Genomic DNA, 144,179 nt, shown 5'->3' on the forward strand with positions numbered 1-144,179 from the left:
ACAATTGTGGCTACAAATATAGCATTTAAGATGATATGCAACATAACAACAAAGATTGCTTTAAGAATCAAATTGGCAGCAATTGAAGCAACCTTGTAAAATCACTTTTAATTTTATTTCTATGGGTCAAAAAACAAGGAAAACAAATTAAGAAAATGAAAATTGATGGTTTATACTTAGTTTCGTTTGCACATTTAAAAAATCTTCTTCAAACAAAATAAATATAATCTCTCTAGTGAAATGCAAAGAGAACAAAAGTGTCCATGACGCACTCTGAATTTTTATTTTTTGTAACAACGAAATTTATTGTAAGCCATCCTATTATATGGAAAAGATGGAGTTTTGATTTCTTGTGCATTTGCATGAATCTGTTGGCCCACCATAAAAATTAATGTTGTGGCCTATGATTGAATCCAGCAAAACAATAAACCAGACAAACATTAATTATGTGGAAGTGATGTATAATTGGGCAATGAAATGCATAGAGCAGTTTGTTCATGAACTTTAAGGCATGTTTGATCACAAAACTTTGTTGTACTAAAAACATGGTGTGCACATTCGGATACATAAAAGTGTTAGCATCTAACGATAAGGAAAAAGGTGTAAAAGTCTCACCTGTTTATCGACAAACACACAATCAAGACTTGTAGGCTGAGGACCATCTTCGATGCTTTTTGTGATCCACATCCTACAAACCCTGATTTGGAGCTTGTTTCCTGGCTGGTATGGCTTCATAAATTGAATTGGCATCACCTCCATCAATCTAGATAGATAAAAAATTCAGAAGCTAATTAAATTGAAAACTGAATAAAGTGATTTATCAAAGTAATGGTGGAGTCATGTGTACAAAAATAAACAAAAGGAAAAAAAAAATAATGCAAACTTATAACTTCATGTAAATGTTTTAAAACATCTTTATAAACTATTTTTTTGTATGATTAGGGCATGTCGCTATCGTAAGCAATAACAATTTTGAGACCCTTTTTTTAGGTGACTTTGGACAACGCAACATATAGTTGTCCATGAGAAAAAACAATCTGCGACAGATACAGCCTGTCAATTTTCAATGATTGTCCTTAGCTTTTGTTGATTGTCATTGCATAACAAATTTTTTAGAGGGAATTGTTGCCTTCTCAGAGTAAATGGATATTTATGCTGAGATGATTAAGTAATTATCCTAAGGACATAAACTCTTTCATCGATGATGTTTCCCGTTATGATTTTTGCTTGTATAATTCTGTCGTTTAATTGCATGATAACCAATCATGTTATTACACAACCCACCACTTTGGTTTAAATTTCTGATCAACATCACTGGGGCGCTAACTTTCAAAACCAACATGTGGTGCAGTAAACCAGATAAATCAAGTTGTTCAAAAATTCTTTGAGATAAAGCACATCTAAATTTTCCGTTGAAGAAAACATCGAATAAAAACTAAGATAGGCACGACTTTCGCTGGGCACCATACCTAACATAAGATTGTTTATGTCAATCGCTGTATCATTTCGTAGTGTCACAACAACTATTTCTTTCAAAAATGGCACATATTGGAAATTCTTTTTAAAATTCGCATACACAGCTGAAATCATGGCTTTGATGGGATCTTCATCAAAATGGATAAGGAATTGTTCTGAAATTTGAACCCAAGAACTTTCTTTATCAGTTGAAGACAAAGACCTGGCAACAGTATTGTTTCCAATGTCTAATATCCACTTTGTAAAATTAACGAGTTCTTGTTTTTCCCTTTCGTCCAAACTTGTTTTTCGAAAGCCTTATGTTTTGCTTCAAAAAGAATATAGTTAAATAGGGCCAAAGGTATGAGCTCGTCAATGAAGCTTCAACAACGTCAGTGACACTTCTGTTTGGAACAACATAAAGAATTTGCCTGAAATCACATCCGAAAATAATCGACTTACCCCCAAACGGCAAATGGTCAAAACTTGGTTTTGACCCTTTAAGAGCATCACAAAGGGATCTATCTAGAGTTTCAATGCATCGTTTATGATTCATGGGAGCTTCATCCCAAAGAATGAGAGCAGCTTCAGTGATTAGTTTTGCAAGATGAGTCCCATTTTTAATTTCACAAACCGAACAATCTTTGACGTCGATAGGAATTTTAAATCTAGAGTGAGCCGTTCTTCCACCAGGAAGCAAAAGGGGGGCAATTCTAGCTATGATGGTGGTCCACAAAAAAGTTTTGCATGTCCCACCATGACCATCCACAAAAAACAGGCTAGATATGTTGTTGTCAATTGTTTCTATGACACTGTCATATACATATTTTTGCTCTCTATTTAATTGGTTGATCAAGAGCGAGTGCTCATGTTTTAGTGAGTCAGCATCATAATCCAACTCTTCCTTCAAACTCCTATTCGTAAGTCTATCCATCATCAAATTGTTTGGATGTGGTAGGTGATGCTTCGACAAAGAACTATTCGAAGCAGCAAACAATTTTTCTAACTCATACAAAAGTGAATTGCTATGTTCATCTTGGTATTTAGAGACATCTTGCAGGCCAAAGGCATTGATCATGTTTTTCAAAATGTCATTACACATCGTCTTCCAATGCGTTTCAAACAAAGCTAATAGATCAGCAACAGGATAAAAGAGAACCAATGTGACAAACAATTGCCTCAATTGAAAGGATGATGTAGTGACAACCGCTTCTAGCATAACACTATTCCATTCCCTATCATCCTCCAATAAACCAAGCGAGGTGCATGCAGCTCAAAATGTGGGTTCAAAAACGCCTTTAACAGTCCTCAAATAGTCAAAACTAAAGTTGCCTTTTTGGTAGTTCAGTAACAACCTCAAATAATATAATTCATCGGTAGTAGGGTGAATATACGTAACCTTACCAAGATATCTACGTCTTTTTCTACGGGTCAATTGTTTCTCATCATTTTTCAAAACATCCTTGGTAGGAAATTCAACATAAGATAACATACGTGCATCAGGGTCTTGGACATTGGTTTGAAACCATTTTGTTAACATTGTGCTTTCAAGATTAGGCGGGTTAACAACATAGTTTAGATCATCGGTCTTTCTAAAAACAACATTTTGGTCAAATGGAATGTGCACAGACAACCTCTCAACTGATGGTTCTCTAAAATGAATGTGAAACTGTAACAATCTCTAGATTGCTTCATAAGGGCATAAGTATCTACAGTTTAGATAAGCCATAACCTCATCAAACTCCTCATTCTTTGGTTCCCCCCCCCCCCTTAAAATTTGGATTTCAAGGAAGAATTTTCCTATACCTATATTCACCGTATGGGAAAAGAAGAGGTTATTGGAAAGCCATGTACTTAGGGTGTAACTTTGTGATTCTCTGTAGGCCATGTGTCCTATGCTCTGCAACAATATCTTTTTCGATGTGAAATTGGCCGATGTCCCCAATTATCAAGCCACCTATCTTGTCACATGTTGGTAGATTATGCTGCACATCACGGTTGCCTTGTGCACTGTACAAACACAGACGTAAATGACTTGTGGACCCTTCATCAATCTTATCCCTAGCGAGCCTAAAAAGCTGAACGGCCTCATTACACATGTCCAACATGTTGATGAGGCCACCGATAACCTGTTGATTAAGTTTTTCAGATGCTTCTGATATGTTGAAACAACTTATACGATTACTGACTTCATTTTGAGTGACATAAATGTATAGATGTGCAAATTTAGGATTGTCGCCTTCTAGAGGCAACAAAAAACATATCAAATGATGCACTTGACCATTAATCTTAAAAACATATAGACCGCAACCCTTGTTGATCGACGGAACAAATTTGGCCCCCATTGAAGTTAACACCATCATTGAATTATACAATCTAATATTTTTTTTAAACTAAGCCTCGAAAATTTGTGGGGTTTAACAAATGATCAAAATAAGCGAGGGTGGGTTTAGCACGTGAGAATTGAACTTTTTGACTCATGTAACATGCAATAAACTGCGGGGCAGAAACAGAAGAAGCATGCTTAGTATGCTTCTTTGTCTGCTATGCAGACCAAAATAGAGCACTACAGTTCTCACATTGGCAGTTTCTTAATCCAAAATCAACATATTCTGGATCAATCTCTATAAAAACAAAGATTAATAGAAGCATACATCAAACCAATTGATATAAGTTAATTAACAGAGAAAACTCAAATTTTGAAATCAGCAAGAAAATGCAAAGAAAGTTATGTCGAAAGATTGCATACTCTTTTGTTTTTTTTTCTGATAGGTGGCCTACCCAGTAATGAGTGAGTTCGCAACATAATCAATGATGTAAGCATCTTTGGCCAACAGACAATGCATAGTGGCACGGTTAGCAAGGAAAACGGGCATAGAAATTTGATGAGAACTCGTCCCAGCTACCAAATGTGAGGTAAAAACACCACCAACGGGAATGTTTTGTTCAAAAATTGATGCAAATGTTTGGGGATGGTTTTTTCCATTGTTTAAAAATAGTAAAGAGCTTGAAGTATTGTTGTATTCATCATCATAAGTGGTGGGAACATCTTGCAACACCAAATCACTAAGATTAATAACAGCAACAGAAGCAGGCAAATCGGCATGCTGAGTTCCAGTGGCCTTCCTAGCTACCTATATTCTTCAAGACATAAATCTACATAAATGGGAAATGCCACATGGCAGCTGTTTACTCTCTAATAAAAGCAATATGACGGTAAAACAATTATGTTAACCATATGAATTGAGTAGTGTACCCCACAACCCATTAAAGCAAGAGGTCTTAAAAACCACAAATACATTGTAAATATAACAGTAAAAACATAATCCTAATATGTTTAGATTATAATGAAGAATATAGATAGTTGATTTGTAGTTGTTTCCTTAGACAACGTCGTTTCTTAGTGCAGAGTGGAAAATGAATGAATAAAGTGAATGATGACTGCTAAAACATTGCGATAAAGGAAACCATCATAAAGATCGAATAACGACGTTACCATGATCCAAAAAAGCATGCATCGATGATCGAACGTGTAAACAGAGAAAAGAGTAAACAAAAAAAAAAGGTGATGGTTCTTTAAAGGAACATAAATCTAACCGTTGTAAAGACGGAAGCGCATGCGCGTGCGAATGCCACTGAAGAACAATGCAGGACCCCAATGATCAAAATAGAAACTAGAGAAAGAGGAAGACAAAATATAAACACATATATAATTGGAGAGAAGCCAAAAATAGAACAAACATCAAACAATAAAAATTAATGCACGCCTCTACCCCATTAATATTGCAAGACATGCATGCATAAAATTGATAGAAAGAAACAAATCATTTAGGTTTGATTCACTTTAGACCAGCAGACTGTGCAAGATGAAAAGCGTACAGTTAAGAGTCTAACTCCTTAATTTCAAACAATAAATACTTTTGAACAATCCAAGACTGAGTTGTACTTCATGTACTTAGTCAACAACAAACATAGAAAATAGTTGTCATGCATCATAAAGGACATGCATCAAACACTTTTAGGCTAGAAAAAAAAGATGCATTGCCTGAAATAGAGATGATCAGGATTTAAAACGTTCAAATTCTCCTTGGTTGACTAATAAGATGCAAAAGCGAGACTGCATGAACAATTTTACACCGAGAAACATGAATCATATAGAATCACAACCGATCTAACAATAAGAAAGCATATAACACAAAATAATAACAGCAGGCCAAGACACTTTTGGTTGATCTAACAATAGGGTAACATGATTAAATAAATCATTAGAGACTGCAATAATGAGAAAGTCCGAAGATTAAAGTTTTCATTCACTATGTCTGATCCTGTAGATGCTGGAAAACATTTTCATTAAATCTATTTAGGGAAACATAGAAACCCATGATGCGATTCCATCGCCTGGGATAACATATATTAACCTGAAATCCAACCTAAAACTAATATTTGTCCGTCGTACAATATCCATCAGATTGGAGACACTTCTCAACAGGGCCACATGAAGAATCATAATTTAGATTTCATGAGTTAATTTTTTGTGTTTGTTAACTACATCTCACTCGATAAAACAATTTGAGCAACACTTAAGGCAAGATAATGGACTTTTGCTCTCGTTTAAAAAATATTGACTTGTGTTATAAGCAATGTAATAAAACATACATAAAATGGTGTGATCTAGTTTCATTCCTTTCCACAAAGCTCTCAGGTTGGACTTTAATGAAACGTTGAGTTTGATACTAATTATTAATGATAGATATACTCTAGCATGTTTTGAGTTTAAGCACCACCACTTAAACATGTCAACACATCCATAAGTTGACTAATTCTAATTAGTTTCACGATGTAATTTCTATATACTTACATGAAGAAAAACGAACAGAGCAAGTAAAAACAAATTCTCAGTAAAAGAATTAGGTAATTCTAATCAACAACTACTAATCAAATTGTAAAAGCAACATAAGAGTGTTTCTCGCTTCAAACATAGAAGCACCAAAGTTAAAGGTTTTCATATGCATTATGAGAAAAAAATCATTACGGCACCAAAAGGCCCAGCCTAAAGGTAAACCAAAAAAACTAAGGCACACAATTGATGCTCTTCATGTCCATCAAAGAGATGGCCATGTAATTTTTGCTAAGAAGCACCTGCTACTTTGTCCAACCTAAAAAGATAGTTAGCTCTCATTGAAGATTCAACACTTGAGTGGTTTATTTATTTACGAGATTTCTATTTTGTCGAGAAAATGAAAACACCATAAAAATAAAAAAAATAAAGACGTGTTGTAAAATCGACGGTGGGTGCAGTGGAATAAATTAAACAAGACACAAAATTTACGAGGTTCCTCTACAGTTAGTGTGACTGGAGTACGTCCTCGGGGCAGCAGTGGTGTTTTATTTATAATCTGGAATAATAATAGTCCAAAGATAACTCTCTGTATTATCTCCTCTCATTTTCTTCTATTTTCTCTCTTCCTCTTCCTTCCTCTATTTTCTTTCTTTCTTTTCCTTCCTTTCTCTCCCGTGAGTCTCTCAATTTCATCTTCTCCTTTTTTTTTTTTTTGTTCCATAAGACTTGCTTTTATAGAAGCAAATCACAAGCAACATAGTGAAAGGCTTACTATATGCATATGAGTATTTACTATACACATGTGGTACATTACTATACACATGTGGGCAAACATACCCACTATTTACAACACTCCCCCTTGGATGCCCACATAAGTCTTCAATTGACTCGTTAAGATCTTGATCTGTTTTGGATGCTCCCTCTGATGAGTATCTCCCCCTGATTTCAAATCATTTAGGCCGATCGTTGATCATTCTGCTTCAGTCTCTTAGTAAGAAGAGTTGCCGAAAGAGGTGTTTTACTTGTTGTTAACTTTCCACAGGCTTGTTCTTGAACTAGGTTGTAAGGTCTTCTGCTAGACCTGCTTTAAAGGTCTGAATTTACTTCTTTTATCTAGAGCTAAATTTAATTCAAGGGTAGTGGACACTTGATCTTGAATCAAACTTGTGATTTCTTCAAGGACCTTCGGGGCTTGATCTTGAATGAAGTTGTACCGTGAGGAGCTTCACGTGGCAAGTGATCTTCGGCTTTGTCGGGGATGAATCATCACGTGTTTGTTACGCTTGTCTCCACATGTTTCAATATATCATTTTCACTTGCCTTACTTGTTCCCCTTGCATAAATGGTATTTTCCCTGGTTTCCCCTACATGTGTGGCATCTTCTCTTGTAGGATTTGTCCCCTGATGCAGGAGTGGAATGCAAACCCTTGTATTTGAATGGTTCATCACTTCTTGGTGACTGGAGACCCAGTTCCAACAACAGTTGAAGATGACTACTCTTGCCTTCGTCCCTGAAGATATGAGATAATTTTGCTCTGGTATGACTTGTTTGAAGAGGTATTCTTGGAGAGGAAGAAAACTGAGTATTTCGAGATGCTTTGTTGACGATGCATTCTCGGAGATGAGGAAGAGTTGGACATTCTTGCAGGTTTACCTTGTTATGGAGAACAGAGGTCGACATATATAGAGATTTCCCAATAGAAGGTAGTGGTGTTGTGCCTTTACTCTTGTCAGCAACTGTGGTGTAATTAGAACAGTAAGATTTACGCGTTTTCAACTTTGTCAGAGATCTTTGACAAAGTTGCACGCGATATCCAAAAAAGCTGAGATTGCGTCTGAAAAATGCCAACGAACTTTATTCAGGAAAACCTGGCTTTTGAAATTCGGAGAGCGGTGCCTCTTCAATCTCTGAACAAGTGGCTATGGTGCCTCTTCTTTTATAAAGTGCACATTAAAGAGCACCAAAAAGGCAAACACTTTCAAGGCTGTCAAACGAACTTCAGTTCAAGGGTTTGAACCCATTGATTTAACTGCAAACATACAAAGGACAGAAGAAAAAATGCAGATGAGAAAATCCAAAAATAAGAATACCCCAATGATTATTTTTTTCATTTATTTCTCACAAACCAATCACATGTTTAAAATCCAGGCACGAAAGCTTTAGAAAGATAAATAAAAAATCCATATAACTAAATAGGCTTTGAATATGCAATCAGGGCACATAATTATATACCTCAAAATGGCAAGGAACTAGCTTCTTCCTCCCACGACCTGAGTTTATGAAATTTCCAAAGAAAATAGATCCATTAGCAATTCAGAGAAATTCGAGGACCAAATCTAATTAAATTCTTGTTAAATGAGCAAAGCTACACCGATTAAATGAGAAATAAAAAACATTTTAAATCTAAGAAATAGAAGAATGATCACACTAAGAATCGCAAGACGACTATATTCAAGCATTTTAGAGACGAAAGGAGCTCAAAAGTTTAGAATGACCAAGTTTAGGCCTCTCCAATAATATATAATATTTAAAAAATCATACGCGTGAGTTCCAATAGCCAAGTAGTTCAGAGTTAAATAGGTCTTCTGTTTAAATGACGTTGCCACTTTTTTTCTTATTACATGGCATGGTGGTTCATATGAAACCTTATTTTAGTTTCTTGTGGAAATTCCAGTCTATTACATGCAAGTTTAAAATGTTGGATAAATCCATGTTTAATAAGAACGGCTGAACCAATTAAGGCATGGATTTCGCATTGGATAATACTTGCATCACTCTGTGGGGGATGCACGTATCCCCTTATATGCGAATATCACATCTTGATAGAATAAAATGATTTATCGAAATCGTTCTATTTATCAATGCTTGTTCAAAGATATAATCATACCAAACAGAAAGACTCAATCCTTTGCTAACATCTACAACCCTAATTTCCTACCAAAAAGAACTTGGCTCAATAGATTTCTTAGGAAACGATTGATAGTCGCTGCGAACTACGGACTATGCAACCAAAACAGAACCATATCAAATAAGAGCACTCTGAGTAAAGAAAACAAAGTGAAATCTATTTTTCATGCAAAGAATTTGTTCGCTCTCCGCTCAACACTTTTGATACGTTTGATTTAAAATGGGTTTTGGAGTCGATCATCTCACAGGGTATTCTAACTCTCTTTTTCATTCATTTCACATAAACCAATCATACATTTAAAATAGGGCTTGAATAAAAACAGGGTACAACTTCAATCACAATTGCTTGAATACATTTGGATACAAAGGAAAATTGAATTTATTCAATTTTGATATAAAGAAAATTAACTAATGCAGGAAGAACATTTGTGCCTCAATGGCGTGAGAAGTACTCAAAACAAACATTGTGATGTGCAAACAGAAAATGATCATGCTCTCTAACCTAATGCAGGAAGAACATTTGAATTCTTGTATGATATCCATGTTTTGCACATTTAAATATTTATATACCAACTGAGAATAACAATTTAAAGCCCCCACCCACCCCCGTCTCCCCAACTTGAAAAATTAACCTAAAAACCACATTAACCACTAAAGTTTAAAAATCCAGATATGGATGCAAATTTCCGCCATCTTCTCCTTTGACAAAAATGCACCTACAAAATAATAACACCTAAGATTAAGGCCAAAAGTTTCACGCACCCACGACCAATGGGGAGGGCTGTGGCCGAAGAATCTTCGATGCCAAAGTTAGAATTTGAGAGGGAATGTGTTTGGGAATTTTTGGGGAGAGAATGACTTAGCATTTTAGTGGGGAAACATGGCTATTTATAGGGAGTGACCGGCCCTATTTGGAGAATAGGGGCTGGCTACATATAGTCAAATTGTGAGTGTAACAGCAAGATATTATGTGAAATAATATCTTCCAATTAACTTGGTAATTAATCCCAAATTGAATAGGAAAAGTGGGAGTTACCTTTTGAGTGAGAATTTGATGAGGAGTGATGAGAGAATTTTGAATAAATATCATTTTGATCACCTTTGACTCTTCCTTGATTGAACCATTATTATCTATTGCATTCGCGTGGGAATCCCAGTGTGCCTTGAGGGTAATTTTGTCATTTTTACCCAAAAGTACATGTGTCGCCTCCATAATTTTCATGACTATTTTTGTCTCTACAAATGCCCCCACACCTGCTGGGCTACTCGCAAGAAAGGGCAACAGGTTTATAGATCTCTAACTTTGATGCAGATTCCAGCTTGGACTTGGAATTAGATTATTCTAGGAAAGGGAAATGAATCGCCTCCAAAGCCTATTTAAGCCTACCTTAATTAGGGGATTAAATCAACTTCGGATGGCAATTATTTATCCCTACAAGAAAGAGAGAAAGCTAGAGGATATTTATTCCCCTTCCCCTAGCACTTTTATTTGCTTGCCCATGCAAAGAACCATCTTCCGTTGATTTATTTGTCTTCTCCATGCCGCACCAATGTAAGAAAAACTGAATTTTCTTTGTCTTCTTCTTGGGTGGGGCTGCCACAGGGTAGCCGTTGGGGTGGTGCGGTATGTCAGTTGGTAAGGGTCAGGAGTCGGCTTGGCATGGGCCGAGGAGGTGGTGTGGCAGAGACCACATCTTGTGCTGCTTGGCTTGACTGAAGCCAATGGCTGGCTTGGCATGGGCCAAGGAAGTGGCGTGGGATAGGCCACGATTTGGGCTGCTTGCCAATAATAAGGAAACTGCTTAAGTTTGATTTCTTAGTTGTCATAGATGGAGCAATCAAGGACGGAGCTGCTGAAGATGAAGTGTCGTATAAGCAAATTGTTAAGTGTGAAGTGGTTGTTGCCCCCTAACTATTTGATGCTCAGTTGGTCTTCGAGTGTTCAATCTTTTGAGTTGTGTGGCTTTCTCACACTGAAGAGCAATTAGTTTATCATCTCGCACTAGAGAACAGACCCAGATGGGTGTCGAAGAATTAGTTTACCCACTCATACTAGAGAGCAATTAGTTTATCCTCTCGCACTGGAGAGCAATTAGTTTTTCCTTTCACATTGGAGAGTAAAACCAGATGGAAAGGAATTAGTTTATTCTCTCGCACTAGAGAGCAGACCCATATAGGTATCGGGGAATTAGTTTACCCTCTCGCACTAGAGAGCATGAAAGTCGTTGTTGTGAGCCCAGTTGAGGAAACCTGGACTGCTAAACAACTGAAATAATCCTCAGCCTGTGAGGTCTTGTTCTGCAATCTTCTTGAGACTGCAAACTGCTTGTGGAACTCGCGTAAAGGTGTACGTGGGAAGCGCGGTGAACTGCTCCCATAATTTCTTCAAGTATTACGCCATCGTTAGATGTTTCATCGTGTGCCCTTTTGAGGCATGGTTGGTGATCAACTGAGAATCTCAATGGATTGCAAGCTTATTCACCGCTAAGTCTTTTGCTAGCAGAGGCTGCTAATAAAGCCTTGTCTTTTACTCCATCATTGGATGCTTTAAAGTTTGGAGTGCCATGGGCTTGGTCGGTGTGAGCCATAAGGCAAGATCAGCACAGCTGGGAGTTGTGGTGCAAGATCAGCATAGTTAGGAGCCATGGTGATATATCAAGGGTTGTCGAGAGCCATGAATTAGGTAAGCACGGTTATAACCGCAAAGCTGGGGCTGGCTTAGGCTAGGTTGTACGCAGTAGGATGATTTGGACCACTAGGTATGTGAAGCTCAGCTACTGGTGACGTGCTGCTTCAGTATTAAATAGTCTAGAATGTGTGCCTCGAGGGTAGTTTTGTCCTTTTCACCCAAAAGTACACGTGTTGCCTCAATAATTTTCTTGTTATTTTTTGCTCCACACCAGACATAGCCCAAACTAACAACACTCACAGCACATTCATTGAAAGACATTTTTGAGAGAAACTAACTTAAAATTTCAACGAAACCAAGTAAAATTTTCAAAGTTTAAAAACAAAAAACCATTAGAATCTTCAAAAACCAACTAAAATTGCAATTTGAAAACAAATCCGCTGAATTTTAGTAGCCCTGCTGCATATATTGGCTTTTTTAGCCATAAAACTACATAATTGAAGAAAATATAATATAGTTGTAAATCTTAGACTCCAATCAGGTCAAGTGTGAGCTGCAATTAGATCTCAATCACAAAATACAGAAAAAAAAATCCTAATCTAACCGTCCCTCTACTAACAGTTTAAAGAAGGATAAGAACTTCTCCTCCAAGTTTTTGTTCATTTTATTTCAATTGTCCATCGGAATTTCATTCAAAGAATGATTAAATAAAGACAATGGCATGCCAAAGATTAAATACCCTAATTTCAAACTTCGGTAATGCATAGCTCTGTTTTGTTTTTCGTTTTTCCAAAGACCAAACTAAGAGAAAAGTCAACGCCAACATCCTATTTAAGCAGCTACTAGCACCTGATCTGCTACTTTGGCGAGCCACCAACCTACCACACCATCATGTCCCATCCCCTCTCTACCATTCACTATTTCGCTTACCTTTCTCTCTTGACACTGCGCTCGGTGCACAGAAACGCCAAGGCAACTATTGCAGGCCTTTTTCACGGTGACCCATGCGACAACAAAACGACAACAGTTAATCTCGGCACCTATGCGAAATTCACCATCCCTGAACCCACCTCTTGCAAATTGCCTTCAATCATCCTAATTTCAATTCTTGTATTTCTTGTATGATATCCATGTTCTGCACATATAAATATTTATATACCAATTGAGAATAACAATTTAAAGCCCTAAACCACCCCTCCCCGACTTGAAAAATAATCACATTAACCACCAAAGTTTAAGAATCCAGACATAACACTAAACCATTCATAATCATTCACTGTTGTATTAACAAAAAAATTCTCATGATTGAAAGAGATGATAGTGAAAGGATTAGGATGAACCTACTGCTATCAATTACACATTCCAGTGGATAAAGCTCTGTTTCTCAAAAAGGTGCATATGGTTGAGCCGCAAGGATACATCACATAGCAAAAAATTAGAGAGAATAAGAGTTTGTATTCAAACACAGTAAAGAGATTTGTATTAGAAATTACTTTCTGGAACCTAACAAAATTAAGAATGGATAGACAAATACCTCAGTAATGATCTCTTTGGTGCCTACTTTGTGAATCCATGTTTTGATTTGTATGCTTGTGTTTGACCTACATGCATGTTAAGAATCAAATAAAAAGTGTATCACAGAAATACAGAAGCAACCAAGAAATGGAAAAACAATCTAGCAACAGAGGGATATTCAAATGATGTGAAGTGGAAAAGGAACCTTAATTTGATTTGTTGAGAAGCAAACAACAGGAAAATACGAAGAAACTCATAAATGAGCACAGTGCAACCCCCTAATTTATAAAGAAAGAAACCTCACCATAACAGTGAACTAAACAACCTAAACTCCCTAATTTAAAAACAATAAACTTAAAAAGGAGTCTAAATTAGGTTCTCATAAGCAAAGGACAAAAAAAACCAAAAAACATAAATATCAACACAGTGCAGCCCCCTAATTTACAAAGACTAAGAGCAAACCCTAATAGTTAATTAAACAATATAAAAATATATATATGACAACTTTAATGAAGGTAAAAATATCTATGACAGTTTTAATAAATGGAATGGCAAATCAAACAGTGAACAAGAAATTAAAAACAATAAACTGGAAAAGAAGATTGAATTTAGTTTTCTTAGGAGCAAAGGACAGAAAACAACCAAGAAACAAAGCAATTAACATAGCACAACCCCCTAATTTACAAAAACATACAGCTAATCCTAGAGGTGAACTAAACAACCTACAATTTTAATGAAGGAACAAAATATCTATAACAACTTTAAAAAAGTAAATGATCTATAAAACAGTTAAGAATGAACCAAAAACAATAAATTGAAAAATAAAGCTGAATTTGGCTTTCTTATAAGCAAAGGACAAAAACTAATCAAGAAACAAAGAAATTAAATAAGGGCAACCCCCTAATTTAAAAAACAGAGACATAATCCTAACACCCAACTAAACAATCTATAAACATCCATTACAATTTTAATGAAAGAACAAAATATTAATGACAATTTTAACAAAGAAAATGGCAAATCAAACACTAAACAATGAATTAAAAATAGTGCATTACATTTTGAATCAGGGGAGGAAACTGAAAACCCACATTCTACCATACCTCCCTCAGCCATCATCTCCTCACCGACTTTGTGTGGTAACCCATTAACCCCAAAAAATGCACACAGCCATGCTTTCCCCTCTCTCTCTCCCTGTCCATCTCTCTCTCTAAAATTGTAGAAAATCCCATAGGTCTTGTCAGAAGACCTAGCTAAATCTCTCTCTCTCTCTCTCTCACTTAGTCGAAACTCCTAGCTCTCATCTCTCTCCAATCTGTTAGTCCATCTATCCCCCTCCTCTCCTCCCCCCCCCCAACGACCCTCCAATCGATGCAACAACCAAAGCCATACCCACCTGTCTTCGAGTCAAAAATTGTAGCTACCCTCTCTCTCCAATTTGTCAGCCCTTTTGTCCTCCTTCCCTCTTTCTCCCTAAGTCAAAGCTCATATGCAGCCCAAAGACTAAAAACCAGTTCTTAAGCCCAATGGCAATTTTGTAAAATAAGCTAAATTTGGCTAAAGTCACCCTTGTGGCAATCTTGTAAATAAATTGAAATTCATCCCAAATCATTATTCATTTGTACAGTGCAATTTCTCCCCATTCTTTAGACTAAAGTAATTAGAGAAGGAAGAAGATGGTTTTGGGGCTCAATCGTATGTGGGCCTTGGAAATTAAAGCGGATCATACTTCTTAAATAATGGATAGTAAATGGATTGGGCCTTGTTTCTTGGACCTATAGACTTTGATAGTTGGGCCTATATAAATTTGGTGAATGTGTTGTATTTGATTTTAGCAACTTTCTTTTTTGCGTAATGCTAGAGAGACTAAATATGTAGATTAAATTTTGCAAACAAAATGAATGGAAGTTAATGATTGGATTATTACTTAAGTTTTGATTAACGTGCTTAGTTCTAATTGGTGACACGTCATTTAGTTTGCAAATTTAGTCTCCTTAGCATTACCCTTCTTTTTATTGCTATAGATTGTTATTTTAAAAAGTTTCTCAGTTACTTGCTTTGATTCTTTTAGTATTGCATAATGATAGGAGCATATTTATACGCCTTAGTTAGCTAGTTTTTATGCATTTATGTTATGTTTTCTTAGTTAAGTTAGTCTTTTAAGCTATTTTCATGTGTTTTCAGGTTTTAGAGACAAAGTGAGCAAAATGATGCAATTTGGAGCATTTTGGAGCAAAATTGGGCTAAAATGGAGTTCATGCACATGAAGCACAAGGGATGGACGAATTTGAGGGATTGATGAAGCTAGAAAGGCGTTTCAAAGTTGAAGAATTGAAGATACAAAGTTTCCTAGTTGAAGAAGGAAATGGCTTGAATGAAGGATTCCTAAATGAATTGGGATTCCTAATCACTGAAGGAGTCCTAATTGAAGATGGATTCCTAGATGTATGAAGTTTCCTACTCAAGCAAGGTTTCCTATGTGAAGAAGAAGAGTAAAGTCAAAGAATCAGCTCAAGAGAAGGATCTTATCCAAAACCTCATCCATAATCTTATCTTATCTTATCTTATCCAATCAAACCTTATCCTATCCTATCTTATCCTTATCCTAAATTATCCACATTTCAGCCACTTAGGAGGGTTTCTAATTAGATTAGGATGCTTAAAATGGGAGTTCTAGAAGCCTTATCCCTTCCTAGATAAGTGCCGCACCCTATACCTTATTTCCCTTGGAATTTCAGATTTCTAGAAGCCTTATCTTTTCACACTCTTTGTGCCGCACCTCATCTCCCAATTCCTTTGGGGTTTTGACTTGTTTTCCTTATAGGATTGTATGTTATTATCCTATGCAACTTAGGCTTTTAAAACCTTGTCCTTGGCTACCTAGGAGATGGGATTTTCAGCCTATAAATACAAGGCCTTGCCGCACCCTTTCATTCACCATCCTCTACCATATTTTCACTACACCATTCACCCAAACATCCCTCATTGTGCCGTGAGTTTGCAAGGAAAAGAAGGAAGAACTCTTGGAGCCGTGCATGCCATTCAAGGAGCTTGGATTGTGGAGCGATTCTAGGTGTTTTCTATCTTTGTTTTAATGTTTAAATCTATTTATCTTTGTTTATTTGCGAACATGAGGAACTAATTTCTTTATAGTTAGAGGGGAATTCAAAGCCATGATCATATGTTTTATATAACTTGATTTCTTCCAATTTTCATGAATCGTGAATGTGGTTTACTTATCTATTTGATTGATAACATGTTTATGTATGTTGATTGAGGGTCGACACTTAGTTTGCATGCATGAATTTGATGCTAGAGTATAAGGCAATTTCACCTAATCGTTATTAACTTATATTCATAAGTAGTAAAAGTCGCTAGTCACGATTGTGTTAAGTAAATCCTAGGCAAGAGTAACATGCGTATCCCATAGTTATGAATGCCTCGTCAATGCTTATGATTTCCATTGAACTTAATGATCTTTGATATGTGTCTCTATCATGCGTATTCCATAGTTAGGGTCCTTGATAAGAATAATTTGGTTGTAATGCGTATCCCATTCAATTCAATGAATCTAGGGAAATCTGAGAATTAATTGGTCAATCTAGTTAATTTGGGGCATTGTCATTCATGGTTTATTGAAAGAGTAATTGGAAATCGAGTCGTATGCATATGTTTCATGTGTGGAGAAGGAACCTTCTAACTAGCCTTTCACCATCTTAATTTTCATCAAAACGTTTTTGTCAAAGTTTGTTTTCAAAGTTAAATTCGTCCAAAATCAATCCCCCTTTACTTAGTTGAGTCATAGTAGTTAGAAATCACTTTAGTTTGTGTTTTTAAGTGTCTTAGGTCAAGTTAAAACCAATTTTCGTCCAAGTTTGTGTCTAGTGTTCAAAACTGCCCAGATTGTGGTTTTAAGGCAGTTTTAAGTGTTTTTGGGCTGTTTTGAGTCTTTTGGTTTGTTTTGGTGTTTTAAAGTTTAGTTTTGCATTCTTTGAGTCTAGTTTAGTGTTTTAAACTTGTTTTTACGTATTTGAGTCAGTTTTCAAGTGATTTTGCAATCCCTCCTAATCCCCGGTTTAGAACGATCCCTACTTACATACTTTGCTACAATTGATAAAAAGAGGGTTAATTTGTGTGTCAACATAATATTCACATCACGTAAATCAATTAGTGTGTTGTTATGGGCAAGAAACCATTTAAGTTGAGATGTTGAGATTTAAAAGCATGAAATCATCTTTCTAGTGCGTCTTTTTTGGGTTCTTCAAGTTGTTTATGATATTTGGGTTCCAGATTCTTCATTGCTTCAAGATCAGTGTTTGTCATGGACTTCATTTGGTTTGCTGGATTTTCAAACCATGAACTGTGCAATTTTTATGGTGTCCAATTCTGTCTCTCTGCCTCACTGAAATTTTACTGTCTCTTTATTGGGTTTGAATTGTTCAGAAGCTTATAACAGCCTATAATGTTGAGTCTAACCAGCTCAGTTGTTAGCATGTATCTACTATAAGTCCAGTTATACGTGTTTTGGAAAAAGATGAAGTTTGAAGAAGTTGTTGACGGTAAATCCCACAAAGAGTAATCTCGTGTTAAGAGTAGGTAAATCCCACGAAGGGTAATCCTACATAGATATTAATTTTCTGTTGTTGAAATTGTGAAGGCCGATGTCATTGTTAAAATGAGTTGTTTATGGTAAAATCCACAAAGGGCGATCCCGTGGTACTATAGTTAAGGCCGATGCCATACTATAGTTTGTTAATTTTCTGTTTGTAAATATTAAAGGCCGAAGCCCATGTTGAATGAGATGTTGACGATAAATCCCACGAAGGGTAATCTCGTAAGAATTTGTATACCGGCATGAGGGTGTGCTACGACTCCTTTATAGAAGGATGTTCTTTGTGAAGCTCTTATTAAAGGCAAAGGAATAGTGTCATGGTTTCAATCCATTGGTTCGCTTGCTAAAGTTTTCAGTTTGTATAATGACAAGTGTTCGCAGAATAGTCTGTCCACAAAGAGGAAACTATTTGATTTGTGGTTGGTGATATAGAAGATGATATGGTTAATGATGCAGAAATGAGTCTAATGACATTGATAGCATGTTTAGCTCTGTCTGTGCCTTCTGTTTCAGATAGTGGTGCATTGTTTAACAACTTGGAGTATTCACAAGTGATGGAGGTTTTGGGTTTTTTGCTTTCTGGAAATTCTCATTTCTATTGCTGCTACCCCACTGTGGTTGTCTGCTTAGAAGAAAAGGATAATGCGTATCAACATTAGTGCCAAAACTTTGATACATGATTGGCATGTATAGCCGAAGAGTCATATACTGAAGTCTGGACCGGGTGCAGGGTAGACCACTTTGGAGATTGCAAAGATCAATAAGAAACAGATGTCTCAAATTGCAGTATTCAACAGTTTATCTCATACTCACTTTGTTGCAATCTCAAACTAGGATACCCCAGTTGAGATTGAGGGGGAGTATTAAGAGAATGTATGGTGAAGATTGGTTTAGTAAGAGTTTGTTGGAAGGTTAGTTACTTTGTAGGCTAGTATAAATTGTAAATTCTCTCTCAGTTTCTATAATATGTTCAACTATCAAATACAAGCTTTGATTTCCTTCTAAACCTTCATCTTCTTTTTGTCTGTAATTTCGATAGTTTCATGCCTCTTCCAATGTAGTTAACATCAGAAAGGAGTTTTTTTTGGTCAAAGGCCCGATGAGTAACAATATTTTCAAATAGCTGCTTACTGTTAGAATCTAAACTATTTAATGGTGTATTTGCAACAATTTAGCACAGAGAGAAAGAAAATTTAGAGAGAGAGAGTGCTCAGATTTTCAAAGAGAGCTATAATGCTCTTCTGCGTGTGCTCATTTCATCACATCAGCATTTACATAATCGTTAGAGAGTGAGAGAATCTAGGAGAGCCTATGAGCTCATCCAACCATTCATTACAAGACCCTATGAGATCTTGACACTTGCTCACATTTGAGCCTACTACAAATTGATCTAATCTCAACCCTTGATCACTAAGAACTCTAATTACCCAAACGAACAGCTTGCTACAAATAATGAAATGACAGTTCAGACCTTAATCAATCAACACTTAATTGCCATCCTCTTGTTTATGGAAACCCCATTAACATCTGTAGAAAACTCATCGTAGTCTGTCAATGAAACACCAAATGCGACCATATTAACATCTTCAAACATCTCGACCAACTTGCAGTTTCCTCCAAGGCTGCTCTGATGCACTCTAATTAGTTGGTATCTGCGAAGAAACCGATGCCAACGCATTTTAAAACACTGAATTATCACACTGCCCCTTATCATACTTTGATACCCTGTTTCCCAAAACATGAAATAAAATTGCTCAAGTTTTCCATTTTAATATAGACATAATACTAGTCAACGTTTCAGCAATTAAGAAACTGAAACAAAAAAGGACCGGCTTACAACTTCGAATTCAAGATCATATCTTGGAAATGAAATTAATTTTCAAGTAACTTATCGCTCGTTTAGCCTCAAACAGTTATATTCCTTACCTGTGTTTCCCTTCAATGGCAAAGCATACTCTCAAAATTCCACTGATTATGGTGTATGTATTATAAAAGCTTCATCTTAACCATGTGTTACGTAGCGTAGACGACTTTTCCTATTTATAACTAATCTAAAACTGCATACCAATTTCTATCCATTGGGCAAACCATGTCGACACTAAATTTAATCAGCAATATTAAGCAAGAGATTGGCCAACTCAATGAAGAAAGATTAATGCATTTGTTGCTCAAGCATTATATTCTTGATGCATGAATCACGAAACCTAACCTTAACGAAGGGTCATGCTGGTAAGGAGGGTCCAGATTGCTATTTCCTGCTGATTGGGGAATGGAAAATTCCATGCTCGTAAGGCTATTGGATGAGGTGATTCCCTCAGCATACAAGATGTCCATGTCTGAGGGTTCATAATCTGTCCTTGAAATCTCAACAGCCTGCTCAGAAGAATAAGCATCTGAATCGAGTAACAAGCATAAAATTTAGAGATAGCGTATTATCCACGTTCCATGTTAATATCTAAATTTATCCACAAGATCTAAAGAAACATTCTGAGCATCTGGCCCATCAAATAATTGAAAACTCAAAAACCAAAAGAGCAGAAGCACTTTGAGAGTGTGAATTGGCTAAAAACTAAAGGGCAAGGAACACAGAGCGTGATCTCACCCGATAAAGAAAATATGCAGCTGGTCTGGGCAGCGTTTGTATTTCATTCCTCCGGTCGTATGTGGCTTGAATAGCAGGATCCTTCCACAAATCCTCAACAAATGGTGCATATTCACGAGTAGGTGCTGGAAATATGGCTTCCAGATTACCAGATACCATAGATTTGAGGAGCCAATCAGAAAAAGCTTTCAGTCTTGGACCAATGAAATGTTTCGTTTTATCGTCAAGCTGGCTTGTATTTCCTGTGTAAACTGAATAACGTCAGGCACGACTCCATCATGACAATACTGATAGCAACAAATTCATACAAAAGGCAAGCATCTAACTTGATGTTTAATATGTTACTTATAACCCAACCAATAATGTAATACAATCAAATAATAGAAAGATACATCAACTTGACAGGAAATTAAGAGATAGTAATCCACGAGAAAAGCACAAAATGTATCTAAAAGGAACGATCAGTTATTCCAATAAAAAATATTGAGGTATAAATACCAAGCAAATGTTTCAGTTTGTAAAACCAACATCTAGAAAGCACTACCTCCAATAATAAGGTCGTCACCAATGGAGAGGGCTAAACGTCCAAAAGCAAAAAAATGGCTTGATTTGTCAAAAAATTCATCTTCTATTATGGAGCCCACCTGACCATTATTTGGCTAAAGAGGCATTAGGTTGACCAAATGTAGCCCCTCACTGAACCCCCTTTTTGGTACCCAGCTTCTTAGTTGCAATCATTGCTTCAAACTCAATGGCTAGATTTGAAAACATCTTACGGTAATTTTAACTAAATTAACCAATAAATTTAAAGTATAAACTTATAACCAATAAACAATTGAGATAGCTATGTTTAGCCCATTCGGTTAGAGATGATATATGAGTATGACCTGACACTGGTCATTTAAAAATAATTTTTTATAAGGCTATAATTCTGTGAAGACTGAAAAATTGATGTTAGCCTTTTTCCACATGCTGGGCAACCATCTTCCTCTTTATGTAATACAAATTGTGTTTCTTATCCAAACCAAAAAATAGCTGAAGATCTCATCTATATTTCTTCAAGTAACTAATTTATCTTACAGTTGGAAAGGAACATGACAGCTGACTTTATTGAATGAAATGCCATCCAACTAAATAATTACAAATTGATTTTATAAGGCCAGATCATAAGCATATGGAGTGGAGAAAACAAGGAATCAATATATTTGTACCTGAAGTGTTAGGTGGTTCATATGAAACGTTATTTTATTTTCTTGTGGAAATTCCAGTCTAATACATGCAAGTTTAAAATGTTGGATTAATCCATGTTTAATAAGAACGGCTGAACCAATTAAGGCATGGATTTCGCATTGGACAATACTAGCATCACTCTGTGGGGGATGCACGTATCCCCCTATATGCGAATATAGCATCTTGACCGAATAAAATGATTTATCGAAATCGTTCTATTTATTAATGCTTGTTCAGAGATATAATCATGCCAAACAGAAAGACTCAATCCATTGCTAACATCAGCAACCCTAATTTCCTACCAAAAAGAACTTAGCTCAATAGATTTCTTAGGAAACGATTGATAGTCGCAGCAAACTACGGACTATGCAACCAAAACAGAACCAGATCAAATAAGAGCACTCTGAGAAAAGAAAACAAAGTGAAATCTATTTTTCATGCAAAGAATTTGTTCGCTCTCCGCTCAACACTTTTGATACGTTTGATTTAAAATGGGTTTTGGAGTCGATCATCTCACAGGGTATTCTAACTCTCTTTTTCATTCATTTCACATAAACCAATCATACATTTAAAATAGGGCTTGAATAAAAACAGGGTACAACTTCAATCACAATTGCTTGAATACATTTGGATACAAAGGAAAATTGAATTTATTCAATTTTGATATAAAGAAAATTAACTAATGCAGGAAGAACATTTGTGCCTCAATGGCGTGAGAAGTACTCAAAACAAACATTGTGATGTGCAAACAGAAAATGATCATGCTCTCTAACCTAATGCAGGAAGAACATTTGAATTCTTGTATGATATCCATGTTTTGCACATTTAAATATTTATATACCAACTGAGAATAACAATTTAAAGCCCCCACCCACCCCGTCTCCCCAACTTGAAAAATTAACCTAAAAACCACATTAACCACTAGAGTTTAAAAATCCAGATATGGATGCAAATTTTCGTCATCTTCTCCTTTGACGAAAATGCACCTGCAAAATAATAACATTTAAAATTAAGGTCAAAAGTCTCAAGCACCCATGAAAAATGGGGAGGGCTTTGGCCGAAGAATCTCTGATGCCAAAGTTAGAATTTGAGAGGGAATGTGTTTGGGAATTTTTGGTGAGAGAATGACTTAGCATTTTAGTGGGAAAACATGGCTATTTATAGGGGAGTGACCGGCCTTATTTGGAGAATAGGGGCTGGCCACATATGGTCAAATTGTGAGTGTAATTGCAAGATATTATGTGAAATAATATCTTCCAATTAACTTGGTAATTAATCTCAAATTGAATAGGAAAATTGGGAGTTACCTTTGGAGTGAGAATTTGATGAGGAGTGATGAGAGGGTTTTGAATAAATGTCATTTTGATCACCTTTGACTCTTCCTTGATTGAGCCATTATTGTCCTTTGCATATGCGTAGGAATCCCAGTGTGCCTTGAGGGTAATTTTGTCCTTTTTACCCAAAAGTACATGTGTCACCTCCATAATTTTCATGATTATTTTTGGCTCCACAAATGCCCCCACACCTACTACGCTGCTCACAGGAAAGGGCAACAGGTGTGTAGATCTCCAACTTTGATGCAGATTCCCGCTTGGACTTGGAATTAGATTATTTAAGCCTACCTTAAATAGGGGATTAAATCAACTTCGGAGGGCAATTATTTATCCCTACAAGAAAGAGAGAAAGCTAAAGGATATTTGTTCCCCCTTCCCTAGCACTTTTATTTGCTTGCCCATGCAAAGAACCATCTTCTGTTGATTTCTTTGTCTTCTCTGCGTACACCAATGAAGAAAAACTTAATTTTCTTTGTCTTTTCTCGAGTGGTGCTATCACGGGGCAGCCGTTGGGGTGGTGCAGTACGTCGGCTAGTAAGGGTCAAGAGTCGGCTTGGCATGGGCCGAGGAGGTGGTGTGGCAGAGACCACAACTTGTGTTGCTTGGCTTTACTGAAGCCAAGGGCTGGCTTTGCATAGGCCGAGGCATGGCATGGGCCACGGTTTGGTCTACAATGTCTAGGTTGCTTGCCAAGAATAAGGAAATTGCTTAAGTTTGATTTCTCAGTTGTCGTAGATTAAGCAATCAAAGAAGGAGATGTTGACGATAAAGTGGCGGATAAACAAATTTTTGAGTGTTCAGTGGTTGTTGCCCCCTAACTATTTGCTGCTCAGCTGGTCTTTGAGTATTCAATCTTTTGAGTTGTGCCTTCTCACACTGGAGAGCAATTAGTTTATCATCTTGCACTAGAGAGCAAATCCATATAGGTGTCGAGGAATTAGTTTATCCTCTCACACTAGAGAGCAATTAGTTTATCATCTCACACTGGACAGCAGTTCGAAATGGTTATAGGGGAATTAGTTTACCATCTCGCACTGGAGAGCAATTAGTTTATCATCTCGCATTAGAGAGCAGACCCAGATGGAGAGCAATTAGTATATTCTCTCACACTGGAGAGTAGACCCAGACGGGTGTCGGGGAATTAGTTTACCTTCTCGCTCTGGAAAGCATAGAAGTCGTTGTAGTGAGCCTAGTTGAGGAAAACTGGACTGCTAGACAACTGAAATAATCCTCAGCCCGTGAGGTCTTGTTCGGCAATCTTTTTGAGACATCAAACTGCTTGTGGAACTAGCATAAAGGTGTACGTGGGAAACGCGATGAGCTGCTCCCATAATTTCTTCAAGTATTGCATCATCGTTAGATGTTTGATCGTGTACTCTTTTGAGGCATGGTTGGTAATCAACTGAGAATCTCAATGAATTGCAAGCTTCTTCACTGCTAAGTCTTTTGCTAGTTGGGGCTGCTAATAAAGCCTTGTCTTCTGCTCCGTCATTAGATGCTTTGAAGTTTAAAGTGCCATGGGCTTGGTCGGTGCGAGCCGCAGGGCAAGATCAGCACGACTATGAGCTGTGGTGCAAGATCAGCATAGTTAGGAGCCATGGTGATAGATCAAGGGTTGTCGGGAGCCGTGAAGCAGGTAAGCATGGCTATAAGCGCAGAGTTGGGGCTGGCTTGGGCCAGGTTGTGCGCAATAGAATGACTTGGACCACTAGGTATGTGATGCTCAGCTACTAGTGATGTGCTGCTTCAGTATTAAATCGTCTAGAATGTTGAGAACAAGGCATGCCCCCGGTTCTTGGTAGTTAGGTTGATGTGTCATTCTGGTACTCGTCTGCCTTTGTCGCATCATTAGGCTGAGCTGCTGCATTTGTTGGAATAAAAGTAATCTTTGTATCCAACAATCTATGTAGGATAGTCCCGTTTGCTCGATCTTGTCAATGAAAGGTGACCCACTTATGTTGGTCATGTCTCGTTGGAGCGCCTCATCAATAGCTTTGTTGAGCTAGAAATCGCGTAATCGTTCGGTCAGGAGCCTATCAACTTCTTCCTGAATTTTCCTCTAGTAGGGCAGCAGAGCTTTCGACTGCTTCTGGTCGTGACCTGTTGGTCTATGCTTCTCTTCCATGTGCTCGGCTTGTCTATGTCATGGTTGCGGTGCATGTGGTACGTTCCTACTAGGCGAGCGAATTACTCGCAGGCTACCGATTGAACTTGAGCCTGATTGTGTGACTGTTTCTCTACGTCCGCCCTGTTTCATATTCTGATGTGAAGTGAAGGATGCTTCTTGCAGGCCTAGCTATAAATAAACACTTCGCCTGAAAGGTTGCTCATGTTGATTATCGAAGTGTGGCCCTAATTGTGAATTTATGTTCGTCTGTTGGCCTAGTCAGGTGTGTACACTGCCAAAATGCCCAAATTGTGACTGGTGAATAGGCTGCTTACCGGGACACTGCTGAAGAGGCTCATCGTCTTCCTTTGTCTTGCTTCGGGACACCTTATCTGGGGTACGTTGCATCTTGGTATGCTACAAAAGCTGATTCACCAAGGTCGTCAGCTACGCGAGGGCACTTGTCAACTCTAAGACTTGTCGAGACAAGTGTTGTTCGCCATTTGGGGTGGAAGGGCTTGGACGGTATACGTCTCCTTGAGTAGTGGAAGTGTAATGGACTTCGAGTGCAAGATTTAAGTTAGGATATGTCAAATCTGCAGAGAAATGAGATATGTCAAATCCGCAGAAGTGTGCATACGCTAGGCCTTCTCTCTTCTCGGTGCTGCTTAAGCTAGCTGCTGTGTGGCTCAGGCTCAGGCTTGGCGCTACTATGTGGAGTGGGCCTGGCCGTGCCAGGCTACTGCTGGCGTCTGGACTAGGCTTGCTCTTGGGCCTAGGTTACTAAAGTGGCTGCAAGCTAGGTTGCCTCCAGGGATTACGTACCTTGGGTCGTGGCCTAATGGTCCCGCTGCTATGGAGCTGGCCCACTCCTTACTACCACAGTGTTCCTCGTGGCTGCCATAGTGGTGGTGCTCGGTGGTGACAAAGTCGATCCTCCTGCCATCGCGTTGAGCCTCGTGGACCATCGTGGTGGGGCTACGTCTCGTCCTCCATCATTTGATCCAGATCTTTAAACGTAGGAAGTTCCGTTCGTCATGGTTTTTGAATTTCCTGTCATTGTATTTTTCCATTACCTCTATTCAAAGAATAAAAAAATTCTAGGAATTAGAAAGTACGAAAAAATTACGAATGAATGAGAAATGAGAAACTTTGAATGCGAGAGTCTTCTTCGAGCGTGTGAATCAGACTCTCAATGAATGCACCTATTTGTGGATGCAAATTTCCGCCGTCTTCTCTTTTAACGAAAATGCACCTGCAAAATAATAACACCTAAAATTAAGGCCAAAAGCCTCATGCACCCATGATGAATTTGAGGGGGGCTTTGGCCGAAGAATCTCTGATGCCAAAGTTAGAATTTGAAAGGGAATGTGTTTGGGAATGTTTGGGAAGAGAATGACTTAGCATTTTAGTGGGAAAACATGGCTATTTACGAGAGTGACCGGCCCTATTTGGAGAATAGGGACTAGCGACATATGGTCAAATTGTGAGTGTAATTGGAAGATATTATGTGAAATAATATCTTGCAATTAACTTGTCAATTAATCCCAAATTGAATACAAAAATTGGGACTACCTTTTGAGTGAGGATTTGATGAGGAATAATGAGAGGGTTTTGAATAAATACCATTTTGATCACCTTTGACTCTTCCTTGATTGAGCTGTTATTGTCCGTTGCATGCACGTGGGAATCCCGATGTGCCTCGAGGGTAGTTTTGTCCTTTTCACCCAAAAGTACACATGTCGCCTCCATAATTTTCTTGATTATTTTTTGCTCCACACTAGAGATAGCCCAAACTAACAACACTCACAACACACACATTGAGAGACATTTTTGAGAGAAACTAACTAAAAATATCAAAGAAACCAAGTAAAATTTTTAGAGTTTAAAAACAGAAAACCATTAGAATCTTCAGAAACCAACTAAAATTGCAATTTGAAAACAAATCCACTGAATTTTAGTAGCCCTGTTGCATATATTGGCTTTTTTAGCCATGAAACTACATAAATGAAGAAAATATAATATAGTTGTAAACCTTAGAGTCCAATCAGGTTAAGTGTGAGCTGCAATTAGATCCCAATCACAAAATGCAGAAAATAAATCCTAATCTAACTGTCCTTATACTAACAATTTAGAGAATGATCAGAACTTCTCCTCCAAGTTTTTGTTCATTTTATTTCAATTGTCCATCGGAATTTCATTCAAAGAATGATTAAATAAAGACAATGGCATGCCAAAGATTAAATACCCTAATTTCAAACTTCGGTAATGCATAGCTTTGTTTTGTTTTGTTTTGTTTTTATTTTTCCAAAGACCAGACTAAGAGAACGGTCAACACCAACATCCTAATCGAGCAGCTACTAGCACCTTACCCGCTACTTTGGTGAGCCACCAACCCGCCATACCATCATGTCCTATCCCCTCTCTACCACTCACAATTTCGCTAACCTTTCTCTCTTGACGCTACGCTCGGTGCACAGAAACGCCAAGGCAACTATTGCCGGCCTTTTTCACAGTGACCCATGCAACAACGAAACGGCATCAGTTAATCTCGGCACCTAGGCGAAATTCACCATCCCTGAACCCATGTTCTGCACATATACATATTTATATACTAGTTGAGAATAACAATTTAAAGCCCCAACCCAACCCTTCTACCCCACTTGAAAAACAACCACATTAACCACCACAGTTTAAGAATCCAGACATAACCCTAAACCATTCATCAAGATTTACCAAACCATTCATAATCATTCATTGTTGTATCAACAAAAAAAATCTCATGATTGAAAGAGATGATAGTGAAAGGGTTAGGATGAACCTACTGCTATCAATTACATATTCCAGTGGATGAAGCTCTCTATTTCTCAAAAACGTGCATATGGTTGAGCCGCAAGGATACATCACATAGCAAAAAATTAGAGAGAATAAGAGTTTGTATTCTAACACAGTAAAGAGATTTGTATTAGAAATTACTTTTTGGCACTTAACAAAATTAAGAATGGATAGACAAATACCTCAGTAATGGTCTCTTTGGTGCCTACTCTGTGAATCCGTGCTTTGATCTGTATGCTTGTGTTTGATCTACATGCATGTCAAAAATCAAATAAAAAGTGCATCACAGAAATACAGAAGCAACCAAGAAATGGAAAAACAATCTAGCAACAGAGGGATATTCAAATGATGTGAAGTGGAAAAGAAACCTTAATTTTATTTGTTGAGAAGCAAACAGCAGGAAAGTATGAAGAAACACATAAATGAGAACAGTGCAACCCCCTAATATATAAAGATAGAAACCTCACCGTAACAGTGAACTAAACAACCTAAACTCCCTAATTTAAAAACAATAAACTTAAAAAGGAGTCTAAATTAGGTTCTCATAAGCAAAGGACAAAAAAAACCAAAAAACATAAATATCAACACAGTGCAGCCCCCTAATTTACAAAGACAAAGAGCAAACCCTAATAGTTAAACAAACAATATAAAAATATATATGACAACTTTAATGAAGGTAAAAATATCTATGACAGTTTTAATAAATGGAATGGCAAATCAAACAGTGAACAAGAAATTAAAAACAATAAACTAAAAAAGAAGATTGAATTTGGTTTTCTTAGGAGCAAAGGACAAAAACCAACCGAGAAACAAAGCAATTAACATAGCACAATCCCCTAATTTACAAAAGCATACAACTAATCCTAGAGGTGAACTACACAACCTACAAAGATCTATGACAAATTTAATGAAGGAACAAAATATCTATAACAACTTTAAAAAAGCAAATGATCTATAAAACAGTAAAGAATGAACCAAAAACAATAAACTGAAAAACAAAGCTGAATTTGGCTTTCTCATAAGCAAAGATAAAAATTAATCAAGAAACAAAGAAATTAAATAAGGGCAACCCCCTAATTTAAAAAACAGAGACATAATCCTAACACCCAACTAAACAACCTATAAACATCCATTACAATTTTAATGAAATAACAAAATATTAATGACAATTTTAACAAAGCAAATGGCAAATCAAACACTAAACAATGAATTAAAAATTGTGCAATACATTTTAAATTAGGGGAGAAAACTGAAAACCCATACTCTGCCATACCTCCCTTAGCCATCATCTCCTCACAGACTTTGTGCGGTAACCCGTTAACCCCAAAAAATGCACACAGCCATGCTTTCCCCTCTCTCTCTCTCTCCATGTCCATCTCTCTCTCTAAAATTGGAGAAAATCCCAGTGGTCCTGGCAGAGGACCTAGCTAAATCTCTCTCTCTCTCACTCAGTCGAAACTCGTAGCTCTCATCTCTCTCCAATCTGTCAGTCCCTTTATCCCTCTCCTCTTCTCCCCCCAACGACCCTCCGATCGATGCAACAACCAAAGCCATACCCACCTGTCTTCGAGTCAAAAATCACAACGACCCTCTCTTTCCAATCTATCAGCCCTTCTGTCCCCCTTCCCTCTCTGTCCTCGAGTCAAAGATCAGATGCAGCCCAAAGACTGAAAACCGGTTCTTAAGCCCAGTGGCAATTTTGTAAAATAAGTGAAATTTGGCTAAAGTCACCCTAGTGGCAATCTTGTAAATAACCTGAAATAATCATTATTCATTTGTACAGTGCAATGTCTCCCCCTTCTTTAGACTAAAGTAATTAGAAAAGGAAGAAGATGGTTTTGGGGCTCAATCGTATACGGGCCTTGGAAATTAAAGCGGATCATACTTCTTAAATAATGGATAGTAAATGGATTGGCCCTTGTTTCTTGGACCTATAGACTTTGACAGTTTGGCCCATTTAAATTTGGTGAATGTGTTGTATTTGATATTAGCAACTTTCTTTTTTGAGTAATACTAGAGAGACTAAATATGTAAATTAAATTTTGCAAACAAAATGAATGAAAGTTAATGATTAGATTATTACTTAAGTTTTGATTAACGTGCTTAGTTCTAATTGGTGACACGTCATTTAATTTGCAAATTTAGTCTCCCTAGCATTACCCTTCTTTTTATAACTACTGATTGGCATTTTAAAAAGGAGTAATGCTAGGTAGACTAAATGTGGAAATTAAATGATCTGTCACCAATAAGAAATAAGCAAGTTAACCAACAGTTAGATAGTCACTTAGTACTACGGCCTACTAGTATTTATTTTCACTTGTAAGTGAGAGGTCTTAGGTTCGATTCTCGCCAAATGAATTTTAACCACATTATTGCTAGCTTATTGTAAGGCTAAGCTCATCCCCTCCCCTAAGTGTAGATAATATTGTTTGTTCAACCAAAAAAAAAAAACCAATAATTCAATAATAATTCAATCATCAACTTTTATGTCATTTAGTTTACAAATTTAGTGATCTCCCTAACATTACCATTTAAAAAGTTATGTATTTGTCTCTAGGTAGTAGGGTTGTAAGTTTTTTTTTTTTTTTTTTTTTTTTTTTTTACACGGCTCGATTGTAACTCGTGTTTGGCTTGTTTTTCGCTTGTTAAAGAACAACATACTATGCTCGTCAAAAGAATGAGTCAGAGCTTGAACTTTGATATATTCAAATCATTAAGCTCGCGAACAGTTTGTATACTTTTATAATATAGCTCGACTTTGAACCAAACTGGTTCGGTTCATTTGGTAAAACTTGACTTGGAAAGATGAGGATGTGGATTTTATGCACATGAAATGCGCCGCATGAAAACTAAAAACGAAAAACTAAAAACAATTTAAAATAGATATTCTTATTTAGTTTTTTTTTTTTTCATTACGTGTGCACCCAGTGGCGGATGCAGGAAATAATGCTTGTGGGGTCATAGCGCGCGCAGCGCGAAAATTTTTTTTAGCCTCGTTTGGTACTTCGGACTGTACTGACTATTTCAGTCGGATAAGATAAATAGTCGTCGGATAGTACTAACTCCATTAGTCGGGCGTTTGGTGCAGTGTCGAATTAATCTGTGCATGGAACAATAATAAATTTTTTTAATAATTTTTAACAAAATAATTGGTGTTAAAATGAAAAAACTCACAATATAAACAAATCATCAATATAATCAAAATAAATATGAATTGAATTTCAATTAAATTAAATATATTCTACATATACAAAATATTCAAAATAAATACTCACAATATAAACAAACCATCAACATAATCAAAATAATGGATTTCAATTAAATTAAATATATCATACATAGGGTTTAGAACTTACTTGGATTGTGAAATTTCACAATAACAATGAGCAAATACAAAGAGCAAAGCTGGGAGGAGATGGAGTTGAGGGTTTGGAGGGGGGGGATTGAGTTTGGAACTTAGGGTTGGAGGAGGAGAAAACAAAAGAAATTTGGGGGTTTTGGATTCGGGTTAGGCTTTGTCTCTGTGCAAAATAAGGCTGAAAGGACACGCTTGGTATTTATTTTTTTGTTCAAACCTGCCCAGGACACGCTGGGCATTTTTTTTTGTTTAAACCTGGCCCAAAACGACGTCGTTTTGGCCAGGTCATTTAAAAAAATTTCCTGGGCCAAAACGACGTCGTTTTGCCCAGGTTTTTTTTAAAATCAAACTGGCGCCACAGCGCCTTCGTCTTCTTCGTCCTCTTCGTCCAACCTGCCCAGAAAACCAACGGGGTCGCACCAGGGGTCGTCCCACCATCTCCAAGGGGTCTCTAAGGTTGCTTCCATGGCTTCCAAGGGGTCGTGCGACCCCAATGACCCCACTGTGGATCCGCCACTGTGTGCACCCTTCGCATTTTTAATTCCTCTATCGTTTCATCTACTTTCTTTCAAGATATATCTAGCAAAAAAAAAAATAGCTAAAACAAAACAAAAAAAGAAGTAATTATTTAACAGCCCTAAATTGTTCTAGTTTTATTAATTCTGAATTTGTTAGGCGTTGAGGTTTTTGCCACGAAATATCAAATATGTGCAAAGAAACTGCATGCGTTTTGTGCTTTATACGAGTTGTGCAAAGACTCAAAATATCAACTCAAAATGTGTTTTTGTTGGTGGTGATTTAAAGTTGGGAGTTTTTGGATAAGGTCTCTAGCTATCAATGTTTTTTTACTGAAACCTTATTTGTTTTCAATTTTTTATCGAAATTCCTGACATGAATGTGATAATATATTTCTATGTACATTATTATATTTTTTTATATATAAAAAATTGTAATTTGTAGTTGTTTATATTAATAAGATTTAAATAAAACCCATAATTTGTGGGATTAAAAATATTAAAAGATATATTATAATCTCTAATATATTGTCTGTATATATAAACATGGGGATATTCATCAAAATTAACCAAAAAATTATTGTACAAAAGCATGGGTACATTTTTCAAAACCACACAAAAAATACTAATAGATATTATGTAACAACCCGTTCATAAGTTTAGGATTTTAATAATTTTAAAAGACTGAATTGACGAAAATGTCCCTAGTTGTTGACTTTCATTGACCGTCATTTCGTGACATGTACGAGCTATTATTTTACCGTATTTCTGATTACTAAATATGGTAAGTGTTTTCATACTATATGTTGTATGTGTGTGTGTGTGTGTGTGTATGGAAACTATACTTGTTTTATGACGAGGGGTCATACGTTTTTGAAAAGGTTTTTACAAAACTTTATTTTTAGGCCTACTCACCCTTGTTTTTCGCCACTTGAGGTTTTAGTGGCAGAGCTTCTGTGTCAACGAGGATTCTTGGCAACCTTGGTATAGGAGATTACCTTTGATGGTATAATTCTCATTCTACTTTTAATGTACTTTAATTATACTCTGACATCATGTGTGAAATGGGTTCATTCCCGTTCACATGCGCATTCTTGCATTTAAGCATTTTTAGGTTTAAATTTACTCACATTTTCCATATCACTACATTTTATGGCTTCGTCACCCTCCTGGTGTTGGCCAGCATAACTCGATTCGGAGTCCAGGTGGACAATCCGGGTAGGGTATGTCAATTTGGTATCAGAGCATAAGTTTGGACAGTATTGCATTCATCACACGCATGATGTAAGCATTCTCGATTTTTGAACCTAATGTCAAATCTTGCCACCTTGTTGAATACGAAAAAGGTGTTAGCTTTTCCTAAGTTTTGGATAATTTAGACGACTTTTCGACATTCTAGATGATCGTTGTGGTGAACGCCTTTAGACTTTAAGTGAAGAAATCCTCTGCTAAGAAAAGATTTAGATCAGAGACAAGTTGATGGCCCTGAAACAGGGTTATTGTATCAGTAGTTATGTACCACCGGAGATTGACCCATCAATTCCACTATTATCCAGTCATCATTACCAACCCTTATAAGATAGGAAACCGCAAACAGTTTTGATCCTTGGCAGTGTCTGTTTAATGTGTCACTCCCAAGAACTCATTCGAAGTTTTACTTTTAGTCAAAATCTGTGGAAATATCTTGAACGACAATGTGGTGCTAAAGTGGTAGCACTCGGCATAAGAACATCTAAGGGACAGTCACGTTTGGTCCCCGATAGCACTAATCTTTCAAGTGTAGTTATAATTCTATATCTTCAAGAGGAAGATCGAATCTCATTAAACTCTTTCTGAAGTAGGTTATTAGCAAATTCATTTTTCCAACCTTAGAACACTTCAACCAACACTAATTCCCAAAGTTTCTTTCAATGTTGTACTCGTCATGACGATGGGTATAAGTATGAGAGTACGAGTTGTTATACCTACGGTTAGTAGAAAGCACCAAAGTAATAATATTTTCCCTAGAATCAACGAAACTAACTCATAGGACCAATTCCTTACCAATCAATCAAAACTATTCACCAAAGCATGATCTAACCTATAATTAGACTACGGTGGTGCTACTTATTGACGATATTGTCTGATATCCAAGAGTTGTCAACCAGTATTCAGGTGGTATGATTTCTGATATCGGACACATGCTAGTATCTAGGAGTGATACCTTTGTGCCAAAACGCCAATTCACAATTTCAGGGTAATGAACACTACCAAAATATCATGAATGCGTTAATTAGTGGTGCGACTGATAGACTGATTAACAGTGACTACCTGAACCAAAGAAAATAAAAATTGTAGAAACTTAGGAGCAAGCCTTGCAAAAGGACATTAAACTCGTAATTGTTTTAACCTTATCACCCATCTAGGTAACCATAACATTCTCGACAAGTCATCCTTGTAATCACTTCCACAACCAAATATTAGTGAAGCACGAGTTAGTTTCCCTTTGTAAGAGCGAAATGAGCACTAATAAGGTTGTGAAGACCTTATACTACGTGGTGTAGAGAAAGAAAGTAGTGTTGTAAGTTTCGATGATGCCTAACTTTCAAAATTTTATTTAGGATATCACCAAATCGTGAAGTGAAGTACACCATCAATCCACCTTTCTAATACCACACTTATTCTACTTACATCGTTTTGAACAACTCCGACATCCTTGAAAACTTAGTTACAAAAAATTACCAATTAGGAATTTACCTAACCAAACACTCTATCTAAGGAACGTTAAACCTGTCCACGAAGGCAAAAGTCTGAACCTTAGGATCATACCTAGATTTTAGCAACTCAATCGAGTGACAATTAAAACCATTTAACCCATACTTCGAATTGATGGTCTACCCGACCAACTTTTAGAGCCCGAGTTTTCTTCCGTAACCTGACTAATTCGTAGTAGTCTTATCAATGACTTTCTCACCTGCTTCAATAACGAGATCAAATTTTCTAAATACCGAAAGTCAGCTTTATACCAAATTCATCCAATGTTAGCTTTGTTTAGATTGGTACTTTTCTTGGGAAAAGTGATCTCAGCAGGCGATATTCTGTTGATTTCCCCACAAGGTTGTAGCTAAAGAAAGTGTGATATTCCCACGAGTTGTTGCGAAATAGGAGATATCTTTGGCCTTGACGATAACTATCGGCGATTTGTTAGCAATTTTTCAACCATAACGTTTTTCCTCACAAACTGATCGGGGAAAGTTAGTTTAGTTTTAGACGGTGAATATGAATAAAGTTATGACCAATTGAGGTGTTGCCTCTTTCGACCATTGTTTGTACACTTTTTGATAACATTGATAATTTCGATATCCATGATGACTTTTTCTTTGAATGATTTGGTTGTGTACCTCTGCAGCATGACAAAGTATCGTTTATGTTTCCCAATGATCGGAACCTTATGAAATGAACCATCTTACTCATGACTTAAAGTCAACAGTTACCATCTTTACTTAAAAACCGGATGACACTTTTATATGGAGAAACGTGTCCAAAATCTTTACTAACCTTAGACTTCTCAAATGCATCTTCATGTGAAATGAGCTAGATTTCTAACATTGATGGTGGAAAAACCAAATCAACGTCTACAATTACACTACCGTGTATTACCCTGGCTGTGCAAACGTAATTATTGTTTACTGCAACAAAAAAGACATATCTACCCTTGAACACTTTCAACATGTGATACCATTCCAATTGGAATTCATGAGTATTGTTATGACATTATTTACAAATCATCAAGAAATCGTTCGAGTGGTTACAATCACTTCATATATCCAAATGGAGATATCACCGTAAGCTCCCGATATGAGGTATCTTGTACATGTGGAGATTATGAACATGTTTCGGTAATTATCAACCGACTTGACAAGTAAAGCTCACTTTCTGTTCATTTTATACCACTTGATAAAAAATTTCATTCTTAAATTTATTAGATTTTCGATGAGCATATACTCTGACTGTGATTCCATATTCACCTCTTGCACTGAAAGCCATTCTAATCAACTTTAGGCACGTGTCTACCCTACTACGCTTCACATTATTTTGGAGACAAACAAACTGTCTAGGCGAGCCTTTTGGACATTTAAATTTTAGTTATGACCATTAATTCCTTAATCACCCAACAAATACTCTGCTCAACGAATCTTTACCGTTGGTGATTGAATATTCTGAAAGTTACCGTTGTAGCAAATTGTTATGCATTCAATATAGTTATCTTATACCCTAGATTTGATGGACTTGTTTTGACCCTGAAATTCTTGGTGCTCTTTTAGCCTTCTCATCGTAGTTTTTTGCTAAATCCGAGAGATTCATAATGAATCTTCTTGTTGTGGCAGGCGTGAATCATGATATTTAGTTACTGGTTAGCTTATCTAGACCTTAGTGGATATGTTGTGTTTGTTCGTTCTACAGTTTTAGCATGGTTGTAACAGACACCTAACTCTGTTAGAGTTGTGTACAATGACGGTTATTATGTCGGTTTGGCTATGGTACCATTCGAGATCTTGTATAGAGAATTCTATGGACAGAACATGATAGATAGAAGAGTATTGCAAACAAATATTCGAGTAATCGAGATTACAATGTAGGAAATTACGTACTATTGACAATGTTGCCCGAAAGGTAGTACATGAGCGCGATCGAGGCGTTAATTGGATAATTTATGTGTAAATCCCAATGAGGGGCATGATGGTAATTTTACACCATCGGGAATTTATTACTTGTTTATCGGGACAACAGTGAGTTGTCGATATTACGGGCTACAGACCATATTATCGATAACTTATTTCGTTGGATTCGTTAAGCAAGTGGGCAAGTAGGCTCGTCTACGTTAGTATTTTATTTATTGTTTGGGCTTGACCCAAAGATACTACACACTTATCCTTGGAGTACCTAACGCTACAAGTGCGTAGGTGAAAATCGTTTCTATGTTCACTTTTAATTTCAGTGCAATTATTTTAACTTTACATTATTATATATGTATTTTTGACTTGATATTATTATACATATACATATATATATATATATATATATATATATATATATATATTTTACTCTACGTTTTTATAAAAAGTAGTATATTATAGTATTGTACTGATAGATGAGGAAAGTTTAAGTTTAGAGGCATGAAGGAGGAATCATTGCAATCTGATCGCAACGGAATGGCATTCTCTTTTATGCAACCGCTCTAGCTTGATTTCTTCTTTATATATTTTCTTTCTATCTCTGAGTATTTTATGTATAGCAACTTATTTCAAATTTCGGGGATGAAATTTTTGTAAGGTGGGTAGATTGTAACAACCCATCCTTAATTTTACAGTTTTAATAATTTTAAAAGAGTGAATTGACAAAAATGCCTCTAGAGGCGAGATTGTTGACTTTTGTTGACCGTCATTTCATGATGCATACAAGCTATTATTTTACCGTATTTCTGAAATATTACTAATTATGGTAAGTGTTTTCATACTATATGTAGTGTGTGTGTGTGTGTGTAAACTTAAATTGGTATCAGGTGGAATATCCTAGATATAAAAATAACAATCAGCTGGACTGACTAGCTATCCTAGTCAGCAGGCTCTCAGTTTGTTCTAAGTTATTAGCATGTCAGATGAGCATGATTGTGAGCACATTCTTATTAAATATTCAAGTGATACATGTAGCATGTATATGTATGTGAGGTATGTGACACAATATAAGTAACTATGAACACAAAATGTTTTTTGCCGGAAAAAACCCACCTATGGGTTAAAAAAATGGGGACTCTCCACTGAGTCCAATCCACTAGTATAATCAAGGTTCTTACAGGTACTGTTTGGTACGTGGGACGGGACGGAACAGAGTGGGACGAGGCGTTCCGTCCCACGTTTGGTGCGCCTAAAATGGGTGGAACGCGTTGTTTCACGAGACGAGTTTTGGGTAAATTTTTGTTCCGCCTCACCCCTTTGGAATGACTCATTCCACATCCGTGGAACACAAAATTATAACATTTTTTTAAGAACCGAAAGCCCTGCCCCCCATATATCTCTGTGTCTCTTCCCTTTCTCTTCCCCTAGTGAGAAAGCATTTGATTGATCACTACCAGTCTGCCACCACCATTTCCTACACTAGCTACATGGGGAGCTACAGAAACGGCAGCCGTGGCGCGGACCAAAGCGGCACCAGCAATGGTGACGCTGGCGGCACCCTAGTGGACAAAGGCGTCGACTTCACCAACTACTTCTACACCTACGCCTTCCTCTACCACCAGAAGGAGATGTTCTTCAATCGAGGTCGCATGGACACTTACTACAATGTTGTTTTCAATAACAAGCACCACTTCCATGGCAAGGTACAACATCTCATGAGCTCACTACTTAATTACTCATTTGCCCCCTGTTTCATTGCTCTAAGAATTGAAAAGAATGAAACTTTACCTGAAAAAGCTATAAATTTTACCATTTGTTGTTATGCTGTAAAATATTTGGGATTAATTTGGTTTTAAGGTCGAAAAAAATGAAAATTTACTGAAAAAGTTGTATTTTAAACTCGGGGAAGAGAAAGGGAAGAGACGAGATATGGGTGGCGGACTTGATAACCCACTCTCTTTTTAGAACCAAAGCTTGGTCCCTCATCGCCAAATCGCCGATTTGAGAGGTACCCACTTGGTTTTTCCTAACAATTTGTTCGAAATCGGTTTGAAAGATTTCATATTTGTCTGATTTAGGTTGGGTTTTTTCTGTTTTTTGCAGGTGCGGAATAACCGTCTTGTTCCGTCCTGCGCTTACCAAACATAGAACCTCAATTCCATCTCATCCTGTCCCATCACGTCCCATTCCATTCAGTCTTGTCCCATCTGCTTACCAAACAGTACCACAAAGTACCACGTAAAGTTCAATTCGTAGAACCTTATCTATAAAGCAGTTTTACCTTTGTGCAACCTTGCCTCACACAAGATGGATTCTTTCGATCTTCACGAAGTGGCATCTCCTTCTGAGCTCTTCACCTTGTGGTACCGAGACCAGCTCACGAACTATGCATATGATGATACAATGATATGTAGATCTGGATTCAGATGTCTAGTCAGTTTCTCCAGTTAAACAGTTGAAGGAAGAAAATGACGAGAATTCTAAAGTGGGTCAATTTTAAAGATTTGAAACTAGAAACACTTGACCATTAATTTAATGCAAAACCAAAGACAATGCAACCTTATTCTTCAATGATTGGGTGTTTAATGCATGAAAGAAGGCTTTGCAACTAGGATTTCATAACTGAAGAACAAAAGGAAGGTAATGTCTTAATGTCTTTCTCACTCTAACTTATCACTAGAAATATAATATGAAAATCCCCAAAAACAAAGAACCCTGGTTAGGGATCTTAACCCCAAAATCTTTGGTTTGTTTTTCACCTACCAAGGACACATGTCATCCTACAAACTGATAAGAAAAGATTAAGGGCTGAGATTTGATTATCGGCAGAAAGCTATCAGGAAGCTCATGCGGGTAAGTCTTAATTTATGTGCCCAGCTTGCTGAAAATTCGCACACAAGCCTGACTAGACAACTAAGCTAGGCATAATGAAGTAGGAATGCAGACATGAAAGCACATGCATGAACAAACCTTTTGAAGTGAGATGTGTCCCATCCTTGTACATTTTTTCACAACAGACACAATCCATATATAGAGAAAAGCCTAAAGTTAGATTGAGCATGTGGTACACTTACAATATTGACAAGGAAAGCCAAACCTAAAAGTATAGACTTTGCAATCTTCCCCTTTGGCTTTCCTTGACAAAATAGCCCAAGCCCTAAAGCTAATTTCACTCACCCACACTCAAGAAATGAACAAAGGAACGGATCCTGCAAAACAACTAAACTTGACAAGAACAAGTGAAATTTATCATGGGTGAAAGACTTGGAAGGTATTAAAAACAACTAAACTTTTCTTCCCCATTTTGTCATGGTAAGACAAAGACAAGGCAGAATAACACATGAAATATTCAATGTTGGCAGCAAAATACAGTGCAAGGACAACAGAAGCATAGTGGATAAAGAATTAGCAAGATATCATATAAGCATGTCCAAGCAAGGAGAAACTACAAGTAAGCACAGTTAAGTGATCCAACTCCCCCAGAAAGGATGCATGCAATGAAATAGAACTCTCCCATAATTGATGTTCTTCATGTAAACACACTCCCCCATAAACCTAAAACATGACTTCAATTATTTGATGAGAGACACGACTCAACAGAAAGAGAAGATGTTCATTGCCATACAAATTTGAGCATAAGCATAGACCAATGTACCCAAACAACCAAAGGCAACTCATTAAGAGGATAGAGATCAAGATAACATTTTAATCTTTGCACCAATAAACTACAGCTAAAGCACAAGCCATGAAAGGGATAAAAAAAAAATAGTTTGAATATCGATGCTTCCAAGAGACATAGATAAGACAAGTGTTTGACAAAAAATATGCAATGCAATTCTCAAGAGACAGCTCTTCAAGGGCATAAGATTGGTGATAGCCATCTTGAAATCATATAACCAAGCACATAATCTCACAAGCATTTCCAAATTTAACCAAGCTTTTAATTATCCATTGACATTAAGAAACAACACTTCCTACATAATATGGACAATGGACAAGACTCGCAAAAAGCAAGGCCTATGCCTTGAAAGAAAAACCAACTTTGGTGAAGGAACTTTGAGTAAGGCAGTAATTTCAGAAGTGTTAAGGTTATTTGAATGAAGGTGAAATTTTGATGAATCACCATTGATCTTGAAGCACTTCACATGACATTGCATGGAAGACCAGAATGAAGGGATTTTCCCATTTGATCATATATACTTTCTTTTGAAGACACCCCCGTTCATAACAATCTCCCATTTGAACTTTTTGTTTTGATTTTGAGGAGAGGACAAAAAGAAGAGAATTGACACATGGTCCATATTATAGAGTAAGTAAGGTCTCTACCACTCAATTAGGACCAAAGCAACATTAAATTCAAAAACACCACTTGATTTGGATGATTGGAAAAATGATTTTTTTCAGAGGCCATCTAAGAAAATTAGGAGAACCTTTGACATCACAATGAAAAATTATCCAAGGTTAATCCACATATTACTACCAAAATATGACAAATAAGAGATGCATACAAACAGCAAAATAGGATTATTTGATGAGATAACTGTCTACACAAAAACATGCACAAAAGATAAACAAAATATTCAACTCTTGGAAGCAAGGCTATACAACCTATTCAATTCATATCACAAAGACCAATAGACTGTTGAAGATCTTCGTACCTTCGATTATCTAGGGCTTTAATGAAGATGTTAGCTAGCTATTTTTTCAGATGGCACAAAGGTTAAGGTAAGAATTTTACCTTCCACAAGATCTCTAATGAAATGATGCCTTATATCAATATGTTTGGTTCTTGAATGTTGGACAGAGTTCTTGGAAATATCAATAACACTCATATTGTCACAATAAACAAGAAAGGTGGATTGAGAGATACCATAGTCATTGAGCATTTGCTTAATCCACATTAATTGAGTGCAACATCTTCCAGCATCAACATATTCAGCCTCAGCTGTGGACAAGGAAACACAATTTTGCTTCTTGATGTGCCAAGCTACTAGATTGTTCCCGACATAGAAAGCTCCCCCAGAGGTGCTCTTTCGATCATCAATGCATCCAGCCTAATCAGCATCACTGTATCCCACCAAGTTGGTGTTGGTGTCATGCATATATTGTAGCCCAAAATCAATAGTTCCACCCACATATTTGATAATCCTCTTAACTACCAATAGGTGAGACTCCTTAGGACAACTTTGAAACCGAGCACACACCCCAACTGCAAAAGCAATATCCGGCCTACTTGTAGTAAAATAGAGTAGGCTTCCAATCATGCTTCTATACAAAGTTTGGTCAACATCCTTGCCACTTGAGTCCTTGTGAATCTTGGCAGAAGTACTCATTGGTGATCTAGCAGCTTTTGATCCTTTGAGACCAAATTTCTTCACTAAATTCTTGGCATATTTACTTGAGAGATGAAAATGCCATCCTTTCTTGTTTGACTTGAAGTCCAAGAAAGTAATTTAGTTCACCAACAAGGTTCATTTCAAATTCACTAGTCATCATAGCGTCCGTGATGCAAAAATGCCTTTCGCATGCGCATGAGCGCATGCAAAAATGCTAGTTTTAAATAAAGAGAGAAACCTCTAATTTAACCATTTTCAATACAGTCAAACACAAAAGAACTTCTAGCAATAGCGGGTAAGGACCTATCCCAAATATAAATGTCTTGGATCGAATGACCAATACTAGCAATGGCATCGGCAAGAAAATTTGTCTCGTGAAAGGCATGAGACCAAGAAATAAACAAAAAGGAACTGGCCAAAGATTTGATTTTGTCCATGATTGTCCTCAATTGCCAAGATGTATTACACTTGTCCAAAATGGCATCAATGATAAGCTTGGTATTTCCTTCAACACACACCTCCTTAAAAGCCTTGGCATCAACATACTGCGTCTTCTTGTCCATCCACACGTTCAAATTTTTTTTCTTTTTTCGTGGCTTCTCTTCTAATCTCTATTTGTTTTATTTACTTATCATCTTGTCATCAATATTTGAATTTATTTATTTTTTCAATCATGAATGTGAGTCACCCGTATCATGCATCAAATGCATTGAACTTTTTCTCTCGCATATATTGCATGTTTACTACCCGTATTCAAAACTGAATACAAATTTGAATTCCGATTATAAGATACTCATGTTTATTAAGCATTGTAATTCAAAAGGCAAGTGAGGCCCATACGAATACCGCAAACATCTAACTCCTCATTTTAGAGGAATTTGACTTCTATTGGAGAAGAAGACATTCTGAATCCGGAGTGACGTGGGGTAAATTCAAGAGTACACTTTTGTGGCCCGTAATTCTTGTCTGGTGGAACGACTCATCATCTACAATTGTACACCCAAATATATTATTGTACCAAATAATTGTACACCTGACAGTACTGTTTTGGCAGTGACACTTTGGTAGACTTTGGGTGCTGAGCAATTAATTGTCATAAACCTATCCGTTGACATTGATCACTAGGCCCCAATGTCTATTTTCTCCAGATAAACTACCAGATATGAATTTGAATTTTTGCCTCCAGTTTAGACGTTGATGTGAAATGCAAGTTTCCAACATGTCCCTACTTTTGTCTTGCATTTCTAGTTATCAAATAATCGAAAGGCACCAGCCCTATCAAGAATTATTGTAGCTTCTTTCTCACAGGGGGAAAAAGTTGGTGAGAAAAAGAAAAGAGAAGAAAAAGATTGGGGAAGGCAAATAGATTTATCTACCTTTGTTTAAAACAAAAATCAAGGAAAATGAAATTTGGAAACCAATAAGGAGAAGGAAGGAGCTTTTTAAATTTACTTTGTTATTTTGTTTTCCATGGAACCCCAAAGAGTTAGATCAGTGGCATATGTGTCCATCCGGTCGAAGGCAACATGTTTTTTCGATCACTGAATCACACTAGCCTTTTATGTTTAATGTTAATATAATTGGACGTGATTGACTGTTAATTTTTGAGTCGTGAGTTACATGCTTTTATTTATTAAGCGTTAGAGATAGTCTTAGAAATCATTAGACTGCATCATTGTGTTCATTTATCACTTTAGCTTGGCTTAATATAAGTTCAACTAATTATGCGAAGGATCCTACATCAAAAGAGTACAAAATAATTTATAATATATATGATCCACTTCTAATTACATCGAAATTTTTTAAGATAAAAGTTGGACTTAATATAAATCACTCAATCCATTACATCTACAGGTATAAGGCATGCTGAAGGGCTAGTTTTTCTATCACATTTTCTAATATTAACAAAAAGAAAAATACCACAATATTTGTGGACGCTAATTTCCAACAAAAACCTGCAAAAAAGACATCAAGGTCAATGGAGAAGATCATGCGGTGTTAGCAAAGGCCTCATATATCCAAGTCAAAGATATTTTCCGAGAAATATGAGAGAGAACTTTGAGAGTTGTGAATTATCCAATTCTGACTTTGGCTACTTGTTAAGGTCGTGATCTGTATATCTTCCTCCAGTCCTATCTCTCAGGTATCGTTTGGTATACTAATGGAACGGGACGGAAGGGAATGAAACGGGACAAGATAAGACGGCACGGAATGAAGAGGGAGCAAAGATGTCCTCGAATGAAAACAAAGAAGAAGAAGAATGGTACAAAGAGGCTATAATTTTGTGTTCCAAGGATGTGGAACAAGTCGTTCCAGGATGAGGCAGAACAAAAATTCACCGAAAACTCATCCCGTAGAACAGCGCGTTCCACTCGTTTTAAGTGCACCAAATGTGAGACGGAACGCCTCGACCCGCTCTTCCATACCGTCTCATGTACCAAACGGTACCCCAAGCCACCAACCTCGAACCCTTCGCTCTTGCCACGCCACGGCCACAATCCACACGCTCCATGCTATCACGACCCTCACAGCCGCCGAGGAGGTGGAGATGGATCATGGAGGTGAAGTGGATAATGCCGAGTCATAAAAAACAGTTCTATCTAGTCCCGCTGTCGAATTTGTTACACTTGTATTAATTTATAATTAGTTACACTAGTTAGGGCCTCAATTGCAAATTGAAGAATAGCACAAATTTAGCTATATACACCAGATTTGTTGTAGTTATTCATTCATATTCATCATTGAATCAAAGAGGAAATCTTACAGAAAACTTTCTTCAGTTTCTATATTTTTGCAGTGAACCAAGTCTGCTATCTTTTTCGATCTACTAACCCCGTTTTCTACCTGTCCCCAATGGTTCCGACCTCTCTCGATCCTACAATTTCACTGGTCTGCACCTGTTTCTTTCCACCACGTTTCGCGGAAGGTGTGTAGAGCTATTTAGCTCGAGTGTTCACACCACCTCCTTCCAGTTGTGTGCCGATCTGTGGGATGTATTTCCTACCGACTTCCTTTCTCTGATGGCGGTGGAGGGTGGAACTTTCTTCTTTTCCGTTTCGGAGGCTCTGTTTGGTTGAAGTTTTGGTGGCTGCAGGAGATGTTCGTTCAAGGTCGGCGGATCTAACGGCCACAGAGATACTAGGGCTTTTTGTTTTCTTGAGTTTTTGTTTTGTTTGTGCTATAATTGTAATTGGGCCTCTGTTTATGTTGTATGTTGTGTGCTTTGTTGGTAATGAATTACCTTTGTCCAAAAAACAGAGAAAAAAGAAACGACCCATAAACCCACAACAAGCACTAGTTCCGCCACCGGAAGCAGCATAAATATTTGTTAATTTGTTGAGGATTAATGTATTATTATTATTAATTAATGTAACGATCTTCACCATGGTAAGGCTAACGTTTGGGATAAAATTACTTCCAGAGGCATGATTATGTTGCAGCAACGAAAGGCCAAATGATTTCTTTTGTCAATATCTAATCAACGGTTGCATGCTCCCTTTTCTGAATCGAGATCAGATTGGCGTAAGAATTTCGTATCGTGACCTGGGAAGTGCGAACGTGTTTGATGGTTAGCAAACACCACCAAATCTAGCTACTTAATTTAAGAAAACTTTCAGTAATTAAAAAACAAAACTAATTGTTTCTATGACTTTATCAGTGTCGTATAAATATAGAAAGAGTCATCGTCAATTCTTGCATGCCCAGCTGGTTCTGCACTATCAATTTTTAATCCTGTTGCTTATAAAACCTGATGACCTGAAGAATTGAGGCAAAGGACTTTGTTCATCGTTTTGCAAACGTGTTTGATGATTTGGACGCAAAGAGTTGATCAAAGTAAGATTAAGGATTAACTAGTTTACTAATGAACTTCCACTTTCACGACGATTTTTTAAATAACTAGGAAGAGCTGCCTGAGTTCTGCAAACATTTGACTGCCATTGCTAATTAATTAATTTAATCTTCGATGTTGAAGGATTTTTGTTCTTTCTAGTTTTAGTGTCGTGAGATTATCAGACCACATACCCCTAAGTTTAGAAAGTTTAGATGCAAAGAATATCTATATTATAAACAAGTTAATCCAAATTAACTTTAATTTGACTTGTTCTTTCTTTCATTCTTCCTTTGTTTATTCGTACTTTTTTCAAAGTAACATAAAAATCCCCAACGTGGCAATTTAGAAACTCCAAGTTTACACGAAAGAGATCCTCTCCTGATCTCCAGATCTTTACCATCTAGATCATCGGATTAAGTGATTCGGACTTTTCAAATTTCATTCAACGATCCACCTGTTTTGACTCTTTAAAAACTGTGATAATTTTTTGTCATTGGATAAAATTTGAAAGGTTTGGATCACTAGATTCGATAGCTTTGATGGAAGAGATCCGAAAATGATCTCTTTCCAAATTTACACGCACTTTGAGACAAGTGTCGAGGATTGTACGTATGTGAGTGAGAAATAATCTAATCCCCGACATTAGCCATGATATGATTATCATAACCCCTTTGAATAGTCGACACGTTTATTTTTCAGTTGAATTTTTCCAATTGGTTGTGCCCCAACCTCAAAATAAATAAATAATTTACGAATTAATTATGGAAGGAATACATCTTTAATGGAGAAACGTAAATTTGAGATGTAAAAACTATATTTATATCTTACTTTACATTTCCGAGAGTCTAAATGTTAGTTCTACTTTAATGGGAGAGATGTAAATTTGGAACTTGATTTAGTCTTCTCTTTTGATTGGCGCTACCCACTTCCAAAAAATGTAAAAGAACATGCAAATATACATTTTTATTTACATCTTTCAGCAAAAATAAATATTTTGCATCTCGACATTAGAGTGTTTTTCAACCAACTAAATATGTAAAATTTCAATTGAAGACATTTTTGCATCTTTCGTTAGATATGCTCTAAATAAATAATTTATGGAAATGGAAGTTTGGATCATGAATGATCTTTACATGTGAAGGCCATGGGTGGGTATAAACAAAAAGGTAAAGAAAATTTTACAAAGAAAGAGCAAAAATAATATTGAAATTCAGAAGCAAGATTGGCACCAACAGTCCAGGTTCCAACAACACAACCACTTACTATGTTTCTCTTTTTTCTTAGTGATACGATGAAATTTTTGTTTCGGATCGATGTTCACGTTGAATGATATATTTTGAATAAAACATCTATTCCAACAACAAATCACATAACATCATTCTTCTCAATAATACAAGACGAGTAACCAATAATGTACAAAACCTGTCAAATTATATTCACGAATAAACAATATTTACAATTGTAAAATCTAATATAAGGGAGAGTTGCATTTTCGTGGGATCAATTTATCAACCAAACAAGCATACTTTAAATTCACTGTACCCATGCTGAGTGTGCTCTCAAGACGAGTGATAAAGTTTAAAATAGGGCCCTAATCAATTGCTTTTCTCATATAATTGAGATTCATGTTAGAGATAATGTTAGGGAGATTAAATTTGCAAATCAAATTATGTGTCACCAATAGGAAATAAGCACGTTAATCGATATGTTAGTCTTCCCGATGAGGTGCTATCAATTTTTTTTCCACACTAAAAAGTATTGTGCATTTGACATTGTAACGAAAGATTTTTCCATTTAGTCAGAATATAAGTCGATACATATTCACATGTTATAATATAAGTAGAAGAGGGATAGACTTTTCAATATTTTTATTCACTTGTATTATGACACGTGATGTATAATCTCGTTTCACGTAGAAAAATCTCTTCACTGCAACAGGTTGATGAGGTATTCAATAATATTACAATGTATATAATATCTAGAGTCTAAACATTTCACGAAAATTGAATAAGTGAAATATTGCACCGTTTGCTGGGCCTAAAAGAAGTTACGTGTATATATTATTACGTCCATGCAGCCGACCTTAAATGCCGTTTTGGGACTTTTGGATGATTGCCCTAGAAAGTCAGCAGTGAAGTAAAATTATTGCTCAATTATTCAAAAAACGAATTTCTGGTCTATATTTCACACAGCACGTCCTGGATTTGATTCCTAGCGCTGTTGAATCGTACGATGGAGACCAAGGGAAGGTTAAAAATGCCTCTTTGAGTTTTTCCGGCTCCCGAAAAGGTGAACTATCGTAACGAAGCCACTAACTAGTCCCTTTTTTTTTTTTTTTTTAAAAAAACATATATATTCTTAGACCATCTCCAAATGAGATGTCAAATATGCCAAATAGGATTAAAAGACATTTAGGTGTTCTCCAATGATATGTCATATATGATGTGGCATGTGAGTCATTTGACTCCTTACTTTCTAACTGCCTTTTTCCACAGCAAACAAAGAAGGAGTCAAATATATTTAATTGAATTTTTTAATACATGGGTCTCATTAACAACCAATAAAATAAAAACTACAATTAATTTTGATTATTTTTTAATAGTTAATGTAACTCTAGGCCCAATAAAATAATAAAATAAATATTTGGCACATGCATTGAACAAGAAGAGAATTTAGCACTTGTATTCAATTTGCCACATCAGCCATCAAATAAAATTTTAACATATTATATTTGACATCTCCTTTGAAGATGCTCTTACTTGCTATCCATTGTAAAATTCATTGAACAAAGACAAGCAACGAGTCCTCGTTTCTTTTCCCACCAAGCACCAAACTCTATGTGTACATTACTTGAGCAATAAAAGTTAAAACTTAAGATTTTGGTGACGCAGTGAGTATGTTTTGCTTGTATCAGCTCACTCTGGTGACTAAACCTACAACACAAATGAGGAAACTCTAAATTATTAACTAGATATTTTTTCTTCCCAACATTTAATACAATATATAGTTTTGTATGTGGATCGAACTATAATGTCGCTTTTATTGGAAGCAATTATTATGATATTTGTCTTGCAATATCATACAACTTAATTAATTATCTTGGATGTATATGTAAGATATATGCATACATACCATGTCATAGATCATAGAGATGCTATTGAACCACAATCATCAAGAACAGATTGTATATGCAGAGATGAGATAGAACACATACCTGTAGCACCAGATGAAGATGATGAAGCCATTAAAAAATCCTTGAAACAGTTAACCTTCTCCTCTTTAGCAATTTTCTAGTGCTCTCAAAGAATAGGGCTTCTAATCAAATTGAGCCGTACATTGCAAGAGCAATGATTAGCGTTTATATACCGAGCCAATCCTCACTGATCTCCTATTAGAATCAGTGTAGGACTCAACTATCCAATGCATACCAAAACATATGAATAATCACAATCCCAGTACTACTTTAAGTGCTATACCATAACTACCAATCTCATAAGGATTATGGCTACTAAAAGTTTATTAACAAGACTTTTCCATATCCAATTCTCACACTATAACCGGACCTAATGTTATATTCATACTCATATACTAACAGTATAATCTCAATGTTTGAATAAAAAATAACGCATGTTATCACAACATGTATGTAATTAGACTTTATAAAAATTGTGCACCAAAATGAAGTTTTATGTAATTAATTAGTGTAGTTCTTTCAACAATGGATTCTTCGTCTCTTTCAACCCGGTCCTGTGACATTCGTAATTATTATTTTGTAGTTTCAAATCTTTGTTTATTCAACCCGGTCCTGTGACATTCGTAAAATTATTTTGTAGTTTCAAACCTTTGTTTACACCTATCTTCCTCTTGTAATATAATTTATGTTCTTCAAATGTATGAATTTAATTTCCTTTTCGTAAATGAAACATGTTATTCCCTTAAACAAAACAAAAAGAAAATTAAAGTATTATCAATATTGTTTCTGATTGATTGATTGAGTGGCTCGACCTATATATGTAAAGGTAAACGATACAATTGGAATCCCACCTAAATTTTACAAAGTAACTATGATAGTAGAACCTTCTTTCGTGGCAAACTACACCTAGTTGACATTTGGCTTCTACAATCCATCATGCTTATAAACCATGACCTAATACCACGGACTCGTGTCGCCCTAAAAATTAGACCAATTGGCACTTTATCTTTTACTAATTACGTGGAAATACACGACAAATAATTCTAGTTTATTTTAGGTGCAACGTTTTTGGTCTTTGGGTGTGCTGATTAACTGTTACGTGGCCGCTAGCCGATAGCTTTATTGGGGTCCCGTCGCTGTCACCCTTACCTATATTTCGGTTAACAGGTGGCGGCCCATTTTCATGGAGCTGTTGACTAATCGCTGTAAAGGGTAACCATGAGCGGTTTTGGTGCGCTACGGTTCTGTAAATGTAGAGTGAGTGAGGCCAAAACGCAATTAGGGTTTTGAAGCTTTAGAACCAAATATGTAAATTGTTCACCAACCTGTATGACTTCAAACAAAACAAACAAAAATTGTGTATTATTCGTCATGTGCTTTATTAGGTTTCTGTTTTTTTTTTTTTTCTTTATTCGAAGCTTAGAGATATAGAAAGTTTAGAGTGTCAAATGAGAATTTTGAAATATCAATAACAATTTATTTTTAAATTAATAAAAAAATAATATTTATATTCTCTCTCCTACAATACCCAAACAAAGAAGGCTCCCACTCTCTAGAAATATTTTTCAGTATGACCAGTACACAAAGTGGTACATCATATGTCACTATACAAATAGTAAGATATGTGTGTTAAAAAGTTAATAACTTAAAAAATAAAATTTTCCACCACTTATATAAAAACACGTAATGTACCCCATGTTCCGATTACAATGAAAAATTCCTACTCACTCTCCTCGCTGCAAAACCCAAACAAAGGATAAGGCAAAGCTTCCCCTTTTGGTCAGTCTAGAAGAAGCCTTTGGGTTGCCAGAAGAAGAAGAAAAACGCAACAAAAAACACGGAATCGCGACTTCGTCGCCCTTGCGAATTGTCGCCAGAGCTGGAGCCCGATCCCTTCGAAGACTGTGATCGATCGAGGTAGGGAAGCGGTGATTCGTTGGTGACGACAGCGGAGTGGAAAAAGATGCTGGTGCTGACTCCGTTATCGACGTTGAGGGCACGTGCCGGGCAGGGAAAGAACAAAGTGTCGGGTTAGAAATTTTGCCTAAGCTTGCTCGTTCGAGCCAACCCTCCGTCACCCCCTACGTCTCTGGAAGAAAATTGGACAATTGTTGGCTAATGTCAACATGATGTCAGATCGATCTCAGGCACAGGGTCGGGCAACAATTGCCTGATTGGGTAGTTCGGCACAAATGAACACATCGATTGCCTTACTATTAGGGCTGGGCTGGAGCATCTTTTTTCAATTTGTGGGCAATAATTGCCCAATTGCATTGGTAGTTAGGGTTGGGCTGGAGCTGCGCTTAGGAACTCTCTTTTTCTCACATTTTTTATCGTTTTATTGGGAGTGAATTGATAACTATTTTGTTTTACGTTTATACTTTTTGTTCATTTTATTGGAAACTATAATAACTTTTGGTAATTGTTTTCCGTTTTTAGTTTTCAAAAAAGTTAGTTTTGCGGTCTGAGCATGGTTTCTTTTGTATGAGGACGCTCCAAACATTACTTAATTAGGGAACTCTTCTCAATAATTATTTCTTTGTTTTTTATTCAATAACATTATTACATCGCTTTCTCTAAACATAACACAGTGGAAATTGAGTGCCATAAAATTGGAAGCTTCTACTAGCTTTGCTATTGTTGTACTACGAGACAAGTAATTTGAGAACAAAGCATATATATAAGAATTCATACTTTAACACAGAATTTGACCCCAAACTCTAAAAATTAAACGTGAAATATATCGAACCACAATAAAATGTTTGCGTTTACTTAATTTGCACAGTAGACTCAATATATAAAATGAAACGCAGCTAACAGATCTTTATACTTTGGGACACGATCTTTTGAAGTTGTTTTCACTAATTTCTTGTTTGCCACTAAATCGCCTTTGGCCATCCAAGTGAAGGAAGCAATAATTAAGCATCTGATCGCAGTGGAAATTGGCACAAATTGTGAACATATAAAACACTAAACCCTACACTAATTTTAGCGAATATTCAAACTTAATTAACCCCATTTACTGTTAAGAAAATTCAATTCTTTTATTATCCATAATATATGAAAAACAATTTGCATGTGCATGCAGAGAACTTAAAAGCTTCCACTTACGAAACATAAAGGAAACGGTGTCGTGTTAACCCAAGAAACGTAAATCCTTGACCAACTCGAAAGTCAAATTAAACGTTGGATATGTGCAGTAAAACCTCCGAGCATGAAAACGCTTTCACATCGGCATACAAATTGTAATAACAATCCACACGCATGCTAAAAAAACCCGTGTCGTGTTTCCCCCAATAAAAACGTGTGAACATTATTCTCCATTACGAGAAAATCATAGCAATTGCTCCAAAAATTGTAATTCAATTGGAGTAATGGTTTTAGACTAAATTTATGACGATTGGTCTCGTAGCTTATTAAAACATCCAGATATATATAATCTTGTACGTTAACTTCATCAAAATTCTGTCAAAATGAGTCATGTTAGATTGACCATTGCTACATTTGGTTAAGTTGAGAGACTATTACTCCAATTAGATTAAAGTTGATGAATTATATTTCTCATTTGGTTTTTTATATTGGCCCCTTAATCAGCCTCATTTGCTTGACACGTGACTCATTTTGAAGAAAATTATAACATAGTTGACGCAATGAACTATAATTGTACGTTTTGATAAGTTAATGAATCAATGATCATAAATTTTTAGTTAAGAAGACATTGCTTGAACTGTGTTGAACTTGAAGGGATAATTCCTGCAATTTTCCCGTCCATTAATCTCCAATCCATCCAGCGATTCAACCAAATTCAGCTTTTTCGTTTTAAATTACCGGCACACCCGGTTTCCCGGTACAAAACAACCACGTATCATCCCAACACGTGGCACCAACCCTACCCACCAATCTTTCCTTTCCCTTCGTATTTATATATGCTCCCTTACTCCTCTCCCACCTTTCCAAATCACTATTAACAAAAACTTTCCATCATTCTGTTAATTTCATCAAGAATTTTCCGTCAAAATCCTCTCAATTTTCTCGCACTCAATCCATATTCAAATTCCATTTTGTTCTTTTTCTTCACGTTTTCTCATTAGAATTGTAAATGAGAAACGAAAGAGGAGGAGGCACCATGGTAGCAGAACGCAATGTCCCCCACCACCACAGGCCGAAATTCGGAGCCCTTTTGCATTCCTCCGACCCGTCCTTGACGTCTCCGACAAGCACCAACGAGACCAACAATAACTACAACAGCCACCATAATGATTACTCAACACGGCGTAGCAGTGCCTCGGCGACAAGTCCTCGGTACTACGACAATAGTACCCAAGGCGGCAGCAGCACCGAGGGTTCACCCTATGTCATGTCCCCATGGAACCCTGCGACGGCGTCACCCTACAATAAGTCCCCGTGGATAACGCCGTCGTCGTTGAATCCGCTGGACGAGAACTTCCCTTTAAACGGACTCATTGGATCATTAGTCCGGGAAGAAGGCCACATATATTCGCTGGCTGTCAAAGGAGACTTGCTCTATACCGGGTCGGATAGCAGGAACATTCGTGTCTGGAAGAACTTGAAGGATTTTACGGGTTTCAAATCGAAGAGCGGGTTGATCAAAGCCATCGTAACTTCCGGCGAGAGGATATTCACCGGTCATCAGGATGGTAAGATCCGAGTCTGGAAGCTTTCCGAGAAAAATCCAAGCAATTACAGACGGGTTGGGAGCTTGCCAACTATGAAAGATTTTATTCGGAGTTCCATGAAGCCGAAAAACTACGTGGAGGTCCGGAGACACCGCAGCGTTGTTCGAATCAGACACTTCGATGCAGTGTCTTGCATGAGCATGAACGAAGAACAAGGGCTTCTTTATTCAGGGTCGTGGGATAAGTCTTTCAAGGTTTGGAGAATTGCTGATTCCAAATGCTTGGAGTCGGTCGCAGCTCACGAGGACGCAGTAAACAGTGTCGTCGTGGGTTTCGAGTCATTGGTGTTCACCGGCTCGGCGGACGGGACTGTGAAGGTGTGGAGGAGGGAGTTGCAAGGGAAGGGAACTTCGCATGTGTTGGTTCAGACGTTGTTGAAGCAAGAGAACGCGGTGACGGCATTGGCAGTGAACAAGGAGGCCGCGATTGTCTATTGTGGATCATCAAATGGGTTGGTCAATTATTGGGAGCGCGCGAAGCACTTGTCCCATGGCGGAGTTTTGCGCGGCCATAAACTTGCCGTGCTGTGCTTGTCCTCAGCGGGAAACTTGGTTTTCAGCGGATCCGCGGACAAGAACATTTGCATATGGAGGAGGGAAGAAGGTGGGGCGCACACCTGCTTGTCTGTCTTGACAGGCCACACAGGACCCGTCAAATGCTTAACCGTGGTGGAAGATCACGGCTCCGAGAACAAGGCAGGTCAGGGTTGGGTGTTGTACAGTGGCAGCCTTGACCGGTCCGTAAAGGTGTGGCGCGTGTCCGAGGACGCTCCGGACTTGAGGCAAATACGGGCGTCGGTGAAGGACGCTTCGATAAGGCAGGAAGCCGCTCGGCTCCACTATTGACAAATCCGGAGAGTCTTGGGAAGAAAATATCGTAGAGTTTGCTCTAACACGACGGTCCTTGAACGAGCGTGTAGTACACGCGCAGTCTGTTCTGGTGGTAGTCTCGCCGACAAAGCGCCAAAACGTCTAGATGAATTAAGCGGGAGGGGACCGTCCAGACCAGGCGGACCACCAGATTTTGCTTTCAAACGAAGCCTTGGAAAAAAGGGTTTTGCAAGTAAATGCAAGATACTATGAATGTGAGAGTCTGAGATAATATGTAGATATCGTTCATGCCAAAAAAAAAAAAAACCAGCATGTATAAGGTCCCAAAGGCTAAGTATTATTTGCATGGCCTAATGCAGTTTTATGAAAGCACATGCAGATGGACCGACTATAAACTCCTTAACAGATTATTCTGGGAGATTAGTTAGCTAGCTTTGTTGCCACAATTATAGGGCTTTTTCCCTATTATTAATTTGGCCAGATACAACTCTATATATACACGAGTATGACTACAGAGTAAATGTATTTACGTTCTCATGTATTTACGTTTGTAAATTCAATATTTTGACTTGAATTATAAGCTACCAAAAGCTAGCCAGCAATTTGAATTAACAAGTCCTTGATTGGTGCTCATTTCAAAAGTCATAACTACAGTCTACATATCACATTGTCACATAAATCTTATTTCAAAACATAAAAATATATTTGTCTTTCAATTATTACATACCCCAAAATAAGAAGCTAGTGAAAAAAAAAAACATTAGGACTACAAATATCAAATGTTTAAGGATATGCAAAATGAAGGAAGTTTTTTTTTCAAGGTTGTGGAGCCATTGTTTAAGTGACGATGTAGCCAGGAGGGTTCAGAGGATTTTAAAAATCTAAACAACGATGTAAGTATTGTCTAAGTGTAGAGGATGCAATCATGAGCGTTTATATATTCTTTCACCTTTTTCAACTTGTACATTAATCATAATGTACTTTTGTTTATTTTGAAATCCCCTAAAAACACTGTTCATAGGGTTTGTAGGTTTTTAAAATTCAAACTACGATATACTCATTGCCACATCGTAGAGAATGCAATCACAAGCGTTTACATATTTTTTTTTCACATTTTTCATACTTGTAATGAATTATTATGAATTTCTAAATGTGCTTTGGTATTTTTAATGTGATCGGAAATTTTTAATCCCTTATGTGAGATTAAGTACTATGGCTATTGTGGTAACTTGTAAGTTTTTTTCTTGTAAGGTTTTTTTTTAGTAGTTTAAAATTATCAAACATCTGAACGGGTTGAAACGAGTTACCTGCGTGTAAACCCGTTAAGAAACCATTATTAACGATGGGTGACTTGATAATAACCAATCGTGGTAACCCGAAACTCATTATTTTCGTATCATTTTTGTGTCATGTTAACGAGTCGTGTGAGAAATTATCAGGTATAGTACTAAAGAATCAGGTGGTGTTTGGGCTTATTTTAGACCAAGAGGAGCAAGAGATGTTGGGCTATGGGGGCCTGCTTTAAAGATGATGGATTGGACTTTTAGGCTATAATTAGAACATAATCTTGAATGCGCATGATAAAAGCATGCATGCACCCAAATCCAAACCCAATGAAAAAAAAATCTCTTGCACGTACTGATAAAAATAGAAAAGTAATGCTAGGTAAATCAATTTTTAGACTGTATTTGTAAATTATGTGATATATCACAAATAAAAAAATAAGTTCGTTAATTAATGTTTTAATAATAATCCAATCATCGACAGCCACGTCATATGATTTCCAAAATTTATTCTAAATAATTGGTCTCTCTAGCATTACCCAAAACAGAAATGGTTTGCTCATTGTAAGACTTAGCCCATGCCCCTATCCCTTGGTGTAGATACTATCGTTTATTAAAAAAAAAAAATAGAAATGGTCACCTACGCATTTGTGATGTGCGCATGGTTTGCACATGATCCATGTTGACGACATATCTCTATTTTATTGACAATATAATGACGAGACACTATGTATGTGCTATAAAAATGATGAGATATGTTGTCAATACACTATCTACCTGTGTCATATGCAAACTATGCACAACCCATGAGTACGGGTGAGCAAACCTCACGATAAATATATTGAACAAGAAAAAAAACATAAAAGCCCACTAACTGTAGGCAGATTTAGATTTTATAAGTCGAGAGAAATTTAAATGTGCTTATCTACCCGGTTTCCTTCAAAATTTTCTTCTAGGTGCTTGCATGATACAATAATACTCATTAAAAAGGTGAAGAATGTGTAAGAATCATACGATGTAATAATGGTATGACCTCATTAAAACTTTGCATGAACTTTTAACCCCGCAAAAATGTTGTTTCAAGTGTTAAGTGAGTAATCAAAATTTCAGGTGCATTAGAAGCTCTCTATTCAAATTCCCACTAGATAATCTATAGATTTTCTTGACTCTCCACCGACCAATTGAAAACTTTGAGAGTCCAAAGAAAATTTCTGGATGCTCCTCTCCTCCTATGACTGATTATTAGAAGATTAATTCAACAAACAACTTAATTATTAAACCACGTTATTATTTTTGTTGGGAATTTTAGGTATTAAATTTATTGAGTGGTCTCTCACCCATTTTGTCTGTCTCCTTTATTAAGCCACAAATCAAACATTCCTTCCTTGGTGCACTAAGGTTGGTTTGACATTACTGAAATTATTTTAAAAGTAGCTTTTTGAAAAAGCTAGAGTTAAAATTGTGTTTGGTAAATGAAAAAAGAGTTCTTTTTGTCAAAATCAAAGTTCCAAAACAACAAAAAGCAGAAGCAGCTTTACTCATACTTTTGAAAACAACGTTTTTCTTCACTTCACCTCAACCCCAAAATATGCATTTCTTTTTTCCATAAAAAGAATTGTTCTTCCTAATCCTAATGGGGGCATAAAATTATAGAAAAAAATATTAACAACTAGATATTACTTAATGATATTTGTTAAATTTTATAAAGTTAGATTAGTTAGTAAAAGGAAAATTTAGCACATTAAACGGGTACGCGTTTCTAAGTTGACCGACAAAATTGCAGCTCTGCCGGAGCTCACCGCGTCAATAATTATTCCATCATTCCATGCACCAATAAGGGACAGAAAGTGATCGTACGGACATATCAGAGGGACGAAAATACCCCTTCCACAACCAGAAAGATGTCGTTTTCGACGAAAACAAGGGAGGACTAGATTTACTTGTGTATATGTAATTGCAGGGAACCACACCCTCTCAGTTTGAAGACTCGGCCTTCCATTTGTTGTTGTGTAGTGTGGCGATTTGCTTCTCTTGTTGTTTCTGTGAGAAATTCTTAGCAATTTCGTGGCATCCGTGACATCACCGCGTGGAGAAAAATGGCAAGTCAACGATTAAGTCTTCCTCCAAGTCTGCATCTCTATACTTGCGACTTCCATCAGAGAGTTTCTGTGTTTTTTGTTATTTTGCTTCTTTGTTTTGGGCAGCGTGAGGAGGTTGTTGGAGGGTTTTACCTCAAATTTCCAGACCTTTCCTTTGATGGGTTTGTGAAAATTTTGAATTTTGCTTCCTGGGTTTTGTTTATTCCTCGTTTGGCTTCGTGGGTTTTCGAATTAAAGGGTTAAGATGGTGGGTTTTTGATATTTGTTTGTTATGTTGTTGGAATTGCTGGTTTTTTGGTGAATTTTTTTTTACCTCTGGTATGGCGTATGTGATGAGAAAATTGAGTTCTGCTATGGCCGCTTCTGGTGGGGGCGGCGGCGTCGATCCCGTAGATTTTAGCACGGAGTTGGAGTTTTCGTTTGCCGATGAATACAAGGGTCCTCCGGTAGGTTATGTTATCCCAAATGCAGTTCCGGTTGATATTCACCACATCCCAACTGCTGCTCCGGTTTCTTCAGGCTCTCTCTTGAACAATTCGTCCCTCCCTGTTATTCAACCGATTGCGAAATCTAACAAGAAACCGAAAAAAGAGTCGAAACTTGCAATTGAAGCAAAGTTTGGAAAGGAAATTGTTTCTTCCGATTCAGTAACTCCTGCTGAATTGGAAATTAGCAAAGGCGAAAAGGGTGTGTCGACTTTATCAGATAAAGTCGAAAGCTCTGGGGATTTGGCGTTTTCTGGCAGTCTGTCTGGAAGTTCAAAGGGTGTGCTTGAACTACCTGATGATGGTCAAGAAGCTCAAGGTTTTCAGAATGATATGAGCCCCGGTGATTGGGGTTCATCAGAGTCTGGTTCGAGTTCACAGAGTCTTTCCTCTGAGGTTTTTTCTGGTAGAGAGGAAGCTGATGCGGATGAAATTCCTCACCATGTCAAAAGACCATCAGCTGTGACATTCCGTGATCCTGACTCGAATGACATTGTTCAGGAAGAAGAGTATGATCTTTCTGATGCGGAAGAAGATGTGCAAGTGAGGCCTACAGTTGAGAGAAATGGGAAGAAAGGGTCGTGCTATCGATGTGGGAAAGGAAACAGACTCACGGAGAAGGAGGTTTGCATTGTTTGTGGTGCTAAGTATTGCTATAATTGTGTGCTGAGAGCAATGGGGTCAATGCCGGAAGGAAGAAAATGTATTACTTGCATTAGTTTTGAAATTGACGAGTCAAGGCGAAGGAAGCTGGGCAAGTGTTCTAGGATGCTCAAGCGGCTTCTCACTAAATCGGAAGTTGAACTGATAATGAAAGCCGAGATATCTTGCCAAGCAAATCAACTGCCAGGCAATCTTATTTTTGTGAACGACGAACATCTATCGCAGGAAGAGCTGGTTCGATTGCAAAGTTGCCGAAACCCGCCAAAAAAGTTAAAACCAGGGTGCTATTGGTATGATAAAGTATCTGGTTTTTGGGGAAAGGTAAAAATTGAATTCAGCTCAACTTTTCAATCAGCTTGTTAATAATAGAACTCTATATTGTTGTAACTTGCACTACAATGTGATGATGTTTCTGCTTGAAATGAACAGGAAGGGCATAGGCCTTGCCAAATAATTAGCCCTCACTTGAATGTGCGAGGTCACATAAGGCAAAATGCTAGTAACGGGGATACAAATATATTGATAAACGGTCGGGAGATCACTAAGTTAGAGGCCTTCATGCTGAAGGTTTTTATACTGGACTCATTCAAGTTCATTGGTCTATTATAAGCTTTGAAAAAACACATCGTTTGATGTTTTTTGTTGGAATTATGCAGTTGGCTGGAGTGCCATGTGAAGGAAATCTTCACTACTGGGTGAGTGCAGATGGGTCGTATCAGGAAGAAGGAATGAAGCAAGTAAAAGGAAAGATATGGGACAAGGTTTGTACGCATGTGATATGCAATAAGTTGAGTGCCTTTCCTAATCAATCTTATGCGTCAAGCATCCCTTAACTGTGAAGTTACTTCTCTACAGACTACAATAAAGCTGGTTTGTAACATCTTGTCTTTGCCAATTCCTTCTGATTCTGCAAATCTTTCGACAGAAGAAGTGAACACCCAGAATACCTTTGAAGAGAAAATGCTTAACAAAATTGTTCTAGTTGGACATCATAAATCTGGTACAAGCACTATATTTAAACAGGTAAGACATTTTGAGGAGGGAATGACCCAATTACCGATTTCTTAATATCATTAAGCTCATAACCTAATTGGTGCATTTCCTATTTCATAGCTTCAGGGTCAGTAAAAATTATTAATTCTACAAAGCTTTAGATGATAGTAATCATTGGTGAAACTTGACAGATGAACTAGAATTAACAGAACTTGAAGTTTTCAAAAAACATTTCCTGATTTATTTTGTATATTTATACCTGTAAAAAGTTGACTCTGCATGCACATCGGAAATGTGTAACCATATATATATGTTTGTATATTTCTGAATGCACTACCGCGTAATGTGCATCCTCTCAGCAGACTGCATAATGTGCATGTAATTATGTATGGTGCATCCTCTCAGCAGCAGTGTTCTATTGAATAATCAACAAGTGCAAACATGCACACAGATAACTAAACATGACTCGTTCTTCTTTTACCGCAAGTGACTCATTGTTTTCTTTTTCCCATCCATATCAGTAATAGGAACCAATGTTCTATTTCGGTAAAGTTTTCGACTGAGTTCAATAAACTGTTTGAAGGAACTGCGATGTTTATTCCGAATGATGCGTGCATTTCTTCTGACAATAAGTACTTACTTATTTTAGGCCAAGATTTTGTACAATGTTCCTTTCTCTGAAGATGAACGGCAAAGTATTAAGTTGATGATACAGAGCAGATTGTACAGTTATCTCGGTATACTGCTTGAAGGACGTGAGTGGTTTGAAGAAGAAAGTTTGATTGAGAAGAGAAAAGGAAAAGGACACCTTCTGGAGGAACCAGGCCCGTCAGGTACAAATATATTGATTCCTTGTTTTCTCCACTCCATATGCTTATGATCTGGCCTTTTTAAATCAATTTGTAATTATTTTTTGGTTTGGATAAGAAACACAATTTGTATTACATAAAGAGGAAGATGGTTACCCAGCATGTGGAAGAAGGCTAACATCAATTTTTCCGTCTTCACATAATTATAGCCCTATAAAAAATTATTTTTAAATAACTAGTGTTAGGCCATACTCATATACCATCTCTAACAAAGGGGGTTCAACATAGCCCTCTCAATAGTTTATTAGTTTTAAGTTTATAATTTAAATTTATTGGTTAATTTAGTTAAAATTACCGTAAGATGTTTTCAAATCTAGCCATTGAGTTTGAAGCAATGATTGCAACTAAGAAGCTGGGTCCCAAAAAAGGGGCTTAGTGAGGGGCTACATTTAGGCAGCCTGATGCCTCTTTGGCTAAATAATGGCCGGGTGGGCTCTATAGAATTATAGCCTAGACATTGGTTGGAGATGAATTTTTGGACACATCAGGTCATCTTTTTGCTCTTGGACGTTTAGCCCTCTCCATTGGGGACTGCCTTATTATCGGAGGTAGTGCTTTCTAGATGTTGGTTTTACAAACTGAAACATTTGCTTGGTATTTACACCTCAATATTTATTGGAATAACAGATCGTTCCTTTTAGATAACATTTTGTGCTTTTCTCGTGGATTACTCTCTTAATTTCCTGTCAAGTTGATGTATCTTTCTATTATTTGATTGTATTATTGGTTGGGTTATAAGTAACATATTAAACATCAAGTTATATGCTTGCCTTTTGTATGAATTTGTTGCTTTCAGTATTGTCATGATGGAGTCGTGCCTGAAGTTATTCAGTTTACACAGGAAATACAAGCCAGCTTGACGATAAAACGAAATATTCCATTGGTCCAAGACTGAAAGCTTTTTCTGATTGGCTCCTCAAATCTATGGTATCTGGTAATCTGGAAGCCATATTTCCAGCAGCTACTCGTGAATATGCACCATTTGTTGAGGATTTGTGGAAGGATCCTGCTATTCAAGCCACATACGACCGGAGGAATGAAATACAAACGCTGCCCAGACCAGCTGCATATTTTCTTAATCGGGTGAGATCATGCTCTGTGTTCCTTGCCCTTTAGTTTTAGCCAATTCACACTCTCAAAGTGCTTCTGCTCTTTTGGTTTTGAGTTTTCAATTACTTGATGGGCCAGATGCTCAGAATGTTTCTTTAGATCTTGTGGATAAATTTGGATATTAACATGGAACGTGGATAATACGCTATCTCTAAATTTTATGCGTGTTACTCGATTCTAATGCTTATTCTTCTGAGCAGGCCGTTGAGATTTCAAGGACAGATTATGAGCCCTCAGACATGGACATCTTGTATGCTGAGGGAATCACCTCATCCAATAGCCTTACGAGCATGGAATTTTCGATTCCCCCATCAGCAGGAAACAGCAATCTGGACCCTCCTTATCAGCATGACCCTTCGTTAAGGTTAGGTTTCGTGATTCATGCTTGAGCAACAATTGCATTAATCTTTCTTCATTGAGTTAGCCAATATCTTGCTTAATATTGCTGATTAAATTTAGTGTCGACATGCTTTGCCCAATGGATAGAAATTGGTATGCAGTTTTATATTAGTTATAACTAGGAGAAGTCGTTAAGATGAAACTTTTATAATACATACACCATAATCAGTGGAATTTTATGAAGGGAAACAAAGGTAAGGAATATAACTGTTTGAGGCTAAACGAGCGATAAGTTACTTGAAAATTAATTTCATTTCCAAGATATGATCTTGAATTCGAAGTTTTAAGCCGGTCCTTTTTTGTTTCAGTTTCTTAATTGCTGAAACGTTGACTAGTATTATGACTATATTAAAAAGGAAAACTTGAGCAATTTTATTTCATGTTTTGGGAAACAGGGTATCAAAGTATCATAAGGGGCAGTGTGATAATTCAGTGTTTTAAAAAGCATTGGCATCGGTTTCTTCGCAGGTACCAACTAATTAGAGTGCATCAGAGCAGCCTTGGAGGAAACTGCAAGTTGGTCGAGATGTTTGAAGATGTTAATATGGTCGCATTTTGTGTTTCATTGACAGACTACGATGAGTTTTATACAGATGTTAATGGGGTTTCCATAAACAAGATGATGGCAAGTAAGCAGCTATTTGAAAATATTGTTACTCATCGGGCCTTTGACCAAAAAAACTTCCTTCTGATACTCAACAAGTTTGATCTTCTGGAAGAAAAGATTGACGAAGTCCCTCTCACTCGATGCGAATGGTTTAATGATTTCAATCCAGTACCCAGCCAGAATCCCAGCAGTAGCCACAATAACAGCAATAACCCCACGTTGGCTCACCGAGCCTTTCAGTATATTGCAGTGAAGTTCAAAAGGCTCTTTCATTCTCTAACAGATAGGAAGTTGTTTGTTTCACTGGTTACAGCGCTAGAGTCTGATACTGTAGATGAAGCTCTTAGATATGCTAGTGAGATTCTAAAATTGGAAGAAGAGGTACCCAGATTAATTAACGAGTTCTCTTCTGCTAGCATCGAGGCCAGTTCTTCTGCTTAAATGTCTTTTTGTAAATGCAACCATTTCTGTTGTGCAAATTGTTCATATTTTTGCACTCGGGAACACAGATACATAGTGAGAGAATAGAGATCATATTCTTTTCAATTTTTGTATTTTATTACTCCTCGTAACATATGTAGAAGTTGTGGCCATGGAAGATTTAATGAAGCAAAACAAAGTAATTTCTTTCCTATTTGTGTTTTTATGTGTTATATATTGTCTTATTTATTTCGTTTTTTGTTATTTTGCAATACTATCAAGTTGATGTATTTTTTTATTTAGTTTTCGGTTATATTATTGAAGAAAAGTAAGCAGCAAAGTACATAGAAAAAACTGAAAGCAACAAAAATTGAGGGTGACGAAGGATTACGTGAGCTAAACTACACGTAAAGGCTTGGTCATTTGCTTAGCAAAGCAAGTCAAAACTGCGCGCTGCATATCTGCGTGCATGCACCACCCAGAAAAGATGAACCACGAAGACCGATAAGACTGCAATACAAGAAACGCCATACCAAAGCAACGAGCGGAAGCACCAGTAAAGAACCATTCACCAAAACTCAGCAAGAAGCAAAGATAGTGAGAAAAAAAGTCTTGCATCTTCCAAAATCTGAATCTTCACAGCTGATGCCCTTAGTAGTCAGTGCTGATTTGATGGTCTTGATCACTGTTAGAGTAGTGGTAGCAGAAGTAGTCAACTTTCGAGAAGAAACAACACAAACATTGGGAGGGTATTGTTGAATTAACCCCAAAGCAAAAAACCACAGCACGGCGACATTAATCAATAGAGTACTTGTAGTGGGTGCAATGGAAGTGGCAAATTACACACATCTGAACGGATATTATTCTCAGGACTTCCTCATCTTTGTAGCACAAGTAGCCATCTTCTTCAAACACTTCCAATACTGCTTTCTTCATCTTTACCTCCAATGGCGTGATAGCTTCCCCAGACCTTGATGAGCAGCCAGCATCTTCATCAGCCAATACCTCCGTATAGACTTTTGGTATATCTTCACTGCTGCCATCCAGTGGCATTACCAGGTGGACTCCGCAGCTTTTATAGCGGGTAATCATTTACCAAGAAGGTCAAAATTGAAATGCACTCTGCACGTAAGAGGTGGCTGTGTTGGACGCTTCACTTCCTTCAGCTCCGTTAACACTTGACACAACGGAAAATAGTACAACCACACCAGCTGACTCTAACTCAGTTGGACAAGTCCATCCAAATAAACATTTATGCGTCTCCATGTTCCAAAATGTTTGGCAATTTTGAAATTCTTGCCAAGGATACGCAATCACTGACATCTACATGTCCTACCTTCAGTGGAAGTTTTGGAATTTCCTCAAGCCTGTTGCATCCATGCAAGCTTAGAATCCTCAAGCTGACAAATTTGATAATGCATTCGGGAAGACTTAACAAAATTGCTTCCCGATACATCAAGTTTGAATAACGTAGACACACAATCAAGAGTAGCAAGGAAATTCATTTTTGATAAACTGCCTCCCTGGACGTTTAACTGCTCAAGATTGGGAAGCGCTTTATGTAACTGTCATGTGAAATCCTTGTGCTAGTCGGAAGCACCAAAGGAAGTGGTTGTACACTACATGAAACTTCAGACTTCACCTTATTTGGTAATGTAACGAGTTTCGGGCATCCACATAAATGAAGACCTTTTCGATGTTGCAACACATAAATGCTTAATGGCAGATCTGTAAGGTTTTCACACTCACTTAAACACAACTGTTCAAGACTACTGAGATATCCAATTGATGATGGCAACTCTTATGTCAGTGCAGGATAGGTCCAAGCATGTTTAGAGTTCCATCTTTTCCACAATTTCCGGGAAAGTCTCGAGCCTTCCACAATCAGTAGCATCCCTTAAGACTCAAGTGGACAAGCTTTCCGAGGAATCCAACGGAAGAATGAACCTCAACTAACCTTGTATAGAAGAGAAGTCTAGATTCAAGTCCTCTAAGTTTCCAGAGAAATTTGGGATTTTTGTTAGGAATTTGCACCTCTCCAAGTTGATAGATGTCAGATTTTTATAAACCCTATGATACAAACGATAAAAAGAGGATCAAACAAGATAACCATATAAAAAATACTAACCAAGCCTAATTAGTTAAAAAAAAAAAAAAAAAACTCTTGAAAATAAGACGAAAAATAATTTTAAATACCATGAATCCCCCTCCAAGTTCTGACAAGCAACTACGAGGCATAGACATTTGAACAAGTTTCTTGGGGTTAAAATTGGATGGCAAAGCTTGTAACGGACATTCAGGCCACCGTAGGAACCTCAACTCATTGGGGAGAGAATCCAAGTAATCTCCAGAAAGGAACCGAATCCCCTCTGGGCCTAAAGGAATTGAGCCCACTCATCAAATGATCCAAGCCATTGAAATTTGATCCAACAGTTACAAACAAGGGGGGCCTCTAAAAGTTATAATAATTATAGCCGTTTAATCAAATTTCAATGGCCCCGATCATTTGATCTTTGGGCTTAGTTCCTTTGGGTCCAGAGGGGATCCGATTCCCTCCAGAAAATCTTGTATTCGAACTCATGAAAATGTTATGATGCCAGATGGCATCATCCGAATGTGCCAAGTGTATGGCTGAGATGGTTAGTTTCTAAGTTTGTTAGTCAATTGTTATAGGTTTCTTAGTTAGCAAGTTAGACAGTTAGCATAAATAGGAATGAACAGTAAGAGAAAGATTGTTGTGTAATCATAACTTTAACGTTCTTGCGCTAAGGTTGCTGATGGTGATTTTTACCACTTGTAAAACAAGGGTTAAACCACAAAAAATTCTTGCAAGAGAACAAGTGTTTGTAGTATAGAATGGCTCAAGTAAGGTTGATCTCCTCAGGGACTGATATAAACAATTTACGAATTTTTGTGTATTTAACTTATTTAACTCTAAGAACTACACTAATTTGACGAAATTAAATACTACTGGATGTGACTTAAACAAATATCTAAAATGGGAATTGGCTTATAGGAATAGTGATCCAACTAAACAAAACAAGTAAATATATAAACTCAAGATAAGATAAATGATTGAAGAAAAATAGATTGACAATATGCTAGAGTTCAACCTTTTACCAACAACACTCCTACGTAGCTCGTCAAATTGCTTAAGTAATCGAAAACATATATGCTTTGAAGGTTGGGTTTTCCTTGTGTATGTTTTACTTGTGACATTCAAATTAAAACGCATACCACTACATGCAATTTATCCATGACATTTGGATTAAATATAAACATGAATGATTCATTAATCTTGATGAAAATCCTTTTGTTAAACCATGTAATCCCTAAGAGTATGATATTTACCTTAGGAGAAATTACAATCCTCAATCACAAGAAGCATAACCCAATTTTAACGTGACATTCGTTCAAAATTGCATCCAATGACTTTTCTAAGCATCCTAATGGTGATCAATCATCAAGACACATAGATAGTTAAATTTAGAGATTGAAAATATCAAGGCAAGCATGTAACAACACTTAAGCAATTGAAAGAGAAATCTACGTAATCATGTTGCGGCTCATGGCCTCACTCTAGCGAAAAGAAATTAGTTACACATAATTATTTGAATACATAAGAAATTATCCATGAAGAATCAAAGAATGAGACAACCCTTTTTTACAAGGAGGTTATCTCCTGATGCTCTCCGATCCTCCTTCCATGTGGAGATGCAGCTCCCTTATTTTTCTGCTATGTTACTCTCCCTTCTTTTGCTCTCTGCCGTCTACACTTTCCTTTAATCTCTACCGTGCTCTCCCTCTATGGTTCTAATCCTTTGCTCTCTTCCCTTCTCCTTTGTCCTGCCGTGTGTTGCCTTAAACAAAAGGCCATGATTTTTCAAAGCACCAAGGCCACAAGTGGAAGACAAGCCTCATCCCACTTCCTAGTTCTCCACTTTATCCTCACTCCCCCACTTTGCTTTCTGATTTCTTTTTCAAACACCACCCGTGGAGACAAACTCCACTTCCAATTCTTTTGTTTGTTTTTATTATTTCATTTTCTCCTTTTTGCTTGAAATTGATCATAAAGCAAATTTAACTGCACACTAACACAAGGTAAGGTAAAATGCAACCATTTTAACACAAAAACATCACAAAGACTTTAGAAATGGATGGTATAAATGCATGAAATATATGAGTGATCAAATACCCCCAAACTTACATTTTTGCTAGTCCTCTAGCAAAACAAAACACAAAACAAAACCACTCAACTAAGACTAGACTCAACAACTTAGTAGCCAACTTCTCAATTTCGATTTCAGAGATAAGTGCTAACCATGAAACAAACAGCCAAGAACTAAGCAACAAGAGCTCAAAACATCATCCAATAGTTAACCAAATTTCCTTCAAACAAAACGTTGAAATGTCATGTGTGAGCTAGCCATGTCAATGCAATTCCAAGCTCCTTTAAATCATCATATGCAAACATGTGAGCTTCTCACAAGACATACGATCATTCACTCATAAGTTTTGGTTAATGTGTTTCACTCAAGTGATCTCATTGTACATGCCGCCATATGCTTGCTTGTCCACCTAACTCGCTATCAATATTTAAGTAATACCTTAGATCAATAGGACTTTATTACGGTTGTAATGGGGCTAAAGGTGATAGGCTAATGAAAGAAAGGCTATGGAAATCAAAAATTTTGAGAAAGTACACTTTAGTTGTTTTCCAACACCTCAATATCACACCACCTCAAATTGAAAGCAAAATAATAAAACCTCGAGCACCTGTTACTCCCCAAATTCAACTTCAAAAGGAAATTTATACTCTGCAGACACATTTTCAACAAATCAACACTCTCCAATTTTATTTTTTTTTTCTATTTTTTTTGTTTAAAGAAACAAATCTGCAAAGCTATGCATAAATCTGCAAAAGCTACATCACCCATCAAATTAACATTTCATTGTAATACACATGCTCCATCCATCTTTCTACATAAATGAAACCCCCAAGAGCACAACCCATGTAATACTTTCTCAAAACAATAAGGAATCGATTTCTGTGTATGGGCTCAACTCCAATATCGGAGCTTGGTAAAAAGATGTGGCTAACAAAGAAATGGCTTAGTTAAAGGCTCAACGGGCTACTATGGACACACATAGCATATAAGGTAGGCATGAAAGGCTCAAACGATCCAAAGATGGCCTATATCACTTCCAATTTATTACATGAATTGATGAATGAGACGAGAAGTATAAAACAAGTTCTAGAGATACATGTACAGTGAGATCATACGCACAAGAATGAATGAGATTGATGCATAATGGTTCAATCATGTATAGGCTCAAAAACTCACAAGGTTTACATAATCTCACATGATTCACATATGAAACGCTAAATCATGCTCAAGTTTCACATTGACAAGACTAGGCACATTTATTTTTCAAGTTGATTGCTGGAAATCATAGTTAACATAAAGACAACGAAAAGAACTTAGACTTCTTGAAAGTACGAAGGAAATTAAGGTCAAATCTCATCATTGAATTGAGAAGTAGCCACAAACAACAACAAAAATGCAAAATTTTTTTTTTTTAATTTATTAAATAATTTTTTTAAATTTTTTTTTAAATTTTTTTTTTAACAAGAAGTAAACTAACGAAATATATTTCCACCCCCAAACTTAATTATAGCATTGTCCCCAATGATAATGAAAGGAATTTTGAACAATAAGACATAAAAATGGAAGGAAAGAAATACAAAATGAAATAAAGACACATAAAGAAAAGGAAAGAACACACCAATTTGTGTAGGCGAGGAGAGCAGCAGTAAAGATGCATTTTTGTTCCATTGTAGAATTCCAAATGATCCCCAAACTTGTTTCAACACGTCCCATTATGCATAACAAATGTGTGAGTAACCTGTGGGATTAAGAAACTTTGCAAGAAGTTGTGGTAGAGACTGCAAAAGCATTGCCTGCATAAGGGAGCAAAAGTAGGACTTAAACACACAAACCAGAAAACAAGAGAAAAACAGAACAAGAACATTTAAAATTATTCAAACTAAAGATGAAAGATAGAAAACTTGGGTTGCCTCCCAAAAAGCGCTTTAGTTAATGTCTAGAGCTAGACATCCTGTTGGCAATTTGATTCAAATAACAAGTTCCTTCAAAGTGATGGAATCCTTAGCAAGATCATATGGAGACTCCTTGCATAACTTCAAGCGATGTCCATTAACTTTGAAGACAAAACCAGTTTGCATGTTTTGGATATCCACAGCCCCATGAAGATGGACTTGTACAACATGATATGGACCATTCCAACGTGATTTGAGCTTTCCTGGGAATAGTTTCAGCCTCAAATTAAAAAGAAAAACCTTCTGACCCGGATGGAACTCTTTACGAAGGATGTGAGCATCATGAAATTTCTTGGTCTTATCCTTGTAAATCTTTGCATTCTCATAAGCATCGTTCCTTATTTCTTCCAATTCATTCAACTGCAGCTTCCGCTTCTCTCCCGCTGCTTGGTAGTCAAAATTGAGGTGCTTAATAGCCCAATATGCCTTGTGCTCAAGTTCCATAGGTAAATGGCAAGCTTTCCCATACACCAAAAGAAAAGGAGACATCCCAATTGGTGTCTTATAAGCTGTCCTATATGCCCACAAAGCATCAGTAAGCTTTAAACTCCAATCCTTTCGAGATGAACTGACAGTTTTCTCAAGAATCCTTTTGAGCTCATAATTAGATACTTCAACTTGTCCAGATGTCTGTGGATGGTATGGGGTGGCTATGCGATGGTGAATATGATACTTGGCACAAAGGGCAGCCATGGTGCGGTTTAAGAAATGCGTACCTTTATCACCGATGATAGCACAAGGTACTCCAAATCGGGGAAAAATAGTATTCTGCAAGAAACCTAACACCACAGAACTTTTGCATGTTGGAGAAGCTATTGCCTCCACCCACTTAGAAACATAATCAACCGCCACCAAGATGTAAAGATTGCCATGTGAAGAAGGGAAAGGTCCCATGAAGTCTATACCCCAAACATCAAATAGTTCAATCACCAAAATACTTTGTTGGGGCATCTCATTTCTCTGAGAAAGATTTCCAACTCTTTGACACTTATCACAAGCCTGGCAACATAGGTATGCATCTTTGAATAAAGATGGCCAAAAGAAACCACTCTGTAAGATCTTGGCCGATGTCCTTCTTGGTCCAAAATGACCACCACATGCATAGTGGTGAGCAAACTTCAAAATGCTTTCTTGTTCTTCTAAGGGGACACATCGACGAATAATTTGATCTTGGCAATGCTTGAAAAGGTATGGCTCATCCCAAAAGTAGTGTTTTACAGTGGAGAGGAACTTCTTCCTTTGTTGGTAACTGAACTCTGATGGTATTTCTCCAGATGCCAAATAATTTGCGATGTTAGCATACCATGGTACTTGATGAGTAACCACTAGAAGTTGCTCGTCTGGAAAGCTCTCTTGCAGGGGCAATGAATCTGCCTCATCAGTGCTTGCATTTACTAATCGTGAGAGATGATCCGCCACAACATTCTCACGTCCTTTTTTATCTAGGATCTCCAAATCAAACTCTTGCAAGAGAAGGACCCATCAAATCAATCGTGGTTTGGCCTCTTTTTTAAACAATAAGTACTTGAGAGCAGAATGATCAGAATACACAATGACTTTAGCACCAATTAAGTACGATCGAAACTTTTCAAGAGCAAATACCACTGCAAGTAATTCTTTTTCTATAGTGGCATAATTCAGCTGAGCATCATTCAAAGTGCGGCTGGCATAATATATAACATGGGGGAGCTTGTCACGTCGCTGACCAAGGACAGCACCCACAACGTAATCGGAAGCATTGCACATGAGCTCAAAAGAAAGGGTCCAATCTGGAGCTGTTATAATTGGTGCTGATGTGAGAAGATCCTTCAATTTATTGAAAGCATCATGACATTTCTTCACAAAAGTGGGTGGTGGCAGATTGGCTATCACATCAATCTTGGCCTTGTCAACTTCTATTCCTTTGCTTGAAATTAGATGTCCTAGCACAATGCCATGCTTAACCATAAAATGGCATTTCTCCCAATTTAACACAAGATTAGTCTCCCTGCACCTTTCCAAAACCAAAGACAAGTTATCCAAACATATATCAAAAGAATCACCTAAGAAAGAAAAATCATCCATAAAAACCTCAACAATATTTTCAACCATTCCAGAAAAAATACTCATCATGCATCGTTGGAAAGTGGCAGGGGCATTGCACAATCCAAATGGCATTCGCCTATATGCAAATGTACCAAAGGGGCATGTAAATGTTGTCTTCTCTTGATCCTCAGGGGCAATGGGAATTTGGTTGTACCCTGAATAACCATATAAGAAACAATAGAAAGAATGACCGGCTAGTCTCTCGAGCATCTAATCAATGAACGGCAGAGGAAAATGATCATTTCTAGTGCTGTTATTGGGCTTTCTATAGTCAACACACATTCGTCATCCGGTGGTCATCCTTATAGGCACAAGCTCGTTGTTATCATTCTTCACCACAGTAATACCAGTTTTCTTTAGGATCACCTGAGTCGAGCTCACCCATTTGCTATCCGAGATTGGATAAATGATACCTGCATCAAGCAACTTCATCACCTAAACTCTTACAACTTCCTTCATGATCGGATTTAGACGTCTTTGAGCTTCAACAATTGGTTTAGTCCCAGCTTCCATAAAAATTCTATACATGCACAAAGCTGGACTAATGCCCTTTATGTCAGCAAGTGTCTACCCCAGAGCATCTTGATACTTGCAAAGAACTCTTAGTAATTTGTTTTCCTCTGTGCCATTAAGATCAGCAGCAATAATAACAGGCAAGGTCTCATTCACCCCGAGATGAGCATACTTAAGGTGGCTCGGCAATAGCTTGAGTTCTAACTTCGGAGCTTGCTCACTTGAAGGAAGAAGTGGCTGCTTAGGCTCTCCAAGGCTTTCATAAACATGTCGTCACTTCGGATTATGAATTGGTGCACTATCCAATGCAGCAATGACATCCACCACATTTTCTTCCATAGATAAAGTAGCATCATGGTTGGTGAGGCAAGTTAACAGCTCATCGTTAGATGATCGTGAGGCAAAGTTTGCATGCACAATCCCATCCAAAACATCAACACGAAAACACTCTTCAAGTTCGAGAGGACGCTTGACAGCTTCAAAGAGTTTGAATACAACTGACTCTCCTTGCACTCTTAAGGTTAAAGTACCTGCTTCCACATCAATAAGTGTTCGGGCGGTGGCCATGAACGGTCGGCCTAAAATGAGAGGCACTTCCTTGTCTTCCTCCATGTCAAGTTCAATGAAATCATCTGGGAGATATAATTTATCCACTTTAATAATCACATCTTCCAGAATACCCAAAAGATAGGTCACAGACCTATCTGCTGCCAATTCAAGACTCACAAATGTGGGCTTGAGTTCTCCTTCACCTAATTTTTGAAAAACAGAATAAGGCATAAGGTTAACACTTGCTCCTAAATCAATCAATACTTTATGAAAATCAAGACTACCAATAGTACAAGAGATAGTGAAACTCCCCGGATCTTTCTTCATGGGTGGTAGCTTATGTAAGAGGACAACACTGCATTGCTCAGTTAAAATCACCTTCTCGTATTCCAAGAACTTTTTCTTTTTAGAACATAGCTCCTTCAGAAATTTGGCATATGATGGGATTTGTTTAATAGCATCTAATAGAGGCAAATTAATTTGAACCTTACCCAACGTCTTCATGAATTCAATGCATTGTTGATCCTTGGAACGTTGTTGCTGTCGTTGTGGAAATGGCAAAGGTGGCTTGTATGGTGGCTTGTCAGAAGGTGCAAATAAACTACCAAGGCCTTTTTCCTTATTTGCATTAAAGTTAGGTCGAGATTGCACTTTGTCACTTGCACTAGGATTTGGAATACCTGCTGCAGAAATAGCCTCTGACCGAGACTTTGCAGCTAACGGTGCACTTTCAGTAAACTCTTCTTCTTCCACTTCGGCTTCATGGTGCACCACTTCTCTGTTTTCATAGCTCTTGCCACTTCTCAATGTCCGTATTACTTTGCAATGCTCCATCCCTCTTGGATTTTGCTCAGATTGGCTCGGGAACTTTCCTTTCTCTCTTTCATTCAACATGGTAGCAAGCTGTTCAACTTGAGTCTTCAAATTCCCTACTGATGCCGTGAGATTCTGAATGCTAGTTTGTGTGGATTGGACAAAATTGTTGGTGCTATTAGAGAGAGAGCGGACATATGTTGAGCTAGCTGTGACATTTGGTCTTCAAGAGATGGTTTCTTAGTCTCACTAGTTGATTGGTAAGACTGTTGGTATTGACGTGGCTGTTGGTTGCCACCCCAACTAAGATTGAGATGGTTCTTCCACCCAGGATTATATGTATTGGAATAAGGATCACTTCTGGGTCTAATGAAATTATTCACCATATTCACATGCTCTTGCACAAGCTCAGGGTAGCTATCCTTGTTGGGGCATTGAGTGATGTCATGAGTTGTCTCACTATAAATGATGCAAGCTTCTTGGGCATTGGGCATGGAAGAGACCTGCATTAAGGTGAAGGAATATTTTAGGAAAAACATGTTCATTTAAGCAACATCAATAAGCATGCAATTAACAATTAAAGGCGGAATCATGCTAGCATGCACTTAAAAACAAAACATTAACCAAGAAATTCAAAGCCTAGTAGATTGGTGAACCAAAACTCAACTCAAAACAAAGTGAGTTGAAATTTATACCTTTGTAGATTCCTCTTTGCATAAGCAAAGGCTAATCACCCAAAGAGAGGGCCTTCATTCCTTGCATAATAAATCTATGGATTTGGATGGATGAATAGGTTTCTCCAAGTTCCCAAAATAGGGAACCTCTAAGTCTCTTCACCAAGGAGAGATTGGAGAAGAAATGAGTGACCTTGGAGTAGTGGGATTGCAAGATGCACCCCCAAGGTGGCCGGCCTCTTTAGAGAGAAATGGAGAGACATGTTCTCTCCAATTTTCTCCAAAACAAACCCTTAATGAATTTTAGCTATAAAGTCATATTTATACCTTTATTCATTTGAGTGGCAAACTTGTAAATAAGTCCAAGTTCACTACCCTAAACAATATGGCCGGCCATTAGGATATTTTGGACTAATTGGGCCTTTGTGAATCATTATTCATTAAGTTGTCATACAACTTAAGTTAATGGGCTTGACGTTCGAAGCCCATTGGGCCTTAAGGTCCAAAACTATCCCGAGGTCTTTAACGAACTTATTCGTTTGATTAATTAACATATTAATTAATCCTTGCCATAAATAAATGATTAAACCATTTAATCATTCTTACTCATCTCTATTGTTTCTTCAATCTCCACCTTACACGGTGTGCGATCCATTAGGTTCCTTTTAGCGAGGCAGTGGGCGATTAAAACCATTTTATATCGATTGTGAATTGAAACTTACTTTCAATTCTCCCTTTAGTGATTACACACGTTTAGGGCTTCCACAAACCATGAGTGACACCTTGCAACATATCATGGTTACCCAAGCTAATCAGAAGAGGTAGAGAAAACCTATTCAGTTTGGGATTACAAATGCAATACGGTCTTTCTCTAATACAATACTCTTGACCACATTGTTTGGTTTGATAGTTTATTTATTCATGTCTACTATCCAATGTGATTCGTGTGCTTATATGATTACCTTGAATGTGATTTAGAACGACTTTTCTAAATCTCATTCATACTCTGGCCAGAGATTCTAAATCATATCATAGAGTATTCTCCCTCAAACAGTTTGAAGGTTAGAGATCCCTTGTTGCGCATTCACTTGCCTCCATGGCTAAGTGGCTTAACCCCAACGATGCCGTGGACACTCCAATGGAATGACGTTTGACATAATCAAAGATCAAGGACTTAACCACAAGACAACTGTGATGACTCAGGTCAAATGACTACTTTGCATTATCCCAACCATGAGTTCTCATGTGACATGAGTATGAAAACTCTTCGTTGATCGCGTTCAGTGAACTCATTCTCTACTGAGCACCTACGTACTTGTCTTGATGTCACACACACCAATGACTCGAGACTAGTCACTCTCCCTGAGAGAAGACATAGCACGTACCGATCTTGACGGACTGTCAATGCCCAATCGGCAATCCTATGATCAGGAACATTTAGGATGTGTCAACGAAAGAATGGTCTCATGAATCTAACTTCATTAGATTGCATTCTCCCAATCACATATTCCTTGGACTTTATCGTTTAAGCATATAACATTTATATGAGACGGCTCAAACAATAATCTTTGCCCTTTATATTAAACTAGATTAGTTTAACATGTGAAATGTCCGTAAAGTATCATCACATGATTGGTTTTAGGGCACATTTCCAACATAAGGCAGCAAACTTAGCATTAAAATTCTTCTCCATTTTAGCAATTTGAGCAGAAACATTAGGAGAACTTTAAGAAATCTAAAAAACTCCCCTCTTTTGTGTTTGTTCTTCTGTCCATTATTGGGATTCAGAAGCCATAATATCAAATAACTCAAATGCTTTTCTTGCTGATTTTGACATTAGTGACCCTCCAGCAGATGCATTCACTTGACTCTTGGTGGTGGCATTGAGACCATCATAAAATATGTTCATTTGAAGGTTAGAATCAAACCCAGCATGAGGACATTTTGTGTACATCTCATTATACCGTTCCTAAGCTTCATGGAAAGACTCGTTTGTCTTTTGAGCGAAAGCCAATATCTCTTTCTTAAGTGCAAGAGTCTTGGAAGAAGGAAAAAACTTATTGAGAAATTTTTCTTGCAATTCTGTCCATGTTGTAATGCTATTAGCAGGCAGAGAATGCAGCCACGCCTTGGCTTTGTCCTTCAAAGAGAACGAGAACAAGCGTAACTTGATAGCTTCAGAAGAGAAACCTCTAATTATGGTGTTGTCACATGCCTCAATAAAATCAGCCAAATGCATGTTAGAATCACTGTTTGGCAACCCATGAAAGGATGGCAATATGTTGAGGATGTGAGGTTTGATTTCAAAGGTTGTCCCATCTTCCACATCTGGATATATAATGCACCTTGGCACTGCATTGACTCTCGCTGCCAATGAATTCCTTAAAGGTTGACCTACTGCAGGTAAGGCTAGGGCCATGTGTGCAATTGGTGCCAAAGGTTGGAAAATAGATGTGCTGCTCTCAGGATCACGAAACAAATCCTTAAGAAAAGTATCACCAAGGTTGGAATCTTGTGCTAAAATTTTTTCTCTAGCTAACTTCCTTGCACTTCTCTCTGGTTCAGGGTCGTAAGGAATAAGCACTTGATTCTTGGACCTTGTTCCAACCACCATATACTACACCTGAACAAACAACAGAAATATTAAGCCACAATAAAAATAAAAGTAAAATAAAATAAAACTTAACAGAAACTAACTAAACAACAAAAAGGAAAAGAAAGTAAGTAAACCTAGATGAATAAAAAACATAGTTTATACAAATTGGCAACCACTAGTTAGTTAAACAAAGACAAAAATCCCACACCACACATCCACTGCACTTAATCAAAGATCGAAACTCAACTAAATTAATTGCTTTTTTTTTATTTTTGTTTATTTTTTTAATGATTAATAAAAATAAGACATAAACATAAGCATAAGAAAAATAAACACAAAAGCTCGGGAACTGTTGGCACAGACCCCTGCAACGGCGCCAATTTCTTGATGGTGATTTTTACCACTTGTAAAACAAGGGTTAAACCATAGAAAATTCTTGCAAGAGAACAAGTGTTTGTAGTATAGAATGGCTCAAGCAAGGTCAATCTCCTCAGGGACTGATATAAACAATTTACGAGTTTTTGTGTATTTAACTTATTTAACTCTACGAACTACACTAATTTGACGAAACTAAATACTACTGGATGTGACTTAAACAAATATCTAAAATGGGTATTGGCTTATAGGAATAGTGATCCAACTAAACAAAACAAGTAAATATATAAACTCAAGATAAGATAAATGATTGACGAAAAATAGATTGACAATATGCTAGAGTTCAACCTTTTACCAACAACACTCCAACGTAGCTCTTCCAATTGCATAAGTAATCAAAAACATATATGCTTTGAAGGTTGGGTTTTCCTTGTGTATGTTTTACTTGTGATATTCAAGTTAAAACGCATACCACTACATGCAATTTATCCATGACATTTGGATTAAATATAAACATGAATGATTCATTAATCTTGATGAAAATCCTTTTGTTAAACCATGTAATCCCTAAGAGTATGATATTTACCTTAGGAGAAATTACAATCCTCAATCACAAGAAGCATAACCAATTTTAACGTGACATTCGTTCAAAATTGCATCCAATGACTTTTCTAAGCATCCTAATGGTGATTAATCATCAAGACACATAGATGGTTTAATTTAGAGATTGAAAATATCAAGGCAAGCATGTAACAACACTTAAGCAATTGAAAGAGAAATCTACGTAATCATGTTGCAGCTCATGGCCTCACTCTAGCGAAAAGAAATTAGTTACACATAATTATTTGAATACATAAGAAATTATCCATGAAGAATCAAATAAAGAGACAACCCTTTTTTACAAGGAGGTTATCTCCTGATGCTTTCCGATCCTCCTTCCATGTGGAGCTGCGGCTCCCTTATTTTTCTGCTATGTTGCTCTCCCTTCTTTTGCTCTCTGCCGTTTGCCCTTTCCTTTAATCTCTGCCGTGCTCTCCCTCTATGGTTCTAATCCTTTGCTCTCTACCCTTCTCCTTTGTCTTGCCGTGTGTTGCCTTAAACAAAAGGCCATGATTTTTCAAAGCACCAAGGCCACAAGTGGAAGACAAGCCTCATCCCACTTCCTAGTGCTCCACTTTATCCTCACTCCCCCACTTTGCTTTTTGATTTCTTTTTCAAACACCACCCGTGGAGACAAGCTCCACTTCCAATTCTTTTGTTTGTTTTTATTATTTCATTTTCTCCTTTTTGCTTGAAATTGATCCTAAAGCAAATTTAACTGCACACTAACACAAGGTAAGGTAAAATGCAACCATTTTAACACAAAAACATCACAAAGACTTTAGAAATGGATGGTATAAATGCATGAAATATATGAGTGATCAAATACCCCAAACTTACATTTTTGCTAGTCCTCTAGCAAAACAAAACACAAAACAAAACCACTCAACTAAGACTAGACTCAACAACTTAGTAGCCAACTTCTCAATTTCGATTTCAGAGATAAGTGCTAACCATGAAACAAACAGCCAAGAACTAAGCAACAAGAGCTCAAAACATCATCCAATAGTTAACCAAATTTCCTTCAAACAAAACGTTGAAATGTCATGTGTGAGCTAGCCATGTCAATGGAATTCCAAGCTCCTTTAAATCATCATATGGAAACATGTGAGCTTCTCACAAGACATACGATCATTCACTCATAAGTTTTGGTTAATGTGTTTCACTCAAGTGATCTCATTGTACATGCCGTCATATGCTTGCTTGTCCACCTAACTCGCTATCAATATTTAAGTAATACCTTAGATCAATAGGACTTTATTACGGTTGTAATGGGGCTAAAGGTGATAGGCTAATGAAAGAAATGATATGGAAATCAAAAATTTTGAGAAAGTACACTTTAGTTGTTTTCCAGCACCTTAATATCACACCACCTCAAATTGAAAGCAAAATAATAAAACCTCGAGCACCTGTTACTCCCCAAATTCAACTTCAAAAGGAAATTTATACTCTGCAGACACATTTTCAACAAGTCAACACTCCAATTTTTTTTTTAAAGAAACAAATCTGCAAAGCTATGCATAAATCTGCAAAAGCTACATCACCCATCAAATTCACATTTCATTGTAATACACATGCTCCATCCATCTTTCTACATAAATGAAACCCCCAAGAGCACAACCCATGTAATACTTTCTCAAAACAATAAGGAATCGATTTCTGTGTATGGGCTGAACTCCAATATCGGAGCTTGGTAAAGAGATGTGGCTAACAAAGAAATGGCTTAGTTAAAGGCTCAACGGGCTACTATGGACACACATAGCATATAAGGTAGGCATGAAAGGCTCAAACGATCCAAAGATGACCTATATCACTTCCAAGTTATTACATGAATTGATGAATGAGACGAGAAGTATAAAGCAAGTTCTAGAGATACATGTAAAGTGAGATCATACGCACAAGAAGGAATGAGATTGATGCATAATGGTTCAATCATGTATAGGCTCAAAAACTCACAAGGTTTACATAATCTCACATGATTCACATATGAAACGCTAAATCATGCTCAAATTTCACATTGACAAGACTAGGCACATTTATTTTTCAAGTTGATTGCTGGAAATCATAGTTAACACAAAGACAACGAAAAGAACTTAGACTTCTTGAAAGTAAGAAGGAAATTAAGATCAAATCTCATCATTGAATTGAGAAGTAGCCACAAACAACAACAAAAATGCAAAAACTTTTTTTTTATTTTTAAATTTATGAAATAAGTTTTTTTAATTTTTTTTTTTTAACAAGAAGTAAACTAACGAAATATATTTCCACCCCCAAACTTAATTATAGCATTGTCCCCAATGATAATGAAAGGAATTTTGAACAATAAGATATAAAAATGGAAGGAAAGAAATACAAAATGAAATAAAGACACATAAAGAAAAGGAAAGAACACACCAATTTGTGTAGGTGAGGAGAGCAGCAGTAAAGATGCATTTTTGTTCCATTGTAGAATTCCAAATGATCCCCAAACTTGTTTCAACACGTCCCATTATGCATAACAAATGTGTGAGTAACCTGTGGGATTAAGAAACTCTGCAAGAAGTTGTGGGATAAAGTCGTCTTTCTTGGAGGAGTAGTTGTAGTAGGGTTCACAAATGAATCCGATGGGAGGCCGTTTGTTTTTGACTTCTGGGGGAGGAGGAACAGCAACCATTGCTTGGTATATGGATTACATATGTATAACTCAAGCTGATCATCGCTTGGTGGGCAGCACAAAAGCAAATCATTAGATGCCCCTAGCACAGATAATGTCTCTGCTTCCAGAATAAGTGGTAGCCGCAGATTCGGAGTCAGATCCTCCTCCGTAGTGCTTGGAAAGAAGATTCCAGTTCCCACAACTAGAGTGCTAAACGTGGGATTTTGCAAATCACGTTGCAGACTTAGAAAATGGCTAATAAAATGGGACAAGGATTGTCTGGCCTTCCACTTTCGGTGCCCTCCCGTGCCCTCTTGTTTTGTGTGGTCACGGTTAAGTAACGTCAACATTTTATATTGTTTTTTTTTATAAAGATAATAAGGCAAAAATGAATAGTAATATAAAATGTTGACGTGGCCTAACCATGATCACACAAATAGGAAGGCACGGGAGGGCAGACAATCCTTGTCCAATAAAATGACAAGTAGAAATGACTTCACCCCAACGCTTGGACACACACTTGCATTGAAAAATGAATTTACTGCAAGGTAGTGGCGGATCCAGGTTTTCAAGATCGGGATGTCCCAACATAAAAGCTCAAAAAAAAAAATATATATATATATATATATATATATATATATATATATATTAGACTAATTTGGTTCCAAATCACTATTTTCTACTGAATTTGGTTCATTGAATAAATCAAGATTAATCTCAAGAGTAATAAAACCAACAAATTCTCCTCAGCAACATAATGCAATTAGTGACTCTACAAAGATAAAATTTGCTAATGTAACATATATCTTATTAATTGGGAGTTGAGACTATAGTCTAGGATTAAAAAAAAACTTACATGAATTTGGAAGAAATTAAATTAGGCAGCTAAAGGTGGTAGAATGGCAAATGGTGGGGAATAGGGTAACTTGGGTTTAAAGTTGGAAGGTTGCGACGATTGGGGTTGAGAGTTCTTAGATATAATTTGGGGATATTGGAAAAGATCGGGGTTCTCGAGCTCTGTAGAGAAAACAGAGATATTTTAGTTTTTAAATTTTTTTATAATGACCAAGCTAAAAGCGTTGTCGTTTTCGCTAGATCTTTTAAAACAAAAATTAAAAACCTCATCTTCTTCTTTGTTATAAGCACTGCTGCCTGCACATCCATGGAGGCAACAAGCCTCTCCACTGCACCTGCCCAAATTGTTGGAGGGTTCCGAAGGTCGATCACAAGTGTTTCTTAGGGCTTCCGAAGGATCCCAGGACCCCCCAGGTCCCTACATGGATCCGCCAGTGAGGTGACACAATATTTCCACCAATAAAAGCTCAGGGAGATCATCAATATTATGAACCATGGATTCTGGGATTTTTGTACCTGAAACACAGCTGCTTCCTTCTGTACAAGGATCACCAAGATCCATGGCTCGTGGCAGAAATTTCAAGCATACAGAAATTAGAAAGGGCGTGATTGAAAAAGGGAGGAAAATGGGATTGATGATGGCTCACTGTAAATTGCTACCCAATTTAACGTGTTTCTTTGGGACATAAAGTACGTTTCGAAATTATTTTCTTTGTTTTGAAAAAAAAAAAAACTACTGAAGATTCAATTTCAACCTTGGGAAATGCTAGCAAGACTCGCTCAAAGAGCAAGTTTAAATAGACTCTCCACCCACGTGTATTCCACTTACTATCAAGACCGGAATCTCTTTGAGCGAGTCTTGCTAGCATTTGCCTTTCAACCTTTAGTGTCCACAAAATTTGGGTAACAAAGTTGGAATGTTAGAAGACCTCAGCCTAGTAATTAAGAGCAAATAGAGAAACAATACAATTACCATCTTTCGCAGATATTCTACCATACAAACCAAATAAAAATTTACGTGTATTTATTCGATTGAGATTTGTATGGATATTTTACCGTAGAAATCAAATACATTTAGGTCAGTTTATTTGTATGGATATTTTCCTTTTCATCCTTGCCATTCGATAATATTTTTTTCCTTTCCGCAACATCATTAGCAAGATTGTCACTGAGTCTCTGGCAGTTAGACAAGTCCATCCAGTTAAACATTTGTGCGTCTCCAAGTTCCAAAATGTTTGACAATTTTGAAAATCTTGCCAAGGATACATAATCACTGACATCGACACGTCCTACCTTCGGAGGAAGTTTTGGAATTTTCTCAAGCCTGTTGCATCCATGTAAGTTTAGAATCCTCTGTAGGAGGAAGACGAATACGAGAGAATATGGAAGAGAGTTTTAAACAGAAAACTGAAGCTTTATTGATAACTGACTTTATTGATTACAACACTAGGCCATCTTATTGGCAATTTATAATAACATTCAGACCTTTTCATAACAGACATAGTTCTTGGATTAGCTCCAAGAGTTGCAAACACAACCCTAAACATCTAAAGAGATACAACTCTTCTCAAGTGACACAACTCGACTTAACAATTGATACAACTAACAGGGAGAAAGTGCATTACATTTAACATCCTCAAGCTGACAAATTTGATAATGCATTCGGGAAGACTAACAAAATAGCTTCCCGATACATCAAGTTTGAATAAGGTAGACACACAATCAAGAGTAGCAAGGAAATTCATTTCTGATAAATTGCCTCCCTGGACGTTTAATTGCTCAAGATTGGGAAGCGCTAAAGATATGTAACTGTCATGTGAAATTCTTGTGCTAGTTGGAAGCACCAAAGGAAGTGGTTGTACACTACATGAAACTTTAGACTTCACCTTATTCGGTAATGTAACAAGTTTCGAGCATCGACATAAATGAAGACCTTTTAAATGAAGATTGTTGTGTAATTGATAGGGGTGGATTTTTTTGCCAAATTACCATACTAAAAGAATTACCAACCGTACCATACTAAGGTTGTGCTAAAATTTTTATACCATTGGTAATGGTTCGGTATTTGTACCGTACCACACATTTTCGGTACGATAATAGTATTCAAAACTATTACCAATGGTATATATGGTACTGTACCACTATTATTAATATTATATTATTTATTTATATATATATATATATAATTAGGTATTATTATCATTATATATGCACTTTATATTATTTTTTTCCTAGTCATTTATCCAAAACCATCCTCTCATCCTCTAACCTCTACTTTCTCAATAAAAAAAAACCTAAGCCTTCTTGCCTTTGTGACTTCATCTTTTCACTCACCTTGCCATCGACTTCATCTCCATGGCTCCCGTTCCGGCAACTCTCTCTCTTCGCAGTCCATCTCACATTCTCCTTCATCAAATTGGGTTGTCTTTCTACTTGGCTTCATCTATCAAGTTAATTTTTGTACAATTTTAAATAATGTAGAAATGGAATTTAGGAATCTTTGTACTATTTTCTTTAGTGATGCTGGGTTCTTTCAGCAATTCTTCCATCTATGTACTTTTTTTTTCTTAAATGAATCTCTGTGAAATTCTCATAATTAAATAAAAAAAAGTTTTAGAAACCCAAATAGAGTGACCAAAACACGTTTGGGCCTTGAATTAGGTTGAAAAAAAAAAAAACAGGTTTTGGCCCAAAAGAGTAGCCCAAAATAAAGTAATAATTATCATTACCATACCATACCAACCGAATTATTTGTCATGCCGAAATTCGGTATACCGAAAGTTTGTCACGATAATGGTATTAGATTTTGTCATACCAAAAATTTGGTATGGTAATTGGTACATGGGTTTTGGTACAATAATTGTACCAATACCAACCCTAGTGATTGATTGATGAAATAATACAAATATCTTGTTACAATAGTGAAGAAGTGGAGCAGGGTTCTAACATTGGTATCAGTTAATTGTCTGATTCCCCTCAATCCTTCATCGTTGTATGGCGAGTCAAGCTACCAGGAAAGCTATGGAACCCTGCGTTTCTAATCTTGAAACCATGATTGCTGACCTCAAAACAGAGTTCAAAACCAGTCAAGATATGATCTTGTTGCAGTTGCAATCGGTCCCAGCAAGAGGAAGTGGAGGTTCATTTGGTGAAAGCAACGCCTGCAAATCCCAATCTTGCAAATGGGACGAACCCTAATTTTGGCCCCAATAATCGTCAAGGTTTTGGTCCAAATTACAATCCACTAGCTCGTACACCATTCTTGAATATGGAGTTTCCCAGATTCATAGAAGGAGACGATCCCTTGAGTTGGATATATCGAGCAGAGCGTTATTCGAGTTTTGTTTGTGTTTGAATTACTACAAGAAAACATGGCTTATGTGACGACAGATATTTGTCACATAAAGTGAAAATGCGTCACGTTTGATAATATGTGACGCATTTCTAGCGTCATTACCAGCGTCACCTATGAGGCGTCATTGAAAGTTTACGTAACGAATTTTACATTCGTCACAAATCTTATGTATATGTGACGCCACCTCAGCCACTTATAAATTGATTAAGATGCTGCGTCAACGAGATATGTGACGAATTAGGCATCACGAAATACAAAATTTAGCGACCCATAAATTCTTCACCTATCATGTGCGTGAGTGACGCCAAAATCGTGACCCATTCTTTTGATATGTGGGGCAACGTGCAACACATGTCAAAATCAAATACCTATTAGTTTCCTATATGTGATGAACCAATTACCACATATTCTTGTTTTCTAATTTGGAATTAGAATTCATAACAAATGTAAGGTAGTGCTTCAGTCAATCACAATTTCATTAATCAAGAATTTAATGACATAAGTTGAATATATACACCTGTAGTGTCTCAAAATCTAACATGAACATTCCCAAAACTAACAAGTCAAGTACACTTATGGTGTCAATTCAACACCTCTCTAGACATATTGAGGTGCTAACAAAAAGGTTCTACCCTGTGTTGTTTGTCTACCACTGACTAGCTACCAAAGAAATCTTCAATGTGCGATAACCTCTTTTTTCTCCTTTTGCAAATCCATTGCACTCTCAACTCTTCGTTCTTCTTTTGCACAAGTGGTACCTGACATACAAAAGAAAAGTTAGTTAACTAGACGTGTACAATTTGGTTTTGAAATCTCTCTTGTATGATGGATAAGTGGAAGAAAGATACAACAACAACAACAACAACAACAAAGCCTTTTCCCACTAAGTGGGGTCGGCTATATGAATCCTAGAACGCCATTGCGCTCGGTTTTGTGTCATATCCTCCGTTAGATCCAAGTACTCTAAGTCTTTTCTTAGAGTCTCTTCCAAAGATTTCCTAGGTCTTTCTCTACCCCTTCGGCCCTGAACCTCTGTCCCGTAGTCACATCTTCGAACCGGAGCGTCATTCGGCCTTCTTTGCACATGTCCAAATCACCGGAGCCGATTTTCTCTCATCTTTCCTACAATTTCGGCTACTCCTACTTTACCTCGGATATCCTCATTCCCAATCTTATCCTTTCTCGTGTGCCCACACATCCCACGAAGCATCCTCATCTCCGCTACACCCATTTTGTGTACGTGTTGATGCTTCACCGCCCAACATTCTGTGCCATACAACATCGCTGGCCTTATTGCCGTCCTATAAAATTTTCCCTTGAGCTTCAGTGGCCTACGACGGTCACACAACACGCCGGATGCATTCTTACACTTCATCCATCCAGCTCGTATTCTATGGTTGAGATCTCCATCTAATTCTCCGTTCTCTTGCAAGATAGATCCTAGGTAGCGAAAACGGTCGCTTTTTGTGATCTTCGCTAGATTGCTCCGGTCATTAGTGTGGATAAGTATATAAATGGATAGAGATAGGAAAGCAAACACAAGATGTACGTGGTTCACCCAGATTGGCTACGTCCACGGAATAGAAAAGTTCTCATTAATTGTGAAGGGTTTACACAAGTACATAGGTTCAAGCTCTCCTTTAGTGAGTACAAGTGAATGATTTAGTACAAATGACATTAGGAAATATTGTGGGAGAATGATCTCGTAATCACGAAACTTCTAAGTATCGGAGTGTGGTATCGTCTTGACTTGCCTTATCTGTCTCATAGGTAGATGTGGCATCTTCTCTGGAAGTACTCTTCCTCCATCCAGGGGTGGTATCTTTAACTGGTGGAGATGCACAAGGTAATGTATCAATTTCACTTGAAGCTTACTTGTAGTTTCAGGCTTGGTCAAGCGCGATACAAACCATGTAGTAGGAGTCCCCCAAGTCGCCGAGCTAGGGGGTCTGCTGAAAGAGGTGACAGACAAGGTAAGCAATCAAAGCTCCAACTGATTGTTCACCTTCTCCCCATCTTTCAGCAGCATGAAGGATAAAGAGAAGAAAAATGAGAAGAGATGATATGAGATACTTTTGCTTTTGAAGAAGTAACTTTCCACAGGCTTATTCTTGAACTGAGCTGGAGGGTTTTCTGGTTTCCTCCAGAGTATAAGGCCGACTGAAGAATTTGAGGGTCAAAACAAGTCCATCAAATCTAGAGTACGTTCCACCCTGCTGATATGGGATACTTTTGCTTTTGACAGAGTAATGGATGTATCGGCACGTGTGATGTTACGCTTGTCTCCACATGCTTCCTTGTATCCTTCGCACTTGCCCTATCTGTTCCTCAAGCAGATGCGGAATCTTCCCTGGAAACATAAGATGTTGAAGATGAGTACTCGAGAGCAATGCCAGGTAAGTAATCAGGTAAGCGGTTCCAGGCAGTCAGTTCCTGGCTGGAAGCTTGATTCCAAGTGCTGACTGATTGCTCTCTTTCTCCTTGTCTTGCAGGTAAAAACAAGGCCAAAGGAAAAGACAGGGAAAAAGCATGATATGGGATACTCTTGCTTTTAACCCTGATGATATGAGATATTCTTGCTCTAGTATAGCTTGTTTGCAGAGGTATTATCGGGGGGAAAGAAAGCTGAATATTTCGAAAGGTTTCGTTGGGAGTGCCCTCTCATATATGATGAAGGGTTGAGCATTTTTGCAGGTTTGCCTGTTCGTTGGGGATGGAGGTCGACATATATAGGAGTCTCCCTAACAAGTAGTAATGCTATTCCTTTACCCTGCTTGGTCATATCACGGTAGTGGGAGCTGCCAGTTTCACATGTTTTAACTCTGTCAGAGCACTTTGAAAAAGTGGTCTGTGGTATCTGGCTCTCGAGATTCGGAGAACGATGCCTCTTCGATTTTTGAGAAAGCAATCATGCTGGGGGTCTGGCTCTCGAGATTCGGAGAGCAGTGTCTCTTCGATTTTTGAGGAAGTAATCATGTTGGGAGTCTGGCTCTCGAGATTCGAAGGGCGGTGCCTCTTCGATTTTGGAGCAAGCAATCTTGTTGGGAGTGTTGTCTCGAATGTGAGTAAAGGTTGGGCATGTTTGCTAGTCTACCTTGCCACGAAGCACAAAGGTTGACACACAGGGACTTTCCAATTATCCAGCAATGGTACTGTTCCTTTACCCTCTCTTCGATTTTGAGAAAGTAGTCATGTTGGGAGTCTGGCTCTCGAGATTCGGAGGACGGTGCCTCTTCGATTTTGGAGCAAGCAATCTTGTTGGGAGTGTTTTCTCGAATGTGAGTAAAGGTTGGGCATGTTTGCTAGTCTACCTTGCCACGAAGCACAGAGGTTGACACACAGGGACTTTCCAATTATCCAGCAGTGGTACTGTTCCTTTACCCTTGTGGGTAATAATATGGTAGCTAGACCTTCAAAATTTATGTGTCTAAACTTTGTTAGTGCTGTTTCTTTGCTATTCTTTTACCTTTCTTGGTCAGAGCGATTTAGTGGGAGCTGCAAGCTTCACGTGCTCAACTTTGGCAGAGAACTTTGGCAAAGTTATCTGTGGTACCCATGAGCTATTGTTGCGTGTGGGAAGTGGGTGATTGAACAGTAAGATTCATGTGCTTTCTACTTCACCAGAAGTCTTCGACAGAATGCCCATAATTTCTGCAAAGCTGAGTGTGCGTGTGACAGGTGCTGACAAGGCTAGAAAAGTAGGTGCCTCTTCGATTTCTGAGATCGAGCCTCGTGGTCTCTGAGCAGCCCAGCTTTTGAGAAAGCGAGCGCCTCTTCGATTGATTCGAAGAACGATGCCTCATCGATTTTTGAGAAAGCAATCATGCTGGGGGTCTGGCTCTCGAAGATTCGGGGAGCAGTGTCTCTTCGATTTTTGAGAAAGTAATCATGTTGGGAGTCTGGCTCTCGAGATTCGGAGGGCGGTGCCTCTTCGATTTTGGAGCAAGCAATCTTGTTGGGAGTGTTTTCTCGAATGTGAGTAAAGATTGGGCATGTTTGCTAGTCTACCTTGCCACGAAGCACAGAGGTTGACACACAGGGACTTTCCAATTATCCAGCAATGGTACTGTTCCTTTACCCTCTCTTCAATTTTTAAGAAAGTAGTCATGTTGGGAGTCTGGCTTTTGGAGCAAGCAATCTTATTGGGAGTGTTTTCTCGAATGTGAGTAAAGGTTGGGCATGTTTGCTAGTCTACCTTGCCACGAAGCACAGAGGTTGACACACATGGACTTTCCAATTATCCAGCAGTGGTACTGTTCCTTTACCCTTGTGGGTAATAATATGGTAGCTAGACCTTCAAAATTTATAGGTCTAAACTTTGTTAGTGCTGTTTCTTTGCTATTCTTTTACCCTTCTTGGTCAGAGCGATGTAGTGGGACCTGCAAGCTTCACGTGCTCAACTTTGGCAGAGAACTTTGGCAAAGTTTTCTGTGGTACCCATGAGCTATTGTTGCGTGTGGGAAGTGGGTGATTGAACAGTAAGATTCATGTGTTTTCTACTTCCCCAGAAGTCTTCGACAGAATGCCCATAATTTCCGCAAAGCTGAGTGTGCGTGTGACAGGTGCTGACAAGGCTGGAAAAGTAGGTGCCTCTTCGATTTCTGAGATCGGCCCTCGTGGTCTCTGGGGAGCCCAGCTTTTGAGAAAGCGAGCGCCTCTTCGATTTCTGAGATCAGCCTTCGTGGTCTTTGAGCAGCCCAACTTTTGAGAAAGCAAACGCCTCTTCGATTTCTGAGATCAACCCTCGTGATCTCTAAGCAGCCCAGCTTTTGAGAAAGCAAACGCCTCTTCGATTTCTGAGCAGGCGCCTCTTCGATTTCTGAAGCTCCGTCGAGTGCAGATTTTTATAGGGGCTGGCATTACGTTCCAAAGCACACTTGAATCTCCACCCGTAGAAGCTTCATTCTTGCACTTCTAAGATCTTGATTTGTCCGACCTCTTCTCTCTTCAACACCTTTGAAAATGTCTGGCCCCTCCGACCGTCGTTTTGACTTGAACCTTGTTGAAGAGGCAGCCCCGCCTTCTCAAGACAACATATGGCGCCCATCCTTCGTCTCCCTTACTGGTCCTCTTACCGTTGGGGATTCCGTGATGAAGAATGATATGACCGCTGCGGTGGTGGCCAGGAACCTTCTCACTCCCAAAGATAACAGACTACTTTCCAAACGGTCTGATGAGTTAGCTGTTAAGGATTCGCTGGCTCTCAGTGTTCAGTGTGCAGGTTCTGTGTCTAATATGGCCCAACGCCTATTTGCTCGAACCCGCCAAGTTGAATCATTGGCGGCTGAAGTGATGAGTCTCAAACAGGAGATTAGAGGTCTCAAACATGAGAATAAACAGTTGCACCGGCTCGCACATGACTATGCTACAAACATGAAGAGGAAGCTTGACCAGATGAAGGAAACTGATGGTCAGGTTTTACTTGATCATCAGAGATTTGTGGGTTTGTTCCAAAGGCATTTATTGCCTTCGTCATCTGGGGCTGTACCGCGTAATGAAGCTCCAAATGATCAACCTTTGATGCCTCCTCCTTCTAGGGTTCTGTCCAGTACTGAGGCTCCAAATGATCCCCCTCCGGTGCCTTCTCTTTCTGGGGCTCTACCGACTGCTGAGACTTCTCCTAAGCAACCTTTGTGAAGGCTCCCTCTTGTGTGTTTATTTTGACTCATGTATATGTACATATTTGTAGCTTATCGGGGATATCAATAAATAAGATTTCCTTCATTTCAACGTATTGTGTTAAATACACCAAAGCCTTCTTCGCTAAGTTCTTTGAATTTTCTTTTGTTGAAGCTTGTATGTTGAAGCTTTCTGAGTGGAGCATGTAGGTTGGGGTAGTGTTCCCTTAATTTTCCGAGTGAGGAAAACTTCTCGGTTGGAGACTTGGAAAATCCAAGTCACTGAGTGGGATCGGCTATATGAATCTTAGAACGCCATATGGAGGTAAGAATATACTAGACACTCATGTTTATTTCCGTTAGTTTTTCTTTTTTATTTGATCCAAAGGCTAGATATAAGCAAGGAAATGTATGAGGAGAACAAAGATGTGCGGAATCATTTGAAAAGAAAATATCAGAAAGGAGAGATCATCTAAGATTCGAATGTGGTCAAATGAATGCACAATGACCTAAACTATTGAGTTGCTATCAGCATGCATTTGAGCTTTAAACGTACCATATATAGTAGCTGTTTAATACCATTTTGTACATGATGTTATCGAACAGCATTGGAATCTAAAACCGTAAAGGGAAAAATATGGACCTGTATACTGGCACAATCTCAAATATCTAGCCTTGCCCATTTTCAGAATGGGATGATGATGGAGAACATAAAGGTAAAAACACAGAAAGGAAATTCGACCTAACTTACTGAGGCCTTATCACGCATAGAGTTTTGTCATATAGACTAAACAATTACTTAAAAGTGAAAATTAAGCTTAAACTACAACGTAAAACATTATGTACATGACAATCTTTCAATTTTCCAAATCAGTACGTCACAAAGTGTCCCTCCAGAGCTATAAAAAGAGTAGAACACAAGAATGATGGACGTGAAATTTGATCAAACGTTATTTCTGAAGTTATTAAGATAACCATTACCAAATCTTTACTTTGTCAATCGACCCTGTCAAATCATCCACATTCACAATGAAATCATATATTTTACTTACTGGTGTCTGATTCTGTAAGTTGACATTTTTTTCTGCACAAGCTTCCATGTGTAGGGACAATATACCAGAAGGCATATTAGTACTAATTAATACTCAAATGGCAAACAAATTGATGTCCAAATCAACAATTTAGCAATGAAAAGCACCTTATCCGAAAAGGGTCATTCCTTTTATCCTAATTTGGAAGCAATGCTAGAAAATATACATCGTAGAACAACTTTAATTTGGCACCACTCATTAATTAATGCTTAAGCTACTTGAAACTTCATTAAGAAGAAGAACCCATTTCCCTGTTAATGCTGAAGTACTATATGGAACAAACAAAAATTCCTCTTTAACATGCACTGACTTTTGATCTAAGGCTAAAAAAAACCAATATAAATTATTAAAAAAAAAAAAAAAATTGCAAAAGAAACATCTGTTAACACATAAGAAAAACTTACATTATCCCATGTTGTATTGTATATCCATATCCATCTCTGTGTGTCTGGTCACATCACGAAATTTGATGAGAGAGATAGACAAAGAGGAATGTACAACAAATTACATGGCTTCCAACTCACTCGCTTCCTCAAGAAGCTCTAGCTCCTCCTGGACCCCTAAGCAAAACAACCATTTTGGCAATTTGGCAATTTGTACATGTAGCCGGCATATACCACATCTATAGTTGAATAGTAAAGGTTGGTTCTCATATTTCCTATATATTCAAGTACCTTTATTCTTTCATTTTAGTGAAATGGAAAATATAATTTGAGCATATTATATTTGAAAAACTAATAATTCACTGATATCATTACAATGAAAATTAAAGTACCTGAAGCTGATTCAAAGTTGCAGAGAGGGAAGTAAATATCCAAAGAACGAAGAACGCAACCAATATTGCCATAGGAAGAACCACGAACAATCTTGCCTTTCCGGAAAGATCACTTACTACACCGAAATTTTCTACAATCTCAAGAACCTGGGAGGCTAGTGAAAAATATAACGACCTCTACATAACGAGTTATGCAGAAAGAAGAGTGAAGGGAAATCAATCAGTAAACAAAGTAACTGGAAACTGATCTCATTCATTTTCAAAGCTCCTTGTCAAAGAATACTTTCTAATCTCACCTCGGCACAATCACATAATAGAATTGAAGCAAATATCATATTAGAAATTAAAAAGGTTAAACCCTAATAATTATTCAAACTAACATTAAATTACCTGAATCTAAACGACCTCTGTGACAGAAATTCCAAACCCAAATCTCATCCCCAAATCGCAACCCTAAATCCCAACCTCAAATTCAAAATCATATACCTAAAAACTGAAATTTCAAAGTAGAATTTCGACTTCACAATCGAAATCAGAATCAAAAGAAAAGTAAAATCAGTATCAAATCACAAATTGAAATCAAAATAAAAAAACTAATCGAAATAAGAGTTCGAGAAATCAATTGAAATAAGAGAAATATGGAGCGCGCACCTGAAACTCAGAGTTCAAGAATGTTTCAGCCGCTATTAGAGAGAGACCGCTGAAGAGAGAAATCGATGGAGAATTCGACGAAGGTTAGAAACAGCAGAATCACCGAAATTTATCTTTCCCAATCTTCTTGTTAGGTCAGAGAGGGGAGATACCGAGGAGCGAGGCGGAGAGGGTTAGAGAGTTGTGAGAGAGGAAGACGGAGGAAAGGAGATGGTCGCCGCTTATGGCAAACCACCAATTGGCTAGTCGTCAGTACGGTGGGTACGGTGCGGTTTTACCCTTAAACCGGAATTGGAATCGAAAAATATCAACGGTTCGGTTCGGTGCGGTTCTGTTTAAATTTATTACTAGAACCTTACGGTTCGGTCTACACCGGTTCCGATTCGGTTCTTGCCGGTTTACGGTTCTGAATATTAAATTATTTGAACACCAAATCATCATGCATTCAAATACATCTCCAGACTACTAAATATGCTAAATATGAGACAAGATAATTAATCAAGTACAATTAAGTTCAACTAACCTGGAACTGTAGAAGATAATTAATCAAACAGTAGAAGACAAGAGTGTCCAGATGCCCTTCGCTCCAAAATTTCACGAAAAGCTTCAAATGGGAAACAATAGAAGATAATTAATCAAACATCTGTACGCTTCAAATGGAAAGTGGACACAAAATCTTTATTTAAAAGGACAGAAGGTTTAAGCATGATATACATGATACGTCCTCCCAAGATGAAATGAGAACGATAGATTAGGTCTCAATCGTCTATTTGCGAATGGGCTAAGTAATGTATATGCCTCAATGCCACTGTACAGGGAGGACATCCATTCAATCAAAATGACCCCAATTAGACAATTACGTTATACTACTTTTCATTTTATATTATTTCTGTTGTGGGGGTACTTTTAGTTCTCAGCTTCCTCAATTTGCATTATAATAGAAAAAAATAACATTACTTATTTCAGTTCAACCGTACAGTCCATGACTCCATGTAAGAGCCAATATCATACACCTCCAAAGAGCCACAACTTTCTTGTTACCTCCCCAAGAACAGAGCATTATATTCCAACAAAAGATAATAATCTCAAGGGCAAGCCTGAAAATACCAAACATCCTCAAAACCAAGACTGTCTTATGAAAGAACAATGTCCAGAGAGGTGCCCATCTCCAATGTGGAGATGAGAAATACATAATATTTTGTTCTTTTAGTAGGAAACAAGAACTTATTACCAAATAGAACTCGTAAAAAATAAAATACAAGATATCAGCCACAAGAGAAAAACAAAAACCAAGGTCCAAAACCATAAACATAAATCCTATGAAACCCAAGTGTTCGTTCGATAAGCACAAAAAAAAGCAATAAAAAATCATAATCAAACATCTGCACACATCCAATTGAAAGTGCAACCTAAAGGCTTTCTTCTAGTTGATTGACCAGAAATGCTGATACACAACCCCTACAACCTTTTTATTTTCCAGTTCCATGTCTACTCCAAGTCCCAAACTAGATTTCTTAAGAAAATCGTGTTCCTGCCCTCCCACTCCCCAGATGCTAGCACTTCTTACAACCCAAACCACAACAACAACAACAAAGCCTTTTCCCACTAAGTGGGGTCGGCTATATGAATCCTAGAACGCCATTGCGCTCGGTTTTGTGTCATGCCCTCCGTTAGATCCAAGTACTCTAAGTCTTTTCTTAGAGTCTCTTCCAAAGTTTTCCTAGGTCTTCCTCTACCCCTTCGGCCCTGAACCTCTGTCCCGTAGTCACATCTTCGAACCGGAGCGTCAGTCGGCCTTCTTTGCACATGTCCAAATCACCAGAGCCGATTTTCTCTCATCTTTCCTACAATTTCGGCTACTCCTACTTTACCTCGGATATCCTCATTCCCAATCTTATCCTTTCTCGTGTGCCCACACATCCCACGAAGCATCCTCATCTCCGCTACACCCATTTTGTGTACGTGTTGATGCTTCACCACCCAACATTCTCTGCCATACAACATCGCTGGCCTTATTGCCGTCCTATAAAATTTTCCCTTGAGCTTCAGTGGCCTACGACGGTCACACAACACGCCGGATGCACTCTTTCCATCCAACTCGTATTCTATGGTTGAGATCTCCATCTAATTCTCCGTTCTCTTGCAAGATAGATCCTAGGTAACGAAAACGGTCGCTTTTTGTGATCTTCGCTAGATTGCTCCGGTCATTAGTGTGGATAAGTATATAAATGGATAGAGATAGGAAAGCAAACACAAGATGTACGTGGTTCACCCAGATTGGCTACGTCCACGGAATAGAAGAGTTCTCATTAATTGTGAAGGGTTTACACAAGTACATAGGTTCAAGCTCTCCTTTAGTGAGTACGAGTGAATGATTTAGTACAAATGACATTAGGAAATATTGTGGGAGAATGATCTCGTAATCACGAAACTTCTAAGTATCGGAGTGTGGTGTCGTCTTGACTTGCCTTATCTGTCTCATAGGTAGATGTGGCATCTTCTCTGGAAGTACTCTTCCTCCATCCAGGGGTGGTATCTTTAACTGGTGGAGATGCACAAGGTAATGTATCAATTTCACTTGAAGCTTACTTGTAGTTTCAAGCTTGGTCAAGCGCGATACAAACCATGTAGTAGGAGTCCCCCAAGTCGCCGAGCTAGGGGGTCTGCTGAAAGAGGTGACAGACAAGGTAAGCAATCAGAGCTCCGACTGATTGTTCACCTTCTCCCCATCTTGCAGCAGCATGAAGGATAAAGAGAAGAAAGATGAGAAGAGATGATATGAGATACTTTTGCTTTTGAAGAAGTAACTTTCCACAGGCTTATTCTTGAACTGAGCTGGAGGGTTTTCTGGTTTCCTCCAGAGTATAAGGCCGACTGAAGAATTTGAGGGTCAAAACAAGTCCATCAAATCTAGAATACGTTCCACCCTGCTGATATGGGATACTTTTGCTTTTGACAGAGTAATGGATGTATCGGCACGTGTGCTGTTACGCTTGTCTCCACATGCTTCCTTGTATCCTTCGCACTTGCCCTATCTGTTCCTCAAGCAGATGCGGAATCTTCCCTGGAAACATAAGATGATGAAGATGAGTACTCGAGAGCAATGCCAGGTAAGTAATCAGGTAAGGGGTTCCAGGCAGTCAGTTCCTGGCTGGAAGCTTGATTCCAAGTGCTGACTGATTGCTCTCTTTCTCCTTGTCTTGCAGGTAAAAACAAGGCCAAAAGAAAAAACAGGGAAAAAGCATGATATTGGATACTCTTGCTTTTAACCCTGATGATATGATATATTCTTGCTCTAGTATAGCTTGTTTGCAGAGGTATTATCGGGGGGAAAGAAAGCTGAATATTTCGAAAGGCTTTGTTGGGAGTGCCCTCTCAGATATGATGAAGGGTTGAGCATTTTTGCAGGTCTGCCTGTCCATTGGGGATGGAGGTCGACATATATAGGAGTCTCCCTAACAACAAGTAGTAATGCTATTCCTTTACCCTGCTTGGTCATAGCACGGTAGTGGGAGCTGCCAGTTTCACATGTTTTAACTCTGTCAGAGCACTTTGAAAAAGTGGTCTGTGGTATCTGGCTCTCGAGATTCGGAGAACGATGCCTCTTCGATTTTTGAGAAAGCAATCATGCTGGGGGTCTGACTCTCGAGATTCGGAGAGCAGTGTCTCTTCGATTTTTGAGGAAGTAATCATGTTGGGAGTCTAGCTCTCGAGATTCGGAAGGCGGTGCCTCTTCGATTTTGGAGCAAGCAATCTTGTTGGGAGTGTTGTCTCGAATGTGAGTAAAGGTTGGACATGTTTGCTAGTCTACCTTGCCACGAAGCACAAAGGTTGACACACAGGGACTTTCCAATTATCCAGCAATGGTACTGTTCCTTTACCCTCTCTTCGATTTTGAGAAAGTAGTCATGTTGGGAGTCTGGCTCTCGAGATTCGGAGGAAGGTGCCTCTTCGATTTTGGAGCAAGCAATCTTGTTGGGACTGTTTTCTCGAATGTGAGTAAAGGTTGGGCATGTTTGCTAGTCTACCTTGCCACGAAGCACAGAGGTTGACACACAGGGACTTTCCAATTATCCAGCAGTGGTACTGTTCCTTTACCCTTGTGGGTAATAATATGGTAGCTAGACCTTCAAAATTTATGTGTCTAAACTTTGTTAGTGCTGTTTCTTTGCTATTCTTTTACCTTTCTTGGTCAGAGCGATGTAGTGGGAGCTGCAAGCTTCACGTGCTCAACTTTGGCAGAGAACTTTGGCAAAGTGATCTGTGGTACCCATGAGTTATTGTTGCGTGTGGGAAGTGGGTGATTGAACAGTAAGATTCATGTGCTTTCTACTTCACCAGAAGTCTTCGACAGAATGCCCATAATTTCTGCAAAGCTGAGTGTGCGTGTGACAGGTGCTGACAAGGCTAGAAAAGTAGGTGCCTCTTCAATTTCTGAGATCGGCCCTCGTGGTCTCTGAGCAGCCCAGCTTTTGAGAAAGCGAGCGCCTCTTCGATTGATTCGGAGAACGGTGCCTCACCAATTTTTGAGAAAGCAATCATGCTGGGGGTCTGGCTCTCGAGATTCGGGGAGCAGTGTCTCTTCGATTTTTGAGAAAGTAATCATGTTGGGAGAGTGGCTCTCGAGATTCGGAGGGCGGTGCCTCTTCGATTTTGGAGCAAGCAATCTTGTTGGGAGTGTTTTCTCGAATGTGAGTAAAGGTTGGGCATGTTTGCTAGTCTACCTTGCCACGAAGCACAGAGGTTGACACACAGGGACTTTCCAATTATCCAGCAATGGTACTGTTCCTTTACCCTCTCTTCGATTTTTAAGAAAGTAGTCATGTTGGGAGTCTGGCTCTTTAGATTCGGAGGACGGTGCCTCTTCGATTTTGGAGCAAGCAATCTTATTGGGAGTGTTTTCTCGAATGTGAGTAAAGGTTGGGCATGTTTGCTAGTCTACCTTGCCACGAAGCACAGAGGTTGACATACATGGACTTTCCAATTATCCAGCAGTGGTACTGTTCCTTTACCCTTGTGGGTAATAATATGGTAGCTAGACCTTCAAAATTTATGGGTCTAAACTTTGTTAGTGCTGTTTCTTTGCTATTCTTTTACCCTTCTTGGTCAGAGCGATGTAGTGGGAGCTGCAAGCTTCACGTGCTCAACTTTGGCAGAGAACTTTGGCAAAGTTATCTGTGGTACCCATGAGCTATTGTTGCGTGTGGGAAGTGGGTGATTGAACAGTAAGATTCATGTGTTTTCTACTTCCCCAGAAGTCTTTGACAGAATGCCCATAATTTCCGCAAAGCTGAGTGTGCGTGTGACAGGTGCTGATAAGGCTGGAAAAGTAGGTGCCTCTTCGATTTCTGAGATCGGCCCTCGTGGTCTCTAGGGAGCCCAGCTTTTGAGAAAGCGAGCGCCTCTTCGATTTCTGAGATCGGCCTTCGTGGTCTTTGAGCAGCCCAACTTTTGAGAAAGCAAACGGCTCTTCGATTTCTGAGATCAACCCTCGTGATCTCTAAGCAGCCCAACTTTTGAGAAAGCAAACGCCTCTTCGATTTCTGAGCAGGCGCCTCTTTGATTTCTGAAGCTCCGTCGAGTGCAGATTTTTATAGAGGCTGGCATTAAGTTCCAAAGCACACTTGAATCTCCACCAGTAGAAGCTTTATTCTTGCACTTCTAAGATCTTGATTTGTCCGACCTCTTCTCTCTTCAACACCTTTGAAAATGTCTGGCCCCTCCGACCGTCGTTTTGACTTGAACCTTGTTGAAGAGGCAGCCCCGCCTTCTCCAGACAACATATGGCGCCCATCCTTCGTCTCCCCAACTGGTCCTCTTACCGTTGGGGATTCCGTGATGAAGAATGATATGACCGCTGCGGTGGTGGCCAGGAACCTTCTCACTCCCAAAGATAACAGACTACTTTCCAAACGGTCTGATGAGTTAGCTGTTAAGGATTCGCTGGCTCTCAGTGTTCAGTGTGCAGGTTCTGTGTCTAATATGGCCCAACGCCTATTTGCTCGAACCCGCCAAGTTGAATCATTGGCGGCTGAAGTGATGAGTCTCAAACAGGAGATTAGAGGGCTCAAGCATGAGAATAAACAGTTGCACCGGCTCGCACATGACTATGCTACAAACATGAAGAGGAAGCTTGACCAGATGAAGGAAACTGATGGTCAGGTTTTACTTGATCATCAGAGATTTGTGGGTTTGTTCCAAAGGCATTTATTGCCTTCGTCTTCTGGGGCTGTACCGCGTAATGAAGCTCCAAATGATCAACCTCTGATGCCTCCTCCTTCTAGGGTTCTGTCCAGTACTGAGGCTCCAAATGATCCCCCTCCGGTGCCTTCTCTTTCTGGGGCTCTACCGACTGCTGAGACTTCTCCTAAGCAACCTTTGTGAAGGCTCCCTCTTGTGTGTTTATTTTGACTCATGTATATGTACATATTTGTAGCTTATCGGGGATATCAATAAATAAGCTTTCCTTCATTTCAACGTATTGTGTTAAATACACCAAAGCCTTCTTCGCTAAGTTCTTTGAATTTTCTTTTGTTGAAGCTTGTATGTTGAAGCTTTCTGAGTGGAGCATGTAGGTTGGGGTAGTGTTCCCTTAATTTCCCGAGTGAGGAAAACTTCTTGGTTGGAGACTTGGAAAATCCAAGTCACTGAGTGGGATCGGCTATATGAATCTTAGAACGCCATTGTGCTCGATCCTGTGTCATGTCCTTCGTTAGATCCAAGTACTCTAAGTCTTTTCTTAGAGTCTCTTCCAAAGTTTTCCTAGGTCTTCCTCTACCCCTTCGGCCCTGAACCTCTGTCCCATAGTCGCATCTTCTAATCGGAGCGTCAGTAGGCCTTCTTTGCACATGTCCAAACCACCGTAACCGATTTTCTCTCATCTTTCCTTCAATTTCGGCTACTCCTACTTTACCCCGGATATCCTCATTCCTAATCTTATCCTTTCTCGTGTGCCCACACATCCAACGAAGCATCCTCATCTCCGCTACACCCATTTTGTGTACGTGTTGATGTTTCACCGCCCAACATTCTGTGCCATACAGCATCGCCGGCCTTATTGCCGTCCTATAAAATTTTCCCTTGAGCTTCAGTGGCATACGGCGGTCACACAACACGCCGGATGCACTCTTCCACTTCATCCATCCAGCTTGTATTCTATGGTTGAGATCTCCATCTAATTCTCCGTTCTTTTGCAAGATAGATCCTAGGTAACGAAAACGGTCGCTCTTTGGTATTTCTTGATCTCCGATCCTCACCCCTAACTCGTTTTGGCCTCCATTTGCACTGAACTTGCACTCCATATATTCTGTCTTTGATCGGCTTAGGCGAAGACCTTTAGATTCCAACACTTCTCTCCAAAGGTTAAGCTTTGCATTTACCCCTTCCTGAGTTTCATCTATCAACACTATATCGTCTGCGAAAAGCATACACCAAGGAATATCATCTTGAATATGTCCTGTTAACTCATCCATTACCAACGCAAAAAGGTAAGGACTTAAGGATGAGCCTTGATGTAATCCTACAGTTATGGGAAAGCTTTCGGTTTGTCCTTCATGAGTTCTTACGGCAGTCTTTGCTCCTTCATACATATCTTTTATAGCTTGGATATATGCTACTCGTACTCCTTTCTTCTCTAAAATCCTCCAAAGAATGTCTCTTGGGACCCTATCATACGCTTTTTCCAAATCTATAAAGACCATGTGTAAATCCTTTTTCCCATCTCTATATCTTTCCATCAATCTTTGTAAGAGATAGATTGCCTCCATGGTTGAGCGCCCTGGCATGAACCCGAATTGGTTGTCCGAAACCCGTGTCTCTTGCCTCAATCTATGCTCAATGACTCTCTCCCAGAGCTTCATTGTATGACTCATTAGCTTAATACCCCTATAGTTCATGCAATTTTGTACGTCGCCCTTATTCTTGTAGATAGGCACCAAAGTGCTCGTTCGCCACTCATTTGGCATCTTCTTCGTTTTCAAAATCCTATTGAAAAGGTCAGTGAGCCATGTTATACCTGTCTCTCCCAAAACTTTCCACACTTCAATTGGTATATCGTCTGGGCCTATTGCTTTTCTATGCTTCATCTTCTTCAAAGCTACAACCACTTCTTCCTTCCGGATTCGACGATAAAAGGAGTAGTTTCTACACTCTTCTGAGTTACTCAACTCCCCTAAAGAAGCACTCCTTTCATGTCCTTCATTGAAAAGATTATGAAAATAACCTCTCCATCTGTCTTTAACCGCGTTCTCTGTAGCAAGAACCTTTCCATCCTCATCCTTGATGCACCTCACTTGGTTTAGGTCCCTTGTCTTCTTTTCCCTTGCTCTAGCTAGTTTATAGATATCCAACTCTCCTTCTTTGGTATCTAGTCGTTTATACATATTGTCGTAAGCCGCTAACTTAGCTTCTCTGACAGCTTTCTTCGCCTCTTGCTTCGCTTTTCTATACCTTTCACCATTTTCTTCGGTCCTCTCCTTGTATAAGGCTTTACAACATTCCTTCTTAGCCTTCACCTTTGTTTGTACCTCCTCATTCCACCACCAAGATTCCTTTTGGTGTGGGGCAAAGCCCTTGGACTCTCCTAATACCTCTTTTGCTACTTTTCGGATACAACTAGCCATGGAATCCCACATTTGGCTAGCTTCCCCCTCTCTATCCCACACACATTGGGTGATTACCTTCTCTTTGAAAATGGCTTGTTTTTCTTCTTTTAGATTCCACCATCTAGTTCTTGGGCACTTCCAAGTCTTGTTCTTTTGTCTTACTCTTTTGATATGTACATCCATCACCAACAAGCGATGTTGATTAGCCACGCTCTCTCCTGGTATAACTTTGCAATCCTTACAAGTTATACGATCCCATTTCCTCATTAGAAGAAAATCTATTTGTGTTTTTGACGACCCACTCTTGTAGGTGATCACATGTTCTTCTCTCTTCTTAAAGAAGGTGTTGGCTAAGAAGAGATCATATGCCATTGCAAAATCCAAGATAGCTTCCCCATCCTCGTTTCTCTCCCCAAAACCATGGCCACCATGAAAACCTCCATAGTTGCCTGTCTCCCTGCCCACGTGTCCATTTAAATCTCCTCCTATAAATAACTTCTCCGTCTGAGCAATTCCTTGCACCAAGTCTCCAAGATCTTCCCAAAATTTCTCCTTCGAACTCGTATCCAACCCTACTTGAGGTGCGTACGCACTAATCACATTGATAAGTTCTTGTCCTATTACAATCTTGATTGCCATGATTCTATCTCCTACCCTCTTGACATCTACAACATCTTGTACCAAGGTCTTGTCCACGATGATGCCAACACCGTTTCTCGTTCTATTTGTGCCCGAATACCAAAGTTTAAACCCTGAGTTTTCTAGATCCTTTGCCTTACTACCAACCCACTTAGTTTCTTGTAGGCACATAATATTTATCCTTCTCCTCACCATAACTTCCACTACTTCCATAGATTTTCCCGTTAAGGTTCCTATATTCCACGTTCCTAAACGCATTTTGCTCTCTTGAACTCTACCCTTCTGTCCTAGCTTCTTCACCCTCCCCCGTCTAATAGGATCAAAGTACTTCTTTTGTGTTTCCCGGGTAAAGTTGATAGGAGCATATGCTCCCAAACAACTTTGAGTGGAGTCGTTCGAAAAGAAGTTTCTATGGCCCCCTTGCTCATTTAACACTGCATCCGGGTGCCGATGGAGATACAGCGACCCTTGCTCACTTATCACTGTGCTCGGGCCACACAGCGCGCCACTTACGGGTGAAGCCCTAGCTTTAGCGCGATTTTGTTCTGGATTCATTTTCATAAGGATTCGACGTGATCATGGAGTGCCGGCTGTCGACTACCTGACGCCCTCCCCCTCCTCCTTTATCCGGGCTTGGGACCGGCCATGTAAGACATAGGCGGAGTTTCTTACAACCCAAACCAAGGAAATAAAATAAATTCTTTTCAAAATCAAAGTAATTATAGTTCTGAGGAAGCATATGCCAATATTACACGGGGTCATGAAAGCTTCAAAAAAAAGAGGCAAAAACAAAAAAACCCAAACCTTGAAAAACAAAAGCTCAATGAGCCATACCGTTCTTGAAGATCCTTTCGCGAGAAGCTAAGATATCACTCTGCGTGGAAGCCATGGGAGCACCTGAATCGACAACGCAATCAATCACCATTCACCAATCCGAAAACAAAGTTTCAAGAAATGATCGAACCTGATAATTCGGATGCGATGCGGTGGGGACTGAAGTGGGGAAGGTGAGTGAAGCAAGAGGTCCTCCGCAGCATGCAAAGAAGTGAATGCTTCAGAGACTTGACGAAGGGGTGTAGAGAGAGAATATGAGAAAAGATAGAGAAAATACCAAGGATGGAGGACGGAGGACGAAGTTGTCGTGGATGAGGGATGACGAGGGTCGTCGCAGAGAGCCGCGAGTGAGGTGGGCGGCGACTCGGCAGAGTGAAAAAGCCTACAGGAATGGAAGTCTAAAAGTGTGAAATGGGCGATGACTGATGAGGCCGTGAGTGAGGATGAGGGTGGGATTCACTGCTTTGCAACTTGGTGAAACTAATTTTTCAATCTAACCTATTATATCATGACATGTGTGCATATATATAATTAGTTAATTTATTATTAATAAAACGGTTTGGTTCGGTTCCGGCCGGTTCCAGTTTATTTGAAACCGGAACCGAACCGGTTTGAAACGGTCCGGTTCGGTTTTTGACTCAAAGTTGATTTTTCCGGTTAACATGGTTCTTTTCGGTTTTTTTCCATACGGTTCGATTCGGTTTTACGGTTTGGCGGTTTTTATGCCCACCCCTAGTCGTCAGAGTCGATAGGATAGCTGACGGTCGAGAGACGAATGGGGTGAGACAGTTAGGGGGCAAAACAAATGGGATTTTTCGATTTGGGGGTTTTGTTTTATTTTTTATTTCTAATTTTAATAGAATAGGTGATGCGTTGGTTATCGTCAGATATATTTATGTTGCATTTTCTTATGTTACATGACGAATTATGTATTTTCGTCACTCATTCTCAATTCGTTGAGCGGTAAAATTTTCTGCACTCGACTTCGTGACGAATTTTAGATTCTTATGTGACGGACAGAAGCTTAAAAGAATTTTTTGTACCACAAAGATCTTTATGTGATGCTTGTTTAAAAACCCTCACTTATTTTATCTTAATTTGATAAATTTCTGAGCGCCACAAATAATTTCGTCACCTAAAGCCTGTTTTCTTGTAGATATATCCCTTCGTGTTGCCCCACTTTTCTTATGTTTCGCGGGCACACCTGCAGACACCCTTGGCTTGAACCAAGAGGCATATGAAACGAAGTTGCAGTTAGTCGAAAATCCATCCATTCAACTGGCCCCAGAGTTATATGACATTTATCAACAATAATATGACCATCAGCAGTAGTACCGAATGGATCCAGCTCAAAAGTAAAGGCTGTAAAATCATCAAAGCTGTATACTCATCAGAGCCGTGCCAATACAACTTCCCATTGTGAGCAACGCCACTGCTACAAATCTCAGGATAACCCCTCGGGCATGCTACATTAACCGACTTTCTCCAATAACTAGTCTTTGAAAAGAACATGTCGACATGGCCATCTCGAAGTATTCGCATAACCCTCCACCTGTACCACTCAGCATTCAGCTGGATGATAGTATTAGTATAAGAAGTGGTAGAGGTACTAGTACAACTAAGTTTGTGTTGTGGTTTGCAATGATGATCATTAACATTGTCGTCTAAGTCGTCTTTCTTGGAGTAGTTGTAGTAGGGTTCACAAATGAATCCGGCGGGAGGGCATTTGTTTTGGACTTCTGGGGTAGGAGGAACAGCAACCCATTGCTTGGTATATGGATTACATATGTATAACTCAAGCTGATCATCCTTTGTTGGGCCGCACAAAAGCAAATCATTACATGCCCCTAGCCCAAATAATGTCTCTGCTTCCAGAAGTGGTAGCCGCAGTTTCGGAGTTAGATCCTCATCCGTAATGCTTGGAAAGAAGATTCCAGTTCCCACAACTAGAATGCTAAACATGGGATTTTGCAAATCACGTTGCAGACTTAGAAAATGGAAAATAAAATGACGAGTAGAAATGACTTTACCCCAACGCTTGGACACACAATTGCATTGAAAAACGAATTTACTGCAAGGAAGTTGACATAGGATTTCCACCAATAAAAGCCCAGAGAATCATCAATATTATGAACCATGGATTCTGAGATTTTTACCTGAAACACTGCTGCTTCCTTCCCTACAAGGATCACCAGGATCCATGGCTCGCGGCAGAACTTTCAAGCTTGCAGAAATTAGAAAGGCCGTGATTGAAAAAGGGAGGAAAATGGGATTGATGATAGCTCACTGTAAATTGCTACCCAATTTAATGTGTTTCTTTGGGACATATAAAGTACGTTTTGAAATTATTTTCTTTGTTTTGAAAAAAAAAAAAAAAAAAAAAAACTACTGAAGATTCAATTTCAACCTTGGGGAATGCTAGCAAGACTCGTTCAAAGAGCAAGTTTAAACAGACTCTCCACCCACGTGTATTCCACTTGCTATCAAGACGGGAATACACGTGGGTAGTCTCTTTAGACTTACTCTTTGAGTGAGTCCACAAAATTTGGGTAGCAAAGTTAGAATGTTAGAAAACCTCATTGTAGTAATTAAGAGCAAATAGAGAAACAATACAATTACCATCTTTCACAAATATTCTACCATACAAACCAAATAAAAATTTACGTGTGTTTATTCCATTGAGATTTGTATGGATATTTTACCACAGAAATCAAATACATTTAGGTCAGTGTATTTGATTGAGATTTGTATGGATATTTTAAGTAACTAGGGTGTGATCTAGGACTCCTATAACTTGAGGGCGTTTCTGTATGCTTTCAGCTAATTTCTCTTTTATTTTGTTGTTAAAAGTTGAATATACATTTGCATTCGTTTTTGCTGCATCTTATTTACATCATCGCTTTAAATTTTGTAGATTTGGTTGTTTGAAACTTTGCCGTACTTGAAGTCTAAAAACTATGTGAGGGTACGGACGGAGAATCCTTAGGTGTTGCCGCAGATTTGCTGTTGGGACACCAACTTAAATCCATCCTATACAAGCTTTTTTTTTTTTTTTTTTTTTTTTTTTTTGGTTCTTAACAATCGATACATGTTTGTTGCAATTTTAATAAACTTACTGAATTTTTATTACCAATTGGTTGTACTTACGTATGTAACACTAATTTTGTCGGATGCAAGTTTTTGTCCAGCTGATTACTCAGAGCGAGGAAGAAAAGAAGGCGCCTTATTGGAACGTCATGTTTAATGAGTTCAACCTTGTAGGGATGCAACATCAGAGGATGAAAATAAAGGTGTTGCGGATATTGATCATGACTCCGAGACCACTTTTTCGTCTGAACCGAAAGGGAAGGCAAAGAAGGGATACCACACACACGTGGGAAAGTTGCCATCGTTGTTTCATTCGGCAATGAGTACATAAATTTGTAAATTTTAGTTTCAATTTAGACACTTGTATTGTTTTTGAACAGATATTAGTTTCGGTGGAGTTATGATATGAAATCACTATTTTTTATATGCAGAAGTATGAGTTTGTTTCCAAGTGGCTGTTTAAAGAATTTTTCGTGATGATGGATGTTCGGTTGAGGAAAGTTGTAGAGGAATTAGAGGTGGAACGGCGTGCCCGTATAGAGTTAGCTGCCAAGGTTGAGCGTCTCCGAGGCGATGTAGTTGGTAAATCATTTGACAAGACCCCGACCCCTGATAAGTCGGTAGGGTCAGGGCAGGATGCAGATAATGTCCCCAAGGATGAGAAGGTAGATAGTTCCCCTAAACGTCGACCAGGTTATGAAGATCTCACCGCATTGTCCCCTCGACTTGATATCTCTACCGATGAAGGGAAGTTGGCTCGGGAAAAAAACATAATCGAAACGACAACCCTCTGTGTGAATTTTATTACTTTTGATGTCGACTTGCTGGAGATAATTGAGGGCGAGAATGCAAATGATGTCGCCTAATCACTCCTGCATGTATTGGAGTTTAGAGGGGATGGTGAGTTGGAAGAAGGGAAAGTTTTCTATCTTGGAGAGGAAGACGAGGACATGGAGGTCAGCGAGCATAGTAGCCACACTGAGGAAGCTGTCGATGTGAACGAGGCTGCCGGTCCATCTAATTCTGAGCCCCTTCTCGGTAAGGAAATGGGGCGGAAGCATAAAGGAATGTAGCTGGTGCACCCTTTTACCCTCTCGAATCCTACAAAAGAAGGAAAGTTGACAATAGTTGGGCCCACGAGGATTTTTTTGTTGTCACGGGTCCTATGCTGATCATCCCAAAGTTGGATGTGGAGGCTTTCATCGATGTCTAGACGCGTTTGGTTGGTTCGCCGAGGTAAGTTCACTTTCGGTCGTCATTCAAACAATTGAGTATGAACTCGATGTCCATAGATCCTTAACAACCTGTGGTTTTTTTTTTGTACTAGCGACAGACTGGACTTATACAAATTGGCTACCGTGGGTCGGGATTTGTTTACCATACTCTTCCAGTCCTAAGATACTCTGAATAGCAATGTAAGTAATTGTTCTTCTTTTGTAACTAGTTTTTGTTCACCATATTATAAACGAGTATAAGAGTTTAATTCAACACATCAACGTCAACCTTTACTTTCTGAGGAAGTGATTGATGGAGCGTTGTAGAGATTTCGAAGAGCAGTAGAAAACTGTTGACTTTTATTTATGGGTAAGTGTTATGTTATTATTGTTACCCTTCATTCCATCTATTTATGTTCCTAATACGCTTTTGCACCTCATTAACAAATAACGAGACATGTCATTGGTTTTTGTTTTATATGGGAAAATCTGAAATTGTGTTGCAACGCATTGATGCTGGAAAAATGAAACTGGAATATTCGCAATTTGAGACCATTGCTGCAAGAAATGGTAAGGGCAACTCAAAGGCAACGTGTGACATCCCACATCGCTCAGTGGAGTGGATTCTGTAAGCCTTATAATAATATTCTCATCTTTACCTAGCACGAGGCCTTTTGGGAGCTTACTGGCTTCGAGTTTTATCGGAACTCCAAAGTTAAGCGAGTTCACACGAGAGTAATTCCATGATGGTTGACCCACTGGGAAGTTCTCATGTGAGTTTCCAGAAACAAAATTGTGAGGGCGTAGTCGGGGCCCAAAGCGGACAATATCGTGCTACGGTAGAGTCGAGTCCGGGATGTGATAGGGGCTTGGGTCGGGATGTGGCACAAGGGCAAAAGAAGCTTTGGTTTTTACACTTTCGAAGCATTTGATGAAGGCCATCTCAGCTGATGCAAGTACAACGCCACACACGCATACACTGAATGATGTTGACAAGGTATTCATCTCATGTCACATGAATGATGACCATTGGATGTTGGTTGATGTCCATCTTGCATGTCACATGATCACGATCTCTGATTTACATTTGTCAAGGTCGGGGTGGGAAAAAAAATGAAGAAACAACTTGCTCATATGTGTTTCGTAATACCTCAACTTCTAAAGGTGATGGGATTCCAGGCTGCATGAAGCCATTTTAAGCTAATCTCGAAAGCGATGGATAAAGCGTTTGACATTTAAACAATGACCAACTGCAGCCAATAAAACAACGGGTACGTTCCGTTTTATAATTATCTCTAACGTAACTGTAAATGTCTTAAATACCTAGTGTGTTGTAACCTGGAGTTGTTCTTTTCTGGTAGGGCGGACTGTAGAGTTTTCTTACTCAAATTTACCAACTACTTATCATCAGGCTTGGACATTGACCACCTTAGAACATGGCTTTTTTTCAGACTCAAGCTTGCCATCGAGTTTATCAGAGGCTGTGCATTTGTGTGAAGGATTATGTGGACACCATTTATTTCAGTAGTTTTCTTGTTATAACCAAACAATTGGGTTACCATTCAAATTGTAATTTGAGTACTTAGTATGTAATTGTAAGTTTAGTACACTTTTCCATTGCATTGTTTAGTATTCATTAAGTATTCTTAATTTTTATTACTTAGCTATTAAGGGCCTTATGTTGTCATTGGTTGTACTTAGCGTGTTAGTGTAATTTTTAGTACACTTTGCAATTACATGGTTTCAGTATTAAGTATCTAATCTTTACTTTATTACTTAGCAATCAAGGGCCTTATGTTGTATTGGTACTTATAAGGCTTTCTGATGCAGCAATTTGTGTGCATGTCTTGTTGATGGCATGTGCATAACATGTACATGCAATGTGCATGACTTGACCATGAAATGTCCAGTACCAATTATTGTATTCTATGTAAAAAAGCAGCATTGGAAACAATATCAGAGTTCAATTAATGTATGTAGATAACATTGAACTAATTAAACATTAAGGCCTTTCTTATGACAAACCACACGTGGAATGTCAAAATATAACAAATTTGAAGGACCCACAAAAGAGCTCAAATTATCCCTGGCAAGTAGCCCCAATGGCAAGTGCCTTGTAGTAGTCAACAGTCACCCACTTCCCGTTCACATCTACTTTCATTGCATAGCGGTGAAATATCTCAAACCCCTCACCAAGTCCTAACCGAAAGCCGTATTGCTCGCCCAACATGTGATTGTGTTCTTCAAATGACATGAACTTCTCGATCTCTTTTGCCATTAACAACTCCATGAGTCAACGAGCCCTTTTCAATTTTCGCTTTAAGGATGCGATGTTTTTCACATGATCTTCCTCGTGCTTGGTAATCCTCCTATAATTGTTTCAAGCTCATATGGCTTAAACGAACCTATGTCTTCCGTCCGGGGTGAGGTGGGAGGTGAGCATGAGTGGGAACAGGAAGAAGAAGATTTCCTGGGGGAGGTGCGATAGGAGTAAAGGTGGGAACTGGAAGATGAAGATTTCATTGCTTGACTGCCATATGGATTTCTTTGTTAAAAGGATGAGAGAATGGGGTATTTTGTGTTTTCCTTATACACACAAAATCAAAGGACAACGTAATTCAAAAATGAGGTGTGTTCCATATGTTTCCCAAAAATTCAAAATTTGCCCCCAAATTGTGGTGATGGTTTGAATTTCTCACCTAGGAAAAATTTGAAAATTTACTATTTGTAATTTTCTTATGCATATGCCATGCACATGCTATGAGCGTCTCATGCACAATACATACAAGTTTTTCATGCATGTACCATGCATGCAATACGCACATAGCATCCACGTCACATGTTATGCACATCACATTTTATGCACATAGTATGCACATGATATGTACAGATTATCCAGATATAATTTCTTAAGTTCCTTTTTTTGGTCAAAAGTTTCTTAAGTTCTTTAAAGGACAACTGAAAGCATGGTACACTAAATGCGCAAAAAGAAAAGTGGAAGTAGTCATTAATCCCTGAAGGAAAATTTGTGAAAAACAAGTTCATTTGAGCAACATCTATGCATGCAATTAACAATTAAAGGAGGAATCATGCTTGTATGCACCCAAAAACAAAACTTTACCCATGAAATTCAAGGCCTAGTAGTTGTGGTGAACCAAGACTCAACTCAAATCTTAAAGAAAAGAGTTAGAAACTTTTATACCCTTGAAGCACCTCTTTGCTTAGCAAATGATATTCTCCTATGTGAAGGGCCTTATTTCCTTAGTCTCCTTGCTCCTTGGCTCCATGGATGTGGATGGAGGAACTTTGCTTCTTAGCTCCATGACCTTTTGGATATGGATGAAGGAATGGATTGTCCAGGTTCCCAAGAAAAGGAACCTCTAAGTTTACACACCAAAGAGAGCATTGAGGAAGACATGAGTGACCTAGGAAGAAATGGATGCTAGTGCATTCTTCCTAGGGTGGCCGGCCTCCTAAGAGAAGAGAGAGCCTTTTTATTTTTCTCTTCTCTTTCTTGAAAACCCTTAAGAGGGAATAGGTTATAATTTCCTTTCTAAGCCACTTACATTGAGTGGCATAGTTGAAATTAAAACCAATTCTCCCTCGCATTCTCTATGGCCATCCATGTGGGTTCATCGGGCTTTCATACCCTTTGTGTTTTCAAGTTGTCATACAACTTGAGTTATTGGACTTGACATTTGAATCCCATTAGGCCTTGAAGCCCAAAACTAACCCGAGGTCTAAAAGGAACTTATTCGTTTGATTAATTAACATATTAATTAATCCTAGCCATAAATAATTAAACCATTTAATTATCCTTACTCATCTCCGTTGTTTCTTCAATCTCTACCTTATACGGTGTATGATCCATTGGGTTCCTCTTCAAATCGATTGTGAATTGAAACTTACTTTTCAATTCTCCTTTTAGTGATTATACACCTTTAGGGCTTCCACAAACCATGAGTGACACTTAGCAGTATGTCATGACTACCCAAGCTAATAAGAAGAGGTGGAGAACCTATTCAGTTTGGGATTACAATGCAATACGGTATTTCTCTAATACAATACTCTTAACCACATTGATTGATTTCATAGTTTATTCATGTCTACTACCCAATGTGATTCTTTTACTTATATGATTACCTTGAATGTGATTTGGAACGACTTCCAAAATCTCATTCATACTCTAGCTAGAGATTCTTAATCATATCATAGAGTATTCTCCCTCAAACGGTTTGAAGATTAGAGATCCCTTGTTGTGCATTCACGTGCCTCCATGACTAGGTGGCTTAACCCCAACTATGCTGTAAACACCCTATGATGGAGTGACTTTGACATAGTCAAAGATCAAGGACCTAACCATAAGACAACTATGATGCCTCAGGTCAAAGGACTACTTTGCATTATCCCAACCATGAGTTCTCATGTGACATGAGTATGAGAACTCTTTGTTGCTCACATTTAGTGGACTCATTCTCTATTGAGCACCTATATGCTTGTCTTGGTGTCAGTCACACTAATGACTCAAGACCAGTCACTCTCTCTAAGAGAAGACATAGCACATACTGATCTTAACGAACTGTTTCCAATTGGCAATCCTATGATCAGGAATGTTTAGGATATATATATGAAAGAGAATGATCTCATGAATCTAACTTCTTTAGATCACATTCTCCCAATTACATATTCCTTGGACTTATTGTTTAAGCATATAACATTCATATGAGACGGCTTTAAACAATAAATTTTGCCCTTTATATTAAACTAGATTAGTTTAACATGTGAAATGTCTGTAAAGTATCATCAAATGATTGCCTTTATGGCACATTTCCAACAATCCCATCTTATTACAACGAGCGAGTAGTGAATATTACATCAAAATGATCAAAAGTATTATCTTGATGCACCAATGTCTCAATTTAGCAAGAAAGATAGTGGTGCAGCAAGTTGAGTAGATCTTTATAAGTTTCAACTTTGGAAGACTACACAAAAGGGGACCTTTACGGTCTACAAAATAGGGTGGCCAATGCCATGCCTAAAATAAACACCTACGAATGAGGTTGCGCTTGTCTTTCACATTAACGTCAAGCCAATCCTTATTGGCCTTGGCACTATTATGAAGATTGGTGTATGCCCGGAACAACTCAACACCTCTCTTGTAGGCCTTTTTTTTTCACCTCCAGCTCCTCGAAACTCTGTCCTCATACGAACAGTGTTTCAGTTTGTGTTTTAGGAGTCTGACCTTGAAGTGGTTCCTTCGAGCTCGGAGTCTGTAGTCGTCATCGATAAACTTCAATAGATCAATTCTTGTCCTACATACCTCTTTTTCCTTTTCAATTTCGATGATCTGAGTCTTGAATAATGCGACCTATTGCCTAGCCATGATGTTTTCTGCATTGAAATTGAAGTTGTTAGTGACTTCGTTCTTATGGTATGCTTTCCCAGACTGTGTAGTACAATATAACATTATTGAACTATTGTAGGCGTGGAGACTGATTATGTGATGAAGTTTGCAATGTGTTAGTGGTTGTGTGCATGTGTGGAGTTAGTAATAGCAATAGTGTGTGAAGTTTGCAATGTGTTAGTGGATGAGGAAGAGATTTTGGAGCCTGAAGTTCCATACCTAAGTGCAATTAGTTCTTTATTGTACTTAACTCAATGCACTAGACCTAACATCTCATTTGCTGTAAATCTTTTGGCAAGATACAGCAATGCACTCACACGCAGACACTAGAATATTATTAAAGACATTTTCCGCTACCTTAAGGGTACAATAGGTTTGGGTTTGTTCTACATCCACGAATCCTTGAGATTTACCGTTGGAGACACTGCAATTTCTTGGAGGTCTACCAAGCAATCATTAGTTGAGACTTTTTCGAACCATGCTGAGATTTTCACCTTGCATGAAGTCTCACATGAATGCTTTTGCTTGAGAGCCGTCATGGACATATTTGAAGTACTAGCTATCTTTTACAGTCGTTGACGTTCCTGCGATGATCTTTAAAGACAACGCTGCATGTATCGATCAATTGAAGAACATATATATCAAGGGAGACCGCACCAAGCATTGCATCAAAGTTTTTTTATTCTCACCAGCAACAACAACATTAGAACATTGAAGTCGAGCAAATTTGTTCCCAGGACAGCCTAGCCGATCTTTTCACGAAACCTAAGTTTACTTTTCTAAAGCTCGTCCAAGGAATCAATATGCGTAAACTTTCTAACCTAAATAGCTTGTAGTTCTCTTATTTGGAAGTTATGTCAAACTTAGGGGGAGTATCTAGAAGCATACTCACTTGATCTTATTGTATTATTCAGCCCACTTTTCCATACGGGTTCTGTAGATACTGCAATACGCCCACTATGCTTCTGTAGGTACTAGGGTTCGAGACATGTTCACTACCATGATTCAGAAGCTTCTGATTAGGATAACACGGTGTGGAACAAGGTTTACAATCCAATATATCCATCCTTTGAAGCAGTTCCTTGACATATTTGGATTGATGAACAAATAGACCCTGAGACTGATACTCAATCTGTAGACCAAGAAAAAAAATGCAAGAGACCCATGTCTTTCATTTCAAACTCACTTGTTAACTGAGTAATGACATCCTGAACCTTCACATCATCACTTCCAGTAAGAATGATATCGTTAACATAGAGAAGGAGAACAATAATGGAAGACTCATGACACTTGACAAATAAAGAAGGATTGGCATATGATGATTTGAATCCAAGTGTACGCAAATAACCTGTGAACCGATCATTCCAGGCTCGAGGAGCCTGCTTAAGACCATATAAAGATCTTTCCAACTTGCAGACATAATCTGGACACCTAGAATCCACAAATCCTTGTGGCTGAGACATGTAGACTTCCTCATCAAGAAAACCACGTAGAAAAGCATTCTTGACATCTAATTGTTTAAGCTTCCAATTATGAGATGCAGCCAAGGACAAAACTAATCGAACTGTGGTTGGTTTAACCACAGGACTAAATGTCTCATAGTAGTCAAGACCAGCCTCTTGAGAATACCCCTTAGCCATAAGTCTAGCTTTGTACCGAGCCACGGATCCATCTGGATTTTTATTGATCTTGTAAATCCACTTGCAACCAACAAGGTTTTTTTTCAGGTGGTAAAGGCACAAGCTTCCAAGTTTGTTGCTGAATGAGAGCATCCATCTTTTCTTTCATGGCAGTTTGCCATTGAATAGACTTAACAGCATTAGAGAAAGACTAAGGTTCCTTAACTTCAGAGTCTTGACCAATGTGAGCAGACAACACTGTCTTTTTAACAATTCCAGACTTAGATCTGGTTTGCATAGGATGACAATTCTGTGCAGTAATACACACTGGTTGTAGATCCTCAACTTGAGACTCATTAGTATTTAGATGTTCCTCAAAATACACAGAAGGAAGAACCTCTGAAGAAGTCTCAGCAGTAGTGGATGAAGGAGCAAGATCACCAGAAGTAGGATGCGAAGAAGAGATGGACTGAGTAAAATGTTGTGGTCTAGGAGAAACAGAGGTAGGTTGTGATGAACCAAGAAAAGGAAAAATGGATGGAATGCTAAGTGAATGGGTGAATGTGTTATGATGCATAATAGACACTGGTAATGAAGTAGAAATAGAAGCACCAGTAGAAGTAAAAGGAACAGTATCAGAGAATGAATGAAACCTGGATTCATCAAACACAACATGTCTAGATACCAACAATTTATTACTTATGAGAGAGAAATAAATATACCCTTTGTATTGAATGGCATATCCCAGAAAAATACACTCAATAGTTTTGGATGGAAGCTTTTTTTCTTTGTATGATTTCAAGGAAGGATAGCACAAACATCCAAAAATTCTTAAATGATCCAGTTTAGGTGGAGACTGATATAAGAATTCAAAAGGAGACTCATATGAAGAACTGGTGTGGGCATTCTATTTATGAGAAAGGTAGCAGTTGCACATGCATGAAACCATAATTGGGAAGGTAAAGAAGCTTGCTGCAAAAGGGTAATAGCAGTTTCTACAATATGTCGATTCTTTCTCTCGGCCAACCCATTTTGTTCTGGGGTATAAGGACAGGATTTTTGATGAATAATGCCTTTAGTAAGAAGAAAACTTTGAAATTAAGGACTAATGTACTCCCCACCCCCATCACTTTGTAAAATTTTCACATGAGCAGCAAACTGATTGGAAACAAAAGCAAGAAAATTAACAAACACAGAGAACATTGCAGCTTTATTTTGTAGAGGAAAGGTCCATGTATATCTGGTACACTCATCAATGAAGGAAACATAATACTTGTAACCTTCAATAGACACACTAGGCGAGGGACCCCATACATCAATGTGAATTGCTTCAAATGGAATACTAGATTCTGAAGCAATTGCAGGAAAAGGTAATTTGGTAAACTTGCCTTGCAAACAAGCTTTACAAGTGTGAAACTGAGTATTACAAGAAAAAGGGATATGCGATTTACTAAGTGCTGCAGTGACTATAGAATGTGCAGGATGACCTAATCGACAATGCCATAAGTTTGAGGAGATTTTCTGTCCCACAAATGCAACTGGATTAGAAGCAGGAGAAATAGACCTCTATGGTTTGAACATAGGAAGGGGATAGACCGCATTGTTACTCAGCCCTTGAAATACCATTCTCCCGGTGACCTTGTCATGTATACAAAGAGAAACATCATCAAATATACATCAACACTTGTTATATTTGCATAATTGATGCATGGATAACAAATGCTGAGACAATTTTGGAACATGCAACACAGATTTCAACTTGAAAATATGTGAGTTAGTGGAAAGAGAGGATGAACCAATATGTTTGATAGTTAAACCTTCACCACTAGCACTGGTCACAGTGTCATTGGATGGATAAGGTGTCACCATGTGCAAATTGGACAAGTCGGAGGTCATATGGTTGGTTGCTCCAGAGTCAAGAAGCCAGAAATCTTATTGAGGAACTGAGGATGATGAACCAGCACAGGCTTGCATAGCAAGTGGAGCAGGAGGCTGAGACATAGCAGAAAGATGCATTTGATGCATGGTAGAAGATGGAAATGGTGAATCAGGTGACGGTGAGACCATGTTCTGTGGAGGACAAGAAGAATTCCACATATGAGAATGACCATATGGTCAATTCGTCATTGGAGCATACATAGGTGCCGAGACACCCTGAGAAAATGGTCCGAAGAAACCTGGAAAAGTCTTGTTTCAATCAAAACATGTAGCAGCAACATGGCCAACTCGATGACAAATCTGACATCCATGTTGAAAGCAATTTAAGGCAGAATGTCTTTTGCGATCACAAATTTGATAGATTTGATTCGGATTATAAGCAGGAGACGAAGGTTGTTGCGTGCCAGTGTGCTGAAATGAATTGTATGCATCATAAGACTGAGGCTGAACATAACCTCCATAATTGTGAAATTGTCCTCTAGAGTTGTTACCATAAAATTTCTTCCCTTTTCCTTTGCTTTTGTAATTATTTCCTCAAAAATTATTGTATGAGCCAGAACCATGTTGAGTGACAAATTCCATGGGAACATTAGTCATGTATGGCATAGGCAGTTGTTGAAAACCTTGAGGCACTTGCTGAAAACATTGAGGAAGCATAGATGACAATGGCATAAATGGCATTGTGGAACTAGAATTGCCAGAAAAACCTTGAGGCAGTTGAGAGACAGACTTTGTCCCTGATAAAGTCCCATGATCAGAAATGGATCCAGTGGTTTGAGTATACATAGCAGACATTAAAGGAATCTATTTAGTAGCTTCATCCAAAGTTGTTTCTTCTGCCTTCAACTGAGATCTTAATTCCTTTAGTGAAACAAGATTCTCCCATCCTCGAATGACTGCCTTGATGGTATTATACTCACTTGGTAGACCACGTAGTGCCACAATTACAATATCCTCATAAAAAATGGTTACACCAGTGGCAGCGAGTTGATCTCGAGAATCCTTGATCTTTTGAAGATATGTATCAACAGATTCCGAGCCTTTCTTGATATTCTGCAAATCAATCTTGAGTTGAACAATGCTAGTTCTAGTAACACTAGAGAAATGTTCCCTAAGATTCATCCACATCTCTTTGGAACTCCGACACCCAATAATACATGATAAAGCAGAAGGAGACAATGTAGCAGAAATCAGTGTCATCAAAGCTTTGTAATGAATTTTCCATACACGATATGCATCAGAGACATGGGGATTATTATCAACAGTTTCTTCATTAGAATTAGGCTCAACAAACTGATCAGGACAAGGAATAGACCCATTGACAAACCCAATGATTCCATTGCCTTCCAACAGTAGGTCCATTTGAAAACTCCAGGTGACATAGTTGGAATCATCAAGTTTCACTGAAACCGTATTCCCAACACTTGGAATTAAGGAAGAAATAGGTGATTGTGTAAAAGCTAATTTCATAAAAGTCACCATAGCTCACAGTAGAGAACCGACAACAAAACTTCAACAATCTTGAAACAAATAGAGGAGTCAAGAACAACCCACAACTGCAATTTAATCCACTAGCAACAGCAAGAAACCAGTAATCGCAAGAAATCACCAAGAAAACACAAAAACCCCCAAATCTTAGGGTTACAAAGAAATGAAGCCAATGCTCAGAGCAACTATAACAAGCAATTGAAGGTAAAAGAATCGACAACACCTAATTCACGACAACGATAACGATTTATGGAAAGCAAACAACTCAGCATTCGATTACAATCACACTGACAATCGAGAACGACAACAACTAGATTCGTAACCTGAGAAGATGAAATGGATGAGCAACGATCTCACCAAGCACCGACAACAAACAAAGAAGAACGGCGGAAGCACGAAGGATCTTCAACTGGAGGCGTGAGCCACTTCCGGCGATGATACCATGAAAACTATGTAAAAACCTTAAGAGCTAAGGAAACAAGAGAGAGAAAGAAGAGAGGGAAATGTTGTTATAAAACTGACTGAACACTTTTATTCAACTTGTATAAAATAATTACAACTCTTGGTATTTATAGACCTTTCTACTAATTAATCAATACCACTACCAATAATACATGAACACTTGTCACAATCCTATGCATTCATAATATTATCAACTCTAACAAATACATGGTACATGTGCCAAATTTGCTGGCCAGAATCAATATTTGAGGAAGGCTGTTGATTTGTGGAAGGTGAGCAATGTTATAGACATGTTATGCAAACACCAAATCACTTCCCAGCGAAAGTTGTATACTCTAAATAATACTGTGAGTGCTATAGAAAATGAAATTAATGACGCACAAGCTGGAAACCGCTTGAAGCCTATGTTTAGGTGCTTCAAAGACTACGGTTATAACTGGCTATAGGAAGTTGCATTCTGCTACGACCCTACTGGCGCAAACGGGATTAATTGTACTCTTGTTACTCACGTTCAGTCACAATATTCATGTGGACATAATATTTATTTTTAAGTTCAATAATTATATGGGATATCATCAATACTCTTGCTTAGTACTGTTTGGTCTTGAAATAATTATATTGTAATCACCAAACTTTCTGTAATAATATTACACTAAAATAAAATGAAAGTTAGCAGTAGGCCTAGCGCTAAGCCTTGCCGATCCAAGGTAGCAAGGGGAGCAGTAGCAGCCCACGTAGAGGCAACCCATTGCAGTAGCCTTCTAGGCCGAATACCACGCAAAAGTGCATGCAGTTGTAGCTTAGGTCCAACTGGCTAACCTGCTCCAACAAAATGGATATACGCCCCTTGCGCTCAAATTGGTCCACGGCAACTCAAAATTTTTTTGGCAACCATCTTGGCCTTTTTCGGCTTTCGGGACCTATTTTTTGGTGTTTCAGACTCGTATTCGGTGTTTTTGACATGTTTTTATGCAAATTTAGCTTGTTAAAGCTCAAATTTCATGCTCGATGTCCACTACACTTCAGACAAGTTGCTCAACTCCAAATGGCGATCCATACATATCCCGGTAGAACACAGACTCAACCAGTGCCCTCGCACAACAATTTACCTTAACGAATCAACTCCTTGAGCACATCAACAAGCAGCGCACTCTTGACAAAGTGTCTCAAAGCAAGACAGAAGCTGATGCTGATATTCTTTCCAAAGGCGTCCGGACAAGCAACAACTCAACCAGCCATAAACTAGGCGTTCAGACAGCGTGCACTCCCTCATCGGACCCTGTGGAAACATTTTTGCATGCCTTAATGCGCTGAGAAACTGGCCACCCCTTGAAAAAGCTAACAAGCGAGTGCATATCCATGGTTGGATTCAAGCTCTGATGAACACTCAAGACTCGAGTCCGGCGCATTGTTCACTCGCAACATGGCTCACAAGGAGTTCCTCCCACCTTATATCAGAGTAGGCAACATTGAGGATACTTAAGCTCAAGCTCAAGTTTAACTAGTACTTAACAACTAGCGCAATCATGAGCAGCCCGCTCATAAGCTAGAGAAGAACGACGTGTAACGCAATCGTAAGACAAATAAGCAGACCGCTAAGAGAAGTAGCACAAACTTGCAAACTACTGCCCGAGGTAGTCGAGGCACCATTGCCCAAATGAAGGAAGTAGGAACGCTCAAATTCAAGTTCAATTGGCAATCTACGCTAAGCGCGACCATGAGCAGCTATATTCCTAACCAAGAATGAACGACGTATACCATAATCACGACACAAACGAGTAAGACATAAGAAAGGCAACACATATCTGTAGGTCACCGCCGGGGTAGTCGAAGGCTCCGCTACCTCAATAAAGGAAGATCCAGGAAGAAATAGCGCACGAAGACCACCAACGATACACTCTATAAGGCTATAACTGTGCCAAAAGGTCCAAAGTAGAAAAGACTAACATTGTCGGAAGTGATGATACAATAGCCAATGCAACATTAAAAAAATGGACCAGAAGTAGTATGGGAAGAGAACAAGCCGATAGGAAAATGCAGGGACCATTCCTAGATGAAAGGAGGCCCAACACCCAATACATTCATGACGTTCTCAATCCCGATCAACCATATCCTTCATGACTTCAAGAATGAACCATTGTTTAAACGGCCACCACTCTCGAAGGAGGATACCACCAAGCTACACAAGCTGAAACATTGCACATTCCGGAGGAGTCCAAGACACCCTACAGACAACTGCTACTATTAGAAGCAGTACCTCGAGAGATCACTAGGTGAAGCACGCCAACGCTGAATCCTTAGCCAAAACAATTTGAATCTGAGTACTTGGGGGCCATCAACAATTCTAAGAAGAGGAAGATCCAACATGCCTTATCGGTCTCTCCGGTTTAGGCAGTAGACGCTAAATTTCAAATCATCGTTGGCTTTACCGAGCAGGATCCCCAAGGGATAAACTCCCCTCCCTGTAGGACTACGCCTTGGTCATATCTGTCTAACTGGCCCATACTATAATCGACATAATGATGATGGATAATGGCAGTGCAGTTAACCTACATCAATTTTCAATCATTTAGATGATGGGCTTGGAAAGCCCGATCATACGCCAAGTGGATGTACTCACCAGATTCAACTGTCACACCTCGACTGTCATCAACAAAATAACACTCAATGTGAGAACACCACCAGTTATCTCAAAGTAGACTTTCACATAAGCAACGATCTCGTCTCCCTATAATGGGATCCTAGGTAGGCGCTAACGAGTGAGATTGGGCGCCGTAACCTCTGTCGAGTACCAGAAAATCCAATTTCGCATCCTAGGATGAGGAGTCTGAAAGATTAAGTCAAACCAGGTTGCATCCTGATGATGCATTGTACAAGTTCTGAAAGAGTCGAAGAATAAGTTTTTTACCCCAGTAAAGGTTACTGAGGTGCAGAAAGACGACTCTACCTCAACCAAATAGCAATTATAGCTAACAGGTCAAACTACATCAATAACTTGGCGGAGGTATTCTATATCCTCAAAGATTACAAGATGATGGCCAACCCCGCCAAATACACATCCAAAGCAGATTCGAGCGATCTTGGATATGAAGTCCCCTACTACTCTGAAGGAGACTCAAGGTCTAACCAGATGAACAATTTCACTCAACCATTTTCCATTGCGATCCACCGACCGATGTAAGACTTTTTTTTTGTAATCGAGATGGAGCAACAAGACAAATATGACGATAAGTGTGAGAAAGAATTTGAAGACTTGAAGTAGTACTTGACATCACCTCCTTGCCATCCAAGCCAAAAGCAACAGATGACTTATTTACATGCTTGGCAGTATCTGAAGCAGCAGTAAGCTCTACCCTTATACGAGAAGAGTTAGGGGCCCGACTACAAGTATTGCATAGTTTAAAAGCTTTTCTCGACAGGGAAACTTGTCGTCAATGGGGTGTTTTTGGTGCAAACATTTGCAAAGTTGTTAGCCATTGGGTCCGCAATTAGATGTTTTACTTACAGAAGCAGATAAGTCTATGTGAGCACTTGGCTATTAGCTTTGGCTTTCTAGGGCATTGATTCTCCAATCATTTGAGTTTCGTGGCCTGCATCATAACATACTAAATATTGCTAGAACATGAAATTTGCTAACCCTTAGTCTCAAAAGTACGATGGTATATGGAATTTCGTGGGCAATAGTCCAAAAGAACACTTTGCACTTTATATAACTAATTTCATTTGCCGCATAGCAAGTAGAACAACACTTTGGGAATAAATGTAACCCGAAGGGGTTGCTCTGCCCTTGGTAGGGATAAAACTCGTAGGCTGCATAGCTTGAATGATTAGCTTATGGACTTGCACTAAAATATTTTCTATTATACCTCTTGGATATTTAACTGAACAATTAGGGAGTTGTAGAGACGTTGTAACCTTCAAATCCCCCTAATCCCAATTAAATGTATATTGAGTAAGGCATTAAATTGATACTTGCCCCTACATCTAGCAAGCCTTTTTCAAGCTCTGTATTACCAATAGTAATATTTATATTAAAACTCCCATGATCTTTCAATTTTGATGGCAATTTCCTTTGAAGCATTGCACTTACCGTTTCAGAAACCATTACATTTTCATGTGGTTCATACTTACGCTTATAAGTATTAAGTCCCTTGAATTTTTTTTGCATAAGCCGGCATGTTCCTAATCATATCAAGCAAAGGTAAGTTCACATTAACTTAAGATAATATAGTGTAAATTTTAGTGAAAGACTTATCCCATTTTCTTTTATTTAGGCGGCTCACAAATGCAACAGGTGGAACGTAAGGCTTGGGTACCTAGTCGATATTGGGTGTAGCTAAAGGGTGCTTCTCCTTGACTAGAGGAGCTGTCCCAACAATTAGAACATTCATGTCCAATTTTGGGTTGCTGCCCATGATCTTCTTGGGTGGCTCCTCCCCCATCTCTTTTTCTTCAACTTTTTCACCTACATCATTAATTAACACATCAATGGATTTAGAATTTAGTTTAGTATTAATTCTTACTACTCTGAAGTATTGTTATCGCCTTAGCTTACTCTGGTTAGCTTGGAATTTTTCTAGGAACATGGCTTCACATGGCATCTATAATCTGCCCAACTTGTACTTCCAACTTCCTTAGAGATGCCTCTTGTTGTTGAAATTTTTGTTCATTCTTTGTTGGCTATTTTGGCATACTAGCATGAAATTATTCAACGTGTCATCTAACAAGGGCTTTCTTTGTTAGAAAGAAAAGCTAGCATGATTTTGATATTGGTCATTATTCCAAGAAAGATTAGGATAAAACCTCCAACCCGGATTATGAGTATTTTAAAAAAGATCAAATTTAGACTTCCTATTGTAGGTATTCATCATATTAGCTTACTCTTGAAAATATTCTGGAAAAACCTCACTAGATGGACAAACATTAGAAACATGACAAAAAATACCACATATTGCACATACCTCACTAGAAGCAGATCCATTATTCATGACTACGTTGCTCAATGTTTTGATTTGTTTGGTTAAGTTTGCCACCTGCATAGCAAGGTCATTATTAGGAATGATTTCATAAATGCCTGAACACTTACCTTTAACACTTTTATGCTGAGAAATTGCACCAAGCATCTTATATAGCTCACAAGTTTGTTGTGCAGTCTTTTCATCCATGGCACTACCTACAACGTTATCAATAGTAGCCTGACAGGCTTGAGTTAATTTATCATAGAAAAACTGAGCATTTTAAAGCATTCCTAAGCTTCATGGAGTGGCTACCCTCCATCTGGGAAAATGTGGCGATCTTACTCCTGAGTTCAGTAGTCTTCTGATGCTAATAACGTTTTCCAACAAACTTATTGTAAACTGCGTGTTGCAAGTGCTCTGGGTGTCTAAGACATAGTCATTGCTTAGCCTTGTCCTTCATAGTATATGGAAAACACCTCATCCGCAATTGATCTTCACTAAATCCCTGCTGAGGAAAAGTTTTAAAGTGTAGCATAAAAATCATGAATGAATGAAAAAGGATCTTCACTTGCAACACCATAAAAAGATGGAGGCATATTAAAATGAGTATTTTTCAGCTCATAGTTTCTAGCAATAGCATCTAGTAAAATGCATGATGGTGATGATTCAACAACTACGCAGACAAATTCTTTCATGGGACATGGATTTTCTTCTGCCAACTTCTTATGGACGTCCTCTTCTCTCTCTTCTAATTCTGATGTGGAAGTTTCATTTTGAGTAAATTCAAATTCACGATCTAACTCTTATCCTTCCTCGCACTTTTTTGTAGCTTTTCTTATTCGACCAATATTACCGTCAATCGGCAATAGTTCTCCGTCTTTGATTGATGACCTGGCATTCATTACCTATAAAACAAATAAATTTAGGGAAATAAAATAAACAAATTCAGGGGACACATATAGCTAGAAATAATTAGATAGGACTTTCAAACAAATCCCCAACAGCAGCGCCAGAAACTTGATAACAAATTTATTTCTAGCAAGTGCACAAATTGATATGATAGTATAGTACAAGTGTCGTACCCACATAGATTTGTAAAGTTACCTAATTAAGTCCAATTATGCAGTATCCACAAGACTAAAAATAACAAAAATAACTAAACTATGAAATTTCAAATAATTAACCAAAGAGAAGTTGATTTAAGATCAAGTAATCTAAAGTGCAGTAAAAAAAAAGTGTGTAATTAATTTCTGAAAACAATGGTTGAAATACCAGGTATCCGACTTCCACCATATCAATCCAATTCTATGTCAATAGATAACTTAGTAAATAAAAATTCAATGCAGGTTTGTTCTCTCTTTATTATGATCGTCAGTTAGGTGTCTGAATGTAATCAAGTACTTTTAATCATCAACTTAACAATGACATCTAGTCTAAGTCAACAATAAAAAATCCATTAAATACAAGAAGAACAAAGAGAACCAAAAAGTGTCTTAGCATGGCATCTACATCAACAACAATTCGTTCATCCAAGAGAGATATCTCAGGGCTAAGCATATGGCGTTTACTATAACCTTGTCTCGTACATCTAAAAATTCATATTAAAGGTAGCTAATCAATAACATGAACATAAAAAATGATTTAAGCACAATGACTGAAACTAGAAACCTTTGAACTAATAAAAGAATAAAGTTAACTAAGACATAGAATTATCATAAAGGGCTACATCAGATCTCTAGTAAAGAATTTAGTTACTCATAGCCATCAAATTACAAAATGTCATAGTTATGAAAATCATACATGCAAAGTCTGAAAAAGATATTGAAAAACCTTTAGAGAACCCTTGGTGTTTGGCATTTTCCTTGAGTCAATCGTCTAAAAAAATCTCATAAAGTGAGTCTCCCCTAAACGCTGCTGCTTCTCCTCCTTAAAATAAACGTAGAAAAATAGAGTTTAAGTCGGCCTTGCTGCCTTGTTGAATTCCAGCCCAAATAGGAGTACCAATACCATTAGACTTTGGTTTCCTTGCTCAAACTGAACTCCAATTACCGTGAGCAATTATAAGTGTCTTCTAATTGAATTAGACAAGAGTTTGATGCCTCCTATCTGCCCAAAAATCGTCCGCAACTTGATCATCCAAAGGCAACAATTTGTACTCCACTTAATTAGAATCACGTAGAATTCTTGAACTGACCTTCTTGCACTAAAGCTGGTATAATTTCTTCTAGAAACTTTAGAATCATGATCCATAAAATTCTGCCAAAACTAGACATTTGGAGCTTTCCATACATATGTGGCACAACACCCAATATGTCCTATTGAATTTCTGACTACCCAAAGTAAAAAGACAGTTCTACCCAGCACCTTCCAGCAACAGTTATAATTTCCAAACAGTAGCCATTAAATTGCAGATTGAACATCCAATTAGAATCTGATGATCATTAAAATCCTTTTTTACTTCATTTCTTTCCAGCTTTGGCCCTTTAGCCTTAAATCACCAAAAGACTCCAAAGTCTTCTCTACGGTCCATTATCTACAAAATACACACTAGACACATCAAGCCACCAATTTCACAAGAAAACATAGCATAAAACTTAGGAAATAAGGACAATATAAATGTATAAATATTGTGTTATCAAATACCCTCAAACCTGTCTTTTGCTAGTTCTCGACAAAAATTTAAACAAGACACAACTAAAACTAACAATAAAATGAAGAATTAATCTAAGCCACTTTCATAGGGAATCACGATGGCACTCAGCATGTGCCACAAGCCCTTAACCCCTAGGTGTCCCTAGTAGGAGGAGTAGTGTCTCTTGAGGGTTTACCAATTATGTTACCCACAAACGTTTTACTGCAAACAAAGTTGTTAAAGATATCACTTCCATAAATTAATGAAAACCAACGTATGCCAATCACACTTCCAAAACTAAAGTTGTACCTTTAAAAGCCAGCACACCACATGAAAAAGTATGTAGCCAACATCTCAAGCACTCAAGCTTAAAAGAATCCACACTCGGTGTGTGCACAAATTTGCCTTGACTTCATTCTCACTTAGATATTTCTCAATTTTCTCTCAAAACCTAGGCTTTCACTCTTAACAAGCATATGTGATGAAGTTATTCAAGGGGAATCAAAATATAATCACATCTGAGTAATATTAAAAAAAACGACAATTTCTGAAAATAGATCTCATGAAAGGAATCGAATACTAAGAACATAGCTATTTATCTTCATCATTTAAGCAAGGCTTCCAAATAAATCCGTTAGATCTTTACTATGGTCGTAATGTAAGGCTAGGGTAAAGGCTACGAAAGAAGGGATAGAGAAAAACTAAAACTTGAGATATACCTAGATTTTTTCATATGCAGTTTGGCTAGCCCTCATTTGAAACTTGATGTATGATTTTCGATGTCTAGGACTCATGTAATAAGAAAGGAACAATTTCTAGTTTATCTAATTTCTTTGATACATTTTTCTTCCTTTTGTTTTTCTTTTCTTCATTCTTTTTCTTTTCTTTTCTTTTTCTTATTTTTTTTTCTTGAAACAAGAAACTGAAAAATAATGATATGACACATAGTACCTCGGTACACATCACTTCTTTGGTGTAGATATCAACCCTTATTTTCATTTTCATCATCTTGGTATCTACCAAGCTATAAGGTATAGCTACAATAGTGCAAAATAGGTAGAGTATAATGTGGGGAATGAGATGAAAGAATTGGCGAAGTGTTTGGCTTCAAATGGGATATTGGCGCACACAAAAGGGAGGAAATAAGGCCATTTAGTGGTGGATACATGCATAGCCTAACTTCATCTCTATAGTTCCATCTAACCCAATGGCAAAAGTACCCAACATATAGAAAAGTTCTTTAGCATCCAATGCAAATTATAAAAATCAACGAAAGAATTAGAAAAGGTGTTTAGGAGTAAAAACAATGAAACACTCTCAACAAAAGCATAGGCTCAAAATCTCACAAGGGTAGTCTCCATTATTTCTCCAAATATCTGAACATAGACAATTTGTTCGCCAAAACACTTGAAACATGGCAAAATGAATGATTAAAAGTAGTATGATGCACAAACCTCTTAGGCAACCCATTAGTAAAGGTAGAATGATTTAACACATTATATACATTGCCATTAATAAGTTAAAGTGACACCCATAACATCTCATATTTGGAAACACTTTATTTTTGTGCTTTTCTTTAAGCCCCACCCATGGTTTAATTAATTTTAAGACATCCTCAATGCAAAATCCTATGCAATTCCTCAACGTATGACTATAAAAAGAAGACAACACAGATAAATTATACAAAGGAAAATGATACATCTATCATGGCTCCAAATTGTGGAGGAATGGTAGCTCAAACCACTTTTGTACGCTTGTATACACATGTGGATTTCTTGTTGTTAAGTAGTCTAGTTTGGCATGTAGTTGTTGTTACCGTAAGCCTAATATAGATATACTGAGATCGGGCGACAAGAGGTACTTACCTTCTGCATGCCGGGATCATAAATGCAGTCTTTCGAGCTCTTTAGAGCGTTAGAATGCGTATTCTGGTCCTCATGTGGGCGATTCCCCATCTTCTTGTTTCATAATTTTTAACTAAGCGGCAAACCCGACGTGACTGACTTGTTCTCTCTTCAACTCATCGCTTTATAGGTAGGCATTTTTATTGAGAATTATGGTAACCACCTTTTAAAAAAGTAGTCGAGCTCTCACATGTGGCAAAAAACCAGTAGGGCAACAACAACATTTCTTTCTTTTTCTTCGATCTTATGAGCTTTTGATCCATTTCAAAAAAAAATTTGGTCATCTGAGAAGCTCAAACCTGGTCCTAATCAATTAACTCATTCTAGCATGTCTACAGCCTCAAATTATCCTTCAAAAAATTCCTAAAGAAAAATATACTCAGAATCTCAAATATGCTATGAACTGAAAATGCAATTTTTTGAAATGATATGATTATCTTGAACCCAACTAATGACGACAAAAAAAAAATTCCTTAAACATTTCGACAACCTGGAATTTTCTCATGGGTCATAAAATCATTTTCAACCAATACTTCTCAAACACAAATTCTTTTGTTCTCTGACACAAAAATTAAAATAAGAAAACAAAAGTTTTCCACCCCCAAACCAAAACTAAACATTGTCCTCAATGTTTATGATAAAAAATTATGCAATGAGTAGAAACGGTATAGAAAGTATGGAAACACAAACAAATACAAAAACAAAAATAAAAGAATAAAGTTACCGAGGTGGGTTGCCTCCCACCAAACGCTTTAGTTAACGTCTAGGCAAGATGGAATGCACGGTTTAAGGCTTGTTTAGGTCAAAGAAATCAACCACCTCATGTGGAGGATTTGATTCAAATATGATTGGATCAATAAAGCGTAACGAGAAGTGCTCATTTCTAGTGGCAACATTAAGCTTTCTATAATCAATGCAAATCCTCCAACCCTAGTCACCCTTGTTGGCACTACTTCCTTATTGTCATTATTGACCATCGTAATTCCATATTTCTTTGGCACTGCTTTTGAGTCGGAAAGCTCGACAGGGGCAGTAGGTGCAACATTAAGAGGCTGCGGTACTGTAGTTTTTATTGCTTCCATGAACTCCCCTATATCTTCATCACAATTCCCACCTTCTTCTACCAATGTTAAGGTTTCTTCCAATTTATTTTTCATTTTATCATGCGTCAAATTAGAAGCAACAGCCGAATCCAAAGAGTTAATAGAAAAACAATCAATCATACACATTGGAAGGATGAGGTAGGGAATCAAACATTTTAAATTCTCCGTTCACATCAAGGATTGTCACAGTGAGCTTGCCATTCTAAACATCAATAATTGTCTTGGCAATTGCCACGAATGAACGTCCAAGCAAAATAGGAAATTCCTGATCATGAATTGGTGCATCCTCCATATCTAAGACTATGAAATTTGCAGGAATGATTAGCTTATCGACTTGCCCAAAAATATTTCCTACAATACCTCTTGGATATTTAACTGAACGATCAACCAGTTGTAGAGACATTGTTGTAGGCTTCAAAACCCCCAATCCCAATTAAATGTATATTGAGTAAGGCATTAAATTGATACTTGCCCCTAAATATAGCATGGGTTTTTCAAGCTTTGTATTACCAACAATAATATGTATATTAAAACTCCCAGAATCTTTCAATATAGGTGGCAATTTCTTACAAAGCATAGCACTTACCGTTTCAGAAACCATTACCTATTTGTGTGGTTCATACTTACGCTTATAAGTATTAGGTCCCTTGAAAATTATTGCATAAGCCTGCATGTTCCTAATCATATCAAGCAAAGGTAAGTTCACATTAACTTTAGATAATGTATTGTAAATTTTAGCGAAGGACTTATCCCATTTGCTTTTATTTAGGCGGCTCGAAAATGGAACAGGTGGAACGCTTGGGTGTCTTGTGGAGATTGGGTGTAGCTAAAGGTTGTTGTTCATTCACTTGAGGAGTTATCCCAGCAATCAGAATAGGTCCATTCATGTCCAATTTTGGGTTGCTACCCGTGATCTCCTTCAATGGATTTAGAATTTAGTTTAGTATTAACTACCTTACCACTCCAAAGTATTGTTATCGTCTTAGCTTGCATTGGTTAGCTTGGAAATTTCCAGGAACATGGCTTCACATAGCATCTGTCCAACTTGTACTTCCAGCTTCCTTAGAGATGCCACTTGCAGTTTAAATTTTTGTTCATTGTTTTGTTGGCTATTTTGGCTTACTTGCATGAAATGATTTAACGTGTCATCTAACGAGGGCATTCTTTGTTGGAAATAAGAGCTAGCTTGATTTTGATATTGGTTATTATTCCATGAAATTATGATGAAACCTCCAACCCGGATTATAAGTATTTAAAAAAGATAAAATTTTGATTTCGGATTGTAGGTATTTATCATATTAGCTTGCTCTTGTAAACATTCCAAAAAAGCCTCACTAGATGGACAAACATTAGAAACATGACAAAAAATACCACATATTGCACAAACATCACAAGAAGCAGACCCATTATTCATGACTACATTGCTCAATGTTTTGATTTCTTTGGTTAAGTTTGCCATCTGCCTAGTAAGGTCATTATTAGAAATGATTTCATAAATGCCTAAACACTTACCACTAACACTTTTTATGCTGAGAATCTGCACTAAACATCTAATATAGCTCACAAGTTTGTTGTACAGTCTTTCCACCCATGGCACCACCTACATCATTATCAACAGTAGCCTAATAGGCTTGAGTTAATCCATCATAGAAAAACTGATTCTAATTCTAAAGTATAATGATAGTGAGGACATTGGATTAGAAGCATTTTAAAGCGTTCCTAAGCTTCAAGGGGTAGCTCACCCTCCATCTGGGCAAAAGTGGCGATCTTACTCCTAAGTTCAATAATCTTCTGATGCTAATAAAATTTTCCAACAAACTTATTATAAATTGCTTCCCATGTTGCAAGTTATATGGGTGTCTAAGACATAGTCATTGCTTAGCCTTGTCCTTCATAGTATATGGAAAACACCTTATCCGCAATTGATCTTCACTTAATCCTTGCAAAGGAAAAGTTTGAATTGTAGCATAAAATCACGAATGAATGACAAAGGATCTTCAATAGCAACACCACAAAAAGAAGGAAGCTTATTATAATGAGTATTTTTCAGCTCATAGTTACTAGCAATAGCATATAATAAAATGCATGATGGTGATGTTTCAACAACTGGGTGGGCAAATTCTTTTATAGGACGTGGATTTTTGTCTGCCATCTTCTTATAGACGTCCTCTATGTCCTATTCTCTATCTTCTTATTTTGATATGGAAGTTACGTTTTGAGTAGAATCAAATTCACAATCCAACTCTTCTTCTTCCTAGCAATTTTTTTGTAGCTCTTCTTATTTGATCAATATTATTGTCAATCGGCAATAGTTCTCCGTCTTGTGATCAACCACCTTGCATTCACTACCACAAAAACAAACAAATTATGGGGGACACATAACTACAAATAATTAGATAGGACTTTAAGACAAATCTGTAGCAGCAACGCTATAAACTTGATCACAAATTTATTTCTTGCAAGTGCACGAATCGATATGATAGTATAGCAAGCAAATATGAGTGTCGTACCCACATAGATTTGTAAAGTTACCTAATTAAGTCCAATGATGTTGTACCCACAAGAATAAAAACAACAAAAATAACTAAACTACAAAATTCAAATAATTAATCAAAGAGAAGTTGATTTAAGATCAAGTAATCTAAAGTGCAGTAAAAAGAGAGTTTGTAATTAATTTTTGAAAACAATGGTTGAAACACCAGGTATCCAACTTAGCCATATCAATCCAATTATATGCTATTAAACAACTTAGAAAAGAAAATTCAATTCAGGTTCTAGGTTCTTTCTCTCTTTATTATGATTGTCTTTTAGGTGTCCAGGTGTAACCAAGTACTCTTAATCATCAACTTAACCATGGCGTCTACTCTAGGTCAATAATAAAAAATACATTAAGTACAAGAAGAACAAAGAGAACCAAAAAGTGTCTTAGCATGGCATCTACATCAACAACAATTCATTCATCCAAGAGAGCTATCTCAAGGCCAAGCATATGGTGTCTACTATAACCTTGTCTCATACATCTAAATATTCATATTAAAGGTAGCTAATCAATAACATGAACATAGAATGATTTAAGCACAATGACTAACTAGAAACCTTTGAATTGATAAAAGAATAAAGTTAACTAAGATATAGAATTATCATGAAGGCTACGTCGGATCCCTAGTAAAAAACCCTTGGCATTTGGCTTTCTCCTTAAGTCAACGGTCTAAAACACTCTGATGAAGTGAGTCCCCCCCCCCCCAAACGTTGCTGCTTCTTCTACTTTAAATAAACGTAGAAAAATAGAATTTAGGCTAACCTTGTCGCATTATTGAATTTGAGCCCAAATAGAAGTCCCAATACCATTAGACTTTGGTTTCCTTACTCAAACTAAACTCCAATTACTGTGAGCAATTATAAGGGTCTTCTAATTGAATTAGACAAGAGTTTGATGCTTCCTATCTTCCCAAAAATTGTCCACATCTTGATTTTCCAAAGACAACAACTCGTACTCCACTTATCCAGAATCGTGTAGAATTCTTGAACTGACCTTCTCGCACTAAAACAGGTATAATTTCTTCTAGAAACATCAGAATCATGATCGGTAAAAATTCTGCCAAAACTAGACATCTAGAGCTTTCCGTACATATGTGGCACAACACCCAGTTTGCCTTGATGAATTTCTGACCACCCAAAGAAATTGACAGTTCTGCCCAACACCTTCCAGCTCTAGATATAATTTCCAAATAACAGCCATTAAATTGTGGATTGAACATCCAATTAGAATCTGATGATCGTTAGAATCCTTATTGACTTCATTTATTTCTAGCTTTGATCCTTTTAGCCTTAAAATCACCAAAAGACTCCAAAGTCTTCTTTATAGTCCATTATCTATAAAATACACACTAGACACATCAAGCCCCCAATTTCACAAGAAAACAAAGCATAAAACTTAGGAAATAGAGGCAATATATATATATATATATATGTATGTATGTATAAATATTGTGTTATCATCAAGTTTCGAGCTGGAACTACCAGATTTTCATCATCTTGTTGTAGCTGGTGATGAGCTGTTGCTGGTAGCATGTGACACGGGTGATAACATTCTCGTGTTCTTCCTCTGCCAGGTATAGATTTGTGGCCATCTTGTTGGAAATGTGCCCTAAAACCAATCATATGATGATACTTTACGGACATTTCACATGTTAAACTAATATAGTTTAATTTAAAAGGCAAAGATTATTGTTTGAAGCTATCTCATATAAATGTTATACACTTAAACGATAAGTCCAAGGAATATGTAATTGGGAGAATGCGATCTAAAGAAGTTAGATTCATGAGACCATTCTCTTTCGTATACATATCCTAAACGTTTCTGATCATAGGATTGCCAATTGGGCATTGACTATCCGTTAAGATCAATACGTGTTATGTCTTCTCTTAGGGAGAGTGACTGGTCTCGAGTCATTGGTGCGACTGATACCAAGACAAGTACGTAGGTGCTCAATAGAGAATGAGTTCACTGAACGCGATCAACAAGGAGTTCTCATACTCATGTCACATGAGAACTCATGGTTGGGATAATGCAAAGTAGTCTTTTGACCTGAGGCATCATAGTTTTCTTGTGGTTAAGTCCTTGATCTTTGACTATGTCAAAGTCACTCCGTCAGAGGGTGTTCACGGCATAGTTGGGGTTAAGCCACTTAGCCATGGAGGCAAGTGAATGCACAACAAGGGATCTCTAACCTTAAAACCGTTTGAGGGAGAATACTCTATGATATGATTAAGAATCTCTGGCCAGAGTATGAATGAGATATAGGAAATCATTCCAAATCACATTCAAGGTAATCATATAAGTAAGAGAATCACATTGGATAGTAGACATGAATAAACTATCAAACTAAACAATATGGTCAAGAGTATTGTATTAGAGAAAGACCGTATTGCATTGTAATCCTAAACTGAATAGGTTCTCTACCTCTTCTGATCAGCTTGGGTAACCATGACATACTGCTAGGTGTCACTCATGGTTTGTGGAAGCCCTAAACGTGTATAATCACTAAAAGGAGAATTGAAAGTAAGTTTCAATTCACAATCGATTTGAAAGAGTTCTAATCGCCCACTGCCTCGCTAAAAGGAACCTAATGGATCGTACACCGTGTAAGGTAGAGATTGAAGAAACAACGAAGATGAGTAAGGACAATTAAATGGTTTAATTGTTTATGGCAAGAATTAATTAATATGTTAATTAATCAAACGAATAAGTTCGTTTTAAACCTTGAGTTAGTTTTGGGCCTTAAAGCCCAAATTGGGCTTTGAATCATCAAGCCCATTAGCTTAAGTTGTATGACAACTTAACAAACAAAATTCAAGAAGCCCAAAACAGCCCAAAGGCTTGGGAAAACTGGCCATATAGAGAAGGGTAGTGAACTTGGTTTAATTGCAAGTTTGCCACTCCATTGTGATGTGGTATAAAGGCAACTTTATAGCCATTTCATCCTTAGGGTTTCTTTTGGAGAAAAGATGAGAACACAAGCTCCATTTTCTCTCTAAGAGGCCGGCCACCCTAGAGGATTTTAGCAAGCAATCTTACTTCCTCTAGGTCACTCATCTCTTCTTCAAGTCATTCCTTGGTGTGGAGACTTAGAGGTTCTCAACTTTGGGAACTTGGAGAATCCTTTCAACCATCTTCATCCAAGAAATCCATGGAGCTAAGAAGCAAGGAATGAAGGCCCTCTCCTTGGGTGATTAGCCTTTGCTTATGCAAAAAGGAATCAACAAAGGTATAAAATTTCTCAACTCACTTTGTTCTTGGGTTGAGTCTTGGTTCACATAACTACTAGGCTTTGAATTTCATGGGTAATGTTTTGTTTTGAGTGCATACAAGCATGATTCCGCCTTTAATTGTTAATTGCATGCCATAGATGTTGCTCAAATGAACATGTTTCTCACAAAATTTCCTTCACATCTCGTTTATGTTTTTCTTAGGACTTGGCAGTAAAGTGCTGATTTTGGGCACGATGACATTGAGAGGAATAATCGTCTCTTAAACCGAACACCAGGGAGAAAGAATTTTTGCTGGTTGCTCGTCATTTGGTTGTGTGATAGGCCCATAGAACACTGGGAAACTTGTCTGGCCAATTTGTCTTGATTGTCTTATGGGAGACTTTTTGAGGCAATCTAAGATAATCTGGTAATCTTATATGACACCTCGTCTTGCTTATTACCCCGTGGGTGTTTAGGCATGGACATGTACTTGTGTTGCTTGATCCATTACTTCTGGAAAAATCTCACCAAGTATTTGCCTATGAATCGTGGGCCGTTGTCTGTGATAATGGAATGTTGGGTGCTGAACCGACAAATGATGTTCCTCCAGGTAAATGTCTCTATGTCCATCTGGGTAGTTGTCGTCATGGGTTCAGATTCAACCCATTTTGTGAAATAGTCGTCTGCTACCACTTGTCATGCCTCTGTCCCCAATAGTATGAGCCATTGGTCCTACAAAGTTAATCGTCCTCTGCATGGCTGGCGAAGGGCTTATCTGCAAATGAAGTTCGTTGGTAGGTAGTGCCGGCAGTTGCTTGAAGCACTGGCAGCTGTCTTACCTTTGTGTAAGTTCCTCAGTGTCTTAATACATGGTCAATAGCAGTATCCTGCATTAAAAGCTTTTTGAGTGGTTTCTATAATCACTTTCCTAGATCAAGCTAAGGACATTCAGGTTGTTAAGAGGTGTAAGGCAGCAGAGATGTGGCTCAATGAAGAATCTTTAAACAAGCATGTCATCCCTCATGTAGTAGTGTGTTACTTTCGTTTAGAACTTTATGGACTCTGGCTCATCTTCGAGGAATGCTCGATTGACTAAGTAGTTAATAATAGAATCTTACCAACCCTGGGTTATGTTAATTCGTGCCACCTTGACTACTGGTTCTGTTTATGTGCTTGACTAGAATAGAGTGTCTGAATTGGCGTTCAATGATCTATGTCTGCTAGTGTGCCCATGCGAGCACTTTCTGTTTGTGAAACCTATATGAGGGTGTAAGTTGGAACATCGTGAGCTGTTTTTCACCTTCTCAAGGTATTGGGCCATCTTCAGATGCTTTGTCGTGTGCTCCCCAAAGGCTTGACTAGTGCTTAGCTGAGAATATGAATAGATCACGAGCTATTTCATTGTTAAGTCTTTCACTAATTGGGGGCTGCTAATAAAACCTCGTATTTTTCTCCGCGCTAAATGTTTTGAAGTCTAGAGGGTCGTAGACATAATTGGCGTAGTGGGGAGTTACAAAGCTTGAGTCAGCGTGATGGAGAGCCACGAAGTATAAATCTCACTACTGGGAGCCATGGTATAAGATAGGCAGAAGGGAGCTATGGAGCTAGGGTTGTGTTACGCGCAGCAGGAGGCGATGCTCAACTACCAGCATCAGGCCACTCTAGGGCCATGTTATGGAGCAAGGGCTGGCTAAGGCCGTGTGACGTGTAGCAAGAGGTGGTGCTTAACTGCCAGTACTAGGTCATTTAAAGGCCGAGTTACATGCAGCAAGAGGCGGTGCTCAACTATCGGTGCTAGGCTGCTCCTATGTAGAATCTTTTGGGGTGAGAGGACAAGTTTACCTATTAATAATCTGAAAAACCTTGGAAGCGACACGTGGACCTTCAGTAAAAAAGACAAGATTACCCTTATTAAATAAGCGGGGCATCCCATACACAACTCAGCATACTAGGACAAGCAGGCATCAACTACGACTACTCATAGCTCATTACACGTGGAAAAAGTCAAAGGTTTTTAAATGATAGGATTATCCCTAAATCCTATCATTAATACATTCCCAATTGAAGACAAAATCTATCAAGTAAGTAATCCCCGATCACATTTATTCTAGGATAATTACCTTTGATGCCAAGATATCCTTTACACAATATCTTGGGAATATTCTCACCAAATCAACCCTAAATGCTGACCACTTCTCCTCTTAATACCTCATTTCTCCACCAAAAATGGTACGCCTTTTCTATATACAGAAAATCCTAAACACTCATTCTTTCCAGAAAGACCAGCTTAGGCATCACAAATCCATTGGCCAGACCCTCTACTCATAGTTGGCTCATGAGCCTTTTGGTCTTTTATTAAAGAAGTTGATTGTTTTGCATGTGCATTTTCGCAAGACTGAAGACAGGTGGAATTTGCAGTGGCGGGTATAGTTTTGGAAATCAAGAATTATTATGGAAACTACACATAATTGTTGTTATCCAAACCTTTTTCATCTTAATAAAAACTAGAATAAAAAGTTGAGAGAGATGGAGATTTGAAAAAGAGGCAACAGGGGCAAAGTAAAGAAAAACAAAGAGCAGATAGCTTTTCGAAGAGTGGTTTTATTTTTTATTTTTTATTTTTATTTAGATTATGTTCCCAATCCATAGGATAGCTTCCAAGACAATTGGGCAGCTCATTACATTTCACTTCTGCCATACATGTGGCAGCAAATTAGAGTTCATAAAATATTACAAGTTTACCAATTGGAACAGTTTGTACATCAAAATATAAAGGGGCAAAGTATTTACTTTAAACATTCCCTTTTAATGCTTTGTTGCTTCACTCCCGGAAGTTATCTTAGGTATATGAATTTGTCCTTTGGTAAAGCCTTGGTGAAGATATCAGCAACTTGATCTTCTGCCCTGCAGTAGACCACATCCACTTCCTTGTCTTCAACACCACCTCTGATGTAGTGATGCTTTAAAGCAATATGTTTTGATTTACTATGACATACAAGATTCTTGCTCACGACAATAGCTGACTTGTTGTCATAAAGGATAGGACTTGCTGATTCTTGTTCTCACCAAAGTCTTGTATAACTTTTCTTAGTCACACTGCTTAAGAAGTTACAATTGAAGCCGACACATATTTAGCCTCTGCTATTGATAATGCAACTAATTTCGGCTTCTTAGATACCCAAAAGAATACACCAGTCCCTATTGTAAAAGTATAATGAGATGTGCTCTTCAGGTCATATGCACTGTCTCCCCAATCACTATCATAGAACCCAAATAATTTTGGCTCAACAATCCTTTCATACATAATAACAATGTAAAGTGTACATTGTATGTAACTTAGGATCCTCTTTGCAGCCCCATAGTGAATGTGAGTAGGCTTGTGCATAAATCTTTACAACAAGCTTGCAGCATATATGATATTGGGTCGAGTTGTTGTCAAATAAATCACACTACCATCTTCTCTTTGAAACTTTTCATTCACAACTAGAGGTGTTGCAACAGGCTTACAACCAACCATTTTGAATTTCTCTAGAAGTGTTTTTGCAATCTTTTTTAGTAATAAAGATACCATCATTTGATTGAATGATACCAATTTCTGAAAAATAATGCAACATGCATAGTTCACTCATCTCATATTTCTTCATCATGTCATTCTTGAAAGTCAAGATCATTCTATCACTACTTCTAGTATAAACCAATTCATCAACATGAAGGAAACAATAAGGATAACTGAAGTACAATTAGTTTTGGCTTAATGAGCACGTTCATTGTCACTTCTTTGAAATCCCCTTCATTTGCACTTCTTAGAGCTTATTTCAAGCCCTAAAGTGCATTTTTAAGCTTGTACACCTTGTTCTCTTGTCCTCTAAGCGCAAATCCTTGAGGTTGATTAACAAACACATTTTCTTTTAGGACCCCATTTAGGAAAGTGGACTTGACATCAAGTTGGTGCATGAACCACCCCTTCTGTGCAGCTATAGAAATAAAACCTATGACGGTTTCATGCCTGCCTACTTGTGCAAAGGTTTCTTGGAAGTCAATCCCGGGTTTTTGAGAATAATCCTTTGTTACCAATCTAGCTATGTTCCTCTGAATGGAACCATCTTGATTGAGCTTAGTCGTATAAATCCACTTCACTCATAAGGTCTGTCCATTAGCTCTCATGTCTTGTTTTTCACAATAACATTGATCTCTTCTTGCATTATAGCCTTCCATGTCTCTTTTTTCACTGCTTCATCAAAGTTTTCTAGTTCTACAACATATAAATTGCAACTTTCATAAACTTCATTTAAGCTCTTTAACCAGACCAGCATTGAACTTGACCTAAAAGTGTGGGAGAGTGAACTTGAGGGCTATTTTCAATTGACCATTGCAAGTTTCAAGCTCCATTTCCTTTTCATTTAACTGATTTTCTTCTTTAATTTTGATTAGTACATATTTTTCTCTGGTATTAGTTTGATTCCAATTCCAAGAAGATTTCTGACTAAAGAGAACATCTCTACAGGTCACCACTTTCTCCTTTTTTAAAATTGTAGAGTCTATACCTTTTTGTGTGTGAAGTATAGCCTATGAAAATGCATCGTTCACTTAATTCATCAAGTTTTTGTTTTAGCTTTTTCGGAACATAAGCAAAGCAGATTGATCTAAACACTCTCAAGTGATTCATGGAAGGTTTTCTTACACTTCATGCCTCAAACGATGCCTTGCCTTCAACTTCCAATGTCGGATGCCTATTCATCAAGTATACCGCTATATTAACTAACTCACCCCATAGATATTGAGGCATTCCCTTATCATGCAACATTGCTTTAGCCATTTTAACAATTGTTCTATTTTTTTCTCTCAGCTACTCCATTTTGTTGTGGATTGTAGCTGACAATGAGTTGCCTTTCCAAACCAATATCTTGAAAAGACTTATCAATTTATGTGGATGTGTACTCCTTTGTCACTTCTAAGAATTTTGATTAGAATGAAGGAAAAAATTTTGTCCTAACTAAGAACATACAAGAACATTGAACACATAAGCATACATATAACACTTTAAAGTAGGCATTGATTCAAAACAATTCTAAAAACCATGACTTTCAATGCTTAGTGAATGGTGAACCATAAGGCTCTTTAACAAATTAAAGAGAAGAAAAAGTTTGAGTTTCATTACCCTTGAAGCTCATCCTTGTTTACACAAAGGATTTACTCAAGTGGAGGGCCTTCAAGTCACCTTCTTGCTCCTTGGATATTTGCTAGTGGATGGCCATTCCCTTATTGTTTATCCATCTTATTTACATTTCTTCACTTTCATCCTTACTCAATGTACAATCCATTTGGTTCCAATTAGTAAGGTTGTGGGCAACTATTACTCTTAACTATCGATTGTGAATTGAAATCGCATATCAATTCTCTCTTTGATGAAGATCAGTGTTTGCTAATCTTTAGAGCTTCCACAAACCATAAGTGATAACTAGCAGCATCTCATAACTACCCAAGCTAAGTAGAAGTGGTTGGAGAACCAATCCAATTACAACTACAATGCAATACAATCCTTTCTCTAATACAATAGTCTTGATCACATTGTTTATGTAATAGTTTGTTTTTTGTCTACTATCCAATGTGATACTTCTCTCTGTGATTCAATTGAATATGATTTGGAACATTCTTCCTAAGTCATATTTATATGCATTGGCAAAAGACCCTTGAATCATATCTAAGAGTATTCTCCTTCCACAATGGAAGGTTAGAGATCCCTTGTTGTGCAGTCACATGCCTACATGACTAGATAGTTTGACCCCAATAATTCCTTGGACACTCTTAATGGAATGTCTTAACATAGTCAAAGGACCTAATCATTAGACAAATATGATGCCTCAGGTCAAAGTTTACTTTGCTTATTGCAACTTATGAGTTCTTACGTGGCATATATGTTTGCACTCTCTTTTGATCGTAGTTCAGTGTACTCAATTACCCTTTTGAGCACCTATGTGTTTGTCTTAGTGTCCAACATTAAATGTCTTGAGACTAGTCATATTCATGCTTGAGTCCATATAACACATACTAACCTTAGAGGATTGTCATGCCCAATCCTATGGCTATGAACGTTTTAGAAATGAACAGAAGAGAAAGGTTTCATTAATCTGACTTACTTAGATCATTTCTCTCTTAGATTGAATGCATTCCTTTATTGGTTAGCACATGATACAATAAATAGTGATTAAAAATAAGTTTTGCCCTTCATTAAACAAATAAGAGTTTAACATAATGAGTATTTCGAAAGCTATTACATCAATGAGTGGCTTTATGGGCATACTTCCAACAATGTTCTACTTGCACTCAAAGCCACAGTTCCATATATCTAATACCAATCTTTTTCATATGGCGGTCAAGTTGGACTTGAGACATTGGCTTCATTAGTGGCACTACTACAATATTAGCTTTAGGTGGCGGATATTAGAAAAATCTTGTCGGATAAATTATATCCGACACATCATTTAATTAGTGGCTGATATTAGAAAAATCATGTCGGTTATATCCGACATAAAGTCCTGGTGGATATCAAAAAAATCATGTCAGTTATAACCGACGATATTTTTTAAATATTTTTAACACATTCTGGCGGTTTTTAAGTTAATGGTAGCGGTTATAATCGACAGAAATTGACTATTTTATTATTTTACTTTATGGCGGTTATTATTTTAGTATTCTGGCGGTTATAACTGACATAAATGAAAATTTTATTATTTTAAAATGTTATATTGATTAAAAGTAAATAAATAAACACATTTTAAATATATTTTTTTCACTCATGACCCTAAAGTCTAATGAACCCAATTCCCACTAGCCATAAATTTTCTGAGAGAAATAATAACAACAAACTACAATCTGAAACTCAATTATTTTTGTAATAATGATTATGCTCCCTCACAGGGAAGCAATAAGATACAAAGAACTTCAAACAATTTTTTTTCAATGCGTCACAAAGAACATTGTTTGGCACATAAACACACATGAACATCTGGTTTACTCTATCATGTCTGATTTTATTATTTTAAAATGTTATATTGATTAAAAATAAATAAATAAACATATGTTTTTAATTTTTTTTTTCACCATGGCCCTGTCGGATATAACTGACACGAACAAAGTAAAATTTTGGACGGCCGCCAAAATAATCTCTGAATGTTTATTTTTTGGTGATTTTTTACACATGCTATCTTGGAGTATATACAAACATATTTGATGGTTGAATCGTTGAAACTAGTTTCGTAGAATGCATATCCTATCAAATTGGTAGATTTAACAAACACTTAAGAGTTAATGTTATACTTCCATTAAATATAAAATAAGATTTATCAACTAGTGTAAATATTTTAAATTGAAGATCGAATTCATTCATTACATTCTTATAGGGTCAACGAGTGTAGCTGTAAAAAAATCATCAAAATCAGAGCTAAAATAACCGTTAAATTATGATTTTTCGTTTATAACCATAAAAAACTGTTGTACCATTACCTAATCTCTGAATGTGTACAAACAAGTTTGACGGTTGGATCGTTGAAAAACGTTTCGTAGAATGCGTATCGCATCAAAATGGTAGATTAAACAAACATTTAAGAGTTAATGTTATACTTCCCCATGAAGTATAAAATAAGATTTTGTGGTATCCACTAGTGTAAATATTTTAAATTGAAGATCGAATTTGTTGAATGTATTCTTATAGGGTCGAGGAGTGTAGCTGTAAAAAAATCATCGAAATCGGAGCTAAAATAATCGTTAAATTGTGATTTTTCGTTTATAACCATCGAAAACTTTTGTTCCGTTATGTAATCTCTGAATGTTTGTTTTTTGTGATTTTTTACGTATGCAATCTCGAAGTGTGTACAAACAAGGTTGATAGTTGGATCATTGAAAACGCTTCGTAGAATGCGTATCGCATCAAAATGGTAGATTAAACAAACACTTAGAGTTAATGTTATACTTCCCCATCAAGTATAAAATAAGATTTTGTGGTGTCCGCTAGTGTAAATATTTTAAATTGAAGATTGAATTCATTCATTGCATTCTCATAGGGTCAATGAGAGTAGCTGTAAAAAAAATCATCAAAATCGAAGCTAAAATAACCGTTAAATTGTGATTTTTCGTTTATAACCATCAAAAACTTTTGTTCAGTTACCTAATCTGAATGTTTTTCTTTTGCGATTTTTTACTTATGCCATCTCGGAGTGTGTACAAACAAGCTTGACAGTTGGATGGTTGAAAAACGTTTCGTAGAATGCAAATCGCATCAAAATGATAGATTAAACAAACACTTAGAGTTAATGTTATACTTTCCCATCAAGTATAAAATAAGATTTTATGGTATCCACTAGTGTAATATTTTAAATTGAAGATTGCATTCGTTCAATGTATTCTTATAGGGTCGAGGAGTGTAGTTGTAAAAAAATCAACATCAGAGCTAAAATAATTGTTAAATTGTGATTTTTCATTTATAACCGTCGAAAACTTTTGTTCCGTTACGTAATCTTTGAATGTTTGTTTTTTAAGATTTTTTTCGTATGCAATCTCAGAGTGTGTACAAATAAGTTTGACGGTTGGATCATTGAAAAAAGTTTCGTAGAATGCATATCGCGTCAAAACAATAGATTAAACAAACACTTAGAGTTAATATTACACTTCCATTAAGTATAAAATAAGATTTTGTGGTATCTACTAGTGTAAATGTTTTAAATTGAAGATCGAATTTGTTCATTGCATTCGTATAGGGTCGAGGAGTGTAGTTGTAAAAAAAATCCATCACAACTGGAGCTAAATAACTGTTAAATTTTGAAGTGGGAAAAGTAATTTGTGCTAAATTTTTATTTATGTTTTTCAAGATTGATTAGACAATATTTGTGTGACGAAATTTTTATTGTACAATTATCTTTTTGTTTCTGTATCGCATATTTTACATGGGTTTTTATCTATTAAGCCAAACAATTATTTATTTAATTTTTAAAAAGTATTATATTTAAATACATATTATTTATTTATTTATTAAACCAAACAATTCTTATTTTATTTTTTTAAATCGTAACAAAAAATTTTTTGGGGGGCGGGATTTAAAATTTTGGGAGGATTTTTGCCACCATTTTTTTTTGTCTGTTGTAACTAACAGTAATGAAAATTTTATGTCAGTTTTTATTTAAAAAAATGTTTATGTTGGTTTTAATCGATAGTAATGAAAATTTTCCAAAATAAAACCCCTCCATCTCACATCACATGGCCTCTATGGGTTTGGGGTCGAAGTATCAACAAGCAAAAGCACAGCCACAGCGACAGCCAGACCACAGTGAGCCACTGAACCAAGTGACTCGCCAAGCCCCCCAAATGGACTCCTACAAGGTACTCTCTCTTTCTCCTCACTTTCTCACACATTTCTCAGCCACCTCTTTGAGCTCTGCTCCTCTTAGAGGTTTGCTTCATCCGCGTAAAGGTAGGGTTTTGGTGCTCAGATCGCCCTTGATCCCCCTCAACTCTTCACTTTCGTCACTAATTCTAGTCGATCTGCAACTTTCTGCGTCTTTTGAGGTTTTACGCACCTCGCTGGAGTTTCTCTCCAGCCAGATTTTGTGCTTTTTTTTTTCAATTTTTTTGTTTAATTTTGGTATTTCTTCTATTATTTCTGTAGTTATAATAATTTTTTATAAATTATGTTTTCCTGAATGAAGTGGAGCTGCTTTAGGACAATTAGGAGAAAAAATTATAGAAGATGTGGGATTGGGTTAAATTATAATTGCATTTATAAGCTTGTTAAGTTACTTAATATGGAAATTAAAGCTTAGTTGAGTTAAGTTTAGAA

The 144,179-nt window shown here is 37.8% G+C and overlaps 4 protein-coding genes, 2 long non-coding RNA genes and 1 other non-coding gene across 8 annotated transcripts; 3 read left to right on the forward strand and 4 right to left on the reverse strand.

The window, feature by feature from the left end:
- Positions 1-19,171: 19,171 nt before the first annotated feature.
- Positions 19,172-21,011, reverse strand: LOC103431766 (extra-large guanine nucleotide-binding protein 1-like). 2 transcript variants are annotated; one of them, XR_011572102.1, is made up of 3 exons: positions 20,559-21,011; positions 20,166-20,349; positions 19,172-19,608 (listed from the first exon to the last, which is right to left on the reverse strand). XR_011572102.1 is itself a non-coding variant. In XM_008369940.4 (3 exons), exons 1-3 carry the CDS (start codon positions 20,715-20,717, stop codon positions 19,437-19,439), a joined length of 495 nt encoding a protein of 164 aa, XP_008368162.2. In that variant the 5' UTR covers positions 20,718-21,011; the 3' UTR covers positions 19,172-19,436. The 2 variants fall into 2 exon arrangements, 1 of the variants encoding a protein (XP_008368162.2); XM_008369940.4 differs by having other exon boundaries at positions 20,166-20,329.
- Positions 21,012-52,914: 31,903 nt separating this feature from the next.
- On the forward strand, positions 52,915-55,021 carry LOC103449790 (protein JINGUBANG). Its single transcript, XM_008389109.4, has one exon. The coding sequence runs from the start codon at positions 53,053-53,055 to the stop codon at positions 54,493-54,495; it is 1,443 nt and encodes a 480-aa protein (XP_008387331.1). The 5' UTR covers positions 52,915-53,052; the 3' UTR covers positions 54,496-55,021.
- A 2,708-nt stretch (positions 55,022-57,729) lies between these two features.
- LOC103449791 (extra-large guanine nucleotide-binding protein 1-like) lies at positions 57,730-63,622 on the forward strand. Its single transcript, XM_008389110.4, has 8 exons — positions 57,730-59,331; positions 59,440-59,577; positions 59,667-59,771; positions 59,866-60,033; positions 60,653-60,836; positions 61,714-61,955; positions 62,183-62,346; positions 62,850-63,622. The coding sequence occupies exons 1-8, from the start codon at positions 58,183-58,185 to the stop codon at positions 63,427-63,429; spliced, it is 2,730 nt and encodes a 909-aa protein (XP_008387332.3). The 5' UTR covers positions 57,730-58,182; the 3' UTR covers positions 63,430-63,622.
- Positions 63,623-72,400: 8,778 nt separating this feature from the next.
- Positions 72,401-73,570, reverse strand: LOC108174774 (uncharacterized). Its single transcript, XM_070806160.1, has one exon. It carries the CDS (start codon positions 73,568-73,570, stop codon positions 72,401-72,403), a length of 1,170 nt encoding a protein of 389 aa, XP_070662261.1.
- A 2,518-nt stretch (positions 73,571-76,088) lies between these two features.
- Positions 76,089-76,195, forward strand: LOC114819354 (small nucleolar RNA R71). The gene has a single exon (XR_003766411.1). It is a non-coding gene; the product is annotated as a small nucleolar RNA R71 (small nucleolar RNA).
- Positions 76,196-85,037: 8,842 nt separating this feature from the next.
- Positions 85,038-92,954, reverse strand: LOC103449788 (uncharacterized). The gene is made up of 5 exons (XR_011572103.1): positions 92,715-92,954; positions 92,064-92,240; positions 91,813-91,848; positions 91,693-91,736; positions 85,038-85,337 (listed from the first exon to the last, which is right to left on the reverse strand). It is a non-coding gene; the product is annotated as an uncharacterized lncRNA (long non-coding RNA).
- Positions 92,955-93,117: 163 nt separating this feature from the next.
- On the reverse strand, positions 93,118-103,176 carry LOC114827561 (uncharacterized). Its single transcript, XR_003776665.2, has 3 exons — positions 102,921-103,176; positions 102,791-102,853; positions 93,118-93,318 (listed from the first exon to the last, which is right to left on the reverse strand). It is a non-coding gene; the product is annotated as an uncharacterized lncRNA (long non-coding RNA).
- Positions 103,177-144,179: the final 41,003 nt, after the last annotated feature.

The sequence above is a fragment of the Malus domestica genome, chromosome 10, assembly GCF_042453785.1.
Source record: "Malus domestica chromosome 10, GDT2T_hap1".
In the NCBI taxonomy this organism is placed as follows: domain Eukaryota; kingdom Viridiplantae; phylum Streptophyta; class Magnoliopsida; order Rosales; family Rosaceae; genus Malus; species Malus domestica.

What these genes read in the sequence shown, in the direction of transcription:
- LOC103431766 (XM_008369940.4), bottom strand. Translation starts at nt 20,717, where the DNA reads ATGGTATCTGGTAATCTGGAAGCCATATTTCCAGCACCTACTCGTGAA. An exon ending in CTGCATATTTTCTTTATCGG is followed by an intron (nt 20,330 to 20,558) that starts GTGAGATCACGC and finishes TCTTCTGAGCAG; the next exon opens with GCTGTTGAGATTTCAAGGAC. An exon ending in CAGCATGACCCTTCGTTAAG is followed by an intron (nt 19,609 to 20,165) that starts GTTAGGTTTCGT and finishes GTTTCTTCGCAG; the next exon opens with ATACCAACTAATTAGAGTGC.
- LOC103449790 (XM_008389109.4), top strand. Translation starts at nt 53,053, where the DNA reads ATGAGAAACGAAAGAGGAGGAGGCACCATGGTAGCAGAACGCAATGTC.
- LOC103449791 (XM_008389110.4), top strand. Translation starts at nt 58,183, where the DNA reads ATGGCGTATGTGATGAGAAAATTGAGTTCTGCTATGGCCGCTTCTGGT. An exon ending in AAGGAAAGATATGGGACAAG is followed by an intron (nt 59,772 to 59,865) that starts GTTTGTACGCAT and finishes ACTTCTCTACAG; the next exon opens with ACTACAATAAAGCTGGTTTG. An exon ending in CTGCATATTTTCTTAATCGG is followed by an intron (nt 61,956 to 62,182) that starts GTGAGATCATGC and finishes TCTTCTGAGCAG; the next exon opens with GCCGTTGAGATTTCAAGGAC.
- LOC108174774 (XM_070806160.1), bottom strand. Translation starts at nt 73,570, where the DNA reads ATGTTGAATGAAAGAGAGAAAGGAAAGTTCCCGAGCCAATCTGAGCAA.